The sequence below is a fragment of the Zootoca vivipara genome, chromosome 5 (assembly GCF_963506605.1).
Source record: "Zootoca vivipara chromosome 5, rZooViv1.1, whole genome shotgun sequence".
In the NCBI taxonomy this organism is placed as follows: domain Eukaryota; kingdom Metazoa; phylum Chordata; class Lepidosauria; order Squamata; family Lacertidae; genus Zootoca; species Zootoca vivipara.
Genome location: NC_083280.1, coordinates 33,562,892 through 33,707,070, shown reverse-complemented (window position 1 = coordinate 33,707,070; position 144,179 = coordinate 33,562,892). Strand labels below are relative to the sequence as shown.

The following is a 144,179-nucleotide window of genomic DNA, read 5'->3' as shown; positions in this document are numbered from 1 at the left end:
TGGGAGTTGTAGGCCAAAACATCTGGAGGGCCGCAGTTTGGGGATGCCTGAGTTAAGCCATTGTAAAGTTACACCAGATTCAAAACCTGTGCAGAAGTGAGGCTGCTCTGTCTGAACACATCTTTAAAGCAGTGTTCTGTGTTAGGTCATGTGAGCTAGCTCAATGGTTGCTCCTTCCATGCCTGTTTTGGGAGACTTACACCACCCTTAGCTACTCCAGCATATTATACTCTGGCTGAGTTGGGATTGGCTCCAGCTGAGCCAGAGATCTGGTGCATCCTAAACTCATCCTGGTGGATCTTACCACAGTGTTGCCTCCTAAGAGTGGTCCACATCTCACCTCTGCCATGCCAGAATGCTTTATTCAAGCCACCACCTCTCCACTTTAGCACCCATTCCAACGTGGGGATAATAAAACTTTTGAAATGCAATTGTAGAAACCACTGTGATAGTGTATAGGAAATGCTACTAACATTTAACATATGCTATGAAAATGCTGAGTCGTCTTGGCAGAAACTCAGCAATCTTGCAGCTGTTAAGACCACAGAAGCTATGCCAGAAAGAGAGATGCAAGCTGCAGATAGAAAAGAAGATCTGCATGGATGTCAGCCCTATTTTAGGGCCAAATTAGACATGATGCATCTCACACAATTGGCAATGGATTTTTAAAATTGCAAGCATGATGGGGCTCAATTTGGGTAGAGACCCTGCTGCAGTCCTGTTGAGGTGGGTGCCTACTATCTGCACTGAGAAAAAAAGTTTCAACTGGAGCTCTGCCCTCAATGCAAATAGCAGGGATCGGACCCCAATCCAGATCAGGAGCTTGGAGGGAGCAAGGGGTTAATTCCCCCCAACTCTTCATGCCAGCACCATGATCTATATAAGGACCCAAGCAATTAACGTTTCCAAAAGCCATTCATATAATTGTTAATTTCTGTGAATGTCATCGCATCTAGTTTGGCCCCGAGTCTTTTCCTATCATCTGGGCATAAACCATTCATTTAAAATGTTTAACTTGGCCAGGCAGGGCTTGATGATACATAAGGGATTTCAGATTCATAACAAAACGAAGCAGGAAAATAGAGGTCAAAGGAATCTCCGTTTATTGTACAGGGGGAAATTGCCTCCGGTAGGTTAACTTGGCTCGATTGACTATCATTTGCAGCAGCTGCAGATCTGACCTTACGCTTTAAAATTTGTTTCATCAGTTAAATGAACTGGATTTGAAGCTTTACCAGTGTGTGTTATGACTGTTACACAGCTAGTGATCAAATTTGCAATAGCAGCCTGATCTGCAGAGCTAAGTTGCATTCGACTGAGTCTAATGATTTTTGTTTCACCAACTCGCAGATGGGCTCTTGATGCACTGTGTCCATGAAAAGTCCTAATGTGGAAATTTGCTTTAAGGTCAGGGTAATTTAAATAGTCTGTCAAGAGAAGCTTTTAGAAAACCCAGTGTGTGACTGTAATCCACAAGATTTCTCATAAGGCATGCCTTATATTAAGCATTGATTTTGGCACCGTTCCTTCAAGGGGAAAACAGCTCTGTCAGCAGTGTGGGGTAATAGTAGGTGTTTTAAAAATAATTTCTTTCTCTAGAAGTTGTAATGCCTATTTAATGGTCTTGCTGGAAAGGTTAAAACCAGTGATTGTTCCTTAAAAAAAAACAAATTAAAAAAACACCTGGCATTTCAACTGTATTGTGGGTCAAACAATTAGCAATCACCCAGCAATCGCAGAATATATTCATTGCACACAGTGCAGATGTTGGTATAACCACCAGAGACTTTGCCAAGACCAGGTTAACCAATAATTTACTCACTACAATGAGTGATGGTACAAGCTATGTACAGGCTATTGCTCTTGCTTTGTCGCATGCAAGGTGCCATGTGTACAGCTTCCAGTTCACACACACACACACACACACACACACACACACTGTTGCTTGCAAATCTCAATTTTCCTTTCAACGGAAAAATAAACGCCACATGGGTTGTTTTGACTGCTGATCCACATGCAAAAATTAGCGGGAGGGGTTAGGCTTTATCATGGAGTGAGCAGATTTCCAACAAGGAGACTGTGGAAGTGACGAAGAAACCCCCTGGTGAGTTGGGGTTTTGCTTGTGGGCAACGATTCATGCCGCTTGGGGTGAGAGCTTCGGTGAGTTGGAGAATGAGGGCGGAAGCTGTTAAGTTGCTCAAAAGCCGAAGATCAAGAATCTGATAGCACAGAATGGAGGCCCCCCTCACGTGAGAGCTGCCCCAGGTGAGAGAGGGAGTGTAGGAGCTCTTGCTAAGGCCATTTGCTTCTGTTGGTTAAAGTCCCCCTTTTTCCCCCTCCGCATGCATTTGGTTAAATTGTTGAACAGATTCTTGGGCCGGGGTATTGTTTATGAGGGGTTGAGAAAGCTGTTGCTGTTATTGAAATTGTTGTATCTTTGGTTTTAGATCTTATCATTTACGTGGAAATTGTTTCCATTTGGTTGTGTACTTTTTGATGTGTTTTATTTATTGTTTATGACTTCTGTTATGTTTGTAATTACGTAAATCTTGTCATGTTGTAAGCCGCCTTGAGCATAGTTTTAACTAGGGAAAGGCGACATACAAATAAAATGATGGTGATGATGAATTGGAAATTCTACTTTTTGTCCCTGTCCCATTTGTTTCAATTCTATTACAGTTTTAGCTTTCTGTGTGTTTTTAAATTATGACTGTAATTTTTTTAGTGCTCATTTTATTATTTTATCTTTTCTGTAAACCACTTTGAGGGTTTCCCCCCCTGCAATCAAGCAGTATTTGAATTTAATGAAATGAATGAATGAATGAAATACTCAATGAAGATCAGGTTATCAATACTTATAAATAAATAAAAACAATGAAAGTCTCATCTCCAGAATTTACTGCTTGTTGATGGTCATGAAAATGATCATAGGAGCAGGTGAACTCTGACAAACGGTACTGTGTTCACATGTAAACCATGGGAACTGAGGGCATGGACAATGAATGTCCTAAACTCTTGGCAGTCTTTTTTGTGGGTAGATTTAGCTGCCATCATAAGTACACATATTACACTTACTAGGGTGTAAGTACAGGTATCATCACAGGGTTTGGGCTGGGTGTTCATCAGTATGCAGATGATACCCAGCTCTACCTCTCTTTTAAATCAGAACCAGTGAAGGCAGTGAAGAAGAGGAGGAGGAGGAGGTTGGATTTGATATCCCGCTTTATCACTACCCGAAGGAGTCTCAAAGTGGCTAACATTCTCCTCTCCCTTCCTCCCTCACAACAAACACTCTGTGAGGTGAGTGAGGCTGAGAGACTTCAAAGAAGTGTGACTAGGCAAGGTCACCCAGCAGCTCCATGTGGAGGAGCAGAGACCCGAACCTGGTTCACCAGATTACGAGACTACTGCTCTTAACCACTACACCACACTGGCTCCTGTGTGAGTGTCTTGAGGCGGTTAGAGGATGAATGGCGGCTAACAGATTGAGGTTGAATCCTGACAAGACAGAAGGACTGTTTTGGGGGGACGGGGTGGGCAGCTGTGGGAAACTCCCTGGTCCTGAATGGGGTAACTGTGCACCTGAAGGAGCAGGTGCACAGCCTGGGAGTCATTTTGGACTCACAGCTGTCCATGGAGGCGCAGGTCAATTCTGTGTCCAGGGCAGCTGTTTATCAGCTCCATCTGGTACGCAGGCTGAGACCCTATCTGCCCGCATACTGTCTCGCCAGAGTGGTGAATGCTCTAGTTATCTCCTGCTTGGACTACTGCAATGTGCTCTATGTGGGGCTACCTTTGAAGGTGACTTGAAAGCTGCAATTAATCCAGAATGCGGCAGCTAGACTGGTGACTGGGAGTGGCCACCGGGACCATATAACACTGGTCCTGAGAGACCCCCATTGGTTCCCAGTATGTTTCCAAGCACAATTCAAAGTGTTGGTGCTGACCTTTAAAGCCCTATATCTGAAGGAGCGTCTCCACCCCCATCATTCAGCCCGGAAGCTGAGATCCAGCGCTAAGGGCCTTCTGGCAGTTCCCTCACTGCGAGAAGTGAGATAAAAGAATTCCTTCAGTAGCACCTTAAAGACCAACTAAGTTTTTATTTTGGTATGAGCTTTCGTGTGCATGCACACTTCTTCAGATACGTTCTTCAGATGCGAGAAGTGAGGTTACAGGGAACCAGACAGAGGGTCTTCTCGGTAGCGGCGCCTGCCCTGTAGAACGCCTTCCCATCAGATATCAAGGAAATAAGCAACTATCCTACTTTTAAAAGACATCTGAGGGCAGCCCTGTTTAAGGAAGTGTTTAATGTTTAATACTGTATTGTGTTTATAATATTCGATTGGGAGCCGCCCAGAGCCTTGATGGGTGGGATATAAATAACTACTTTTCTTCTTCTTCTTCTTCTTCTTCTTCTTCTTCTTCTTCTTCTTCTTCTTCTTCTTCTTCTTCTTCTTCTTCTTCTTCTTCTTCTTCTTCTTCTTCTTCTTCTTCTTCCTCTATCCCCAGCCATCATAATCATAATCAACAGAGTTGATGGGGCTGTAGCACAACAACCTCTGCAGAGCCACAGCCACAGGTTCTCCATCCTTGAATTAAGGATTCAGCCATATGCATTTGTGTTATCAAGTTAGCATTTTAGAGCTACAGGATCTGTTTCATATTATTTGCCCACACACTAAAAGTACATATATTCTGCCACTAGGTGGCATATAGACTCTGTAAACTGTTCTAAAATGAGCTCATCATCCTTTACTGTATTGGATTCACTTTTAAGTCATTCAGATTAGTTCAGTAAGTCTACTTATACTATTCATGTTTCTCGTCATTTTACTTGCTCTATAAAAGCCTTCTTTAAACATAAAAAATGGAGTTTTAATACTGTATTGGCAGAATTCAATACACTTCTTTTTAAAAGAAACTTCATCAGTGGTTACATGCACTGTTAATGGATGTATTTTATTATAGTTAAAGCAGAATTAACACTTCCTAAGCCTCATCTTTCAGAAACTTTTGCACACCCTTGCTCATAAGTGTGATACCAAACAACATTGCATCCTTTGGTTGCCCAGTGCCCAGATGTCTATGTAGAAACGACTCTTCAAAAAAGCTGAGAGATGAATCAATGTATGGCCATTACATTCCACAATCAAGATACAAAGTTGGAAAAATGTATGTCACGTTCCTAATGAGAATAAGAACAAGCCACATAGCTTCACTTTCAGCACCTTAGCCAGCAGGAGCGATGAAGCTCTCCAAACTGTATCCCAAGCTTCTGCCGCCATAAAGCTTGTATCCAGCACAACTCTGCCCACACAACATGATGTCCATTTCCTCTCCCTCCCTTAAAAAAGGTAAAGGTAAAGGACCCCTGACAGTTAAGTCCAGTCGCAGACGACTCTGGGGTTGTAGCGCTCATCTTGCTTTACAGGCTGGGGGAGCCGCCGTTTGTCCGCAGACAGTTTTTCCGGGTCATGTGGTTCCATTGCACACTTGTCTGTCGCATTAGTGGAGGTGGGAGGTTGGACAAAGACTAAGTCTTTTATATATTTACAAAGATACTGTCTTCATTTAAAAAAATAAAAATCTCTGAGAATCCCGGGACCTTAGCAAGACCCCATACACGGCATATTGTGATTGACATATGGGTGGTCCCATATACTTGTCAAAGTTGGTCTACAGGAGAGTTGGGGACATACGGATTTGGTCTGCCAGCCAGCCAGATGCATCTCGCCCCCCCCAAAAATTGTACATCCTTGAATCGGAGTCTCTGAAAAGGGTGAAAAGTCAGTTTGAATCTGAAGCAATAATTCCTAGTTGAATGTTCTTTTATGTAAGCTACATTTGACATATAATATTTCCCCAAAGTAAGGCTTGTTAACCCAAACTACTTTGAGACATTTGAGTATTAGCTTGGTTCAATAATTCCCTGTACACCTTCCAGACTCTTGTCTGTTATAGCACCCTTGAATTAGCTGACCTTTGCATTTACTGGCATTTATTGTGCAGATGACAACTTCCCTGTGTGCTCGTTTTAGCAGGAATTTTTAGCCAGTGAATATTTTTGCACACCCTTTAGAATTTAGCATTTCTTCAACAAAGTATAATAAAAGTGCAACTATTCTTTCTTTCCTTTAAGATAGTTTGTCGCCCTCATCTCCTGGGCAGCATAGAAGTATGCTGAATTATCTTGTCTTCAATTGTTCTAAATAGAACCTGATTAATAAGAGGGATGAATTTCAAATAATTAAAGAAAGAAAAAACCTTCTCTGCACATGAGATGTACCTGCAATCAGTGCTTAGAGGTTAACTACAGTCTATACTATAATCAGAAATGGAAGGAGCCAGAGTTCATTAAATTGTGCTTCTTCCAGTTTGAATGGCAAAAATTTCTATCCTTTATACATCAAGTTCCAAACAGAACAGAATAAACATAAGTCCTTGTCATAGGCAGAAACCTGCTTTTGTGTGTGTGTGTGTGTGTGTGTGTGTGTGTGTTACTTGAGGGGGACAAGAGATGCAGGCAGATTTATGGTGGAAAGACAACATCAGGAAGAAATGTGGCTGCAGCCATTACAAATCCTGGGAGGTAAACACATTGTGTGTGTGTTTGTGTCCGCTTTGAGCTTCTCACTTGTGGAATGTGACTGTCTGAACAAGAGAGCTTTCCCCCCCTTCAATCCATGGAAGCTCCAGCTTTTTTACCCCTTCAATCCATGGAAGCTCCTGACACATTTTGGAGCACTGGAAAAAAATCAGGGTTCCAAAATGCACAAGTACAAAGAAAACTGCTTTATCCCAAGACCTTATCTCAACTGCCTTAACCCAACAGCCCATCTAGTTCAGCATTACCTACACTGATTGGTTTTCTCCAGGTTTTCAGGTGGGAGTCTGTCCCAGCCCGATCTGGAGATGCCAGGGGTTGAAATCGGGGACCTTATGCCGGCAAGGCGGATGCTCTGCCCCTGACCTTTATGGGCACAAGAAGCTCCTCACTGCAGAGAGTCACCTTCCACAAGCTGAAAGGCGACAAAAACATGCCTAGAGAGTGCAGAAAGCATACCATACTTGCCCCCATTGCTTCCCTTCACATGTTTATTTCCCAGCATTTGTAACACCTACATAGGGGTTACAAGAAGCAGGAGATGTTGGAGCAGCAGGAGGAGCAGGAGTATTACAGAAGCCAGGAACAGAAGGAAATAAAGACAAAACGATCAGCTGTATTCAGATCAGTTAAAAACAAACAAACACAACAGTGCTGGAGAAAAGGTGCAGTGAGTGACAAGCTCTTGGTAGTGGCAATCTCACTGGTGAAGATGGGTGACAGTCATATTTGAGAAGACGAAATAGAGACCTACATGGGTGGTGGATGTGGAACAAAGCTGAAAGGCAATGGGCACGTTGACTTCAGAGGTCCCTGAAACAAAGAACAGGAGAGTCTGAAGAAAGGAAGATGAAACTCTGGAGGGGAAGGGCAATAAGCTATAAATGCATGGCCAGCTGGGCAAAATGGGGGAAAGTATGGAATAACAGTACACTTGGGAAGGGGAAGGAAGGAAGGAAAAATGCCTGTGTGACTGGCCCATCAGGTTTTATGCACATCCTAGTCTTCCTTGGGACTCACATCTGGGGATTTATAATAGCGTATATTATCTGTATGCAAAGCGGTGGAGAGACCTATACCCCACAAGACTCTTCTGCAGAAAACTGTTATGTTGTTTAGTGACTTCTGATTTGCTAACATTTTAACTAAATATTCATGTTTTCTATAGATTCAGTTCAGCCATCAAGAAAAGCAAATTTCTAATGCTTTTAGGGAACCCATTAGTGACAAACAGCAATCTGTGTTTTTAAGGAAGGGAAGCTGTTATTTTAGAGAGCGGAGGCTGTCTGTGCCATTTTTACCCTCTAACAGCAGAAATTCATTTTCCAGGTGTGTTTGCTGAATATTTTACCAGCATTTGCTTCTCAAAGAGGTCAGGAGTAAAATGGCTTGCCATTTATTTTACTTTATATTTTTTTAAAAAACAAAAGCATGTAAGTTAAATGCCTGAATATCTTGGACTAATCTCTTGGACTAGTAAGGAAAGAAATATTTTGCTGTAACTAGCCCCAGTGGCTCTGCGTCTGAATGCAACTTGCTAGGAATTACAAGTGGGAAGAGTGCTGTCATACTCCTGCTTGCGGACTTTCCCTAGACATCTGGTTGGCCACTGTGAGAGCAGGATGCTGAACTAGATTGGCTATAAGCCTGACCTAGCAAACTACTCTTACATTCTTATCAAGCAGAGTGTCTGTCACCCAATGAAAGCCACCTGTCAGGAATATCCTTGAAGAGATCAAAGAAGACCCTGAGGTTTGAGAATCAAAGGTGATGTTCTTGACCCACAACAGGAGCAGCAAACTCACAAAGGCGAATGTTTTCACTTCCAAAATGAGCAACTTTATGCTCTTAGCATTTATGCCAACCTAACTTACTTCAATAGCAGGTGATCATGAGTTCGGATCTCAGTTTAAGGACAGGGTTACATAAATGAACAAATGAATGAACATTGGACCAAATAAATTATATAGACCTTTGGTCAATGAAGGCGAAAATGAGAGGTGAATTGAAACAAGGCCAGCGGGAGATGAGGACCAAAATCCACAAGACAGCAGTGTAAGTTGTTGTTGTTTAGTCGTTTAGTTGTTTCTGACTCTTCGTGACCCCATGGACCAGAGCACGCCAGGCACTCCTGTCTTCCACTGCATCCCACAGTTTGGCCAGACTCATGTTGGTGGCTTCGAGAACACTGTCCAACCATCTCATCCTCTGTCGTCCCCTTCTCCTTCTGCCCTCCATCTTTCCCAACATCAGGGTCTTTTCCAGGGAGTCTTCTCTTCTCATGATGTGGCCAAAGTATTGGAGCCTCAGCTTCACAATCTGTCCTTCCATTGAGCACTCGGGGATGATTTCCTTCAGAATGGATAGGTTTGATCTTCTTGCAGTCCATGGGACTCTCAAGAGTCTCCTCCAGCACCATAATTCAAAAGCATCAATTCTTCGGCGATTAGCCTTCTTTATGGTCCACCTCTCACTTCCATACATCACTACTGGGAAAACCATAGCTTTAACTATACGGACCTTTGTTGGCAAGGTGATGTCTCTGCTTTTTAAGATGCTGTCTAGGTTTGTCATTGCTTTTCTCCCAAGAAGCAGGCGTCTTTTAATTTCAGGACTGCTGTCGCCATCTGCAGTGATCATGGAATGCAAGAAAGTAAAATCTCTCACTGCCTCCATTTCTTCCCCTTCTATTTGCCAGGAGGTGATGGGACCAGTGGCCATGATCTTAGTTGAGCAGTGTAAGTAGAAGACACCAAATATATACGCAAAACCAGTAGTCACCAAACTGATGACCCCCCAGATGCCTAGGGCTACAACCCAGGGCTGTAAATTATTTTGACTACAATTTTCACCAGCTCCCATCAGCATAGCCATGGTTGCTGGGGCTGATGGGAGATGTAGGCCAAAAGAGCTGGAAGGATGAACAGCTGGAAGGATCAGCCAGCAGACTCTCTTTAATGTTCATCCTTCCCTCTAGTCCAGGCATCCTCAAACTGAGGCCCTCCAGATGTTTTGGCCTACAACTCCCATGATCCCTTGGTAACAGGACCAGTGGTCAGGGATGATGGGAATTGTAGTCCAAAACATCTGGAGGGCCGAAGTTTGGGGATGCCTGATCTAGTCCATGAGGTTGGCAACGGCTGCCCTAAATCTTACAGTGTTTCCAATTACTATAAGCAAAGGGCTGGCTGTGCGAACAAAAGCTGCTTATAGTTGTTAAAGACTGACATTGGGTTTTGTGCAAGCAACCAAGAAATGGCATTTTTTGAGGGGGGCACTGCTCTTGGCTGTGTTGTTGTCATACTAACTGATCAAGTGGATAAAACTAAAGTTTCTCAGGCTTCCAGGCACCATAGTCTTTCTTAAGTCCAGCCAAGAAGTTGTATTTCCTGACATAAGGGGAAAAAGCATGCTACCAAGTACTTTTCCTCCTGTGACTGGAGAGACATGTTTAATGTATTATCCAGATAGGCGAAATGAATACTGCATTGAAAGCCCTGGAGAGGAAATCCTATATCAGAGAGGCCCTCTAGTCACATTTTATTGCCGGATAATCTTTATCCCCATTGCTTCTCCAGGGAAAATAAAATATACCTGGGAAGAGAAGCTTCGTTTACTTATTACAGTTCCCTTCTCTGAGTATTACACTTGCTAAGAAAAACAGATGGAAGAGTCTTGAGGAAAAACAGTGGGGGGTAAGTATTAATGCTCAGTTGAGGTGTGCAAAAGAGGATTAACGATTAAAATTGTGAAACTTGCTAAGGCAGGGGAACAAAAAAGATGGAAATGCGTAACAGAAGAGCAATTAAGGAAGACGGATAGATCAGATAGCCCTTGGCTGTAAAAGCTGAAGACATTTTACACTGAATTGCTATCATAGGTCGAAAGAAGCACCCCAAAGGCAATACTATGGGATTAAACTGGTAAAGACCCTGTTTAACTTTCACGTCTCATTTTCATTTCCTCCAGTCAAAAATAGGGCTTCTGAGAACAGCATGCTTGACAGAGTTTACCCTAGTTGTTCATAAAGTCTTTAATGGGCAATTTTAGGTTGGACTAGGAGTATAAAGTATAACAAAATGGAAATGGCTAAATAAACAACAGAAAGCCTCATCCTGGGGTTGAAGAACCTTTTCTCCACTGAAGGCCACATTCCCTCAGGGCCAGAGTCACCCCACAGTCTTACTTTCTCTCTAAAGGACACCAACGAGTCACAATATTTCTCTCTCTCAAATCCACACCTTTCATTTAAAACACATGGCTTCCTTCAGAGAATCCTGGGAATTGTGGTTTATGCTTTGCAGAGCTGCAATTCCTAGCACCCTTTGCAAACTACAGTTCCTGGTGTTCTTTGGAGAGACCCTGGACTTTAAGTGTATGGCATGTCTACAGTCCATGAGTGTGGACTGCTAATGGTCCTAGGTCCTTCTCATTTCGTCACATCCACCTCACCCCATCCACCCATCCACACCCCTCCAGCCATTCACAAGCAAATACATCTACACAGAGAGAGAGAGAGAGAGAGAGAGAGAGAGAGAGAGAGAGAGAGAGAGAGAGAGAGAGAGAGAGAAGAAGAAGAAGAAGAAGGAGGAGGAGGAGGAGGAGGAGGAGGAGAAGGAGAAGAAGAAGAAGAGTTTGGATTTGATATCCCGCTTTATCACTACCCGAAGGAGTCTCAAAGCGGCTAACAATCTCCTTTCCCCTCCTCCCCCACAACAGACACCCTGTGAGGTGAGTGGGGCTGAGAGACTTCAGAGAAGTGTGACTAGCCCAAGGTCACCCAGCAGCTGCATGTGGAGGAGCAGAGACATGAACCCGGCTTCCCAGATTACGAGTCTACAGCTCTTAACCACTACACCACACTGGCTCTCAGAGAGAGCGCCTCAGAACATTAATGGTATAAAAAGTTGCAGGATTTCAGCAGGACGTTACAGGATATGAACTGATAAGAAGTGAAGCAAGGTGATGACCCCCAAATTCTTACAGGCACAAGTAGTATTGAAAGTGAGGCCACACATGACTGCCCCAGTAGCATAACAGGCACAACTTATCATGGGTGCATCATCATCATCATCACCACCATCATGGACATCTGGAGGGGGCCTAATTGTAAATTGTTAGCCACAGTGCTGTTTCACACATTAAATGACGGCAAAGCCAGGTTTACTACCACAGCTGCTGTCAGCTCTCTGGCACGTGTAAGTATATGCTACTCTCAACCCTGCCACGTGGGAATCCCTTGCAGACAAGCATAGTGGCTGGAGCCATTGCAATGACCAGAGGAAGAATGACTGCTGGGAGGAGTGCAGGGAGAAGAAACAGCATCGTGCATCTGCATCAGCACAACCAGCTGCCTTCATCTGCCCCAGCTGCAACAAAACATGCCTCTCCTGCTTCAGTCTCTACAGCCACAGCAAGCGCTGCAACCTTCTAACAGTTTGACTTCACCCTCAAAGGTGTCTCCTGAGATGGACGGAGGCCAACAACTCCACACAGGTGTGTTGTTTTTTTTGCATGGAATCCTGTTTACGCTTTTTAAGTAAGCACATATTCTATTTTATGTGTACACCTTTAAATTTTGATACTTCAATTAAATTAGCTGTTGGCTGGATTGATTAGGCAGTGCAACTCTGCCTTTCCACCTCTACTTTTCACCTTCCCTTCACTTCCAAACTCCGCAATATTTCTTTCCAGATGAATCACTGCCGTCCTAAACTGAATTTGGTGGAGACAGAGCCTTTCATCTTCCTTCTTCTTCCTTTGCCCTTCCTCCCCAGTTACATCCACTAATTCCATTTTTTTCCTCAACTTTCAAGCGTACCACATAAAACTCTTCTCTAATCAGAGGCATAATCCTGGGAGTAACACAGTGGCTCCGCATGGCCCGAAACAGAAGCGTGGGGCTTGCGTCTACCTGCCGCTTCCCCCTCAGCTGCCCTACAGCTGAGGTGAAGGAGGCAGAGGCGGACTCCGTGGAGGCTCTGCACAGTGTGTCCTGCCCTGGCTTGGCCCACGCCATGGGCAATTTGCCCCACCCCCATGGGCAGCTCGCCCCCCCCACCGGGCACAGGGCATGCACCGCCCCAGGTGCCCGAGCGTCTGGCTACGCCACTGTCTCTAATCCAGATCAATGTAACCTTCTACTGATTGTTTTTTAGCATCTCCAGAATACATCCATTCCTTTTTAAACCTATTGCTTAAGCTTTCATTCATAACTATACTTCCTTCTTATCCAGAATGGCTGCTATGGTCATATCTATAGTCTGAGCATGTCTATCACAAATCCTCTTCCCACATTGCAATGGATAGTGTGTTTGAGGGAGGCAAACAGCTTTGGTTGTTTCTGTTGTCCCACTTTATTTTATTTTATTTCCCCCTGTGGAACCACTGCTTTTCCAGTTAGCTGTCGATAGCACAGTTTCCATGCCTGTGCATGTTCAGCATAACCTATGAAAAAGCCCACAGAAGCTGCTTTATACTAAGCCAGACTGTTGGTCCATGTAGGCCAGTATTCTGACTGGGCGCGACTTTGCAAACTCTGAGTGTACTTTGTTATTTGTAACTGGATATTCCTGGGATTGAATTTGGGATTTTTTTGCAAGCAAAATGTTATTTCACAGTTGGCATTATTTTGTGACATCACAGGGCCCTATTGCTTTTCTGATTATTCCGCCATCTTCCCTCTCATGCATTAGTCTCTTAGTGTAATCAGTCACGGTGCAACACAAGATCTAATTATAGCAAGTAGGAAGTGGGGGGAATAATTGGCAAAAATTTTGCAGCTCTCAAAATGCATGTCTGGTTAATTTTCCTTTAATCTCATTTTCACAAAATGATTCCACCTCATCTTCCAGTCTTCAGATCTGCATAACAAGTGCAATCAAGGAGACCAAAATTAATAACCATCCCCACCGCTACCCGTCCAATCACTCACAAATTAAATGTGAAAAGAGCCTCTTCTGCTGTGTATGTGTGGGAGCAGGGAGGAAGGAAAAGGACCCAACCCTGCATTAAAAACGTAAGTGCATCTGTTGTCCTATTAATCTCTCTGCATTACAGCTAAATGTGAACTTGCCAATTAGAGCAGAAACAAATATTGTAATTAAATTGATTCCTGTCTCTGTGTGTATTAGAGCAGTCTTGCTCAAACTTTTTGAACTGGGGCCCTCTTAAAAACTTTCCCGACTCCCTTGCCCCTGCCACCCAGCTCCCAACCATGTGAAAAAGATACAGACATCATCCTGGCATGTAGTTGTGTGGTGCATAGAACCTGTGGCTGTATGTAAAGATCTGTGAAACATGACATGGGAGGAAGAAGAACAAGTTCTCTCTGGTTATTCTCCGGAAACCATTCTGAAGGATATATCGTAATAAGAAAGCAGTCTCCCCCACAAATCCACACGCAATGAGTGATGCAGAAGTGTAGTTTTTCTCATTGCAGAAAAGTTCATGCTCATCCTCAACATGCTGCTTTCAATCTGGATTGAGTCTAGATCCTGTTGTCCACATTGTTGGGTGTGCTTACTTGAATAAATGTACACACTGCAGGGTGAATGAAACCAATTTCTCAAGATGCACTTTTCTGGGGCAAATATATATCTACAATAGATCTAGATTTATGTGTGGATTGTGTAGGGGGAAAAGCAAGTACTCAGTCTCCATTGAAACTAGAGTAAAATGTTGGGTGTATGCTGCCCAGTGTGAATTGATGGGGGTTGTCCACCAGAGGTAATTCAATTCATGCAAAATCTTGAAAGCTGGGAAGGAAGGGATCCATTGCTGCTCTCTCTGTAGAACTTTGCACTTTGTAGAACACGGATTGCCAGTATTTTGGGACCCATGAACACATTCGCAATCCTAAGCTGGAATCCAACATGGCAGCCTGCTTTCACTCCCCTGATGTGGCCTCGCTACTCACCTGTGGTTGCTGACCCAAGGGTTGAAGACTTGTTATATACACATTGTTCTCCATGCTACAGCCCAAGTCCATATGCTATTTCTGCCAAGCAGGAAACACCACCAAAGCATTCCTGACAGAGGGCTGTCAAGCCTCCGCTTAAAGACCTCCAAAGAAGGAGACTCCACCACACTCCTTGGCAGCAAATTCCACTGCCGAACAGCTCTTACTGTCAGGAAGTTCTTCCTAATGTTTAGGTGGAATCTTCTTTCTTGTAGTTTGAATCCATTGCTCCGTGTCCGCTTCTCTGGAGCAGCAGAAAACAACCTTTCTCCCTCCTCTATATGACATCCTTTTATATATTTGAACATGGCTATCATATCACCCCTTAACCTTCTCTTCTCCAGGCTAAACATACCCAGCTCGCTAAGCCGTTCCTCATAAGGCATCGTTTCCAGGCCTTTGACCCTTTTGGCTGCCCTCATCTGGACATTCCAGTACTATTACTTCCCTTGATCGATGCTATACTCCTATTGATGCAGCCCAGAATTGCATTGGCTTTTTAAGCATCTGCATCACAGTCTAACAGCAAACTTGTGTTTAGAGCCCTCAGGAGAACAAGAGCTGGATAAAAATGTGGCAAGATGGATGTCCCATTGGAGGCAATAGCTATAGACTGCAGCTGGGGAGGATCAGGGTAGAAAGTTGACTTCATTGAGTTGTATGTGGGTGATTTCCTGCATACACCATGCAAGGCGATGGAGCAGATAAATGATAAGTGAAATGATAAATTTACTACCTGTATGTATCTATGCCACTGGGCAGAGGTTTATTCTTTGCACAAATTGCCAGCATGGGGTTCTGATATGGGTTGGGGCCTTAACATGGCATGAGTATATAAGAGACTTTAACTCCCATGCCACCCTGAACAAGCCTCCTGCACCTGCAATTTGCATTGGTAAAAGCTATCCATTTGCTTAAATGGGAGCAAATGTTTGCAATACATCTTGGGGTCCCCCAGCACTGATTAGCATACAGCAGAAGACAAAAGTCCATCATGCTATAGTCCTGATCAGGACTGCTGCCTTCCATGCTGGCAATTTTCTCACCAAACTTGCCCTTAAGGGCACAGATACCATATTGTGCAGTTTGACTCCCTGATTCACAGAATATTGCACTATCAAGGTGTTAAGAGGCTCTGAGTGAATGCTCTCTGATTTATTGGTCAGAACTCACCCCCCCCCCCCGTCTTTACCCACCCAAATGCTAACGTTTCTCCTGCTGTGAGGAAGATAGTGGACTTTGTGGTAGTTTAGTAGGAAATTGAACATAATGAGCATTGTTGAAATCACCCAGTACTGTTGCAAATTGCAACATAATACATTGCCTTACATGTGTTTCCTTTTCAGAACATGCAGGTCTAAAGGACTGAGTTCATGAATAAAATACATTATGATGAATTTGGAAGTTTAAAATCTGTGTGTGCATGGGGTATGTGATTTTGTTTTATTCTGCACCATTTTTCAAGCAGCTAGTTTGTCCCCTCCCCCTCCCTCCCTCCCTCCCTCCCTCCCTCCCTCCCTCCCTCTTTCTTTCTTTCTTTCTTTCTTTCTTTCTTTTCTTGTGTGATCTTGGCATAGCCACAGCCACATGTTTCATACAGTCTTGACAGTTTATACTAGGCATTAGGATCAGAATTGCGCCCACTGACCCTATCCCGGCCCCAATTTCCACACGTGGATCATTTCTATGCATTGAGGTTACAGCAGGTATAAGAAACTACTGTGCAGATCTAGGGGCTTAATGTGCCCCTTCAGACCTCTCTGTATCCCCCTTGTAATGCTCCCAAATCCACACACATTGTTGAGCATGCTCTGCACTCTCATGATGTGCTCTTGCCTGGCTGGAATGTGCTCTTGGGCTGGTATCAGCACCAGGCTGCGCCTGAGGCACAATGAGGCAGCCGCCTCAGGAGTCTGAATCCCGTGAGACTCCTGGTGAGATCTCGCGAGAGTTCCACAAGATCTCACGAGCTCTCAAGTGGAAGCCACTGCTGCATGACCCTGGTAAGCAAGGCTTCAGTGGTGGAGCAGGGGCAGCAGGGAAGTGGCACCTTCCCATCCACCTCAGGCGGCAAAGCAAGATAGGCCTGGGCCATGCCTAACTGTGACAATGGCCCTTGCTTGGCTGGATGGAGGATGAACAGGCATGTGTAAAACTTTTAACTCTGCATGGCTCGAATGTGGCCTCCTGTACAAAGGTACATTACTGGTATGCAGCCCCTGGGAGGTTGTCCATGAGGGAATGCGGCCCTGGGTTGGGAAAAGGATTCCCCACCACTGGGTTACAGAGTCCTCAGCCAGCTGCCAGCATCCACACCAGAGCTTACACTCGCATTTTGTGAAAAGTGGAATTTGGCTCAAGAAGTCTTGAGACAGGCAATACAGTACTGACCCCTGACAAGAGTACCTGTATGGTTCGTGTGCTTTAGGACACCTCTTGGCCACACCAGCCCTAAATGTCAATGTGTAAACTTAGACAACATTAAGTATACATCTCAAATATAGTTGAGATATAGTTGAAGCCATGATACCCTCCCTGATGTGAAATACAATGAGAGGCACGAGTTAAACCTCCCATTAAGCTTGTTGAATATCTGTGGCGTAGGGTTTCAGAGACACCTTTCTGAGGAACACAAATTAGAAACAAATTAAGTTTGTTCAGGGGACTTTCCTGATGGCTGTGATCTTCCTTTCCTGAATTTAAATGAGTGATCTAGGTGTTAGTGGATTTGAGTCTCATTCCCAGCCCACTGAGCCATTTTGTTGCCTGAAACTAGAGTCCTGGTAACCCATAGCTAAGCGAGTTAGAAAAAGCACAGTGAACATCATCATTGAAATGTATATTAGACTGTCATGGAGTGATGGGCCATTGTCAAGGTAAGTGTGCTTATTTCTTACATCGCTGCTGGAGGACATTTTGTCTTTGCTGCTGAAGTGTTCTTGCCAAGGTTTACGTGGGGGGACAATTAGAAGAACAAGACATACTTTATTTAACTTTGGAAAGCAAGAGCTCTTTTTAAAAAAAAAAACCACGCAGGAGAGTGTTTGATGTTACTATAAGAGGTTTCCCATTCATTGAACTGAACAGCAGATCTCTGGCAGTGTCAATGTTTTATTTATTTAATTCAGCAAAGAATATAATAATTACGCAGTGTGCAGCTGGGTGGGATTCAGATCCATTTAATTCTTCTTCTTAAAGACTTGGTGGCACACCTGGTCTTCGCATGTCAGCTCCTACAACATTAAAACCATCGGTAAGCACAGACAATTCCCTTCCAGACTCAGAGAAAACAGCCAAGCCACAGCATTAACCGTGGGGCTGGGCTATTAAAAGGGAAAGAGCAATGTATTTTATATAACCAAGCAGCCAGCAAGCACTACAGGTTGCAGTAATTAGATTCTGACACTTGAATTGACTTTTACAAAGGATAAAAATGGGGAAATGCATAGGAATTGCTCTGTAACTGTGGGACGTTGCATTGTCTATTATTAACCAACATACTGTAATTTATTAAACTCACTGAAGCAGCAAGGAAATTGCAAAAGGAGAGAAGGAAAAGCTTTAAAGGTAACAGGAGGTAAGTATAACACTTTGTCAATTGGTTTCCCAACAAAATGTGGATCTTTGCTCAGAATGTTATACCAACCCTAACAAATCCGGCCAATGAGATTACTGGCCAATTCTGAATTTGTTTCATAACAATATAAAGCAGGTCTGGCACAGAGCAGGATAAGATTCTGGTTTCTGCAGGGATGAAATCAACCCAATGGTAATTTTATACATCTTATTGACCTTCTTTTGCTATAAGTGAAGCCAGAATTTTATGATCGTGAAAAGAATAGAAATGAGTAGGTAGCTGCCTATTGTAAGTCTGTGAAATTAATCCCTCTTCCCTTTAGACTGGCCTCTCAGAGTTTGCAAATAGTCAGTTTTGTATTAAAGTGAGCTATGCAGGCTTGGATAGTGAGAATGTAAACAGAGGTAGAATGATGCAAAAAACAGCAGCGGGATTTTTAAATTCTAAACATAATTTGCAAAGGTATATATATGGACATGCGTAGAAGCGACTTCTGGCGCTGCGGACATTTTGGAAAGGGGCACAGCGGCATCGGAAGTCGCTTCTACGCATGTCCGGAAGTGTGTAGAAGCGACTTCTGGTGCCAGAACATGGCCACCGGCAGGAGCTCCATAATCCAGGGGAATATGGGGTATTTTGCTATTCTGGACACCTGCGGGAAACGGTAAGAAAATACGGGGGTTTCCTGGGGAAAACGGGGTACTTGGCAGCTATGATCTGGATTCCAGAGGATGCTTCAAATGTTTTAGGGATCAGGGTGAAAAAGTGCTGCTTCTGGAATGGAACAGAATAGTGGGACTTAGAGGGAAGCGGAAGGGCATCCTTCAGGTGGGTGATTCAGAAGTCCACCTAAGAGGTTTGCAAGCCTGTGGTTGCACCTAAAATAACTTTGGATTCTGGCCAAGGACTGTAAAAGTGTATACATTTGGGAGGTAACATTAAACACAGTTGTTTAGAGCAGTGATGGGGGATCTAAGGCTTGGAGCCAAATATGGCCGGCCAGGACTATCTATCTATCTATCTATCTATCTATCTATCTATCTATCTATCTATCATCTATCATCTATCTATCCCTCAGGACTCCCCTGAGTCCATAACTCCTTTTCATCCCTTCCCTTCATCCCCACACTTCCAATTAGCATGGCTTTGCACTTCCTTGAGTGTTTTTGCCTGGCTAGAATGTGTCCTCCGACTCTGATAATGCTTCTTGTTTGCCTGGATGGAGAATTGAGAGGAGTGTGTGTGTGTGTGTGTGTGTAAAGCCTACTGTAAAAAGATAAAATTAACATTTGCTGCTCCACAAGCTTTTGCTTCTCCCTCAGCCCCTAGCAGTGGCATATGGCCCCCAGAAGGTTTTCATATAAGGGTATGTGCCCCTTCAGCTGAAAAAAAAAATCCCATTGCACTAATTTTCAATTAAATGTGTTTAGAACGGGGATACGGAAAGTGTTTGAGAAAATTATTAACTCATCAAGCCATCCTGTTCTACATGGAGAAGATGTGCAAAGCCTTTAGGGATTATGCAGCTAGATCCATATCAGAGGAAGTAAACATGCAGGTTTATTTCCAAAAGCTATGTGTGTTTGTCTGCTGAAGATCTCCATCTCCTTTGCCTGTTCATTTAGCTTGTGCCTGTAAAGAGCTTTGAAAACTGAATTGGAATGCTTTGGTTCACCCAAGTCTGCCTGTTCACTTTCCCGATTGTTCTTTTGAGTCCTCTTAATATGTAAACTCTCATTTATTTTTTCCATACTTCACTGACTGCTTATTTTCTTTACAGGCCCCTGTAGCGCCACTCAAGCTTACTACATGTCAGGCTTGGACTTCATTTACTAACCCAGCTGTATGAACTCAGCTTTTCCAGTGGCACTAAATTATATGCTTTTAGAGATTGTATATACCAGATGCCTGATGGTTATTCTGAGAGCAATTTTCTGACCTGCTTTTCTGCATCATTCTTCTTACAACCCTCCAAGAACATCTTTTCTGTAGGTAAATAATACTCCTGATAGCTTCAAATTAAAGGTAAAGATAAAGGGGCCCCTGACCATCAGGTCCAGTCGGGTCCAACTCTGGGGTTGCGGCGCTCATCTCACTCTATAGGCCAAGGGAGCCAGTGTTTGTCTGCAGACAGCTTCCAGGTCATGTGGCCAGCATGACAAAGCTGCTTCTGGCAAACCAGAGCAGCACACGGAAACACCGTTTACATTCCCGCCGGAGCGGTGACGGTCCCTATTTATCTACTTGCGCTTTGATGTGCTTTCGAACTGCTAGGTGGGCTGGAGCTGGGACCGAGCAACGGGAGCTCACCCTGTTGCAGGGATTCGAACCGCCGACCTTCTGATCAGCAAGCCCTAGACTCTGTGGTTTAACCCACAGCGCCACCTGGGTCCCAGCTTCAAATTAGGCGGAGGCATATATATGCCTTTGTTCATTATGGCAATGATCATAGCTGCCAAGTTATCCCTTTTTTTAAGGGATTTTCCCTTATGCTGAATAGGCTTCCTTGCGAGAAAAGGGAAAACTTGGCAGCTATGGGCAATGATATGCTTGGAAGGGAAGCCAGGCTCAGAATAGTCAACACGGGCAGATTGAACCTGGGACCTGCTGCATGCAAAGCTACAGCCCTTTCCCCATGTTACTGAATTTTCCTGCAGTACTGCTATTGGTGTATTTTTCATGAATGATTTCGGCTCTTACCAGATGCAGATTGTCTCCTTCAATCCAGTGTTTCCAGCCTCTGTTATTCTTCTCGCCTTTCTGGACACAGATTAGTTTATCACCATCCCAGGTCACCAGCGTCTGCAGAGATCAAATGATAAAGTTCAATCGGAATAAACTGGAGTCAAGGTGACATAATGGCAGCATAGAGTTAGTGGGGGGGGGAGAGAGAGGGAACACATAACAAGCAAATACCACCACCCTCCCCTCTCTCCCAGCTCCCCAAATTTAAGTAGAAAGCCTATAGTGTCACTAAAAGTGTTTTATGTTTTCAATTCCCAGCTATTTCTCCTGACACAATGATCCATAATATACGCACAAAAGGAGATAATTAAATAAAGGGAATTTATGACGGGATTTGTCTCCAGAAAGGGGAGCACAGATATGAAATTTGCATTATTCCGTTCTCCCTCAGAAGAAAGCCACAAACACGCTGTAAAGCACAGCAGCAGGAAAAGCCATGGATCATTTTAACAGCTACAACATTAATACACATGCACATTACAACATACACATACAATATGCACATACAACATTAATACACATTCTGTTGTGGATGCGGAGGGGTTATTGGGAGGGAAGAGACTGTTCACAGCAGCTTGGATTCAAAGCTTTTGCATAGGAGCATCTTCTAATATGTGAATGGTCCCCAAATTTATTTTCAGGCTAACAAAAAACAGGTGTTTACTGCTAGAATAACGCTGGACAGAAAGGAAATGGAAGGAAGGGTGGAGTCAACCTTATCATGGTCAAACTACTATGAAAGACAGTGCTCTGTGTGTGAACAAGAGGCATATTGGAGCCACTCCTCAGCTGGAAGTGCAATAAGAAGAATGGGGATGCCCTGATCACGGCTACTATAGTAGTGCAGGCACACACCGGAGGAGATCTTTGAATTATAGTCTCTTTCTTCCTGTCTTTCATTTGAGTGCTGCTTCACTACAATTGTGATCAGGAGAAAAAATATGACCTCTGTACATTCTGTGGCTGTCTGGCAACATCCCACATTCTCTGCGCTGAAAAGAACAGATTGCCAAAGAACAGCTCTCTTTAAAAATAATTAATTCCTGAGTCTCCTGCAAAAACAGCAGTGTGTCGGTGGGGGAATATCGGGCAGAAATCATTCTGATAAGAAATCAGATAGAATTTATAAAAGAAATAAGATGCTTTTTTTTCCTACTCTCCGTCAGATAACAACAGTGAGGATAGGAGAAAATTGAGGTTATTGAAAGTTCAGGGAAGAGGGAGTTTTCTACCCGAGACAGGACTGGTAAAGGATAGCTTTGACAGAGGTATAAGGAGCATGCTGTGATGTCAGGGCATGAAAAGGTCACAGATAATAGGAAAGATGTTGGCTATGAGCAGCATGCTCCTCCACATTATCTTGGGGAGGGGAGAGGAAATGATTTGGCTATTGTAATGCTTGCCATTCTGTTTTAGCTCTGTAGATACCAAACAGTGTAGGCACGGATTAGGTTACAATCAGGAATAAAATGTAATCAAACTGGGGGAGAGGGAAGCTACCCACTGAAAAGCAGCTATATGGGAAACAAGACCTTGGTTTGAGAGTTCCCTCACAGAGAGCTCAATTCAATGGATGGAAATAAATATTGTCTCAGAATCAGACCAATATCTTCTGAGAGACAGATCAATGCAATTATCTTCCTTCAAGGGAAATCCAGAGAGCCCCCACCCACCCCCAGAAGAGTGGCCGGATCTTACTGTCAGGAAAACAGTAGGAGCAACAACAAAACACAGAAACTAACTTTTCCATAATAGCAGAGCCAGCCCACCCATGAGGCAGACTGAGGCAGCTGCCTCAAGCTGTGGAATCCTGTGGGGTGGCACTCCTTGCCTTGCCCCTGCCATCACCTGAGAAGTGAGGAGAGGTGATGGTGGCTGCTTCTGGCAAGATCTCATGGAACTTGTGATCCTGGCAAGTGAGGCTTCAGAGGGGATGGTAGGGCAGCAGGGGGGCAGCACCTTCCCATTTCACCTCAGTTGACAAAACTAGACATTTCATCCCTGCATAATAGGTCAATATGGGCATAACTATCTCACAGCTTGGTAAATGAAGAATAAACCTATGGGCATTTCTATTATTACAGTATTATTATTATTATTATTATTATTATTATTATTATTATTAACCAGTTACAATTTTGACGGCACTGCTTGTCTTCCCTATTGTAATTTTCTCCTCAGAACCAGAAGCAATGGAGGAACTAGGCAGAACTTCGGGTGAAGACATCCTCTCCCCTCTCTACAACTGTGCAAATGTATCTATTAGGTCTATTAAATGAGGAAATTCCAAAAGAAAATAAAAAAGTATTCCTGTATGCAAGCACAGCAGCAAGAATGTTAATAGCAGCTAACTGGAAAACGGTTAAAGTACCATCTAGAGAAGATTGGATTAATAAATTGAGTGAATACCTTTTGATGGCAAGATTAACAGCAGCGGTAAGGAACCAGTCCAAGCAAAAATTAAGAAGTGAGTGGAAAAGTTATGATGATTACATGAAAAAGCATTGTTCGAAAGAGGACATGCTAACATGCGTTGAGTAGGAGATATGAAAAGAAATATAAAACAAACAGAGTTTGAGTTAGTATTATTTGTATTATTGCAGAGCTTTATAGAAAATAAATGCACGAGTGAATATCAGAGTGGAAATGGAAGTCGGGAAAGTGGGGGGGGGAAGTAGAGGGAAGGAAAGGGTGGGAAAGGGTGGGAAGAGGGGGAGGGAATGATGTTTTGTTTTGAATATTCATTTATACGTTTTGTTTTGATTTTGGCATTCTTATAATTTCTATTATGTTCTGTAATTTTCTTTTATTTGTTTTTTGTTATAGTTTTGTAATGTTTTAATGATTTGAAATAAAGACCTTTTTAATTTAAAAACAAAAACAAAAACAAATGTGACTTGAAACACAGAGCTGTGTGCGTGTGTGTTTGACCTCACTGGATTTTAAGCCACTAAAGTGAACATACTCATACCCTCTAGCTGTGGAATGACCCTTCCTACTCAGGAAGGGCCATTGGACTCCACCAGACAGGAAAGCATATCAAAGTCTTCCTATTTGAGCAAGAGCATTCATGCATGAGCCACAAGGTCTTCTTGGCTTTTGATGTGCAGGCCCCTCAACGTTTAGGTCAGCTCGTGGCTCACAATTCTGGCCCACCACTGACTATGATGCAGCCCTAACTAGGACGCAGCTTGCATCAGGCTCATTTGACTCCTGGGACTCAGCTATACAGCTGCGAATAAAATGTTTTAAGTGTGTTTTAATTGTGATATACAATGTGACACTAGGTGATGATGGTGAGCCTTATGGAAAATTCAATGCATTTCTTAAAATGCTTTTTTAAAAAGCATTTTCAGAACGGTTTTTATGTGTGTATGTCCACTGTCATACTGTGGTTAAAAAGTTCTCCAGAAACAGGGAACTACAGGGGGCTAACATAAACTTACATGAAAAAAATGTGCCACCACAGGTAGAATAGTCATATGCGGGATTTGCTTTAGCCTGTGGGGAGTCCAGAGGTGCCAGCGGGGGATATATAAGTATCTGGTGGAACCATGAGGAGTTGAAAAAATAATTCTGTCTTGCTGTCAACGAGCTGAAAAACTGTCATGATTTACATATGGAATAAATAGTTGCAATAGAAAAACATCCACGTTTTGAAATGCAAATAGCGGCTCCTTTATAAATAAACATTTTTTTAACATTTATAATTTGCTTTCAACCTGTTTTCTTGAATGTCAGGTGCTGGTGTTGACTGCTGTGTAAATGGAAAGCAAATCATAAGTTTCTACCTTCACCACTCGGTCGTCAAGCCCCTTGGTGTGCTCTTCAAATTCCTCTCCTATGGTGTAATTCAATTCATAGTTCCTGAAAGTGCTCAGTGTTTTCGTCTTGAAACGGTTTCCCTCTTGAATAATTTCTTTCGTTTGTGTCAGGTGGCTTGCAATCTTTCTCGTAGCAAGGCCAATGCCTGCAGACACACCAAGAAATATGTTAAGAATGGGCCTGATTAACTTCAAACATGCATTTATAAACAATAAAGTAATGTGTGCACAATAGGACTTTCTGCTTTTTGGGGGGTGGGGGTGGAGTATTACATCCTGGGTCGTATGATACTGCCGGTATACAACTATCCGATTCCATCAGCATAATGTTTACATAATGGAACTTTCCATCTCTTCTTCCCCAATGTGTAGCCCATCTGCTTTGGAGGGTTGGAGAGTCCCCATAACAGATTTAGAGGGTGCAAAGGGGGAGAAGGGGGAAGGTTCCTTTGCACAAGCGGCAATCCTTGTGCTGATGGAACACATTACAGTCGTACCTCAGAAGTCGAATGGAATCCGTTCCAGAAGTCCGTTCAACTTCCAAAACATTCAGAAACCAAGGCGTGGCTTCCAATTGGCTGCAGGAAGTTCCTGCAGCCAATCGGAAGTCGTGGAACCTGCTTCGGATGCTCGGGTTCCAAAGAACGTTTGCAAACCGGAACACTCACTTCCGGGTTTGTGGCGTTTGGGAGCCAAACCGTTTGACTCGCAAGGCCTTCGTCAACCAAGGTACAACTGTACTTAGCACTGCTATAGAAAGATCACTCGTCTGAATTGCACTTGTGCACAAGTTTAACTGTTTAGTGGATTGTAATCTAAGGTAGTCCTCTGCACACTTATCAAGAAGTAACTCACTTTGGCAGAAAGCTGGTAGATGATATAGATATAGATATAGATATAGATATAGATATAGATATAGATATAGATATAGATATATTTAGGGTGGTATTCAACTAAATTTTACTTAGAGTAGACCACTTAAAATTAATGAACTTGATTGTGTTAAGTCTATTAATTTCTGCTCTGAGTAAAACTTAGTTGAATACCATCCTCAGTGACTAAAAGTGCAACCCTAAGTATGTCTACTCAGAAGTAAGGCCTGTTGAATTCAGTGGGACGTATTCCCAGGTCCCTATAGGACTTTTTCTACACTGCAACTGTTCAATGTTATTTTTCTATTTTTATCTGACTAGCAGTCTTGGCCATTGGACTGCTGGCTTGTGGCCAGATTCGCTTCATGAGCAAATATTGCCACAGGACAGAGTGTCCTGACTGCTGAGATGCTGCAGGGACATCTTGGCAAGTGGACAGGTGGTAGTATAAACATTTAAGATCTAGGTGCAACATGCCGCTTACATCATTTTAACATGGTCTCAGTGACTGGTGGGGAGTGGGGGTGAGAAGTCCCTCTTGTACTTAGGAAAAATAGTGTGGCTAATGACCCATAAGTACAATTAAAACAACCTTCCTTGCTTGAACAATCAACCCTCAACAATTTATGATGCAGACCAGGAGTTAAAATACAGGCACAACTGTGGCACATTTAGGGCCACTTCTCTGCTGTTAATGCAGAGATGCCCTAGCTGGGGAGGGGGAGATATTTTCCAGAAGCACCACCTGTCTTTCAGGTTGTTGATTATGGCACCAAATTGGGAGCACAGAGAGCTTCTTATAAACGTTACCATACAAGATTCAAGCTGCGGTCCTATGCACACTTTCCTGGGAGCAAGAGTTAGTCATCCTTACCTTACTCCTCAGTAGATGTGCATAGGATTGTACTGTAAAGTAGGTTTTCTGACCCATTTGCAGTTTAGGTCAGTGGAAATCACATGTGCCTTTCAGGTATAGAATGCCTGTTCAATGATCTCTCATATATAGCACAGGCATTGAAATATGACCGACAAATTCTTTTGTATGGTAGAAAGAGAGGAGAAAACCTCCAAAGAGAAATGTCTGAGATAAAACGTACTTGCTAGGAAGCATATTCCACTGTATCCACTGGGCTTACTTCAAAATATATCTGCTTAGAAATGGCTTGCTATAAAGGCAAAAGTTAATGTTGAATTAAATCTTATTCATTTATTTTTAAATTAAATGTAGAACAAAGTATCCCACCAATTCAAAATTCTTATTTTTATATTTACCTAAAGCAACCATGTAACCTTCGAAGTTGTCATTGGATACCATCACCCACGTTCCAGTGTAATCAACAGGCATTGCGGCTAGGATTTAAATCCAGGGATGGCTCAGATATGGAACTTGGAAAGGAGAAAGAGCTTACCATAAGTCTGTCCTTTTTATATCTCTTTGGGTGAAGTTTACAGTTTCCAAGATAATAAAGTCTAAGGGTCAGCGAGATAACCTAAGCAGAACTTTCCCTTCATTACCAAGGTTCGAGAGGACAAAGCAGAGACAGCAAACAGATTTCTGAGGTTAGAAGTCAGGGAGAAAATGATGTTGCAATGACCTTTGTAAAATATAAAAGAAGGGAAGGGAAACATTGATAGGAGCACAACTCTGGAAGATACATAATAGCAAGCTATACGAACCTGATTGTGTGTATGTGTGTGCTTATTCAGAATTTCCTTAACTCCTGTTTACATTCTGTGGATGTTCCGGATGTATGAAGAATCCGACATTTACTTTTAATAAAAATGTTCATGATGCTGTGTCATCCAAACAGAAAGAAAGACACACTAATCACATAAAGGACAAGAAAAGATCTTCTGCAAGTTGAAGGCTGATTGTAACAAAGGCGCAACCAGCCATTCCCTGCCTGTTTTGAGCTCCAAGTCACCACTTGTGCAAATGTTTAGTGCTGGGATAGTCAATGTGATGCCCTCCAGATGTTGTCAGACATGGTAGGAAATTAAAATGCTGGGTTCCTGCCTGGGAATGATTAGAGCATTGATGCTGCCTGTTACTGCAACTTGACCACCACACCCCTCCAATGTAGGAGGTGGTCCATTCCTTCTCTAGGGTAGCTGGGAAATGAACTAGTAGGAGGGACGAAAGAGGCATCTGTATTGTTGAGCCCTAGCAGGGTGTTTGGGCTCCAGCAGCTGTCCAAGGAGGCCTGGTGCTGAAATAGACCCTACTACTGCTCACCCACACCAATCCTATGACATTATGGTCCAGACTGAAATAGCAACCCCAATTATAGAAAAGCTAAATACAAATATATTGATTGTATTTCCATTCTGCTTTCCACTGAAGTGAATCCCAATACAGCTTACAAGCCATAAATAACAGCAGCTGCAGCACTGAACACCAGCTGTTGCAATGCCTGGGCCATTATGAGCTGACCCCACTAAGACGGGTAATAAAATTAGGAAATCCACAAGAAAACAATTATAAGTAATTGTAGTCTATACAAAAAGATGAACAAAACAGAGCTAAAAAGTAGTCTAAAAGTTGCTGCCTTCACCCATACTCCACCACACCTGCTATCTCAAATATCAGCTACTCTACTCAATTCAATGAAATACAATGCCTCACACAACTCTACCTGGCACACTGCTGACTTATGACTGCAAATTGCTTGCTTGCACATTTGTGGTTCCTCAGTTAGGCTTTTATGGGCCCCTTTGTGAGTAGCTTGCGGTTCCTTTGGTGTGATAATGTTGGCGTTGTGGCCAGTGATCCACACAAATGCAAGGTGTAATATTTGAATTTTAACGCCTCATGCATCTAGTCTTGTTCTTTACAACTCTGTAGTCAAGGAAGCTGGCCAAGTGACCCAGTATCGCGTGTTCAGGTGCTGTCTTGCCAAGTTGCTTTCCTTATGACTATAATAACGCCATCCAACAACACAACCCTGGAAGCATTTGCTTTGTCACTTTACAGCAGGGCTCAGTAGCTTCCTTCTGGATGGAGATTCCGCTGAGGTCAGCTTCAGGTTTCATTAAAGTGACTCCTTGCTATCACAGGTCTCCAGATACAATGCTATTTTCTTTCTGCTTGCAGCTGCAGACATACCGAAGGATGGCAGGGGAAGCTTATATCATAAGATGTAGGCACTTGTCAGGAGGTCTCTGAAAACAAATTGTAACATACTAAAAGCAATACGGGAAGCTACTTTCATGGCATTTTGAAGTAAGCAAAGAGGCAGGAGAACTTAATAAACCCCTGGGTAACTTTTTATTTCATTGAAACTAAGTGATACTTGAGAATGAATCCCATGACATTGTGTGGAAATGCCCTGCTTTCCTCAATGGCTTAAAGAGGTATTTGGCTCTACTAACCAAAAGATCTGTTGCCAAATACATGGAAAGCATAAAAAGTGGAGTTGAATCTCACCCTCTGAAGTCGCAGGAAATGTGGCATTCTCCTGCTGTCCCACACTTTCTCCATCCTAAATCCAGAGATTCCCTATGCAATTGGTGTAGCTTTCCTGTTCAGATTTTCAAAGCATAGGGAATCTCCAGATCTAGAAAGCACGAAGTGTGGGACAGCAATTGTTGGAGGAGGCTGCTGCATGGACCAGGGGCAATGAAAAGGAGGTGTGGGGGTTCAGAATCCTCATTAAGTTGAGATATGGGTGACCCTCTGTCATATTTATTAATGTCAGTGGGGCCACTCTGGGTAAAACTCAGTTGCATAACACCCATGAGAAAGCTGGGCAAACTGGATATGCTCAGCAAAGGGAATGTTAGAGAGACACATCAGTATTCACACACACACACACACACACACACACACACACACACACACGGCTGGCTCTAAGGCAAAGCTGGGTGGCGCAAGGCGCCAGGGTGCCGGGCCGCCAGGGGGGCGCCACACTGCTGTGCCTGCGGCAGCCGTGCTGGGTAAGGGGGGGCGGGGGGCACTGGAAGGATCTTTGCACCACGGCGCCAGGGCCCCAGATATGCTTAAGACGGCCCTGGACACACACACACACACACACACACACACACACACACACACACGAAAACACGAAGCATCATTGCATATTTTACGAGCAAATTAACAAGTCAGAAAAATACCCTGACAATTAAGATTAGCAAGAAAATGGGACAGAGACAGTTGAAACAGAGGGATTTTAAAGCAAAGGCTGGATGAAATTCTGGCAAGGATGCTTTTGGGACAATGCTTTCTGCTTTTGAAAAAAGGTTTCCTCTCAAGTGAATTGGAAATTTTCATAAAGGGATTTTCTTCATTCATACTCGGTATGTAATTGTTCTTAATTGCTAATTTGTAGCTGGTTTCCTTCGAGGTACGGTATGTGGGTTTCTTTTTCTTTGTTTCTTTCAAAAAGATGAGCTGTATTTCAGGAATTCCCTACACATGTATTTACTCAACTCTAGCACCAGCTCCTTTGTGCCTTCTGAGGCATGGGTATAATTAGAAGCATTGCTATATATCCCACCAAAAAACAATGTAAACAGAGAATTACTGAAAATATGGAGTAATGACTTTAACAGACGGTTCTGCTGAGATTTTACAGTGAAGGGTTGCAAGGGCCTATGAAGAGACACCGCAGCTCAAGGGTCAATACTATGATAGGCAATAATGCCTCCACCAGATTCAAAAGTCAGTCTAAATTGCACAGACCCCCACAGACTCCAGAGGCAGGTGCTGCTAACACAATATTATTTGAGGGCTCCACTGGAAATACTTTATTTTGCAGGTCATTGATCCAACAGAGTCCTAGTGGTGTGTTTGGGCAATGAACTGTCAACTAAAATGATCTGTGGGGTTGGTGCAGTCACAAGTTCACTTGCTACAAGACCTCCTTTGGCATTTGTGATAGAAAGCTCTTGCTGGGAAGCCATTTCTAAGTGGGGGAAAATTATTATTGCTGTGCATTTGTCTATATATGCTTACAAAGCTGCAGTGGGCAAGTTCCAGTCATTTCACTGAGTTTCATATATGCTCTGCACTTAGGATCTTCCTGTTACTCTTTAGACTGTCAAGAAGAAGAAGAAGAAGAAGAAGAAGAAGAAGAAGAAGAAGAAGAAGAAGAAGAAGAAGAAGAAGAAGAAGAAGAAGAAGAAGAAGAAGAAGAAGAAGCCTGGAAGCAAATTTGCTATTTTGTTGGTGATGATTCATTAACTCCTGCTTAACTTCCTCACAGGGAACACTTATTGATGTCAATGGGACATCTATGTAGAAAAACTGCAGGCCGGGCTCTGTGGTTATTTTCCTTTTTCTAAGCATGGTGTTAAAATTTAACTCCAAATCCATAGCTTTATTATACTTCAGAGTCAGATACAGTTATCTCACTATAATAAATCATTGATCATTAGATAGAGAAGGAGCACAGGGTCTTCCACACAAGCACAGTTGGTGTGGTGGTGCTGTTCTACAGCCCTCCTGACAACAGGGTCACTATGCTTCCTGGGCAGGGAAGGAGTGATGTTGGGGCTAGGTGAGCATTCTGGCAGAACCAACCTGCACCCCCTTGCCAGTGTGTCCACGCAGCCCCAGCCTTGCCACCTTTCTTCCTTCCTTTCCCCCGGAGCATATCAGCTGTGGAGCAGAGGCACTGATCCTGTGAGGTGCAGAGTACTTGTCTGCAAGTGCGCCTTCCCCACAGAGAAGCTGAATGTGAAGGAAGGCCTTGAAGCCTTGACGCCTCCACTCTCATGGGGGGAGGCGGAGATGCCGTATTCCCCCTTCCCCGCTCCCATCTGGCCCCCAGGACAGATCACGGGAGCTGTGCATAGCCCTAATGTACAGTATAACTTCTCAACCCTTGATTCTAGATTCAGATAGGTAGAAGTGTTGGTCTGACGCAGTCAAAATATAAATAAATAAATAAATAAATAAATAAATAAATGTAAAGGTAAGGGGACCCCTGACCATTAGGTCCAGTCATGGATGACTCTGGGGTTGCGGCGCTCATCCCACTTTATTGTAAAAAAATAAATAATTGCCCAGTAGCACCTTATAGACCAACTAAGTTTGTTCTTACAGTGGTACCTCTGGTTAAGAACTTAATTCGTTCCAGAGGTCCATTCTTAATCTGAAACTGTTCTTAACCTGAAGCACCACTTTAGCTAATGGGGCCTCCTGCCGCCGCACCGCCGGAGCACATTTTTTGTTCTCATCCTGAAGCAAAGTTCTTAACCTGAGGTACTATTTCTGGGTTAGCGGAGTTTGTAACCTGAAGCGTTTGTAACCTGAAGCGTTTGTAACCTGAAGCGTTTGTAACCCGAGGTACCACTGTATAAGCTTATACCAGAACAAACTTAGTATATAAGGTGCTACTGGACAATTTTTATTTTTTATTTTTTATTTTTTTTATTTCCCAACCCTTTTCCACCCTCAAATCTGGCTGCATGCAACTAGAGCAATGTGCAAACAGGCCATGAGCAGCTGAGCAACCTGTGCATGTTTGAAAAAGAACTGGTAGAGAACAAGCCAACTTAACAGCGGCAGCTGGAAAAAGAAGGCAATTGTTGTCTGGACAGCAGATTCAGGCTTCAGCTTTAGGTTCTGCCAGTCTGGCATATTTTCCTGAGCGCTTGAGCCCCCTTTAAGAGAGAAAGCATAAAAATCCATTTTGAAATCAATCTTTTGAAAATAAAATGGCTGGCTTCCTGCCACCAGCGGCTGCTAACTCATCTGATCAATGGCTCTGTGTCTCCAGTCAATTCCTTGCCATCCTTTCCCCATTGCCATTAATCCCTCTCTTGCTGACTTCAAACTTCATTCTCATGTAATACTTGGGAGGAAACAGAAGTAAAACTCAAATGAAGCAGTGCATCATTTGAGAAAAGGAAGATGCCATTTAAAAATAAATTGCATGTCCTGGCATTGACGGTGAGCAGGAATGAATAGCCCATTGGTCAGGTTTGGTTACGGACAACACGGTTGTCCTGGCTGCACCTGTCTGTGTAGAAGAGGCATCATGATGGTTAGACAAAGGTGTTGCAACCACCACCAGTGGGTTTTTTTTTAATGACTGGTGTTTGCAAAATCTGGAGTACTGACAGGGGTTTATTAGCAGTGGTGCAGTTAGGTAATTTTAGACTCTGGACTTAACTATCTTCCTCTCCCTTTAGATTGCAATGTGTTACTTGACTTACTTAAAAATGTGGTGAGCCAGCATTGCTACATTTGAGGGTCCTCCTGCTAATTCTGGATGAATTCTGCCCTGTCCTAGTGGCACAACCATTCTTTCATTCTTAATGATAGACCTAGGTAGTATGCAGCCTCTTTCTTTCATTGGGTCCTTCCATTGGTATTTTGTTTAAACTGTGTTTTCAGATCGTGCAAACAGTGGGGAACCGATGAATCAAAGGCACATCGTGCATTGCCATGGATCTGCATGTTGCACCGAAAGATGATCAAAGAGACTCCTTTGGGAGGAAGGAGGGGATAGAATCTTAATAAATGAAATGAAAGAGACAGTTGTAAAAAAAACACAACCCACAGTCTTCTTCTGGGTTTGTACTGGTTTGATTCCTTGGCCAGACTGCCTCCAGATTAATATCTGATGCCACCATTAATAAATCCAAATAGAAACACCAAGCTTTCATGCACTGTTTGGATTCCCCCCCCCTTGCAGAAATCAGACATTAATATCTATATTGTTCTAATTGTATTTATTCTGTGGCAAAGTTTTCTAATTGCTGCTGCCAGTTTCTATCTTCATCAGATAAAGGTTACAATATGCAGACATTGAACTGCACAACTGATGGATTGCTTTTGAACGGGAAGATTCCATAGAAAGCAATATGGTTCTTTCACCCTTCTCCTACCTCTATGACAAGCATAATTTAACTAAAAGGATATATATGCCATTAAGCTTTCTCATGCCTGACCAATGAGAATGCTGTAATGTCATTTATTACCAGTTCCCATCCATTACAGGAACGTTTTGGAGAATGGATTTTGTCAAACGCTTTACAGAAAAGTATTGCCTTAAAAAAAAAACCCACAAAAAACTCATTGCGAAATCATTGTAAAAGTGCACTAACATTCTAGGCTTCTGTGGATGTATTTTATATAAATAATATCTATTACTGTTGTATAAAATACACTTCCATAAATAGACGTGAATTTTTTTTTTTTTACAATGACCCTATGCCAGCTTTTCCCAAACTGATACCCTTCAGATGTTTCGGACTACAATTCTCAGCATCCCTGATCATGCTGGACCATGCTGGCTGAGGATTATTGGAACTGGGAAATCTGCAGGGCAGCAATTTGCACAAGTCAGCCATATACTCTGGTCTCTGTAACCATACCTCACAATAGTCTGCATGAGGTTGTAAATAGCTTATGAACTCAGCTTCCTCCCATTGCAACCTAGCAGAATGCACCATCGTCATGCTCTGACTCAAAAGGCGAACAAGTCAAGAGAGATGTCTAGCTCTTTTTACATGCTCAGATTATGTAGAATCCACACTTGTGGAGGTCTTGCACCAACCCCAAACCCATGTAGTAGACTCAGAGCATATCTTCTCCAGCATGCATATGAATTGGGAGTGTCTCTGTACAATCCTGTTTTCTGAAGTGCTTCCAGTTGTTCATGCAGAGCCTACTTGCACACATTTGTACAAACGTAGAGTCCACCCAATGTGCCTAGGTCAGAAAAAATGCCCAGTGGATATGGCATGAGGGTGACAGTCTCTTCACCTGCCCTACATGCATAGATTGCAAATAAGTTCTGAAAAGACACAGGCATTTGGGAATCTGCTGTTCTGGGGTTCTTGAGAGGGTGCCCTCCGTGTGTTCACCTGTACATACCTAGGCCTTTTGAAACCTTACAACAAACATACATAGGTTGGGATTGTGGCTTGCTGCTGATATACCTCACCTCCCATGTGCATTCACTGTGACTAGCATCCACACACTATATATTTAAAGCACATTTAGTGTGCATTTAAAGTGCATGGCTTCCCCCAAAGAATCCCAGGAACTGTAGTTTGTTAATGGTGTTCGGAATTTCCCCCCTGTCCTCAGGATTCTTTGGGAACAGGCCATGTGCATTAAATGTGCTTTAAACATATGGTGTGACTGTGAGAGGCTCATGTGTAAAGGGCAATTACTACCGCGATTCCAGAATTAATTGTACTACTCATGTTTAGTAATGAAACCACTGCATCTAAAGGGTTGTGGTCATGTCTGGGCACTGCTGCTCCAGAAGGATGGTGCAGCTGTATACACATGGGGACCGTTGATGATAAATTGTAAATGCTGCATCAATGCCTTGATTCTTATTTCTGAAATGTGCACACTATCCAATAAAAGCTGTACCATTAAGGATAGTGGAACTTAGCATGGAGAAGACAATATGTTCACACACCACTTAAACCAGCTCTGAATCGATCCATCAGGACAGCTTCCAGGTTCTGCAGCTGTGATTTTAAGATGCGAAATGGACAGGGATGAATGGGTAACTGGCACATATATCCCAATCCTATTGATCAGGAATTGTTCCTCAAGCGTGGCTTGGTGCCCTGTGATGAGGAACAGTTGGGACCGCTTTGACCATCTCCCAGCAGCACCTGCAAAAGGAAATAAGAACGATGAGCTGGCAATATGCTGGTGAACATTCTTGTTCTCCTCTGCCATGCTGCCAGGTTTTTGTTTTTATGTTCTATGAATTCTCCATGAATGTTTTTCTGCAGCCTGCTACCAGCCCTGAATTCCTCAGTACTGTAGTCTTGTTTGTTGTCCTGGGTGTTCCTGGACCAGTAGTGTAGTGGCAAATTCAGAAGTGCACAGTCCCTTCCTGATAGTCACAACCACACCCTCTTCTAACATTGCACAGTGTTCTAAGATTATAGAATAATCTTGAAATGATACAGTAATAATAATAATAATAATAATAATAATAATAATAATAATAAGGGGTGCCTTGCAACTATCAATGCAAATCTCCACGTGTTTCCTTTCAGTTAGATCTACTATTTTCTGTGCAAATGATTTGGGGTGCTCTAATATGGTCTTTCAGAGTCATGTCAGCTCCTTGAAGTTCCATTGTACATAACACTACATACCAGTATCTTGAATCTGAAGCACTTTGTTTAGCTTTGGAGCCTACAGAACAACATCCAAGTGTTTTTTCCATGCACCTTCCCCAGAGTGATCCTAGGAGTCAATCCTCAGTGACTGACTCACATCCTTTTACCCGGATTGGCTCTAATCAGCACAAAGGTTGAACAGAATCAATAGATAAAAGTTCCCCTTTCATGCTGATTGGGTGGCTCTAAGCAGTGGCGGAGCTTCATGCTCCAGCACCGGGGAGGGGGGGCGGAGAGCAGGGGGCGGCTGGCATGCGTGTCGGGGGCGTGGTGTGCCGCACTCACCCCTCTTCCTCCACCAAGTTCCCACCACTATGCTGGACACTGGCCTACTTTGTCTGTGGCATGAACAAACCCACATTGGCCCTTCAAAGATGTATATTCCCATCTCTAAGCCTTTAAATTTTGTACATGCACATAGATCAGGCATAGGCAAACTCGGCCCGCCAGATGTTTTGAGACTACAATTCCCATCATCCCTGACCACTGGTCCTGTTAGCTAGGGATGATGGGAATTGTAGTCCCAAAACATCTGGAGGGCCGAGTTTGCCTATGCCTGACATAGATACACACATTCATTTATGTCCACACGGAGAGGGGAAATGGGGGTCATGGTCACTGGCAATGTCCCTGCTGTTGCATATTCTTGGATCTTGTTTCCATGAAATGTATGCACATAAAACTGAACATATGCAGTCTCCTTTGTGCATGACGTTGGAAGATGGGCAATACAAACGGGAGCCAATGCTCATGTATAGGCACCATGCAAGCATAAGCCTAGAACGCACAGCGGTCAGAAGTGGTGCCAGCAGGTGTGACACCAATTAGTCCCCTCCATGTGTTTATCGCCTATATAAAAGGTTCCAATACTTGCTTCAAAGCAAAACATGGCCACAGCGCTTATTCTCTTTTTGCTGCTACATTAACCAGAGTTTCTCTTTGCTGGACATGCTTTATAATAGGTTGAAATGAATTCAGCACAATTACTTTAGTGGAATGAAGGTCAAAACTACAGCTTAAACTGGCAATCGCTTCACCTTGAATATCATCATTAAATGCTGCAATCAGTGTTGCTGGTGTCAAAGGGCAAAAAAAAAGTGGAGGAAAGCAAAGGAGTGCTCTAAATGATCCTGGGTCTCTTTATGTCGCCAATCAGATTGGAAAGTCATTCATTCCTTTGTAGGTTTAAGCCGCTATCTTTCTTTGAATCCTGCTACACCTTCCTCATGCCCAGTGAGTAAAGGTTAAGTTGCTACGTGGCAGCTCAACTATCTCAGGCGCTATTTCATTATTCTCAAGCCTCTGCAATGGTTCTTATCGAAGGTGTGGCCGGTGTTGATAGAGAGGGCTTGTGCACAAAGTTCAGCTACTATGCAAAGATAACTACCCACCCATAAGGTGATTTAAAGTGATCCTCATAAATTGAGAAATTTCCTGTGTTGTGCTATGCCACGGTTTGGCAGGAGAGGAACGAACCATGTATGATCCTTCCTCCTCTGACGCCCCTTACACATTCAGTTTAACTGGTTGCTGCTTGGCTTGCAGAAACTATACTTTGGCCTTTCATCCAAATGGGCAAACTATGGGTCAGATTCAATGAACTAGACCTATCAGTGGAAGCCTGCACAAGGACTTGCTCTTGGTTCTTGTTTAACAGAGATTTCCCTCCCTCTCCTCCCACGTTGCCTGCCAAAGTGGCTCAGAGTAGCGTTGGGATTGGAGAACCCGGGAACAGCATGCAGTGGAAGGAGAGATCAGATCATTCCATCAGGCAAGCAGAAATGGTTTGTGGATTGTGCCTGTTCTACAAAACAGAACTGCAGGTTGGGGTTTCATCCTGGCCGGGTTGAAAACCTGGTTTGCAGGGGAAGTGAAAAGTACAGTTTGCTGAATCATGTAACTAAAACAAAAGAAATGCTCGAGGGAGGGAAAGCGGGAGCCACAGGCATCGTCCAGGCATTGTTTAGTGTTGCATGGGAACTGAGATTTGAACCCCTTTACGTTATACAGAAATAAGCCCATGGTCTTGCCAACATATCCATAACCACAGCAAGTAAAGCAACATATTTAGTATATTGGTAAGCTAGAGCAATCCCTGCTCTTGTATCGCCTTGAAAATGAAAGGTGTTTTCTTTGTGCTTTTAAAGGCAGAATTGGGGTTATTGGCACAGCAACATGTTAGGCCATATTTCCCCAAGCACATGATCAATAAAACCAATCACTAAGAAAAAACAGGGCAATGAGGACAAAAACAGACACATTTTTTAAAAAGAAAAATGCAAAAAACCAGGGATCTTCAAAACATGTCAAGCTACCTGGGAGACTTCAGAAAAAGTAGAAAGGGCATACAGGTCATTGACTCTTTCGGAAAATACACTTGGATTAAAACAAAAATTAAAATTAAAAAACTGTGACTAAAATGCAAAAGTCTAATGGAAGGTATGGTGTTGAAAAGAAACTGCAACAAAAATATTCTTCATACACAGTGAATGGCATTCAGTGCCTCACTCAGTTGTGCAAAAGGAATTTCTCGCTATCTCTTCTGCCCTGCAACACACCATGTTTCCCATAAGGCTCTCCTGAGGGTCAAACATCTTAAGGAAAGGCCTGAGATATTGGGTGGTGGGGTTGCTGTGGGACTCAGGAATCTCTGAGAATTACTGTAGTCTGATGTAACTTCCACATGTGGGATCCTCCGACCTTCAGGAGGGCCTTTATGGGGATAGAGGCCCAGAAGTTGCAGTGAGGAGGTGGTGGTTGACAAGTCTTCTTCTCCATTGACCAGCACCCAGTGCTTTCTGACATTTCATCTTGAATAGATGCTGTAATGGGGCTTTGTTAGAATACGTGCCTGCCTCAATATTTCTGCCGCACACGCCAAACCTAAAAAATATATGAAGCAATCTTCAGTTATACTGTACCCGAAAGGCCTGCATTCGTAGCTCTGGCTCTCATTATGCATCAACACAGCAAGTGGAGAAACAGATGTCAGAAAAGCTTTCAAGCTGTCAACAGCATCTCTTCCTCTCTTTCCTAGTTCCTTTGGCTGGAAACCTGGCGCGAAGCTTCAGTATGCAAAAGGCTGCTGTGGCTTCATGCAGGTCTGTGATCCTCAAATTGTCCAGGAGCCGGAGGAGGGCGCATCACACTTCAGGGCAGAGAAGGGGTAGGACATGATGCGAGGAGGAGGAGGAGGAGGAGGGTGGAGGCATTCCTATTTTCCCCATCTACACGCTGTGCAACTTAAGGCTCTTTAGCCCCAGGCAAGACATGGGACTTCGCTGACACTGACTCCTTCTTTGTTCCACTCACAGACAGCATTAACATTCTCTTCAAGCCCATCAGTCAGAAGCTCCCTGGAAATAAAACTACATCCGTTTTCTTTGATTCTATAGACTAAACAGGTTTCTTTTATATCTTTGGCTTTGATAGAGGGGGGGGGGGAAGCGAACAATGACACAAGTTAAAGCATTGAGTATACAACGTGGCAGCCTCCCCAGACAGCCAGTGACGCCAACGTTGTGATGAGAGCTTTGGGGAGGGGAAAGAAGTTTCATTCATAATCTAAGAACCTGAAAATTATCCTTTGAGGAAACACGCTGTATCTCTTCAAGACCTGCTATTCTGGCAGCATGAATGGATCTGTCGCTTCCCCTAGGAAATGCTTCTTCTTTTGTCTTGGACTTCAGGAACATGGAAGAGAAATCTTTCTTTTCCTCATAGCGACGGGTGCAGATCAATGCTTCAAAACATTGATCTCTCATTAGACAGCGTCTTGTCTATTTAACAGTCATTTCCCACAGAGGATTCAATAATTCCTTCAGCTACTGTGATCTGGGCATTTGGTGCCTTCTCAGCTTTGTCTCCTTTAATATCAAGAGTAATTACGATGACCTGTGACTTCTATTCCCCTACCTTTCAGGTGTCATTATCTTTTCTGAATGCCAGACAAGATTGGCTTTGCTAACTATTGTGAATCCAGATGATCTGCACACAGGAAGGAAGGCATTGTTTCTCCAGCACAGCAGTCCCAAACCATTTACTAAAGAGTCCAGATAAAGGCATTTTGCCTCGTGGCTCGCCCTGCAGCTCCTATTACGTGCCCCCAAATCCCTCTTTTTGTTCCCATTGCACTTCCATGCAATTTAATTTCTATTAAGCTTAAAGTGTCTTGCATGGTTCTCCTTCTCTTCATTTATCTTAACAGCAGCCCTGTGAGGTAGGTTAGGATGAAAGAGTGATGGACTCAAGTCAATTGGTGAGTTTCATGGCTGTGTGGCGTTTTGGACCCTGGTCTCCCAGGAACAAGTCCATCACTCAGACCACTCAAACCACCACACCACACTGCCTCTCACCTACTATAATACCCACCAGGGCCAGAGTACTTCCCAATAATACAGAAGTCTCAGCCTGGGCCATAAATCCCTGCATCTCCCATAGCCCCAGTTTATGCAGATTCCTTCTAGTGTGGCACCTCCTTCTGCTTTTTCCCACCAGAGCAACCAAGAAGGATCAGAAGTGATGGAAGCTAGAACATGTACAGCACTAGGCTGCTTAAAGGCATGGGGAAGAGCATATCCCTGACATCTCCAGGTAGGGCGGGGTAATAGTCTTGTCTGAAGCACTGGGGCTGCATTATCAGCCAAGTGAACTAAGAACATTATACCCCTGCTGGATCAGGCCAAAAGCCCATCCAGTCCAGCCTCCTGTTCTCGTAGCGAGCAACCAGATTCCAATGGGGAACCCACAAACAGGACATGAGCACAAGAGCGCTCTCTGAACTTGTGGTTCCCAGAAACTGGTTTGCAGAGGAATATCGCCTCTCATACTGGAGGCAGTAGACAGCCATCATGCCCTATAAGCCACCAATAGCCTTATCCTCCATCAGTCCATTAGAGGGAGAGCTGGATGTTGCAGGAGATGAATTAGCAATCTCATGCCAAATAATAACCTGAAATATTGTTTAGATACTGCTGAAGAAATATAGTACTGGGCCATTGTCATGGACTGGTTGGCTGCAAAGGAATGGTGGAAGGAACCAGCTGGAGAACCCCCAAGGGAAGAAGGTTCAGAGCCAGGGGATTGGTGGTGGGACGATGAGTGGTCAGAAGGAGAAGAGGGAGAAGACTGGGAGGAGGAGGTGTCCAAAGCTGAAGAGGCAACAGGGTTTAGTGAGTAGGAGGAGTCTGTGGCAGAGAGAAGTCCAGAAGCTGAAGCAGGAGAGGAGTGGGGCCAAGAGACAGAGGTGAATGTGGCTAGTGAAGAAAACAGGAGGTCTCCCCCTCCTGCTGTGACCAGATCCCCTCCCCTTTGGTCTCCCAGAACCAGGAAAAGCATGAAGAGGACGGAGAAGGTAGCTTCTTGCAGTTGCAGTCTCAGATTGCTTGAGGAAAACTCAGGAGAGGAGAGGACTTAGGCCAGGCATCCGCAAACTGCGGCCCTCCAGATGTTTTGGCCTACAACTCCCATGATCCCTAGCTAACAGGACCAGTGGTTGGGGAAGATGGGAATTGTAGTCCAAAACATCTGGAGGGCCGAAGTTTGGGGATGCCTGACTTAGGCAGCTGTGGGGAGGCGGATACCTTCAGTGTCAGCAACTGCTTCATGGGGGCAAACCTGCCTGAGATGAGTTGCTGTGCTCATTAGGCCTGACACTCCCGTGCAGATCCTGCTTTTTGTTAATAAAGAGTTAACTCCAGAGTGCCCAGTGTGATTTACTGCTGGCTTGCTCCTGTCAGTTATCTATGCAAATCATTGTACCAATAAGTTCAGAGAGTTTGGAATGAAGCAAAGTGTTTTATTTTGCAGCTGTTGCCATCTACGATGATCCCATTTCTCCCGATTATTCTGGTAAAAAGTTGTGCCGCAGCAGTTAGCCTGGTTAAGCAAGCATAATCAAATCCAATTTAAATGGACCCTGATGATCAAACTAATGTGGACAACAGATGATTTTCCAAAACTAATCAATTTCTTCAAAGCTCATGCTATCACTTATGCAGGGCAGAAAATCAATTTGTCTGGCCACGTTATTTTCCACTTCAGCTTTGTCTTCTCTCTTGTCAGTCTTCCCTCTTTGGCATCCTGCTAATATTTCCTGACATCATCTGTTCTTTTACACCTCGGACATAGGTCATTCGGAACAATACCCAGAATTGGTAGTTTTCCTTGCCTATTTCACGTACTTCTTCATGGCTTAAGGCTTTGGTCGCCAATCACAAAATGGTTACTGTGGAGCACAGAAAAGGAAGAGCATAAACAACAGGTTTTTAAAAAAGGGACCCTCTTGTATTTTGGATGAATTTCAAATCGTATTTTCCCCAGGCCAACATCAAATTGCCGAATTCATCTGTTTCCATTGGCTGACATGTAAATATCAGAGACCCAGCACTTGACAGAACCACCACTGCACAATATATGAGTCCTCAGAATGAATCCCAAGGTGTTTTTTTTCAAGGCATCACCAACTCACCCCTAACAAATCAAGTCTGACATTGGTGTGACATTATGAAAGTCATTGTTCTAGTGTTAACCAGAAGCATCATGACTAAAAAAAATGGAGCTGAGGCACTGATCCTCACATATCTTAATGTTTTTACATGAGATTAGAAGGGAGCAGGTGGTGCTGTGGTCTAAACCACTGAGCCTCTTGGGCTTGCTGATAGGAAGGTCGGTGGTTCGAATCCATGTGACGGGGTGAGTTCCCGTTGCTCTGTCCCAGCTTCTGCCAACCTAGTAGTTCGAAAGTATGCCAGTATAAGTAGATACAGTAAACAGGTACCGCTGCGGAGGGAAGGGAAACAGCATTTCCGTGCGCTCTGGCTTCCGTCATGATGTTCTGTTGTGCCAGTAGCGATTTAGTCATGCTGGCCCCATGACCTAGAAAGTTGTCTGTGGATAAACGCCAGCTCTCTTGGCCTGAAGCGAGGTGAGCACCGCACCCCACAGATTCCTTTGACAGGACTTAACTGTCCAGGGATCCTTTACTGTTACCTTTTTACATGAGATTGCCCTCAAACTACAAAACACGTCTATGGATCTGTGATTTGATGTGGATCCATGAAGATCTGTGCCTTGTACCCATGTTATGGCATGTACTGAAAAGGTCATTTTGACAGTATATTCCATAGAAAAGCATTATTAAAAAATTCCTTCAGTAGCACCTTAAAGACCAACGAAGTTTTTTATTTTGGTATGAGCTTTCGTGTGCATGCACACTTCTTCAGATACACTGAAACAGAAGTAACCAGACCCTTATGTATATTCAGAGGGTGGGGGTGATGGGAATGGGTGATGGGCTGATAGGATTGGTAAACCTGTTGATGACTGTTAACGACTGTTAATGACTGCAATTGGTCTTGCGGGGAAAAAGCAAGGGCTGAGGTGCTAAAGAAAGCTTGATCATGTATAATGAGATAAGAATCCTATGTCTCTGTTCATACCAGGTGTCTCCATGGTTTTAAGCTTGGTAATGAGTTGCAATTCAGCAACTTCTCTTTCCAGTCTGTTTCTGAAATTTTTCTGTAATAAAACAGCTGCTTTGAGATCTTGTATAGAATGTCCTGGGAGATTGAAGTGTTCTCCTACTGGTTTCTCTGTCTTGTGGTTCCTGATGTCAGATTTATGACCATTTATCCTTTGGCGTAGGGTTTGGCCTGTTTGTCCAATATAGAGAGCTGAAGGGCACTGTTGGCATTTGATGGCATACACAATGTTAGAAGATGAGCAATTAAATAGTCCTGAGATGGTATGCTGGATGTTGTTGGGGCCAGTAATGGTGTTGTCCGGGTGTAGAAAACCATGTTAGTTTTAAATAGCTTGGGGATAAGATCAAACCCTGCAGGATAATTCTCAGCAGGTCAAGCAGTTGTCTTCCATCTCTACTCTCTGGAAATGACCACACAGGGAAGAGTGGTACCATAATAACCCTGTGCTTCCAACTCCCAAACCACGGAGCTGGTCTAAGAGGATACTATGGTTGATTGTATCCAAAGCTGCTGAAAGGTCGAGAAGAATTTAAAGGATTGCATTTCCACTGTCTCTCTTCTCTTAAAGGCCGTAAAAGAAGCAAGGGGTCCACTCTCAAGTACTGGGCCTGGACCTGGTGTTGAAGCCAGATGGAGATGGGTCTAGATAACTCATTGACTCAAGTTTTCCTGAAGTTGAACTTCTAGCATCCTCTTAAGCACTTTGCTCAGAAAGGAAATATCAAACTGCAATCCTAACCACTTCTGTTCAGAAGTAAGTCCTGTTGAATTCAACGGGACTTGCTCCCAGATAAGTGGCGTTAGGAAGGCAGCTTTAGTGATATTACTCATGCCACATTCCCAAAATACACTTTGATGTTGGTCATGTGCAAAAATTAGACGATAATTCAAAATCTCATAATATATAACATCTGATTTATGATTTGACAAGCAAACTGAATTATGTCAGCCTCAGTTCACTCATAATCAGATACAGTAGCTCTTTCCACTTTATTTATATATCATTCGATCCATAGGAGTATACACATGTAAAATCAGGGCATTTTTGGCTCGAACTTGCTGGAACTCAGTTCTGGCACCTCTCAGATGAGCACTATTGCCATTCTAAGGGCAATAGCACTGTCTAAAATAACACTGTGTAAAACTATACTATTATTAAACAGCAATTTAGAAAAAGTGCGTAGTGCGGCACCAGACCCTATATACCCCTAACAAAATAATTAAGGGTTTACTGGATCTTGGAATAAGCTGGTCCAATTTTTCTATAGTCTGCCTTGTGAAATTTACCATATGTATTATTTCCCTGACTTTGGCCAGTCAAGAATATGGAAGGAGTTTCCCCATTTTTCCTTAATCACAATTTTTACTTCTTTTAATTCTGTGGGATTTGCGTCTGAAAAAATTCTGCTTATGTTTATTCTACACTAAACCAATGCTTCTGAGAGGGAAAAAAATCTTATTATTTTTAAGGAAAATAACAAATCAAGGAATATAATTTTCAAGCAGCATCTTAAAGAAATATGAAGAAAGTCTGCCAGACATAGTTTGTAACAATAATAAATTATATGGAGAAAATATATGTAAACAGGATAAATAAATCCATCCATCGAAAAGAGGCAACAACCCTGAATTACCTGTTGTCTTTTCTCTGTCTTGCTTCTAAAAATAAGTAAATGTGTCGAGCAAAGGAGTTCTGCTTATTAAGAGTGTTTTTTTTACATCAAGCCCTGTATGGAATAACTGTACAGTAATTAGAACATTTTCTGCTTGAAATTCAGCAGCTAAAATTGACCAAATCCCAGGGAATCGCCTTAGAAAAGTCTGGGAAGATTAAGGGGGCCAATCGGCGGGCAATTACTCTGTAGATGCCCATTGATTTTATAAATCTTCCAAGAGCATAGTAAGAACCCTTTGCACTGAGCAGCTGGAACTTTAAACTCTGTCTCCTGCTTCGTGGTACTTCCATCACCTGCTCAGTTACAGTTAGACCAATACAGCAAAGAGCGGCCCATCATTTTTATGACATTTTAAGATTTCATTTTGGAATAGTTACTTTTTTCTGTGTTCAGTATTATTTATTTTATTTGAAATTCTGCTAGGTTACATATCAGAGCAAAAAAGCAAAAAACAAAAAAGCTCTCCCAAGGAATCTTACACACAGGCATAGAATTAGGGAGCATAATTTCATTAGCATAACATAGTACATAATAAAGGTAAAGGTAAAGGGACCCCTGACCATTAGGTCCAGTCGTGGCCGACTCTGGGGTTGTGGTGCTCATCTCGCGTTATTGGCCGAGGGAGCCGGTGTACAGCTTCCAGGTCATGTGGCCAGCATGACAAAGCTGCTTCTGGCGAACCAGAGCAGTACCTTCCTGCTGTAGCAGTACCTATTTATCAACTTGCACTCTGACGTGCTTTTGAACTGCTAGGTTGGCAGGAGCTGGGACTGAGCAACAGGAACTCACCCCATCACAGGGATTTGAACCGCCGACCTTCTGATCGGCAAGCCCTAGTTCTGTGGTTTAACCCACAGTGCCACGCGCGTCCCTTATAGTACATAATACTTTGCTATTATATTGTTTCCTGGTATACTTTCAGACATCAAGAAGTATAGAAGGACCAAGAGCTTGTGGTAGGCCTAATTGTTCTCTTTTAGAGCAATAGCCAATCACCTTCTTATACATCACTATTTCTTTAACAAAGAAGGGAGGTGGTGGTGATACTCTCTTATAGTGTTGGTCTCTGGTGGATTCTCTCCTGTGTCTTAAGGTTTGCCTTCTGATGTAGCTTTGCTGACACCGTGCATTTAAATAGCCCCCATCCAGTGTGGATTCTCTTATGCAGAGACTGGCCTCCATGGTGTTTCAGACTACAACCCCCATCACCCACCGTTAGCATAGCCAATGATCAGGGCTGGTGAGTGTTATAGTCCAAAACATCTGAGCAGCATCATGTTAGCTATCTCTGCTCTCGTGTAAGGTCTCACTTCTCACTGAACCTTTCCCCTGGATTTGGATCATTTGTATGGCCTTCCTTTTGCACAGGGGTGCCAACATGCACAGAATATCGGGGGTGGGGGGCAGCTAAGGCCCACCCTGTATAATCAAACACATGGCAGGGCACATGCATACCATTTGAATGGCAATGTCCATCAACTTTGAGTGGTCCTGGACCCGTAAAATATTTTATTGGGGGGGGGGAGGTGAAGGGACCTCAGCTCCTAGGAGTTGGCTCCTATGCTCCTGCAATTTCCCTTTTAAAGAGCTCTAATTGAAAATGTCCCCATGCTTCCCCCCTTGGTCAGGATCTCCTATCTGCTCTACAGAGTGAGCTTAAATTGAAGCGTCTTCCAGAAAGGGGTGTGCATTTGTGTGTAGCCTGGCTCCCATTTGATCAAATTTAGCATCTATATTGGGAAAGTTGTTATCAGTCCTCTACTCTAGATTCAGTACCAGCTCACTTTCTGTTGACTCACACACTACATTTATTTCCAGTCTGTAAGGATCTTGGTGGATAATGAGATATTGTACGCTGTGTATATTGGGGGGGGGAGGGGAGACATGGCTGATCTGCACAGGCAGGGAGAGAAGACTTGACAATATTTATTACTTCTTACATTTTTTATGTTTTATGCTATAGAAATCTTCACCGGCCATAAATTGTTGAAAAGGTATGAATTAGCCAATTCAATCCCCGATTATAAAAAAAGGGGACTATTCACTTAGTAAATGTTAAAGTTTACTGTGCCCAATTAGCATTCAGTTGGATCTGATAAAGTGAAAAGAAATCCTTAATTGGTCTTGCACAATGGCTTTTGCTCTATTATCATTATTCCATGGATTCAACCCTGTGTCACATTCTTTTTCCTTTTGAAAGCTGTGCAGAGGTAAATTAAAAAGAGATATTTTTTCCTTCCTTATCATTTTACTAGGTTAAGCAAGAGCAGTGCACAAATGGCCTCTTAAAATTCTTCACTTTGTTTGCTGGCAGAGAAATTGAGGAGAGAATTCCACTGAATTTTTCCAGGAGAAGGATAAATTCTTCAACAGTTTCTAGGGGATGAAGATCAGTAGAAATTATTGCCCCACCACCACCACCACTCCAGCTAGCTATCAACTGAATTGTTAGTCTGGCCACCGTTTTGTATACACCACAAGGTCCCATGCCTAATATTGTTCTGGGGAATGTTGCTGGGCCTGGGATGGGGGAGACAAAATTGTGGCCTCAAAAAACAAACAAACAAACAAACAAACAAACGATAATATTTGGAGCAAGTTCTGAAAATTGTCTTTTTTCTTGTGGTGGGGAGGTCAGGGAAGAGCGGTGTAGTAAGAAAGAATTTTTGGCTCAGCTCTCATATTATTATTATTATTATTATTATTATTATTATTGTTGTTGTTGTTGTTGTTATTATTATTTGTTTCTGAGGTCCTAAACCCATTGCCCACAGAGTTTAAATGAACAGAAAATGATGTATTTCTGAGAAAACATAATTGCTTCAAAATTTGCTGTGAGCCATGCGGTATTTCTCAATTCAATGAACTTGCCTGACTGAGGTTAGCATAAAAGAACATCTGATTATTATTATTATTGTGCAGAGGCTCATTTCAAATACAAAATACCATTTTGGCACAGCATCCTACAGCAGGGATGAGCAACCTAAAGCCTCAAACCCCACCAGCCTCAAACTATATGGCCAGCTGTCAGGGATGATGGACGTTGTAGTCCAGCAATATCTGGAAGGCCACAGGTTTCTCAATCCAACCTGCAATATATAGAAGCAGTGATTGGGAAAGACTGGGACCCAACAGTCAGTCACACTTGGTTGTCATTGCCTTTTCATTGGCTTTTCAAACATTGGCTTTTCAGCCTACATAATAATCATTACTGGATATCTAGGCAGGTAACCTATTGGCTGCTTTTAGCTGCATTTCTATTTCTGTGGGTTTTGAAAAGTATTATAAAAAGTCTATTTTCAATAGGGGTTTTCAGAAAAATACAAAACAAGGGACAAAGCAGCTTAGAGAATACCCTAAAAATCTGAATATAAACCATTAGCAAAAACCTTTTTCAAAATTCCATTTTCTTCACCGTTGAATCAGTGCTTATGTTTTAGATAAGCCATTTAGCATTATTAACTACAATGCTAATCTTGCCCCTGTGTCAAACGTCCCCAAGGGGAGAATTTGTGTGTCTGATTACAGTAATAAGAAGCTTCAACAATTGGATTTACTTGGCTAGCTGCTAATTGAACTACTTATACCTTTCAACCATAGAGTTTGTGAATGGGATTGGAGAAAATTGGAAGCAATTCTTCTACCCTAAAATCCCAACTCCACAGAAGGCCATTAGCTAAGTGTTAGGCTCTGCTTTTCAGTAGCTCTCACAGGATGCTCTAAGCAATTTTTTAAAGTATCTCAACTTGACCAAGAAGCTGCCGAAGGCTAGATGCAAAGGAGGGCACGGTTCCTGTACTTTCAACAGTTGTGTACCATAGAAGAGAGAATTTTGGCAGGTGCACTTTCACAGAATCATAGAATTCTAGAGTTGGAAGGGACCCCTGCAGGAATCCTGCCCACAGCCATCCCTGGGTGGGCTTGAACCACCAACCTTCTTTGTCATGCAGGATTGAGAATGGCCAAAATTCCCTTAGCCACAAACCTATTAAGTGTACATGAACCCTAACTTCATTGCAATTAGTCACCCAAAGCAAAACAGCTAAAATTAACTGATGGGCCAGCAGAGTTGTACAAATCCAAATAACAATCTGTGTTTTATATAAATGAGTCACCTGGGTAGCTTAGTACTGCTGAATATGGAAAATCAATCCCATGTTTGTTTGCTTGTGTGTGTGTATGCATGCTTGTTTTATATATATATCTATCTTCTTCTTCTTTGGCGATCACTCATAGCCGAGTAACATTATCTTCCATAAACACGGTTTTAACAATGGGTCCGTAAGTGACTGTGGAGGCCAAATCTGGATCCACACATCATTCCACAGTGGGGACATTGGTTTCCAGGAGGGAGTTGATCACGGTGTGGATTGGCCAAGCGTGCTTTCCTCTTAGCACATTTCTCCCTTGTGTCTTGTGATCCAGGGCCAGCTCGCCCACTGACTCCAGTGGCGCAGGGCGCCAGGGCGCCTGGGCGCTGAGGGGCGCCCCAGCAAGTGGAGGAACTGCGCGGCAGCCTCCCTTTTCCCTCCGCCAGCCGCGCCGCTCAGGGAGGTAAGCGAGCGGAGCAGGGGCACTAGGATCCTGTTCCGCTCTGCAGCGCCAGGGTCATCCCTCACCCCGGCGCTGCGTTTCATTGGCGTTCCTGTTGGTGGGAAGGCTCAGATGCCTTCCCACAGTCTAGGACTCTCTCCGCTGCCCTGCTGGCTCCGTGGGGCCGGGACGCCAGGCCTCTCTGCAGGCCGCACTCTCCCTCCCCGGCCCTGTGGCTCTCGGCTCAACCGAGGCATCGCCCCAAGGCCTTCCGGCTCGGGGGAGACGGCCCGCTCCTCCAGGGAAGGTAGGATCTTTCCTTTTTTAAAAAAAATGGAGGGGAAGAGCTGGAGGTGCAGAGGTTTTTTTTTTAAAAAAAAGAGTGGGGGGTGCCCGAGGGATCCCTGCACCAGGGCACCCGACGTGCTAAAGACGGCCCTGCTGAGATTGAGTTTCTTCAAAGCCCATGACACCTTTGGTAAAGGGTGTTCTCCAACTGGAGCGCTTGCAGGCCAGTGTTTCCCAGTTGTCAGTGTTTATACTACATTTTTTAAGATTTGCCTTGAGACAGTCTTTAAACCTCTTTTGTTGACCACCAGCATTACACTTCCCATTTTTAAAGTTCGGAATAGAGTAGTTGCTTTGGAAGACGATCATCAGGCATCCACACAACATGACCAGTCCAATGAAGTTGATGTTGGAGAATCATTGCTTCAACACTGGTGATCTTTGCTTCTTCCAGTACACTGATATTAGTTCGCCTGTCTTCCCAAGTGATGTGTAAAATTTTTAGGAGACACCGTTGATGGAATCTTTCGAGGAGTTGGAGATGGCGTTTATAAGTGGTCCATGTATATACAAGCATATAGTAAGGTTGGTAGTACAATAGCTTTGTAAACAAGCACTTTGGTTTCCCTGTGAATGTCCCGGTCCTCAAACACTCTGCACTTCAATTGGGAGAAAGCCGCACTCGCAGAGCTCAGGCACACACACACTATATATATGCAGTTTGCAATAATATCTCTATATAACATATAAAATAAAACAACAAAAACAACAAAAAACATTAAAAAACCATCAACTAACAATTATGGAAATCCTTTTCCTAATCAGCCTGGTGGAATAGGAAGGGTTTTCAGGAGCCATTCGAGTGCTGAAACAAGAAGGCAGAGCATTCCAAAGCATTGGCCCAATGTTGCTAAAGGCTGTTTTTTGTGTTGTGTATTGAGTCAAAGGATTTTATATCTGTATTATTATTGTCTGTATTTGCATTAGGATAAAGTAACTGCCTTTTGGTTCCAGAGGGTACAGCTACTATTGGTTCATTTAAGCTGCTGTATTTGGATCCTCTGTCTTATTGGTTTCCTCCAAAAGGCAGCACTGTGATTGCTTGGTATTGTTCCCTCCAAAATGTATCCCTTCCTAGCTAGTCCCCTGTCCCTATAAATGTAGCTTTCCTCTCCTCAGTCTTCAGTCTTGTTCACTTTAATAAAGAGCTGTTACTAGAGAACTGTCTCCAGCATGTTTTGTCAAGAGAGCTGAAATCACAAACCCCACGTCACAACAACTGGCGACGAAGGTGGGATCCGGAATGCTGAGGAGCGGTTAAACACAACCCTGCCTCAGAGTCCGGATTGCAGCTGAGAACAAGACTCACTGGCCAGCTGAGAAGACGACCCTGCCCGCTAGGACAATGGAGAGTCCAAGGGTATTGGAGCCCTTCCAGCCATCAGAACCCCACACCTGGGAAGACTACGTCGAACGCTTCGAGTTCTTCGCAGTGGCTCAAGGGATCACCGATGCCAGCAAAAGAAGGGCCACATTCCTGAGCTACTGTGGGCCCGAGACCTTCAAGCTAGCCAAGGCATTACTTGCTCCAGCGAAGCTGAGTGAGACATCTCTCCAAGATATTCTTGCCTGCCTAACAAGCCACTTGGCGCCTACTGAGACCAAGATGGCCCGGCGGATGGAGTTCCATAAGAGGCAGCAGCATGCTGGGGAGTCTGTATCCGCATTTCTGGCTGAACTCCGGAAGCTCGCTCAGCACTGCGGCTTCCAAAATCTGGAAGAGACTCTCCTGGATCGGTTTATTGGTGGTCTGAGCAGCAAGAAAGCCAGAAGACGCATCGTGGCTAAAGAAGAGGTTACCCTTGCTTCAGCCTTGAAGGAGGCCACCGCCACAGAGAATTATGAAAGAGAGGAGCTTGATGCCAGTCGCAAGGCCACTAAGCCACAGATAGAAGTTGCGCATGCCATGGACGAGCTAGAGGCTACTCCGAGCCAGAGCCCAGTCCGTGGGGTCAAGTTGGTGCGTCAGGCCTGCACAGTGCACAAAGATCGCGGAGGCAGTTGCCCAGGTTGTGGCGGAAACCATGGGCGGAAGAGTTGTCGTTTCAGGGATGCTATGTGCCGGATGTGCGGGAAGACAGGTCACATCGCCAGGGTCTGTAGATCGGCGGCGTCAGGAGCAACAGGAGCACCTATACTGGAGCATCGCAGACCGCCCACAGCAACTCATTTTCGAAAGGACTGTCACTACATAACGGAGATCAACGGGAGGGCCGTGCAGTTTCCAGCGCAAGGCAAGGCACACGTCAAGGTGAAGATTGAGGGTCAGCAGTGCGACATGGAGGTGGACTCTGGATCTGCATTCACCATTGTGTCGGACCAGACCGCGAAGACATTCTTCTCCAGGGGTAAGTTGCCCCCTCTGGAGCCCTTCCCGGCAACCTTGCAGTCGTACTCAGCAGGCCGCATCCATGTTATGGGAATGTGTGCCGTGAGAGTACAGTTCCGGGACAAACAGGCTGTACTCAAACTGGTGATTGCGAAGGGCAGTCGCCCCAGTCTCCTGGGCACTGACTGGTTCCCCGCCCTGGGACTGAGTATCTCAGGGCTTAATTCAATCCAAACCTGCCCTGAGATGAGTGAGACATTATGCAAGGAATTTGCTGGTCTCTTTAATGGAAAACTGGGTTGTTATAAAGGGCCCCCAGTTGACTTCGAGTTGGACCCCGGGGTGGCCCCAATCCGACTCAAACCAAGGCGAGTGCCATTTGCACTGCAACCCAAGATCGAGGCAGAGCTGGATAAATTGGTCAAGCAAGGAGTTCTCTCACCCGTGGACTCTGCTAAGTGGGAGACTCCAATCGTCACGCCGTGCAGTGTTGCTCAAGTTCAAGGAGGTGGGGTTGCAACTGAAAAAAGAAAAATGCAGTTTTGGGGTGCCAACTGTGGATTTCTTGGGGTTTAAAATTGATGCATCAGGCATCCACCCCACAGATGCTAAGATTAAGGCCATCATCGAGGCACCACGACCACAGAACAAGACGGAGTTGCAGTCATTCCTGGGACTTATTAACTTTTATCATTCATTCTTACCCCAGAAAGCTTCGGTAGCTGAACCATTACATAGACTTTTGCAGAAAAAGAATGTGTGGCGCTGGGGGCGGGAGCAGCAGAAGGCTTTTGACTCCTTGCGAGAAATGCTGAGTAGCAGGAGCGTCCTTGCTCATTATGATGAGTCGAAGCCGCTGGTCCTGGCATGTGATGCCTCTCAATACGGCCTGGGGGCTGTGCTGAGTCATAGGGAACCGGATGGGTCGGAAAAGCCCATCTCTTTCTATTCCCGTACGTTGTCACCCACGGAGCGCAACTATGCTCAAATTGATAAAGAGGCACTAGCAATTGTGTCAGGAATCAAAAGGTTCTATGATTATTTGTACGGTCGCCATTTCTCCATTGAAACGGACCACAAACCACTGTTAGGGTTGTTCAACCCAAACAAACAAACGCCACAAATTCTCTCCCCCAGAATGTTGCGTTGGTCAATATTCCTGAATGGGTTCCAGTACACCTTGACCCATGTGCCGGGGAAACAGTTGTGCCACGCTGATGCGCTGAGTCGATTGCCCCTTCCTGGCGGGAGCAATGAGGATCCTGCTCCGGCGGAGCACATTATGATGCTAGAAACACTTCCTGGGGCTCCTGTAACAGCTACTGATATAGCTGAGAAAACGAGGAAAGATGCTGTTCTCTCCCGTGTGCTCACTTGGGTGGGGAGGGGGTGGCCAGGTGGTCCGCATGAAGAAAAATTCAGGCCTTATGCGACAAGGCAGCACGAATTGTCCATGCATAAGGGTTGTCTCCTATGGGGAGATAGGGTGATCATCCCAGCACCACTGAGAAACAGGGTTCTTGAGACGCTTCACATGGGACACCCGGGAATGGTCAGGATGAAGTCGCTAGCCCGATGTTATGTGTGGTGGCCTGGAATGGACCAGAACATAGAACAATGGGTACGAACATGCAAGGCATGCCAAGAGGTGCGGCCAGAAGTGGCCAGAGCACCAGTCCACTGGTGGGAGCAGTCCAGGACTCCCTGGAGCCGGCTGCACATAGATTTTGCTGGGCCATTCCAAGGGAAGGTCTTTTTGGTTATCGTTGATGCATATTCCAAATGGTTAGAAGTGGCGATGGTCCCTAGCATGGCATCAGCTGCCGTAATCAAGGTGTTGAGGCAGCTGTTTGCAACCCACGGGTTACCTGAGACCATTGTATCAGATAATGGGGCAGCTTTTGTATCCCAAGAATTCAGGGCATTCTTGGCTGATAACTTCATAAGAGGGGTCACATCCGCGCCCTTTCACCCATCCTCCAATGGGCAGGCTGAGCGCATGGTAAGAACAGCCAAAGAATCCATTGCGCGCTTAATGGAGGGTAACTGGTCGGCTCGCATTGCGCGAATGTTATTTTTGCAGCATGCGACGCCGTGTACTGCGACGGGCAAGTCGCCAGCCGAGCTGCTCTTAGGTAGAAGACTGGTAACGGTGCTGGATTATGTCCACCCAGATAAAATGCCAAACCGTAATTCAAGAGCAACCCCCCAGGCTGAGACTGACACAACAAGGTATCTCGCCCCTGAAGATCTGGTCTGGGTGAGGAACTATTCACGAGGTCCGCGGTGGGTGGCCGGTGTGATCACCCGGGCTAGTGGACCTGTGTCCTATTATGTGACCTTGGAAAATGGGCAAGTTTGGAAGAGACATATAGATTAGCTGAGGCGCCGGGCGCTCAGCAGGGAGGAGTCAGATAATTCATCCCTGGCTAATGACGCACAGCTGCCAGACCAGAGTGAAAATGGTCCAGAGGTACAGTCACCAGGGGCTTCAGCAAATGAACCAGGGTCTGCTAGTCCTCATGATGACGAGGTACAGGTCGGGGACCCTGAGATGTCTGGGACTCCATCTGTTCCTGATGAAACCCCTATAGCAGCCCCTCCACCACAGGTAACACCCAATCCAGAACCTGCAACACCTGTTGTCAGGAGATCAGGTAGAAGTTGTAGGACCCCACAGTACCTGAGGGATTACGTCTGCTGTGCTCACTAGGGGGGGAGGGGTGTTGTGTATTGAGTCAAAGGATTTTATATCTGTATTATTATTGTCTGTATTTGCATTAGGATAAAGTAACTGCCTTTTGGTTCCAGAGGGTACAGCTACTATTGGTTCATTTAAGCTGCTGTATTTGGATCCTCTGTCTTATTGGTTTCCTCCAAAAGGCAGCACTGTGATTGCTTGGTATTGTTCCCTCCAAAATGTATCCCTTCCTAGCTAGTCCCCTGTCCCTATAAATGTAGCTTTCCTCTCCTCAGTCTTCAGTCTTGTTCACTTTAATAAAGAGCTGTTACTAGAGAACTGTCTCCAGCATGTTTTGTCAAGAGAGCTGAAATCACAAACCCCACGTCACAACATTTTGTATTGATGTCTGACTCGGAGCCAACTCGGGGGGACAACCAAGAACACTTCTGCAGAGGACCTCAGTAATTCAGTTGGACTGTAAGGGGTTGGGCCAAAGTTGTCCAGGGCTTTATGAATTGATAGTGTTAATTGGCTAGTCACATATACATTGAGCCGGATAAAGAATCCAATAGTGTGTGGTACAGTGGTTAGAGTATGGGACTAGGGCCTTGGAGGCCAGGGTTCAAATCCCCACTTGGCCATGAAGCCCACTGGGTGACCTTGGGCCAGTCACTGCCTCTCAGCCTATCGGTCCCTAGGGATTAAATGAGGATGGGGAGAACATGAATGCCATCTTGAGCTCTTTAGAGGGGAAAAAAGGGGAATATAAATGAAATAAATAAATGAAATTGCATGTTTCTCTCACTTTACCTAAGAGGAGCTTAGTGTGAGGCAGGCTAAGCCAAGCAATAGTGACTTAAAGAGCCATTCACTCAGAAAGGGCATGTCACAACTGGCTGCAAGTGACTACACAGCTAATTGTAGTGGTGAGAGTCAGGGATGCCATTTTCCTGCTTCCCCATCCCCACCTCCCACTGCTATAAGCACTACCTGAGGTGGCCAACTGCCTTTGGCTAATTATATGGCCATTCCTGCGTGACATTTCAAACACCAGAATTGAGCACACATTGTTAAACTAAAACAAACAAAAAACATTGCTAAGCAGTTCTCTATGTTTCCTTTCAAATGGCTCAAATGGCAGCTGCAGAAAAGAAAAGCGAACAGCATTTAAAGAAAGATTTTTTAAAAAATAAATGGATAAAACCTCAGCACTAATACACATTCTAGGCTGCCCGAGATCTCTCTTGGGTGTCTGAAAACGGCTTTTTTTTAAAAAAGGCATTTATTGTAGAAGGAATCCTTAAAGTGGCAATTTAGTGACCACCTCTAGTTGTTAGATTCCCATTCACCTCAAGGGGGGTGGGGCGTGAGTGGTATGTCAGTATCACTCATAATCTATAGCTGAAGTTCTGGGCCTGCTGGGGTCAGTGATAATGCTTCTTGTGGCTTCATCTCTTTCGCTAGAATAGTCTCTTTGGAGTTACTGTAAAGCAAATGTCTGCCTATCAACTTGGACCTTCAGGGTCCCAGCTCTCTCTTCCCTTGATGAAATTTCTGTTGAGCACCTGTAGTGCTTTAGCACTGGCATACAAATTACTATTTGGGTTCAGTACATTAACACAGTGGCAATGAATTAGCATAGGGATTACAAATGTTTAATTTTTTTAAATGGATATCATTATCTATAGTGCTACCCACACTCTTGGGACTCTCACTTTGTTTAGAACAAAAACATTTTCAGTATTTCTCAGTAAGTATTAGAAATGAAGGCAGACACCTTAAATAGCACATAGCGAGGTGTTTTTCTTCAAATTTCTATCCTCCAAAGTTCTTACCACATGGTCCAACAGGGTCTGAAAAGGCATACATTTCCACCCACGCATGGAATGAAAAGAAAATGATCCACCATTGCACAGCTTATTTATGCTCCAGATCAAATGAACTGGATGTTCATGCCAAAATATCTGGGGAGAACTTTTATTTACAATGAACATCTTTTCGCTTTCAGATCTGCAAACGTATCTTTGTTCTGCGTTCTTTCTGTATGGGAAGGAAAGTACTGTCATGTTTGGAGCAGGACCTTTTGGGTAAGTATCATAGAATACTTTCCCCAAGGAAGTCTGTTAGGCTTCCTCCTTATTTAGATATGGGATCAAACTACATTTTATGGGGCTGATCTGTGATTGAATCTCCTGTTGTTGTTTTTATTGTTCCTTTAAAACTGCTGCACAGTTTTAAAAATTGATCAGAGAAGCAGAACTTAGATCAGGAGATGTGCAACACCCACCCTTGTCTGTTTTCCTAATTACAGCTTCAGGAAGTGGGGAAATGGAAGGAGGATGGATGAAGAAAATATTAAGTCTCAAACAAATATCATATCCAGCTTTGCCACTTGAGATTTTTTAACTGGTGTCACATGCTGGTGGATGCTCTCAGAATATAGGGTCCCAGGCTGTGTACCCATTACTGTTCACTCTGGCCCCAGTGGGACACCCCCCCCCTGTATTCTGAATCCATGTATGTGCAACATTACCCCTTGATCCACAGGTATCCACAGGGAAGATCAGCCTGGCTCAAACTGGATATAAATACCTCCTCATTCCATTCTGTCCCTGGATAAATAATCCCCTTCCTCTGCATTTTCCATTCACTCTCCTTGTGTGGCAGAGAGTCTCTCTCTCTCTTTTAATTGATGTGAGCCATTTGGGAGACAATTATTGACTGGAAAGTGGGGTGCAAAAAATAAATAATAAATCGATAAACCATCCTGGGAAATCTTGTCCCATTTTGTATATTTTTACTGATCTGTAAGTTGTTCTTGGAGTCCCATCTGAAGAGATGGGTGAAACAGGCTTCAATAACTAAAGAATAAATAAGTGCATTGATTTTATCCCCAATGCATATGCAGGAAAATGGCAGTCCATTGCAATGAACGCATAAGCAAAACCCCATTAGGAGAAACTCTGCCAACAGCAGCAACTGCCCCCATCATCATAGGCTGGGGTCCACTTAAGCCAGCTCCTCAAATATAACAGTTCCAGAGAAAAGACTTGATCACTCTTTATGTGATTCTGCCATTTAAGCTAAGCAAGTCTGGACTCAGCAATGCATTTTATGTACAGTTCTGGTACAATATGCTTAGCAGTCAAAGTGAATATCAAACTTCACAGAGAATCCTTTTTTAAAAACAAAAAATTCTGCATATTTATATAAAAATGAAATCACACATAATTCAGGTTTTATCAGCTTTAATCTGAACTTCTACATGATGATGATGATGATGCTCATTCAGACTCAACTATTGCTTTTTAAAATATCACATATGCAACAAAACCCACTACAGAGCTCCAATGAGACATGGCTAGATGTTGGCCATGGGCTCCTTTCTAGGTGTTAAGGAATAACAAGGTTTTTGTGCACTAGCAGGGTTGTAAGTTGGTCCATCCATTCTATTCGACCCTCTTGGCCTCTGGGTTCAGGGTCATTACTGTACCTTCTTAAATACTTGCTTACATTTGACGCCACAAGCTCTTATTTCCTGAAAAAGAAAAGTCAATGCTTAAATGCTACTTCTTCAAACACTGTGTTCTTCATACACGAACACTGATGTCTTCCTCAGAATCAAATAGTATTCATAGGCAAACAGAAATAGCTGAATGATTACATTGGGAGTGTGTGCCCCTTTCACAAACATAAAAGCTTACCTGGGCACATTTTAAAATATTTTATCAGTATGAATGAAGATATTACCTATCCAGATAACAAGACACTTCATTCTACTCTTTTATATCTATGTGGCTCATCCTCCCTCCTTTCTCTCATTGCACCTCAGTAGGCTGAGAAGGGCCTTTGGCAATGGCAATGTGGGCTGGGTAGGAACATATGGGAGAGGCTTTTTATCAGGTACTGGGGCTCCAAGCTGGTTTTTAAACTTAAAAATCAGCACCTCGGTCCTGGAAACAAAAGCAGAACCCAGTGCAGGCAGGCAAAGAGCAGCACAGTATGATCAAACCAGAAGTGGATTTAGGGGAGTGCCACTGTTTCGCCTGCACTGGGCACCGGAATTATGTTGTAGAATGGAAGGTGAGAGGTTGGGGGGCGCTGAATTTTGGTGTCACACAGGGCGCCACTGAAATTTGAGACCCCAAGGTCTGCAACTGATCAAAGGGCTTTTAAGAATCCAGCAGCCATTTTGTGCACTAGTTGAAGCTTCCAACATATACACTCCAAAGCCCTTTAGACTAAAGGAAGCATTCTGGAGGTGTTTCTAGAATCTCTTAACCTTTAACCTGAGTAGTCCCCATAGAGAATAGGATATTAGCACCTAAAAGGAGAGGTGGGGGGAAGGAATTGAGATGCCTTTGATTTATTAGAAAAGATCAAACTTGCATTTTTAAGGGAGATACTTTTGTACAAAGTTAATGCTATTTTATAAGATAACACTATATATATTTTTTTAATGACCTGGATGCTATGGGCATGATTTCCTCAGTCTAAAGAAGAACTTTTGATATCACTTCATAGAAAATATTAATCTAGTTGAGGAAAATCCATTCCTAGGGTGAGTGACCTAAAGCAGGTGAGTGATCTGAATGGAACTGGAAGAGGGAAGAAAGTGCACTTTAGATTTCAAAAAGTACCAGAAACTGAGACAGACTGAATGGAAGTGATTCAACAAATGAAAAAAATACTGGCACACATTCTGTTCATTTTTTGTGTCAATGGATTTGATAAAGGACTAAATGCAGCCAGGATGTGTGATCTCCCAACAAAGGGCCATCTATTAAAGAGAAGGGGACATCACAATTCAGAAGAAACTAAGGAATGACTTGACAGCAGCAGAAAAATAAAGCCTAAAGTGGAATGGGAGTTAACATAAGATGTGTGTGTTTTAATTAACTAAAAAAATGCTGACTTGGAAAATAATCTGCCTGGAAAGAATGGTGAATAAATGCCAAAAGCTTATGGCAGATCACTTAATAGACGTTATAAAAGGATCAATTAATTAACATTTGGAAGATTGTCTGAAGTTCAATAGGACCATAAAATTATTATTGAAGCATCATAGAATAATTTTTATGGTGCTCGAATGCCCTACATATTCAGAAAGTCTCAAAGATACAAGCATGTGAAAATGAGATATCCAAATGCATTAATAACACAACAGGGGTATTTATTTATTTATTTGAGGAGGGGAGGAAAGATGAATGATGCTTTCAGAAGCAGGTAAGAGAAGTGATAATTTAACCTGTCACAAAGCATAAATAAAATACAAACAATAGAGGATTAGGATTTGGCAGTTTAGAAATATCTATATCTATCTATCGTCTATCTATCTGTCTGTCTATCTATCTATCTATCTATCTAATCTAATCTAATCTATCTATCATCTATCTATCCCCCCAGTCAAACCCCTGATGTGCATAACTAGTTGAAAGTAGATGTGAATTTGGTCAGTAACTAATGCTGTAGTCCACTTATGTTTGAGTAAACTCCATTAACTCAAAGGGATTCATATCTGACACACAGATGGGACTGTAGAGGTACTCTTGGAGAGTAGAGTAAGGCTTGGAAACCCAAGGATCTAAGTGGCTTGCCGGCAAATCATGTTACCAGAGACTCCACTCCCAACACACCCCTCTTTTGTATACTAACATATATACACAAAACACCCCTAGTTACTGCTCCTTAACTATGGTCTCATGAGGAAGTTACAGCTCTGGTGGTGGAAAAATATTTGCCAAGTAGACACATTATGTGACCCATGAGAGCAGCAAAATAACAAGAATGTGGAACAGTGATGGGAAAAAATCAGGCCAAATCTTTATTGACTACAGCAGGCAGGGCAAGGGTTAGCATGGTGTTGGGTCCCAGGATCAGTTCATCATTCCACAAGCCCCATGTTGATGGAATGGATCTGCCGGGTTTGGACCTCCCCAAACCTGTTCTGTGCAAGTTAGCCAGTGTTGAACCTTGCCATGGTGCAAGCCAAGCAAGCAAGGTCTCACTGGGTGACCATGGTGCAGATTTCTACCAGGCAGATACCCCAACCCGAGCTTGGGAGTGCCATGATTAGTTATGTCCTCAGGCTCCTTATGGGGACCCCCCCTGTACTATGTTGATCCTGCTCAATGCCATTTCCGCCCTCATACAAACAATGTTCTTTGCCTAACAAAGAAATATCCCTTTCCAGCCCTGTCAACCAGCGACCCAGAATTGCTCAGTGAAGGTGCTAACCTGAGGGTGGGCAGGCAGGAAGTTCTCAAGGCAAAATGGCCCTGAGTTCCAGGGGAAGCACCCTTATTAAGGCATTCCCCTCTCCTTTGCAAGGGGGCTCATGGGACGGCTTTTTCCCATGAGCCCACCACACAAACAGGATACTGGGCTAAACCTTGGCCTCTATTTTGCTGCAATCTATGGGTCACAGCACTGCCAGGCAAAAGTGTCCTGTGCTTATGGGGCACGGAGCGAAGCCTACAGTAGGCAAGGTAAAGTAGGGCTCCCTAAGTGAGTGCAGCACCATATTACAAACAGATGGAGACACTGAAACCAATTCCCTATTCTTTATTTAGGAACACCCTCTGCAATAGACACACCAGTTATTTCCCCCCATGTAGTGATAATGGCTGCAGTCCTGGCAATGCTTTAATCAAAACAAACTACATATTTGCCAGAGGATTATCATGAAGATTCTTTCAGGAATGACTTCTACAGAAAATTAGTAGACGGGGAACGCTATCACATTTTTTTTTTTTAAAAATGTGTGAAATTATGTGCGTCATTATTATCACCATACATCTTTATATTACTATAATGGTTGAACTAAACTTCCTGTTAAATGTGTGTGTGCACTGACATTTTAAAGTGCCTTATCTTTTACTTTTAAAACAACAGCTTCATGGGGGCTCAATCCAGATTGGCACCACAGGAAAGGTCAACTCTTCAATGTGCTCCTGGTAAAAATGGTCACTGCCAGCTGTTACTCATCCCGAGTAGAAAGCTGACATTGGCCTGATCATCACAATACATTATTATCAATACCTAGTTTGCCCCTAAGGATGAGATCCTAATTTCACTTAAGTCCCATATAATTAGGAAACTGTAAATGTATGGGGACAGCAGGAATAAGTGCACTAGTGTCCACTGTCTGAAGTGTGCGTGGACCCTGGACTTTATAACTTTATAAGCAGCAGAGGGAGCAGAAATAGCCTGCTTCTCCAGCTGCCCTCCCAAATTACAATGCCTGCACAGAGCCTCTCTTGGAAGCACATGCCATTAGAATCAATAGGACCGGCTTCCAATTAAATATTCCTAGGATTAGAGTATTGGCGTTGAAATTGTTGTCTCATTTTACAGAAGGCGAAGAAGTTGAAAGTTATGCAATAAAGGCTGCAGTGAGATTCAGAGACATGTCTCCAAGTTCCAACCCAACTCTCTCTCTCTCTCTTTTACTACCGTAAATACTTTCATTGTAAGTATTGCTTGTATAAATTCGCTTTTCCAAACCCCAATTTGAATATACTAACGAATTTAATTTGAATGTATCAAAATAACACATTCTAACTAAGAATACAAAGAATACAAGATGTGTAAGTATTAATTTCTAATATGTTTGGTTTAGATATCTGTTCTTAATAATGTGTATAACTGAAATCAGTATTCTATTTTTGTTGTTAGTGAATTTGCAAAATTAACAAGAAAACACTGTGGCCTAAGCCTAAATAAGAAACTGTACTTTCACTGTAAGTATTGCTTGTACAAATTCATTTGTCCAAACACCTATTTAGATATTTTGTTTAAATACTAACGAACTTAACTTGAATGTATTAAAATAACAGAAAGAAGATACCACTGAAGAAGCCCAATATTGGGCGAAACAGGTCTTAAACGCCGGCAACCTGTCTGTTGCGTCGTTGCTGATCCACCTTGTATCGCCTGTACTTTGTGTTTACCTTATTTCCTATTAGAATCAATAGGACCAGCTTCCAATTAAATATTCCTAGGATTAGAGTATTGGCGTTGAAATTGTTGTCTCATTTTACAGAAGGCGAAGAAGTTGAAAGTTATGCAATAAAGGCTGCAGTGAGATTCAGAGACATGTCTCCAAGTTCCAACCCAACTATCTCTCTCTCTCTCTTTTACTACTGTTCGTCCTGTTGGCTTTGATGGAAATTCAAACTTGAAAGCTCCATCCATCTACAATCTCAATGGCTCACCTGGATGTTTACCAAGTTAGCATCCTAAACAAATGGTGAAGTGCATTTAGTAGGCAGTAAGTTCTCAAGAGGGCTATAAACAACACGGTACTTGAAAAAGCAGCAGCAATAAACTTTATTAGGTCCTACTATCTCAGAAAGTCAGAAATAATGGTTAGAAAGAAGATAATACTTTCAAAATGGAATTGCTCTCTTTCATTTCCTAAGCTATAAAAAAATTCTAGTCTTAAAAAGAAAAGGAAATAGCTCCCTCCACTTATGACATGTGCTTTGGGATGCAAATATCTTCCCCATCTACACACCATTTTGTATCACAGAGTGAGTCAAGGGCACTTCTATTACATGCTTTCTCCTGTGTAAACAGATCAAAGCAATTTGAGAGTTAATATGAATTTCGAATGCTGCTATTTATGATGGGGACACGTAAGAGATTATTGCCTTAGAAGTAAATCAAACACAATGCCAATGCTTAATTACTCCAGAGTTAGCCAGCATAATGCACAAGCAAATTGCAGATTATTGCATATAGCCATATGAACAAATAAAGACTTTGGGGAGTGGAGAGAGGTGAGGGAAATATATCTGAAACATTGCATGTCCTTACCAAGTGCATTTCGTCCCCTTCAATCCACTGGGTCCAGCCACGGCCTTCTTTTTCTCCTTTCTGTACACAAAGAAGTTTATCTCCATCCCACATCACACAGGTCTAGTAAAATGCATTAAAAAAAATGTATGATGGTAACTTTTAAATTCATCAGCTAAAACCCAGTTGGGGTCAATATTGAATGGAGGAGCAATATTATTATTATTATTATTATTATTATTATTATTATTATTATTATTATTATTATTATTGCAGCTTCTTCCATAAGAAGGCAACTGGCATATTTCCTAATGAACCAAGAATGAGGGAGATAGACTGGTGTAGCCTTCCAATTGAGAGATTCATTAGTGCCTAACCTGCTTATCCCAGCAGATCTTGCTAAAGGATTTCTCCCTTTGCAGAATGATACCTGAAACCCAATGGAATGGGAAACACATCACCCTGAATAGACTATTATTTAATCTATTTATTATTATTTATATTGTAGCCTTATCAGCTAGTAAAGGGTCCTTTAGTTGCCCCAAGCAGGACAGAGATAGTCAAAACGACACCGGGGGTTCAGTTTCAGAGAAAGAGCTTTAATCTCTATATAGAGAGACTCCTGGTGACCCATGTTTCACGACAGGAGTAAAGCAACACAAATTGCAAAGCTTTTTTATACCCTTCTTTTGGGCTCTTTCCCCATCCTCTGTAAGAGTGCGTACGCAAGGGGGTCACGCATGCAAGGGGGTGTGCACATCTTCCTGTGTCCAGTTGTTCTCATAAACACATATTACGCCATGTGTGTAAACACATGCTGACTAATGCTGCCCCGGTGCTTGCCTCAAGCAGCCTTGGCTTATCTTGCCTGTTCTGCGCATCAGACTGCACGTCAGACAAAGCCAGCCATCATCCAGCCTTGAGCTGGGCATCCTGTTCCTTTTTGCTTTGCCCTTTGACACACTTTGGTGCAGAGACACAGAAGCACTGAAAGCATTCTAAACAAGACATCCCAGGGCTACAGCCATACAGTCAGAATTCATACAATGCAAGCAATGCAAACTATAGGATCCGATTTGGCTCAATAATACAATTAGCAAATCACTCCTCCACAATATGATTTTTATGTTGTATAGATTATTTTATTTTGCATTGTTCTTTTTATTTTAGTAGAGTTAGCTAAACTATTTAAAAGAGGAACATCTTTGGTTGAGGGAGATAGACAGTGGAAGGTGAGGAGGGAAAACTAAGGGGAACTGTTGGATATTGAAATGTGAAAATATTGAATAAACTATTAAAAATACCCATCAATTTGGTTTCTCCGATTTCTGTTGTTTTTTTTACACAGTAGATATACTTGGGTTAAAAGAAGGGGAGTTTTAAAAACAATCCACAGTGAGAAAAACACATCGTAAAAGCTAAGGAATCATAAACTCCACTATAGTTCAGCTCCTGTCTGTATGCATAACCTGTCGACTTGATAGGGCGTGGAAAGGATAGACTTGGTCAACAAATGATGTGCTGCATTATAGAATTCACACAGCTTATGCTAATCGGAGCTAGTTTAACAGAAGTCAGCGGAATTACACATGCATTTAGCACAGATGTAGCCAGGAAAAAAAAGTTGTGCCTGTCTAATGCCCAGTTCAAAAGCAGGAAATAACTAGATTCATTACAAGCACTTTGATCATTCCTCACTACCACGGATTCTGTTGACAAGGCACAAGCAGCTTTTTTCAACCAGCAGGAGGAGCCGCTGTTCAGCATTTCCAATCTTTGGCTACAAAGCCAATTGACCTTGGGAAAATGCAGCGGTTTTTATCGTTCCTTTTTACCAATCTTTCTTTCAAGTGATTTAGCATGGCTTCAGAAAGACAGAAGGCAAGGGACTTCTTAACCCAGCATTCTCATAATCGATGCTTTCCAGTAACCCATTTCCCCCCACCCCCGATCTTTGGGAAGCGTATGACTGTAGTAAGGGGTGTTTTTTTGGCTCTTTTATTAATACTGTGTCTACTTCCCCAGACAGTTCAAATAAGGCACACACCATGCTAAATGCAACACGATCTCCATTCACTTCGGTAAGATTTGCACAGGGCTGTACAAACCCTGGTAACAAAGGACCAACGCCTGACTGAATATTCCCCGTGTCCTTTCCCACTCCCTCCCAAACACAAGACATTGGATTCAGACCAGCCAGTCCCCAAATATATAGATAGAAACGCTTACTCCTGTGATAACATAAATGGTAAGCCTGCAGCCCATTATCTGGCTAGTTAGTTCAAAAGAAAGTGATGAGTGAAGATCTACACCACGAACAAGGGGGAAATAAAGATGTAGTAGCAGCACTTCCTACGAGACCAGCAGTGTCTCCTATTGACCAAGAGGCCACTGCAGAAGTGGCATTGGGTGGGCAGATCTGGCCTCCAAGGGGTGTGCTGCAGTTGTTGCTGCTACCGCAGCAGCAGCAGCAGAGGATAATTCTGTGCTGCCCCTGCAGATCCTGTATTTTAGAATTTCTGTTTTGTTGGAAGCCGCCCAGAGTGGCTGGGGGAACCCGGCCAGATGGGCGGGGTATAAATAATAAATTATTATTATTATTATCCTGCTGCCTGAGGTGATCACCTCCCATTGCCTCCCTATATTGGGTGGGCCGGCCCTGCAGGGTGAGGTGATCCAAGTGAGAGAAGGGCTGCCCAACCATTGGTTGGTGAACTTCCTTGGAATCAACTGTGCTGTTGATGGAAGAGGAGAACATGCCTTGGGATCGAAGCACCTGAACTTCCTGCTGATTCTATTTGAATGCTACTGCTTTAATAGACTTTGAAATTATTTCAAAACCAATGTTTTGATTTTTAGATGCGTTTGTTTCGTTGGTTAGTGTCTTTGGTTAGTTCCTGAAAAGAAGAAGAAGAGTTTGGATTTGATATCCCACTTTATCACTACCCTAAGGAGTCTCAAAGTGGCTAACATTCTCCTTTCCCTTCCTCCCCCACAACAAACACTCTGTGAGGTGGGTGGGTCTGAGAGACTTCAAAGAAGTGTGACTCGCCCAAGGTCACCCAGCAGCTGCATGTGGAGGAGCGGAGACGCAAACCCGGTTCCCCAGATTACGAGTCTACCACTCTTAACCACTACACCACACTGGCTAAAAGCGAAAAGGTTTTTAGCTAGCTAGCTAAATGTGGACATCTTTTTTCTTATTCTTCTGATTAATGGAGGAGACTGATCTCTGATAGGATTAGTAGGAAAAGTTAAATTAAGAGGCAGGCTGTCCTCATTGTGTTAGCTGGGTATAATGTGGATATAACATACAGTGGCACCTCTAGTTGCAGAAACGATCCATTCCAGGGTGCCATTTGCACCCCGAAAAGTCCGCAACTAGAGAAGCGCTTCTGTGCAAGCGTGGAGCGCGATAGAGTGCTTCTGCCCACGCACACTCGGCGAAACCCAGATGTATACACGTCTGGGTTTGCTGCGTCCACAAGCTGAAAAGACGCAACATGAACCTAACGCAACACGAGGTATGACTGTATTAGGATTTATAGAAGGTTTTAAATGGATTTAGCATACTTTTACCATCTGGCCTGAAGGAATGGTTTGAACCGATGGTGACCTGCTGTGACCTCAAAAATGTTTTGAGAATAAAAGTGCCTAGCACTTTTCCTTTCCTTTGAATCCTTTGATAAATGTAAATATGAATCCTATAAATGTTTCCTCTCTTCCACGTTCACATTGCCTCTATAAACATAGATCTGACAACCTGAATTTGCTGAAGCAACATGTACATCCACCCTAAGTCAGATGTGTATAATATTTTAACACCACCCAAATTTCATGAGACCTCTTTCACCAACTGCAGGAAAGTGAGGAATCATGAGTGCCTTTGTTTCTTATCTTAACACAGGGGTCCCCAGACTTACCGAGCGGCGGGCCGGTGCCGCGCCGACCGCGCGGTGGGCCGGACGGCAGGGGAGTGCGCGCGCAGCGGGCCGGAGGGCGGGGGAGTGCGCGCCCGTGCGCATGCGCACACGCACACGGGCGGAAAAAAAACCGGCGAAAATCGCTTGTGCGCATGCGTATGGGCCTCCCCCGACCCGGAAGTGCACCAGAAATGATCTCTTCCGGGTCGGGAGAGGCCCGTACGCATGCGCACAAAGGATTTTCGGCGATTTTTTGCCGATTTTTTAGATCGCCGCTGCGCCGCGCGCCGTGAGAGCGGGCGGCGGCAGCGGGCGGCGGGGGTCGTCGCGGGCCGGATTGGAAGGCCGATTGGGCCGCATCCGGCCCGGGGGCCGTAGTTTGGGGACCCCTGTCTTAACACTTCTACTGTAATGTGCAACAGGAAAACACATATATTTAAGCTACAGTGGTACCTCGGTTTACAAACACAATTGGTTCTGGAAATCTGTACTTAACCTGAAGCATACTTAACCTGAAGCGAACTTTCCCACTGAATGTAATGGAAAGTGGATTAATCTGTTCCAGACAGTCCATGGAGTACTTAAATTGAAGCGTACTTAACCTGAAGCTTTCACATTGAAAGTAATGGAAAGTGGATTAATCAGTCCCAGATGGGTCCGCAGAGTACTCAACCTGAAGCATACTTAACCCGAGGTATGAGTGTAATTGGTTCCGGAAGTCCATACTTAACCTGAAGCGTACTTAACCTGAAGCAAACTTTCCCATTGAAAGTAATGGAAAGTGGATTAATCCATTCCAGACAGGTCCGTGGAGTACTTAAACTGAAAATACTGAAACCCGCCCTGTGGCACCCGCCCTGTGGAACGCCCTCCCAGCAGATGTCAAGGCAATAAGCAACTATTTTACATTTAGAAGACAACTGAAGGCGGCCCTGTTTAGGGAAGTTTTAAATGTTTGATGCTGTACTGTTTTAAATATTCGGTTGGAAGCCGCCCAGAATGGCTGGGGAAACCCAGCCAGATGGGTGGGGTATAAATAATAAATTATTATTATTATTATTATTATTATTAAACCGAGGCGTACTTAAACCGAGGTCTGACTGTATTTCTATACTGGGAGTTCACGCTTCCCTCCCCAGTCCCATGGAGGAGACGTGCAATGTGCTCTTTTGTACATTACAGTGGATGGAAAAGCACAAGTCATTGACACCCCCTGTACAGTGGTACCTCAGTTTACAAACACAATTGGTTCCGGAAGTCTGTACTTAACCTGAAGCGTACTTAACCTGAAGCAAACTTTCACATTGAAAGTAATGGAAAGTGGATTAATCAGTCCCAGACGGGTCCGCGGAGTACTTAATCTGAAAATACTCAAACCGAGGTGTACTTAAACTGAGATATGACTGTATTTGCAAAAGAGCCCTGGAAAGCATTGAAACACTGTAATGTTACTGAAGTTCACTAATGAATTCAGAAACATTTAAATCTCAGATTAAATGTTTAGGGAAGGCAGTCTTCCTTTCTTTTGCAATCCACATATCCTGGAGCTATGGTGTGGGGGAGAGAGTCCTACTGGAGTTTACGCATAGGAAAGAAAATGTTTTGGTTACCCCACGCCCAGGGAAACTTCATTATGCATTATTCTTTGCTAACTAGAATGTTTTGCATGGTGGCTCCTAGCTGGAAGATGAGCATTTCCTTTAAAATGTAATTTAGTTTCATAGCTTCTAGTACTAATACTGCTGGTTCCATTTCCAATTGCGCATGAAACGTACTAAATCTTCCCTGTTGAAATTCATTCTCTTAAAATAAACATGCTTCTTTAAATTATTATAAGTGTTTCCCAGTGGCGCTCAGCATCAACAACATAAGGGACCAGAACGCTGCCTATGGGAAAAGAACAGGCAAGGATAACTGTGCACAGCAGGCATAGAGAATTCCCTAGAAGGCAACATGTGTTCACCCTGGAGATAACACCTGTCTTGAAAGCTGAACAACTCTCCCCGTTTCTAAACTTTGAGCGGATACACTTCTCATCCCTTAGAGTATACCACTTAGAAAACAAAACAGCTTGTTAACAAAAGACACCATGGGAGTGAAATATCAACCAGTACTTGGTGCTGCTGTCAGGATGCTAGATATAAATTCTCTGATGGAAGACAGATCTCACAACTCCTTTAGCTACAGTTTCCTGATAGAATTATCTGCTGCATGGGCACTGCAGTTATCCCTGGCCAAGTGTGATTCCTTTGCCCGCTGTGGGTTTTACATTAAAACATGTTGAAAACCAAACAGTTAAAGGCAAACTGAGGCAGTAGCAGCCATGGAAGGAACTCTGTATGTGAACACACACACACACCACCACCACCAACAACAACAACACAAAGGCAACAAGAATTGGCCCCAACAAATTGGTGGTATCTCAGCTCAGTGTTCCTGGATGAAAAGGATTATTTTAGATCAATTTCCATTTGGATTCAGGCCTGGTTATGAAATTAAGATAGCTGTTGTTGCCTTGGTTCATCTATGGTGAAAACTACATCTTGGAGGCTTTCAGGGCCATCAGTGTGGGTATCCTTTTGGACTGGCTAGTAGCCTGGCACTTGGAGGCAGCATTATACAGTGGTCTCAGTCATTCTTGGATGGATGCCTCCAGAAGGTGGTGATGGGGGAAGTCCTGTTAGATTGCTTGGCCATTGTCCCTCATGGCTCCATCTTGCTCCCCGTGCTATTTAACATCTATATGAAACTGCTTGGTGAGGTTGCCCAGGATTGCAGAGCTCTTTGTCATTAATATGCTGACTTACTTTGTCCACTGTAAATATGCTGCAGGTCAATTGGTTGTCTTTTAAAATCATTTTAGTTGATGCATTTTATCCCTCTTGATGTACTGTTTTTGACTGTTTTATTGTCTTTAACTTCTTTTTTGCTGCTGCTAGCCACCTTGAGCATCATTTGGTAGGATACAAAGCTAACAAACAAATTTGGAAGGAGACATTACCGGAGACCTATGGTGTGTTTTGTGTATGTGTATAACATTTAGGTTTCTTTGCCAATATAAAGCTGAGCATAGATTAAGACACACAGCATAGCACTTCCACAAGTGGCATTTCCCCTGCCCCTGCATCAGTTCTCCACAGAGAGACACTCCTTCCTTCACAGATGCTTGCAGCTAGAGGTGAAGGAATCTGTCAGTACCTGTTTCGCATTTGGTTTGACTACTGCAATGCCCTTTAACTTAGGGCTTCCCTTGAATTTTGTCTGAAAGCTGCAGCTAGTGCAAAACATTACTGAATGGTTGCTGTTTGGGGCAACCTCTCACTAACATCTCCGTTGAAAGGGGTGCACTGACTGCCAATTTGCTACCATGCTAGATTCAAGGTATTGCTACTGCTGTATCACACCCAATGCAGTTCTGCAGCAGGGTATCTAGAAGCTGTTCCCCTTACATCCCTTCACGTTCACATGATGGTGGTGCCGCACAACCCAGTGTGAAAGCATACTGTGACTTGAAGCATGATTTTAACTGTTTTATAGGCTGGTTCTGTATACTTCTTGCATATTCTCTGAATGGAGAGTGGTTTATAACCCATAACCTGTAGGAAAATTTCAGTCTAGCTTAGACCAGTCTGCTTCGTTTCAAACAGATCTTGTATAACAAGAGAAATGTGCATATGGGTTTTCATGCAGACTTATTGAGATCCACCCCTCCACCCACTTGAAGAAAAATCAGCCAGACATCTTGAGGCATTACCGGTAGCTAGAAATCCCCCTAACAAAAGAAAGTTATGACCAGGAACTGCCGGCCATGCCCACATAATACATAATGTTAGGATACTGTGAAATAGTATGCCCTTTCCAAGCACTTAATCAGCTTAACTTAACTAATGTGACTAAACTAAGAATTTGATGGTGTAGGACCGTTTGTGCTTGATTGACTCCAGTTAAAGCTAACATTGGTTTTGACAGAGAATCGTGCATGCTGTTACATTTCTCGTCTTCCATTTTAAAACAGTATGTAGAAAAGTAACTGGAAAAAAGGACACAGACAGTTATTTTTTAAGATCAGACTACTCAGAAATAAGCATTTTTGTGTTTTTATATTGAAAACCACCCTGTGGTTTCAGGGAATTTTCAGGGAATTTTAAATGTTTGATGCTGTATTTTGTTGAAAGCAGCCCAGAGTGGCTGGGGCATTGGGGCAATCCAGTCAGATGGGTGGAGTAAAATGAATGAATGAATGGTGATAATTCTAAAGTTTGACATGTGCCTATGCATGCACACGAAAGTATCCATTTTCTGCCAAGTTTCCTTACAACCATTTCCTCAAAATACATGCATGGAGAGGCAATGTTGGAAATGCTAAGGGGCAAGCTGCGTATGCTGTGCGATCTGATAGCACATTTCCTTGCTTTCCCCACTTCTTGAATTTCAACTAAATGCCAAATCATTGCAAGTTATGAGCAGGATAGGAATGGATTGTAGTGGATTGTCTGCAACCCATATTGCTTTGGCACTCACTACAGGGAAGAAAAAGAAAGTCCACTTGTATCTCACTATTGTGGAGGAACAAATCAATTTTATGGCATTCCTGTTTGTCTCAATGGCTTGTGGGCTGCGTGTGACAAGGTCTATAATTCTATCATGAGGATGCTAAAAAGATGCACCTGGGCTAGAAAGACCACATTAGCTAGGCCAGGCATGATTAAGGACCTAGATACAGACCGTGTACACGAAAAAAGGCTCACAATAATAATTTTCTGTCCCCCCCCCCCTTTTTTGGCATATCAGCATTCTGAGACATTCCTCCCTTTTAAACCGTATTGTGTGGGTTCATCGGTGAACTGTAGCATGGTGACTCTTTTAAAAGCCTTTGGAAACATGACAGTCTGAATGAAGAATAGGTTTGAAAAAACATGTAATTGGATAAAAAAGCAGAATGCTTCAAAACACTTTTCAGACACATTTTGCAGCCTGCTGCAGATATGGAGGAGGGGGGTGGGACTCTTTATAGCACACATGCTGTACATGATTTGATCTTTAAAGCGTTAAACAGTGTACGATCTGGGGATCCTTGGTGGCACCAAAAATCGCAGACTTCCCAGACACGTTCACTTGGTGCCTTCTTTGCCATTTTTTAAAAGGTGCCAGATGAAATCTACCCTGTTCTTTAAGCTGATATCCTTTTTAGGCTGTAATTCAGAGGTGGGAGCCTGATTTGGACAATGCACTGGATCCTTCCCTTCCCTATCCGTCATGGGTCAAATTTGACAGGTGAGTTGGGCTACCTACTTGTGAATCATCTGATGTCCGGTGATAATAGACAGGACTTCAAAGCCCTAAACAGGGCAAAGAGGGAATTTGGTTCTGCAGCCAATCCAGCCGACTTGATGTCAGATATATGCTGTCGGATATATGGTAGGAGGCATGGTTTGGGGGCAAATGGCCTCACAAGCTCAATTTGACAGTGACCCATGGGGTGGAGATTCCTCATCCTTGCTGTATTTCCATGCACCCTTACTTGAGCCATTAAATGCAACAGGGCTGACTTCAAATTTATTTGTTGTTATTTAAAACTGGGAATTTGCTCTCTTATCATACCGTTTTATCTGCCTATTCATTTATTGAGTTGCATTTTTATATACTGGAAATGACTGGAGGCCATCTTCTTGATGAAAGGAGGGGTGTAACATGCTATCAATCAATAGACAACCAAGACAAGGCTTATGAGAAGATACAAATTTGATGAACTACTGCATAAAGCATGCAGTTCCAATTTGCTGAGCAGATTGCTAGCCTAGTGCTGTGCTGTCTCCCTTGGGGTTTTTTCAAAAATATATTTGCTCCCTATGAAAGAGATCTTTTTTTCTGCATCTTTTATGGGGAGTAATAGAACTTTGCCCCCCCCCCAAAAAAACCCACCACCCAAAACATGAGTGTTTGTGTGTTGCATTTATCTTGTAAACTTAACAAGGTGGCCAAAGGGGTATTTCTTTAACTTTTCCAAGTTACCACTACGGTAGTACCTATAGAGCAGAGACGTAAAAACACGTAAAAATCTGTTTGCAATTTATATACAACATGACTGAAGTATAATGTATATATGTAACTCAGCCACGTGCCCAGTGTGGTATCAATGAGAACTGTGACATATAATACTAATGATGAACTTTCCTCCAAACAGAGTATAACTCATTCCCCCCTTTTTATTTTAATGGTAGCAATTTGTTTTACTCACTTTTCTGTCAATCTAATAGGAATATAATTAGTGGAATCTGCGACTCCTTTATAGAACTCCTTTGTAGGCATAGATACTTTTACTGCCCACTGCATGGCTGTCTCCTCCGGGCTCCTGACAGTAAGTAAATTGTCACCAGCTTATGTATGCTTGAAAGCACCAGCTCCATGCAAATTAGAATTCACAATAAATGCAAATTACAGCAGTTATGATATTGCTTTCAATGCAAGTTAACTTTTAATTTCAGCAATTAGTAGAAACAAAACAAAGCTGCTGTCTAGATCATTTGTATTCCCCTTAGTGAACTTGACTAGGCCAGTAAGCTAAAGCCAGCCATATTGACTTAAGGTCAGGAATATGGATGTCTGCAGCTTACCAAAGTATTCATCAAAATAATTGCTTTATCAGAAAGCAATGTATTTTTTGCCTTATGATCTACATGCAAGAGCTTTGGAAACATTTATTTACAGAGCATCAATGCCGGACTCGCAGGTTAAGTACCACACCTGATCTATTTGACTGCTTAAAATATTGCACTTCTGGTTGAAAGACAACAATATGGAACAAAACAGTATGTCTTCTTGAGAGATAACAAAAGGCTACTCCCCTTAGCAGGTTTCATTTTGTACCATCCAAGCTTTTATCAAAAACTTGTTATTGGTTTCCCTTTCTATAGGGAAGTGCTGTATCTTTTTGAGCATTTCTTCTCAGCAACATCCTCTAATAACATCTTGATTTCATAATGAAGCCAATCTGTTTATCCGATTTTATGTACCTCCTCATTGTCAATGTTTGCGTTCCATTTCTGGAATGTTTGATGCAAAATCCTGCACCTTGCTAAAACTACTTTATTAGGTTTGCCCTCCTATTACAATATGTAATGGGTCCAAGAGACACCAAAAGGTTTATCACGTCTCTATGGTTGAGATGGTTCACTACAATGACAACTATTATTCACTACAATCATCTCTACCCAAGCTGGATATGCATAAGTGGGAACCTAAGAATGATTACTGTATGATTTACTTGTTGGGGTGCATCTCCCCATATGAACCAACCCGGACCCTGCAATCATGATCTGAGGCCCTTTTTCACAATTTCTCAGAAGGCACTATTTCTCCGCAAGAGTTATGGAACATGGCAATATGAGAATGGTCCCTTTCTTTTCTTTTCTTTCTTTTTATGTGTGTTGCTTTTAATTAAAAACATTATTGGAAATACAATCCAGCAGTAGTTAGTATGAATGGCTCTTCCTCTTAATGAGGGAGCCTAGTCCTACCCGGCAGCTTGCCTAGCACCACCAAATCTCTTCTCCCTTTCCCATCCCATCCCATGAGGGAACTCTCATAGGAGGTACCAGACCAGAGTTGAACAGAGTTGGTGGTGAAGCCCAGAAACAGATGCTTGGGTTTGCCCCATTGAGCTCTGCCGCTCAATGAGCAAGCGAGAGAGACACAAGGAGAGCTTTGGCATCTTGCGCATGCTGGGCGTGTCTCATTTGTCCCATGGAGATGCCATAGAGCAACACACAAATAGACAGTGTGGCTAGTCTTCTGCTTTAGGGTGTGTGTGTGACTAGCGTGACATTAACATGAACTCAAGCCCCTCTCCAAATAAGGAAAGCCAAACCCAGCCCTGCAGCTCCAGTCCATAGCCTCTGGAATGGGAACAATTTCATTTCTTGTTTCTGATTATCTCTGGCTGATCCTCATTTGGGTAAACCGTCTCCTACTGCAGCTTCCAGATCTCTGGGGGGAGGTCCCTCAGTTTCTCCAGCGGAAAACAGTGGACAGAGGTGTCGTTAAATATGTCCAAGTACTGAGGGTGAGAAGGAAGGGCTTCTTCATTTGTTGCTATTGAAACCTTTGCAATGTAACTGTAGTCCTTTTGGAATATCCTGCTCAGCACCCTGTCTTCAATGCCCTTGAAGCTGTTCCCTATGATGACCGTTTTGGAAACGGCCTCTATGAACCAGTTGCTCCAGAGCAGGTTGTTATAGAGAGCTTCCCCACAGTGGACCATGCAGAAGATGGTAGGATTGTGGATGGAGCGTTTTCCCTCCTTGAGCTCCTCAAGCAACAGCAGGAGGAAGGCCAGCTGGTATCGCGCTTGGACGCAAGAGGAGAAGTTCCCAATGCCATAACACATGCATTGCAAGTCCTGGGCTCTGCTGTGGCTGGGCTCCTCCTGCAGCCAGGAGCTGGGCTCAAGAATGGACTCAGCTGGTGGTGTGAGCTTCAGCTTCTCGTAGGCAGAGAGGGTTTCTCCACAGAAAGCCTGGTTGCCCCCTTACCTGCTGCTGGGTGTTTGGCAAGGGATTTTAAGATGGTCCTGAGGCTTGAATCCCAGAATTCTGAGCTCTGCAGTTCTGAACATGCCTCCCGCAGCCGCAGCCTCTACCTTTCTCCCGCCTCGTCAGGGCTCTTGGCCTCTCCGCCTCCTGCTCCCACCCCAGAATGGTCCTTTTCTGAAGTGGCTCCCCATTTGTGGAATGTTCTCCCCAGAGCGGCTTGCCTGGAACCTTCATTACATGTTTTTAGGAGCCAGGTGAAAAAGTTTCTCTATAACCTGAACATCCAATGTCATTTTAATTATGCTTATGGGAGGGAGTTATTGGTTTGTTTTTATTTTTATCTTATTATGTATTCTCATTTTGTATTTTTATATTGTGAGCCACCCTGTTATCTCCAGATGAAGGAAGATATACAAATTTCAACAACAACAACAATTACTACTTTCCTCTTCCCTGCCTGTAGTCATTAAACTCTGTCTAAATGTCAATTGCCATGCTACCTATTCACAGCTAGATAAGAGGATTCCTTTTTTGTTGACATACCTGTAATATCTCTTGGTGAAATTATAGCAAGGGAAGTCTCACAAGCCGGTACAAAATCAACTTGCTTAAAATACTTGATCTCAGGGGCAAGTTACCTCACAGAACAGTAATTACTTTTTGTTTAGGTTCGTTTATATGCCATTCACGCATCGCCTACTTTCCTTAAACACACATCTTATTATTTGAGAAAGAGTTTAGGTTTAGTTAAAGATAAATTTTACAAAAATGTAAGTTTGTGATGGATTTCTTAGTTTTATATGCTGTGAGCAAACCTACAAAAAATCTCCTCACAAGTTTACAGTTTTGCACAATTCACAATTGTTAGGAGTTTAAATCAGGCATCCCCAAACTGCGGCCCTCCAGATGTTTTGGCCTACAACTCCCATGATCCCTAGCTAAGAGGACCAGTGGTCAGGGACGATGGGAATTGTAGTCTAAAACATCTGGAGGGCCGAAGTTTGGGGATGCCTGGTTTAAATGCTGTAACTGTTGGGATTTTTATATACCCGAGCTGCTCCAGCGAAGGTTACTGTGATTTGTGTATCATGTGAGTGTCAGAGAGAGCGTGATAAAGGAAGTGTGTCTTATCTTTCTTCCCGAGTACTGTTGGATGTTAGTTTCATTTCTGTGTAACTACCCAGTTGTGTGCTGGTGTTCTGAGAGCACAGACTGTCAGATTTTCTGTATATAAGACTGTTAATAACGTAGTTTTTCAGAACTACAAATGTCTCTTTCTTCTGCCACGACATGCCAGAAGATTGGCGTGCTCTTGTCCTCGGAGAGGAGTCGACTATTACCGGCTGCCCTGGACAGAAGGTGATTTACAGCCAGGACGTGAGCCACCGGGAATGCTCCACTGAAGAGGGGAGTCCGCTGTCTCCCCAGGGCGTTTTCCAACAGTAACATCACCATTTTCATACTGTGCAACTGCATTGGCTTCTGATCCAAATCCTGGATATCCCATTTTGGCTCCCATGCTCAAAGATGCACTTTTTTTTTGTCCCACGCCAGGGTGCGAGTTAGTTGACTCACACCAGAGTGTGGGACCAAAAAACAGAAGGAAAGCTTATCTTGCCCTGCATGTTACCACTCTTCCTTCTTCCGCTGTGGCTTTCCACTGACATACCTCCAAAAGTGTTGTCGGCTTCCAAAAGTATATACTGGCTTGCTGTGGCGGGTGAAGGTGTGAGGGAGGGAGCCAAGTGGGAGAGCATGAGTGAAAGGGGATGCAGCCTCTGTTGAGGCCATGTCCCAATTTCCCTCACTCCAGTGTTGGAAGATATCCATTTGAAACAGTTAATTCTACTTTTTAACATACCTCCATTTGCTCTTAATAACAGCCAACCACTTCCTAATGCACAACCATGTTCCGCATCAACTACAGCACTAAGTGGGTGATGGTGCTAAATGACAGTTGTGTGGCAATGTCCCTCCCTCCCCAGAAATAATGAACAAGACACAGTGAAATGAGTTTAAGTGGGCGAAAAGGCCACAACTTTATTGGTTGCGAATGTTGAGCGGTATTGGCTTAGGCATTGGACCCTAACCGACTGTAACCCGTGTGTTACAGTCTGGGAGAAATTAACCACCAGAAAGGAGCCCAGTGATATGCATCTACTGAGACACCTCCTGTGGCCACCGTTGGGGGGTGCCATAAGGCCCTGACCTCCGTAGGCCCAGGACAAAGCTACCGCCCCCGGAACCCCTTTAACGGGATTAAATCTCCAATTTCGGGCAGAGGATGACGTAATCTGCCCCCCCATTTTTTATTTATGCAAATTTCCAATGCCTAACCGCCAAACCAAGTTGTGACGAAATGCTATGAGGTAGGCGAAAAAACCAGATTGGCTAATCCAAGTGGAAAAAGTCCTACCCGGCCCCACGGCCAACCGAGGCAACCGACTAACTCCATAGCAGCGTCGGCCTAACCTGCCTAACTGCCTAGCCATAGGGCGGGCGGGTGGGTGATCCGATTGCTCAAGGTGCCGGCCGAAGGAGAGGCAGAGTTCCCGCCTCCAGCCTGATTTAAATGCGGGGGAAGCCCCGCCCGGCTGGCCCTATTGGTCAGCCGGGGAATGACGGAGGCGGGAACCCCGTCTCGCGAGAGGGCTGAACTCTCAGCCCCCTCACGAGGGTCGAGACGGGCCACGCCCACAACACCACCTCCGTAAAATGCGGAAGTGGTTTTGTGTGGCAATGTCCCTCCCTCCCCAGAAATAATGAACAAGACACAGTGAAATGAGTTTAAGTGGGCGAAAAGGCCACAACTTTATTGGTTGCGAATGTTGAGCGGTATTGGCTTAGGCATTGGACCCTAACCGACTATAACCGACTGTAACTCGTGTGTTACAGTCTGGGAGAAATTAACCACCAGAAAGGAGCCCAGTGATATGCATCTACTGAGACACCTCCTGTGGCCACCGTTGGGGGGTGCCATAAGGCCCTGACCTCCGTAGGCCCAGGACAAAGCTACCGCCCCCGGAACCCCTTTAACGGGATTAAATCTCCAATTTCGGGCAGAGGATGACGTAATCCCCCCCATTCTTTATTTATGCAAATTTCCAATGCCTAACCGCCACTCGAGCGTTAATTCTACTTTTTAACATACCTCCATTTGCTCTTAATAACAGCCAACCACTTCCTAATGCACAACCATGTTCCGCATCAACTACAGCACTAAGTGGGTGATGGTGCTAAATGACAGAAACTGCTAAACAATAAAAATGTTGACAAATATGGAGAGAAAATTCTACAAGGCGGCCTTTCGAGAAAAAAGTAAAGTATCAGATGTCAGAAAAACAAAATATTCTGAGAAATTTCAGCTTATCTGTAGGGTCTTTTAGACCCTTAACCTATGGATTCCATAAAGAGATGTTGCTTTCAGTAACGAAGATTTGTCTTGATGGAATGGCACAAATGGGCGCATTTCATCTTCCAGCAACAGTATACTTGCTTTCAAATGTGCATAGAAACTGTAGCGGAAATTCAGTCTCCTATTCAACAGAAATGCAAAGATAACCAAACAGTTAAGTTCACAATTGCTCAAGTGCGGCTGCCTTCGTGAGTACTCCAAAACACAGCCATGGGATTGGATGACCTGAATTGTAATACGACAGAGTTGAGTTGGTAAGAAAACCAATTTCTTCATATGTTCTATTTTCTAACATTATGGTTCATTTTTTCCCTTCCTCCCTGAGCCTTATTTAGCATTTGTACCCTGAGGCAAATCTAAAGGCCCTGAAAAAGTGACGGCACAGGTCTTGAACAGTTAAAAAGTGTTTCCAGAGCAAATTCTACAATAATGCCAATGACTCATGCCCCCCCCCCAAGCAGTTCTTGATGTAACATCCTCACTGCTGTTTATGGCAAACAAAATAAATAAAAATCAAGCCAACAGTAAAGCTTGACATCGGAGATTACATTCTTTCAACACAGCTATTGATTTGCCTTAATTTAATAACATCCTCTATCTTGAAGGGTCAGATAAAGTAACAGCGATAAAACAAAATACTAAAATGCAACGTCAGAATTAAAACACCCTCATGGCTGTTAAAAGTCAGGCAAATATGAACGTGTTGCAGCACTTCTGGGTAATGTTCAGGCTCAGACTCTGGTGAATCTCCAGGGGAAAGGAGAACTGTTAGCGTTGAAAGGAAACAGCTTTTTTTTTTTTTTAAAAAAAAAATCCCAATATGGCCAATTTTATGGTTTTCTGTTCCTTGTGCCCAGGCTATTTTGCACTGGTAGAATTCCTTGTGTTCACACCTTTTACTTAGCCATAAAGTAGCCAGGTTCACAGGTTTAATCCCCATACCGGCCACCTGCATATTCCTGCATTGCAAGGGGTTGGACTAGATGACCCTTGGGACACCTTCCAACTCTACTGTACAATTTTAAGACTCTATGATTCTAAGTTAATTTTCCCTCTCTTTTTTTTCAGCTTGTCACCATCATCACAGGCATGCTGCTCTAGAACCCACTAATTATACCTGTAGAAGAAGTCTGGCAGGTGTGTGTTTCTTTATCATGGTAGATATTGTGGCATAAATCCTATCACCCAGAAATACTTCTGTATTCCCTGCAGATTGCCAAAACTTTCTGCATAACTTTGATAGGTCAATTAAATGCAGCCACTTGCAAAATTCAAGTATGGGGGATATGCCACATGGCGCCCTATTTACACAAGTTGCGACTGTATGCACTTCCTGCACATGTTTGCAAACTGCATATGAGGAGGGGTCCAGATACGGAAGGCACATAACACTTTATACGCACTAATTCTGCCAGCTAGGATTGCCAGCAATGTATCTGATTGCTGTATTTTCCAATAAGCTTGGGAAACAAGGCTAAATTGTTGCTGCATCAAGTCATAGACTTGAGCTTGAAAATAACTTGTTCTTTAAATGAGGGAGGAAAGCAGTGAAGCTAAACTTCAGCCATTGATAAAAGATCGATACCCAGGGGTGGGTGGGAAGGCAGAAATCCCATTGTATGGTGAAGCAGATAATTAATTATAAGACAAATGCATCATATAAAATTGTATGCTAGGCCGAGCAGTTCATGTGCGTCTCAAATTAGCCATTCTATTGAATGCCGTTTTCCTTTACTCTTTATCCTTTGCATAAATTGCTTTTCCTTATTCTAATGAAAGAGTTGAGGCATTTTTAAAACATGTATTGCTTACTGTGCAGCCTTGAGAGGAATAAAGAGCCAGATTATAGTGCTTAGCTGGTGAGAGCAAGGGCAGGGATCAATTTTTAAGCCCATTGTCATTTAATTTATTTGTAATGGTTCATGATTTACCCAGCACATGTATTAGTGCCTATACAATGACATTATTATTTATACATATTTAAAATCCATCCACTTCTCATTAAAGGCAGGAAGGAAGCAACAGCTTTGTGTACCAAGTTTTCAAGCAATTTATTCCCTTCTCACAGTTTGGATATAAACTCAGAGTTTTCAGCGACTCAAGATTAAATTAATCCAGTCACCGTACAAGCCAAAACAGCTTTGGGTCTCATTTTTAGTTGACACACCACCATCGGCATTAAGCTCAGAGGTCTCATCAATTCAGGGGAAGAGCTGCTCTTCAACGAAATTTAATATTTCTACACCATCCTTCGTTGTATAAACCAGGAGAGTATTTGTGGCTCAGATCAGTCATCTCATGTTGTCATTCTGGAATCTAGCATAGAACATTTCCCAGGATTATGTGTATTCAGGTCCCCCGGGGCTCTTTTCAAGTACAAAACAGGATAGGGATATGCTCTTGTAACTCCAGGCCAGAGAATTCAGGCCTTGTGCCTGTGCTTGTAGATACAGCAAAGCACAACAGCCTTCTGGAGGTGAATTCTGACTTCAAGGATGCAGCAATGGAGGCAACTGCCCATGCTCATAGACCAAAACAACAGCACCATCCTTGGAAACAGGTTTTTATTTCCCTGCCTGACACAGCCCCATCTTGAATGGCTAGCTTCTAATGATTAAAAATAAGAGGCAAAAGTAAGTTAAGAAGATGCGTCTAGACACTAAAGGAGTTTAAATGAGAAGCTCTGAACTAAAACAGTACCGAAGTTTTGTTCATTATCATTTCAGCAGACAGCAGGAATCGCTGAGGGCATCAGAACTTTAAACACCTATTGCTTTACCACGAAGGGTAAGGAACAGGGTTCCTGACATCTGTGACATCATGATCACAATCTCATTGCCATACAGAAGGAGGCTGACTGGCTTAGAGGGACAATGTGGCAGGGTGGAGAGGAACAAGGAAAAGGAAAGTCATTCCTCAAATCCATTCTTGTCTCAGGCTTAGTGGATTTTGCCTTCAGCAATAAGGAGTATGGCACTTGTGCATTTAAAACGTTCGGAACCCAATTTCCGCTTACTGTCATACCTCAGTTTAAGTACGCTTCGGTTTGAGTACTTTCAGTTTAAGTACTCCGCGGACCTGTCTGGAACGGATTAATCCACTTTCCATTACTTTCAATGGGAAAGTTTGCTTCAGGTTAAGGTTGCTTCAGGTCAAGTACAGACTTCCAGAACCAACTGTGTACTTAAACCGAGGTACCACTGTACTTTTACAAGAAACCAATATTCATTACACTGGTAGAAGAAAATATTAGCTTTACTCCTTTTTGGAAAGAAGTTTGCCCATATCAAGCTGGTAGACAAATGAAACAAAAAAAATCTGGTTTTGTGTAAATGGACATAAAGTTGTTTTTTTTAACTCAACCCCCAAAGCCATAGAATTAAGTTGCAGGAGACCCAGAGGAAAATGTGATTCACTCCCAAGTCTATTGATAAGGCACCTGCCAGAGACATTTTGGCCTGCCTAATGATTTCTTTAAAATCTTCCAGAGGAGATTCCATCATTTATCTATGCAGCTTATTCTAGTGCTGATTAGATGAACTGCCGTAATAGTTAGGGTATGGTTCTTAACGGATAGAGGAAAAGCATTTTCAGCATGATAGTCATTTTCATCTTCAATAAAGACTTCTGTTTTCCATCAACCAAGGCCATTGCTTTGCCTAGGCTAACTCCAGGCTCTCTCATCCACCAGCTTCTGCTATACCATACTGTGCTAGTAAGCTACTGGGTGGGCATTTTCAAACTGCACATTTAAGTCTTGTTTATTGTTGCAGTCACTTAGAAATAACCTTAACATAGTCATGATAAAAAAATTCCTTCAGTAGCACCTTAAAGACCAACTAAGTTTATATTTTGGTATGAGCTTTCGTGTGCATGCACACTTCTTCAGATATCTGAAGAAGTGTGCATGCACACGAAAGCTCATACCAAAATATAAACTTAGTTGGTCTTTAAGGTGCTACTGAAGGAATTTTTTTATTTTGCTTCGACTCAGACCAACACGGCTACCTACCTGTAACTATAGTCATGATAATAAGACAGGTGGGGGAGGGGGACTCATGAAGACCTGTTGGATCAGGCCAATGGCCCATCAAGTCTAGCATCCTGTTTTCACAGTTGCCAACTCTGCGAAATTCACAAGTAGGATGTGAGCATAAGAGCACTCTTCTGTCCTGCAGTTTCCAGCAACTAGTATTCATCACTGCCTTTGACCGTGGAGGTAGAGCATGGCCACCACAATTAATAGCCTTTACCTCCATGCTGTTATCTAATCCTCTTTCAAATCCATGAGGTTTCAGAGGCTGACAACCATGCATACATCTTAATAAATTGAACAATAAAGGCTAACTCTAACAGAACAGCTCCCGTTTTGAGTTTGCTAAAGCCAGCTGATTATACTGTATATATTGTTCCAGTCACACAGAGGGGCCCCTCACCAGCCCTACAAGATCCTCAAGGTTGCCAACTCTAGCTTGTAGCTCTCCAGGCAAAAGTAGCTTTATATTGGTACATAGTGTCCACTGGGAAGCAGTTTTCGGTGACATCCACTTGGGGTCTATAACCTATGAATTCCTTACTGAAGTTGTCCCTTCAAAAAGAAAATAAAGAAAACAAGAGCAGTACTCTTCTCCAGAATGGGAATTGCTACTTCGAAGACAGAAAGAGCATTTAGCTATGCTTGCTGATGTAGAACAGATTAGCAATTACTAATTCCTCTTACTCAATGCTGTAACACCGTGCACAAGGCTGTGGCTACATACTTGTGATAATAAGCTTCTTGCTTTATGCAACATCACAAAAGGCTGCGGTTCCCAGGCCCATGGAATTCATAAAGAAGTCTACCAAGGATGCAGGTGAGGGCACAGAAAAAGAAAAGCAGGTGGGAAGCTGAGCATGTAAGTTGTTGCAGTGATTGCATTGTTTACCTTGCATGATCCGCTGTTACCTCTCACTTTCCGTAAGGAGCTTGTCCAGCTTTCACGAGGAAAAAAAGCATGTCTTTTGACTGGCATTAGGGTTTGTGTAACAGCACTGCTGATCAAACGCCAAGAGACTGAGCCAGGGTTTTAGGTGCCAGTACTGTACCATCGTGTTAACATATTTATATTGATCCTCAGTGACTACTCTCGTATCTTAAGAGCCTGCAGACACCAAAGTTGATGTTGGGTGAATGGATACACACCAAACATCATCACCACAGTTGCAAACTTTCTTTTTCATTCAACTTAAAAGCATTACTTCGTTAACAGATGAATTTATTCTTAAAAAGAAATTAGAATTTTAAACCATATTTTAATCCAAAGGCATTCCTTGAAGAAGGAGGGAAGCATTCAACTAAGCAACCGCTAGCCCTTAACTCATATGGGGCATTTCCCTGAGCGATAAAAAACATGTTCACATGAAGAGGTAATTGGGAATTAAAATTGCTTGGTTTAACTGGTTAATCAATCCTTCTTATCAGTTAGAAGCCAGGCATGGTGCAGACAGAATGGTTCATGCTTCCTCCACACCGTTGGTGGCAATGTCTAACAGTGTGCGGATGGCTGAGATGTGGTTGCTGATGGCTATTGGAAATTTCTCCACATTAGCAAACAAGCTAACCCAGCATGCATCAATATACCCTTAAGCAACTGTATAGAGCACAGGTGGGTTTCCTGCAGCCTCCAATCTCATTTTATGCACCCACCGACTACTACTGAAGCTGCCCTGTTCTTCCACCCCATCCAGGTTCCTTCCCTCCTGTTAGTTTACACTTTATTTTCCCTCACTGCTGTTAGAAGTACCTCCCCCCGCCCGCCCTTTCTATGTGGTTTCAAAACAACTGGAACGGGAGGTATTGTATTTCACAAAATAAGTGGCTTTTTGAAAACATTCTTGGCTTGGAAAAGGAAGGCCCTCCCGCACAGTTGCCGAAGACAAATTGGAAGGCTTCTGTGCGCTCTTGCTCTCTCTGTGTATAGTGCATTATGGTCAAAAATAAATTACTTTCACTTGTTTTCCAGAAAAGTAGCTGTATCTGCTGTTCCTTTTTCTTTTTTTTAACCACCTCTATATTTGAGAATAACCCCATCAGTCCCAGCGGGGTTGATTTCTGATTAAGGTAAAGGTAAAGGGACCCCTGACCATTAGGTCCAGTCGTGACCGACTCTGGGGTTGCGCGCTCATCTCGCATTATTGGCCGAGGGAGCCGGCGTATAGCTTCCAGGTCATGTGGCCAGCATGACAAAGCCGCTTCTGGCAAACCAGAGCAGCACATGGAAACGCCGTTTACCTTCCCGCTGTAGCGGTTCCTATTTATCTACTTGCATTTTGATGTGCTTTCGAACTGCTCTATATTTGAGAATAACCCCATCAGTCCCAGCGGGGTTGATTTCTGATTAGACCTGCATAAAAGGGGGGATTTAATCTGAAATAGCCATGGTAAAAATGAAGGCAGGGTGGCCTTCCAGATGTGTTAATCCAGATCATTTGTTTCTAACTCCACCCATAACTAGCTACTGGCTCTGCCCATCACCAACATGCAGGCCTTGTCAGATTATTCCTGAGGGAATGTGGCCCAACAAAGGAAAAAAGGTTGACCATAAGAAACCTTTTCAAATACAGTAGATCAACAGAATAATAGAATCATAGATTTGTAGTTGGAAGGGACCCCAAGGGTCATCTAGATCAAGCCTCTGCAATGCAGGAATCTCAACTAAAGCATCCACGGCTGATGGCTATCCAACCTCTGCTTAAAAACATCCACCACATTTCATGGGAGTCCATTCCACTGTCAAACAGCCTGTTACCACCAGAAAGTTATTCCTGATGTTTAGTCAGAATCTCCTTTCTTGTAACTTGAATCCATTGGTTCAGGTCCCACGCTCTGGAGCAGCAGAAAGCAATAAAACCTAAGAGGACATGAGTATGCACTAAGGGTGTTTTCCAAACGAATCTCATCCCAAAATAGCAACAATAAATCTCAAATTGAGTAATTAAAGATGATTTGGTGCTGTTATGTAACAAAACCTGCCCCGCCCCCAGATTGGACTACTTGCAATAAGGAAAGTGATGGGGAAATGCACTGGAAAGTATGGAATGAAAATTTGCTTGATACAACATCGTATAACCTCCCCAGAAATAAATCAGAATGAATGCTTGATAAAGAGCCAACATTGCACAAAGCTTGCAGGGGGGTTAGACAAAAAAATCAGGATCGGTGCTCCATAAACAGGTCATCTGGAAGCAACCAAACTTACTCAGCAAGCGCAGCAACCAAGGATTTCCACTTTAAAAAATAAAATAAAAAATGTAATGGCACGATGGCATGTTCCTATGTGCAAACCCTTCAAGCTTCTGACCACCCTCCGAACAAAATAAAGTGAATTTTTTAATCCCATGATTCAGCTGGACAACCGTCATACCCAAATTCTCTTAAAAGTTAATGAGCCTCACTTCATGCTGTTTTACTCTAATGGTCACACAAAGTCAGCCATTATATACTAAGGACTGTAACTGGTGTTTCATTTTCCCTATGTTCCCTCTATTAGTGATCAAGTTGTATTGTGGTATTCTTCTTTTTTTTGTCATGCACATTTTCAAAATGACATTTCATGTTCAAAAAGACCAGACATTTAATTGACTTTTTCTTAAAAAATGTTGGGCTAGTTACTAACCCATATCTTCCTTTGCACGCTCTTGTTATACTTGCTTCATGCTGGTTCTGCACAGTAGCTGCATTTTCTCTTCTAATTCATCTTTCCCAAAACTGATTTCTGATAAGTGATGAGGACTTATCTATGACACAATTGCTAGAAGCAATTAGGAGTCATGTTATTGCTTTCCTGTCTAAGGAAATGACTGGATATTATTATTCTCATTTAGGGCCTAGCCACACTACCATTGGATCTGTGGTGGTCATGGCAAGTAGGGTTGCCAGACTGAATAGAGGACAGGACTTCTGTGCCTTTAATTGCCCTGCTCTCTTTTGAGTCTGGAAACCTTAAAGAGAAACCAGCAGACCCTTTGTTTAATTTCCAAGCAAAGAGTCTGCTGGTTTCTCTTTAAGGTTTCCAGACTCAAGTGAGAGCAGGACAATTAAAGGCACAGAAGTCCTGTTCTCTATTCAGTCTGGCAACCCTAATGGCAAGTGACTGAAAGGGCTGCATGTAGTGCTTTCAACTCACAGCAAGCTGGTTGTATCCACCATGGGCATTATCACAGCAAACGATTCAAAACTCATGATGAATCAAAACCTAGGCACAGCATTATATCCATGGACTAAAAGGCACAATGTACAGGCTTTTTCTATGGTCACCCTGTGCCTTCATAGTCATGTGACTAGATCCTAAATCCCAGTAATTGTAGTCTTGCTAATAATTCCTGTTTTGAGCTAGTGGTAGATTTCACAGAATTACCTGCACTTGGTACAATCACCACTGTTTCTTGTTTGCTACAGTTGTCTTTACTTACTATGGCCCCAAACAACTGTGTATTTCAGAAAGCATGGTGATAAATGCTACCTGCATAGGACCCAAGCAGCAAAGTGACATGTAGTGATAATTATAATTTTGCCACACTATTATGCTACACACACACACACACACACACACACAGAGAGAGAGAGAGAGAGAGAGAGAGAGAGAGAGAGAGAGAGAGAGAGAGAGAGAGAGAGAGAGAGTTGGGTGTGTATCAGTGAGGCCACTACCCAAACTCCTTGCTTCCATATTTTAAAATATTAGCAGGTATAAGCTGTTGCATTAGCAGAAAACAGCTCTGAGGATCCCTTGGCTTTCTGATACCGCACAGATGACTTTGTGTGTCAGCACTGGACATGTTTGGCAAGAGTGTAGTTCAAGGAGATACCCTGCAGATCATATAGGAAATTAACCAAGTCTGGAACTAGGAGGGGTGATGGTATAAGCTCAGCACCCTTTCAAAATGAAAATGTCTGTGTGTGTTGTGGGCCTACATTAAGGAGGACTAAACTAAGCACAAAGGTTATGCACCGAAGTCTAAGAAAGTGCTACTTCTGCTTTTGAGCCAGGACTCTTGATTTTATATGTGACTCTCAGTACATTTCCTCAAGTGATTCCTTAACTACCTCCCTTGTAGCAGAGCTGCAGGCCTAGGACCTCTGTTCATCAAGTCAAGGATGGAAACAGCTTGGGTTTCAACCATTCAGAGAGAAAACAGAAAGTAATGAACAAAATTAAGTGACAACCTATTTTAGCAGCTGTATCAAATGAAAGACCGGGTTAGTCAGTTCCAATTTGGCAGGAAGCTGTACTTTGGTGATGTGAAGCAACTGTATCCCCAGAAAACATGGGCATTAAATCTCACAGAAGACAACTTGATTTTGTTCCTGTGGCGTACGTACATTACTTCTAACGCTTAACAAAATACCTTTAATCTTTGTTCTAAGGGAATGTGCAGTCCCCATGGAAGCAAGCCTAACCACTGCTTAGCCATCTTTTGCTTGCTGAAAAATAATGTTGCTTTTTCACAAGAGCTGCCACTGATTGGGGGAGGTGCAGAGGCTCCCCCCACTGCTTACCTGTGGTTTGTGGGAGTCTTAAAATGCAGGCACTGGTTATTGTACTACTAAGGGCTCCACCCCTGCTCACTTTGCTCGCCACCCCCCCGTACCCCCCCGGCAATTCCCAGCCCCACACAGCTCCTACAACCCCTTAATTCTTCTTCAGCCCCTAACCCCACACAGCACCTTTAATCTCTCCCCTCACAGCTCCTTCAATCCCTACCCCTTTACAGCTCCTTACACTCCCCAAGTGGTGGGTGGTGGAGCTCAGTCGCTTTCCTGGTTCCTTGGGTCCCTGTCAAAAAGGGGAAGTGTGAAGTGTGTAGCAGACCTCTGTCTCTGACCTCTTCCTCCTCAGTACGCAGCAGCACCCCATGGCAATGGGAAGTGACTTCTCCCTTTTGAGTGGGTGTGGGTCAGGAACTGTGCCAGGGCTCCCAATCTCCTTAATCTGACCCATTCCTGTTTCCCAAATGAGGGCCATATGGCCCCCTGGGGGCCCCCAGGATATTTCAAGGAGTCCACAGGTGAAAGTCGCATCAATGGGTGGGTGGGGGGCACAGAGCAAGGCTAGGGGGGCGCAGAGGGAAGTGAGGGGGAATCTTTTATTATTATTAATAATAAAGTCCTGATTGGCTGGCTATCTGCTTAGTGGGTAAGGGGGCGGCCACTAGGGCCTTATGGTGCTTTTTGCCACATGCATTTTCTTCAAGCAGTCCTGGTTTGTTTCCATAAGGAGAGGGCAATTAGGATCAAGGCCTTTGGTGTTGCCAAGGGGCGTAGGCCCGCCAGCAGCGTCGGCCCAGCTTTGCAAGGCCTAGCCCAGTGCCTAGCCGAGTCGGGTCGTCTGATACTGCTGACTTGCATCTAGTAAATTACTAATTGTCAACTCAGAAGAAAGCCACATTGAGTTCAGTGGACTTTATTCCCAGGTAAGGACATGTGGGGCTATAGTGTTTTATCTAGGCATCCAGGGCTCTTCCAGATGACAAGGTCTCCAGATCAGTGAGGACCACTTGCTTTTTAAAATTTTCCCATATATACAGAACTCCCTGTGCAGCTTTTGGACTGCTATCTGTAGCTTTCCCTTTCTGTGTCAAATAACTGGAGTCAGATAAGTGTTGTTTACTTTTTTATAATACATGGAAGATGGATCTATCTTGGGAGATTCTGGATTCTCCTACCTTGGAGGTTTCTAAGCAGAGGTTGGATGACCATCTGTCATTGATACATTAGCCAAGTTTCCTACATTTCAGGGGGTTGCACTAGAAAGATGAGCCTTGGGGTCCCTTCCAGCTCCATGTTTCTACATTTTTCGGCTTCAACAATATTTCATTATGTTCCTATCATTTTATGTAACTGTATCTTGTATAAATTATTAAAAATTGTAAATAAAATGTGTTCTGTTTACAAAGAAAATATTTAAAGACCTGCCTTTCTACCAGTAGGTTGGGGGTGGGGGTGGGCATAGCCAGGGTTTTTGTTAAGGGGGCAGGCTTTTTTAGGGTGGGGCAGAACATCAGATTTGTATTTTTTCTTATTGGGGGGCAGCTGCCCCCTTTGCTACGTCCATGGGGGGCACAATCAGAAAAAGGCTGGGAAACAATGCATTAGCTTTATCTTCAGTTTATTTGACAATACGTGCCTTATTTTACTGGGAAGCAGAAGATATAATAGGTTGTCTAATCTTCAAAACTGTGCAACTGCTGTCTTTTGCAGAAAATAATTCCAATACTATAGAATTTATTCATCTTTCATTGTGTAATGCAGGGGTAGGCAACCTAAGGCCCAGGGGCCGGATGCATCCAAATCACCTTCTCAATCCGGCCCACAGACGGTCCGGGAATCAGCGTGTTTTACATGAGTAGAATGTGTCCTTTTATTTAAAATGCATCACTGGATTACTTGTGGGGCCTGCCTGGTGTTTTTACATGAGTAGAATGTGTGCTTTTATTTAAAATGCATCTTGGGTTATTTGTGGGGCATAGGAATTCGTTCATTTTTTCCCTTCAAAATATAGTCCACCCCACCACATGGTCTGAGGGACGTTGGACTGGTCCATGACTGAAAAAAGTTGCTGACCCTTGGTGTAATGCTTAATGGATGAAATGAAAGTAGCAAAAAATAACTTAGCTCAACACTAATAGATCTAAGGCACTCTAGATTACCAATCAAAAGGACACAATGTAGCTAATATAAGCAATGGCAAATCATATTCAGCCCTTGCTTCTATTAGTCACATTGTGTTTGGGTTCTGTATCTGGGTTTTCAAACTGTTTAAAGCAGTGGTTCCCAATTGGGAGTCTGCATAACCCACCTAGGGGGTCCATGGCACCATCCACATAACAAAAACCACCATAGAGATTTCAAAATGTTCATAAATAGGGGGTCCATGGATTGGATTTTGAAAAACAGGGGGGCCACAGCACTTAAGAGAATTGGGAGCCACTGGTTAAAAAAAAATCTTAAAAGCCATTTGATTTTAACTTCTGCGTGAACTAGCCCTCCTACATAGGCTTCTGTGGTCAATCATTATTTGCTTTGTATAAAATGTACAGATAAGCCACTTGAAGCATGACCATCGGAATCTGCACCTTCTGGCATATCAGATGAAGACTGAGCATGTACCCAGTGAAGAATTGTGCTAATTGGCCATTGCTTGACTGTTTTTAAGTGAATGCTGTTTCCTCAAATATGCCCACGCCAGGACCTTAAGAAATAACCAAGCTTTCTCATCTAAATCTATGCTGCATTTAACATCACTGGATTTTGAGCTCTCAGCTTTGAACTTTAACCAGCGGGAAAGAGATGTGCAGAACCTATGGCATCTAAACAATAGACCTGAAAGCCCCAATAAAACCAGATTCTCAGTCTAACAGACTGAACTGCAACATCACATTAGTCCTCTTTAGATGATCAGTTACAAACATGTGACTGCGCTTTCAAGAACATTAAAGGTAAAGGTAAAGGGACCCCTGACCATTAGGTCCAGTCGTGACCGACTCTGGGGTTGTGCGCTCATCTCGCATTATTGGCCGAGGGAGCCGGCGTATAGCTTCCAGGTCATGTGGCCAGCATGACAAAGCCGCTTCTGGCAAACCAGAGCAGCACATGGAAACGCCGTTTACCTTCCCGCTGTAGCGGTTCCTATTTATCTACTTGCATTTTGGCGTGCTTTCGAACTGCTAGGTTGGCAGGAGCTGGGACCAAGCAACGGGAGCTCACCCCGTCACAGGGATTCGAACCGCCGACCTTCTGGTCAGCAAGCCCTAGGCTCTGTGATTTAACCACAGCGCCACCTGGGAACATTGGCTGGCCTTAAATCCTAGACACTGACACATGTCCCCATATCAATTCATGACTGGCATTAATTTGAATGCGCCCACCCTCAGATGAAAAATTGTTCCTGTGCCCGTGGAAGGAGCAGCGCACACATAACCCCTCTTTAGAACAATATAATTTACACATTGACCAGAGTGGAAGCTGGGAAAAGAGGGAAACTGAGAGAAACCGGAATTAATCACTCGTTCCAATTTCCAAATGACAGATGAGGGCTATTGCCAAAACAAGCATTTTCTCTGTACTTTGCATTCTTGTATGGTAGCCAAATAGTTGAACCTACCTAGTTGGGCAGGCAACACATGCCCCCTTTCCTTGTATTTCAAAATTCTTCCATTTTTCCATTGTCATGGAACAAAGAGGAAATTTCTGCTGTTCCAAGGCTAGAGCAGGGAGCAACTCACTATGAATGTGAGAGTCTACTGTTTTAATTTCTCTCTTTTTAAAAAATGCCTCCCTCAGATAACCTTGTGCATTTTCACTTTGGGAACCTTTACTCTTTTAGCAGTATCTTGCTCTCAGAGTAAAGGAAAGGACAGCAGTCAGGCTCTGACTCAGCTAAGCAGCTTGGTATTAGCGAGACTGTGCTGCTAATTGGTATTCCTCCTTATGAGCCACACAGTATTGTTTCCTTGTCAAAAGCTAAGAGCTCACAGGGGGAGAATTCTTGGTGCTGTCTACTTCTGTTAAGGATGATGCTTCTGTTTCTGGTATAAATAGCTGTTTAAAGCATGTGCCGTCTCTCTGGGCTTATTCGGAATTGTTAGCAAAAGGTGGGCAAGAGGCAGCAACTGCCTTGCTTCTGCTACTCGACACAAGACAAGTGGGATCATACTGTGCCAGCAGCACCGTTTCAACAAACAAGTCTAACAGAAACGTAATAAAGGAAAGCATACGTGTTGACCAAAGTATGGTTGCGAACTATTTACTTTAACAAAACAGAGACACTCACCCCCAACTGAGTATCAAATGAAATATAATTCAGGTTTTATAGTGCAACCCTATGCATGCAGGACACAATTCCAACTATGTTCAATAGGACTTGATCCCAGGAAAATGTGTGAGAGGACTGCAGCCTGAATAAAAGACAGTGACATAATGTCCAGCAACACAGTTATCATATGTAAAGTTGTTGACTCTGCCTAAATACAGCAAACACAAACAGTTTCCTGGGGGGGGGGGGGAACCACAGCAAAATGTCTGTGACCATCACGATGCGGGGTTTGGAATCTTTTTTGTCGTCATGAAACAGTTGCTGTTCTCATTCTTACCATGCATTTGCGATCATCCACCCCTGTTAAATCCTCCTCAAATTCCTTCCCTATATCAAAATCCATGATGTAGTTTTTAAAAGTGCTTAGTGTCTTAATGATCATGTGATCGCCATCTTGAATAATCTCTTTGTCCGGTTTGAGCATATTAGCTATTTTCCTCACAGCAATATTTACATCTGAAGGAAAGAAAGAGACCAGAAAAGAATTCTGTAAAGATCAAACCTCTGGAGAAGCTTTGAAGATTTTCTTTAAAAGAATAAACTTGTAGTTCAATACAAAGTGAGGAAGTTTTAATACTTATCCCCACACACAATGAAATGAAAATCTTGTCAACATATATAGATACTTTTGCCTAAGATTTGGGCCAAGCAATTTGGATTACGTATCAACTCATCTGTGTATGTGCTTCACCTGATGGTATGACTATTATGCATAATCTTGTTTATATTTACTTGGACTATATGCCTGTCCAGAACCCTTCCTCTTTCACCTTTCCTTAAGCTCACATCCACATTTTAAGGCACTGTCATACCACTTCAACAAATATGGCTTCCCACAAAGAATTCTGGGAACCATAGTTTGCTATGGGTGCTGGGGTGTGCAGCTCTGTGTGGGGTTCTCTTAACAACTCTCAACAACCTTAACAAACTACAGTTCCTGGGATTCTTTGGGATATGCCATGTCTAGCGTCAATGTGTGAAAGTTGTTATAAAACTTTAAAAATTCATTCAACTGAAAACTATTACTTAAGCTACTATAGGTATAACATACCTGTTCAATGAGTTTCCTAATCAAATTTGTAGTTCAGGCTCTGCTACTCTTGTTTTGTCCCTAAGACTGTACACTTCCTGAGGTAAAAGGCTTGCTATAACACCAGCAATGTATGATAACTTCTGGATAATTAGTATTAATAATTCAGAAGTGTTTATTTATGCTTATATAGACTTAACTTCCGGATTTTATTTCTTGCTCTTCCTATTGTTGAGGTACTTAAAAAAAAGACATGGCAATATTAATAAAGAAACTCAGTAAAACCAAAATATTTTCTTACAAAAGCCATATACAGTGAAGTGGGACAACGTTTATGTGATTGATGCTACAGAAGAATCAGATTCACCCCAAGCATAGGAGGTATGGAGCTACGGTTGTATAACAAATTAAAATAAATAAAAGAATCTTACCTAATGCTTTCAAATACTCCTCAAAGTTGTCATTGCTGAGCATTTTCCAATAGCCATTGAAATCGGCAGGCATGGTTGCTGTTTGTCCTCGTCAATATCAAAGCCTTTCAACTTGTGTGTTAATTGTGCACCATACAGCTCAGAGTCTTTTGCTGAGGCCAAGTCTGAACTCCGGTTTCTTTTATCTGTTCTTTCGGCCATGCAGTTATGCTAGTCCCTTTAAGCCGATTAGCGTTGAAGTGTTACCTTTAAATCCCCCCAAATATCTGAACCTTTTAGCTTGCTAATGACAGCAGGATGGCTTGATTTAAATGGACGAGGTCATTGCCCTTCTATACCAAGGGCTGTATGGCCACCGATTAGCTGAGTTTCGATTTTAACTTCTTTCCCTTCCATACGGCTAAGAAAAGAAGATGGCTTCTCCTGATACACCAAATGGCACATCTTAGCGCTGTATGCAGTGGACATACTAGGTGATTCAAGAAGTGGCAAATTATAGTCTCTGGATCGTCTGAGATCGTTGCCCTCTGTTCCAACCCTGTACTCCAAAGAGGTATGAAAGTTCTACCACAAAAAAGGAACTGCATTCTGAATTGCTAAATTTTGCTAAATTTATGAAGGAATCCCTGAGCAATAGGTGTTGGGAAGTAGAACTAGATGGCTTTTAGATGGCGGGAAACGAGCCAGTCATTCCTCATTGAGCCTTGTGGTATTGGACTTGCACCCTGATTCCAGTTATCACCCAGCATCTTCAGCAGGACAGAATGTTTTATTAATCAGCTGAGATAATGTGACATTTTTGCAGCCTGAGAAATAAGCAGTCCTTCACAGAAACCTATTAACTTCAGTGCAAGTAAGCTGGGGGCAGGGCACATGTGTGTCCGCGCACGCACGCACGCGCGCACACACACACACCGTGCAGTACTGCATTATTCAACAATACATTGCTGCTCGAAAGGAATCACTTGAGACCGTAAAGTCTTCTCATCACTTAGGAATACAGCAGGGAAATTCCGAACACGCTGCAGAACAAATAGTTTTCAGTGTAGCAGGAGCTCAAGGTTAAATTAATTGAGTTAAGAATTCCAGGGTATTAGCTGCTGTGCCTCTGGATAAAGGCTAGCTCCTTCTCCCATGGGGCGCAAGGTGGCAGGTTGTAATAATCCAGATTCTCATATGTATTTGATGATGCTTAGTTCAGAGTCATACAGTACTTATTTCATAGACCTAAAAAAAATCTGGAAATAACTACCCATCTTCAAATTCTCCCCATTAACCTCTGATAGGCATCCTGCTGAAAACAACGATGAGCAATGTATAAGAAATTCTGGAAGCCGAGAGGTGGTGGGAGACATCCCCAGAGAAGCCTGCTCTACTTTAAAATCCCGAGTAACAAAGCCTAAGTCATTTGTGGCGCAAGGGGGAAATCTGGCAAGAGAAAATCTGCCAGTGGCGGGCGATTTTTAAATTTAAAACACACAAAGACAGTGAGAACAGAGTTCGCTGCCAAGGAGTGTGGTGGAGTCTCCTTCTTTGGAGGTCTTTAAGCGGAGGCTTGTCAGCCATCTGCCAGGAATGCTTTGAAGGTGTTTCCTGTTTGGCAGGGGGTTGGACTGGATGGCCCTTGTGATATCTTCCAACTCTATGATTCTATGATTTGCAATGGTGTTTGTGAATAACATAAACTTGCCTACAGTGGTACCTCGGTTTATGAACACAATTGGTTCCAGAAGTCTGCTCATAAACTGAAGCAAACTTTCCCATTGAAAGTAATGGAAAGTGGATTAATCCGTTCCAGGCGGATCCACGGAGTACTCAACCTGAAGTGCACTTAACCCGAAGCATGGGTGTAATTGGTTCCGGAAGTCTGTTCATAAACTGAAGCATTCATAAACTGAAGCGAACTTTCCCATTGAAAGTAATGGAAAGTGAATTAATCCGTTCCAGATGGGTCCGCGGCGTTCGTAAACCGAACATTCATAAACCGAGGTTCCACTGTACTTGTGTTAATTTACTAGTGTGGGGCTGGAGCTTTGATGTACAGAGATGCAAGCAGGCTGCCCCTAGAAGGAGGAAGATCACCCAGTGCAAGAGATGAACCCCTGGAGAATGTGGCACAAAAAGCAGGACTGCCAGGAGCCAGTTACAGGTAGGTAGCCGTGTTGGTCTGACGTAGTCGAAACAAAATAAAAAAAATCCTTCCAGCAGCACCTTAGAGACCAACTAAGTTTGTCATTGGTATGAGCTTTCGTGTGCATGCACACTTCTTCAGATGCACACAGCCTGCCAGGAGCCAGGGCTGTGTCGATTTCATGCCCTCACCTCAGGCCACAGGAGCAAGTAGAGTGGTTGCATACCTCAGAACACAGCAAGGTGGCAGGGGAAGATACAGTGTACAGAACGATTCCTGCTGCTCCCCAGAGAAGGAAGAGATGTGTGGTGGCAGCAGCTGACTCCCTATGGAGGGGGACAGAGGCAGCAGTGTGCAAAGGCATGACTCGTGGTTTCAGTTGTCTCTACACGAATGTACAGAGTATGGAAAACAAGCAAAAAGAACTTGAGTTCTTAATACAGGATGACAAATATCACCTAATAGGCATTACTGAAACCTGGTGGGTTGAGACTCATGATAGGAATGTAGAAATTGAGGGGCACAACCTGCTCAAGAGATACTGATCAAACAAAAAGGGAGGAGCAGCAGCAATATATGTGAAGGATGTGCACACTTGTGAAGAGAGATCCATGACCTGGAGCTTAGAAGGCAGATTGAAAGAACGTTAAGTTCCAACATATTCCTCGATTGCCTCTCTAAAATTTCATTTCCCAGAAGGTAGAAGAAGCAACCGGGGGGGGGGCATCTCTCTTGGAACTGGTCCTCATCAACAAGGAGGAACTGACAGATGATGTGACAGTATAGGGAACACTGGGATGAAGTGATCGTGTTCTCTTAGGTTTCATTATACACAGGCAAGGGACAACTGAGTGTAGTCAGAAATGCACTCTGAGCTTTAAGAAAGCTTATTTCAAAAGCTTAAGGAGCTATAGGGTAAGATCCCATGGTCAGAAATGCTCAAAGAAACTCCAAGATGGATGGGAGTTTTTAAAAGGTGAAGGCATAAAAGCAGACAATTCCAACAATAAAGAAAAGTGGGAGGTACCTAAAGAAACCACTGTGGCTACATAAGGAGCTTATAGATGGGCTGTGGTGTAAGAAGGTAATGTATAAGAAATGGAAGGGGAAATCATGAAGGAAGAGTATACATGAGTAGCCAACAGTTGCCAGGAGTAGATCAGGCAGGCCAAATCGCAGAATGACTGGCAGCCCCCAATCAATTCTATGGCTATCCTATTGTGAGCAACAGCAACACCTAAATGCTTTAGAATCCCCATGCAATATAAAAATGAACTAAACAAAGTTAAACATAAGCAGGGTTCCATATTCTTTTGTCGGAGAATATGCAGTTTCCTAAATAGCATTCTCTCTGCCTTAGTATCTTGCTCCAGGAACTTACCATTCATTCTGATTCATCTTCTAAAACAGTTCACTATCGTACACATAATATTCAACTTTTACACAGCAGCAAGTATTTTTACAGTAAAAGTCACATGCAAAATAGGTATTTTATGAAGCTGTATGCAAAGCAATGTTTTATATATGGTATTCTGCAGCCACCAGATTATTTCAGAACCATAGCAGACCCACAAAAGAAATTCAACGAGGGAGTGCGGTGAGGGAGTGGATGCATCAATACCTGCCCCCCCCCAAAGCACCATCCCTTATCATCTCACATTGAGCAGGAAGGCTTGAATGGGAGTTTTTTTACATGCTAAATGTACTTAGAATCCTGGTTGTGCAGTGTTATTGGTCACAGAAATACTGCATACTCAGCCAAACATGTGAAGAAACCCCCTTCAGTTGCATCTGGGGTAGAACCAATGGAGATAGACAATGGGGCTGTCTCTTTATTCTCACACACATTGTCTGAACTGCCACGTAGGCCAGAGGAAAGAAGCATCTTTCAGAATTCTGACTTCTCTCTTTGTAACGAGGTTGCGGAAGACATTTTTATAGATGATTCTCTGTGCTTGAGCAGGAAGGCAGGCTAGACTTAGGTCACTGGCACGAACCACGTACAGACAATGCTCCTTTGAAATATTGCCCTGAAGTAATAGAACTCACAACTGTGTCTTCTGGGTTGGCTGGTGTTAAGATGAAATATGCTGGATCCTCTCTTTTGTTTAAAGCTGAGCAGGTGTGCCCCATGGCAGAAAACTGCATTGCTGTAGTACCTGTGTCATTGCAAATCTGTTGTGCCAGACTGGAAGCAGTTACCCTTCCACTGTGCTTAGATCCAGCTCCATGACCTGCTTAATTTCTGCCTGGTGAACTTTGTAACCAAGAACTAGTCTCTGGGTTTGTCTTTTGCTTCCTCCCTCCCGCACCTTTTTCCCTTTTGTGTCATGTATTTTAGATTGTAAATTCACACCTGATCCTTGTTCATTGGATTGCAAGTTATTTCTGAACTTTGTAAGCCACTCTGGGAACCTTTTTCAGCACAACGGCAGAGTTAAAAGACCTTATATAGATTCCACCCACTGAATTTATTAGAAGAACTTGTGAAACACCCATACAGATGTAAAGATGTCAGCTACAGAAAAATATACATTTTCTCTCTTTGCGTCTTTAGAAACACAAATGCTTCAGTGGTAAAATACAATTCACAAGAAATATTATAAGTCCATTTATGAAGTGAGGGTGGAGGAAGGCGTCCTTGCAAATCCAGTGCTGGTAAGTGAGACTACAGGCAACAGCTTGACAATTTTGCAGTAAAGACATTGACAGCATTGTGGCATTGTGATGTGGTGAAAGGCTTACAAAAATAGTTCACAACATCCAAAAAGAAAGAAAAGAAAAACCTGAAACAAAGTCCAGACATAGAATTATAGAATTGTAGAGTTGGAAAGGACCACAAGGGCCATTGAGTCCAATGCCCTGAATTTTGCCCACTATGGGGCTCAAACCCATGACCCTGAGATTAAGAGTTTTATGCTCAATTGGCTGAGCTACCAAGAAAAAAAAAAAGATGATTGTAACATCACAATCCCACACCACACAACGCTGGAAGTAAATCTTACGGAAATCAATGGGGCTGACTTACAAGTGAATTGTTTAGGACCACGTGATATGGGAGCTTGTTTTGATTCACTGTCAATAGTGATACTTAAAATGATAAACTTCTTCGCATAACAGATGGCAAGGCAGAAACCAAATGCAGCAGGCAGTCCTTGTTTTAGATTTCCAGTGCCTATAAATAGACTCCAGTGCTTGCAAGAAACATCAGGTGGAACGAGGACTCTTTTCTTCATTCACTTCAACAAGAGGAAAGACCTGGATCTACATCCCTGTTAAGTGTGCAAAACTGTCCCCAACACTGAAGGTCAGTGGGGAAGTCCCTTTGTGAACAGAGATAGGTTCATTCATCAGTTCTTCACCACCTGTATTATCACAATCAAGCTTACTTTCATTTACAGGCATATTGTTTAGGATTGTCATCCTGATAAGTGGGTAACTTAGGGCTCAACCACACTTCTACCTGCCCTGCTGCTTTTCCCCAGGAAAATCCACTGCTTCCAGCTGAACTGGGGCAAATGTCAGCCGAGTTTTCTCTGAATTGGCATTTGCCCTGATTCCGTGCCAAACAGCGGCTTTTTTGAGGGAAAGAGGTGGGGCAAAGGCAATACTGTTTGGACCCATGCCTAAAAATCATAGGAAAAGTGGAAACCCACTCAGACTCATGATTTCTAGCGGAAGTGAGGAGAAGTCCCATATTACCATCAGTCATTAAGAGGGCTGACGACAGAACAATATCGCTTAAGAGGCTGCAGCAAATTCCCTTCATTTCTTCGTTCAGTCTCATCCGTGTATATATTGTGTTGCTTAATATAGGAAATAACAGAATCTGGAACGAGGTATTTCACACTTTGCCCTTTGCGCAAGGCGTGCCTTATGTTTGTGGCACTGATTTCATTTTGAACCCACTCCCTAACCAAGTGGATATTGTGCTGGTACCTGCTTAAAAGTGCTGACTGAGAGATAAACTGAGAAGGATAGCTGCCAATGCGGCTAATACAAACCAACCCAAATTTTCCCACTATTTCTAAAATGTGCTCTTCCTTCCAGAGGTTAGGTGTTTGAAATGTCTTCAGAACATCAGCTCCACACAGAAGTTTTAACTCGGGGACAACTGCAAGAACATAATATCATTTGCATTATTTACTTTTGCTGAAACATCCCCTTTAGATGTTACATTTATATTTGTAGTTTATATGAACACACAGACTTAAAATTCAACCAGCAGCCTGCTAGAATCTACTGAAGCTAAGGCTGCTTAGACAATAAACCTTTGAAGCACATTCTTTCCTCCAAAGAATTCTGGGCACTGTAGTTTGCCTCTCACAGAGTTATAATTTCCAGCAACTCTTAAGAAACCACAGTGCCCAGGATTCTTTGAAAGAATGTGCTTTAAAGGTATAGTGTGCATTTGTAAAATCCTCCATAAAGTGTATTATTTCAAATGGCAAATGGACATAATATACCTTTGCCCACCCGGACCCACCTGTTCCTGTAGTCATCCTTAGAACCCCTCCTGGTTGTGTACACATTCATCCAGCAACAACCAAGAACAAAGCCTTCCCTGTTGTGCCACCAACAATTGGGAGCAGCCTCCCCACTGAAATAAGGCATACTCCAACACTGTTTCACTTCTGAGGCATGTTAGGAACACCTTTCTTTTCTAGCTTCTTCACTGCCTTGTCTACCATTATTTTTTTGGTGTGTGTTTCTAACACGTTCTGTCTCCTTTCATCTTCTTCATAAAGTAAATGGATGCCAGACTAGACTGATCCAGCAGGGCTTATACCCACACCCACACCAATTTAGATAGATGATAGGGTGAAGGATGTGTGTGTGTGTGGAAAAATCCAAACTATAAAACATATTCTGAGGCTTTGGGTCGAGATTTATCTAGCAGGTTCCCTCTGAATAAAGATGCAAGCATCTCTCTTTGACAACCAACATCAAATGCCAACATGGTCAAGCAACGTACAACACACTATCATCCATCATTCCTGACATTAAAAAGTCTATTTTTTAACATTGTGAGAACAGCATAAGGCTCTCTCTTCAGAAAGGCATCAAATCTTGAAACTAGATTGAACAACTAAATGGCTTTTTAAAGAAAGTTGGTGATAGAATCTAGTCTAGAGGGATGAAAAACAGGAATATAATTTCCTTGGACTTTTGCGGGCTACTGTTAAATAATGATCTTGCAGTTTTACAACTGATAATGGTTTTTCTAAACTGAGATTCCAGGAAGAGTGATTCAGTTTCTGTTGCATACCTGAACCTTTTTTTAAAAATTTTTGGTAAGCTTTTGAATGGAATATCTGAATCAATACTGGTAGCAAAAAAGTTATTATAATACTCTATAATACCCTGCCAGAACCGAGTTAGCTATATGAGAAACTGCCATCAGCACAAAGAAAGCAGCTAGCTTTAGCAGCCTGCAAGATCTCATTAAGAGACAAAACTCTCAAACCAAAACAGGTAGGAAACCAACCAGGTTATCTGCCCAAGTTCAACTTGAAATGAAATAAAGATCAAGGGTCTCTTATAAAAAGGAAAAGACTACATACTCTGTATGCGATGCTAAACTCAGTGACCCTTATCAGAGATGCGAAGACCTACTAAAATAAGTTACACAGAAGCAGAAAGTGTTTTAAACTGATAGCAGCCCTTGTAAATATCTCAGAGGACCTTTCAAAGGGAAATAGCAAATAACTGAGATGTTCCCCAAAATGGGAGGCTGCTGTTATACTAACAAGAAAGTAGAGATGTCAGAGAAGCCAGGCTTATTGAGAACTCATTAAAGTCCATCTCAAAGGAGATGCAAGCTTTACAAGGGTCTGGGTTATCATATTTCCTGGTTGACAAATGTTTTGCAGTCACAAGAGTTTTCTCTCTTAGCTGAAGAAAGCTTCTGTATGCCACAGATGATCCAACCCATCCCCTGGAAACTCCTTTAAGGAGTCTTGAAGGGTGGGCTTTTTTGGCAGCCAGACATTGCACAACCTGCTGGATGTTGTCCTTTCAATGTACACTGCAGGAGTAAAAACTAAGACGTGGAAGCTTATTTCCCACGAGTGCTCCATCTGCACCCTCACTATTTACCCTGCAGCCTCTTTCTTTCCCCCTATTTAATGTAATGGTGTGACATTGAATAGAGGGTGATTTAACGAGCCCAAATGGGAATTGTTTTTCTTAGCTGCATACGGTAGTTAGTATTGTTATTGTGAGTATGATCAGAGATCTTCCAAAATTTGTTTCTTGAGCTACATCTCTGCATGCTTAGCGGAGCTTGCCTTTCTCTACAAAAAACTCTTCCTTAAGTTTTTTTTTGTGTGTTTTTTTTAGTGTAGAAAATATAATTTAGAAATAGGTAAGTAAAAGGGGCGTTGCAGATGCTGGGTTGGATCCAGGGCTCCCTCCATTTGTGGAAGAGACTTCTTCATGTTAGAGGAAAGTCAGCATAATTCATGGTTGTGGAATAACCTCCCCTCCAAGGTGAGTCTTGCACCATCATTGTAGGCTTTTTGACAACTGGTCAAAGTATTTGGTTGAGTGGATGCCTTCCATTATCCTGCATTGCTTTTCTGTACTCCTGTTAACTTTGCTGTTGGTTGTTTTTGTGTTTTGGTTTTATGATTTTAATGATAATTTGTACTGGGACTATTTGGAGAAGGGCAGGCTGCAAATAGAAATCATATATCTATATGACCCTGGCCTATGATCCACAGGACAACTGGGATAACAATAGTTACTAACACATTGTGCAAGGTACGTATGGAAATTTTTAGCATCAGGCAAGCCTGTCAACAGCATGGGATAGATTAAACCTAGCTTGGGAGAGATAAGCTAAAAACATTCACTGCTTGCAGGTGGTTGAAGAACATCTGCTGGGGTCTTGACTATGCATTACTAAATAGGAATTAAAAGCTCATTTAGGAGTACATGCAGGGAAGAGCAAGCACAACTTGGGAGGAAGAGAAAAGGGCTAGAAGGGGCTAGAAAGGGAATTAAAACAAAAAAGCATAGTTGTAGTTTTAAATTGAAATTTCGGCATCACTGGAATCCGTAGCATTTTCCAGGTGTTCAGGGAGGTAGGTCATGACACAACCTACGCACATTCATTAGTGTACTGCTTCACAGGCTCTCAAACTACAATTTGAGACATTTTCTTTCATTGGTTTGTGAAACATGAATGTACACGGTGATACAATGGCACTGCTGTGACAGGCTCTACCTCTGCACACTGACATGTACAACTAAACACACAGAAATCTATTTCCCTCTGATTGCAAATTCTGCAAAGTTATCAGCTGCTTGGAGAGAGCCCCCCCCCCACATGTAGAGCTGTATGTGCAATGGATGCGAGGGCAATCTTGAGGCATGCTAATGAACCACAGGTAGTTGGTAGGGCAGAACCAGCCACCATGATACCACCAATTCCTGTGTCCACACCTGGGAAGCTGCATCACATACATCTCCCACAGCATTAGTTTCCCGACTTTTGGCCCCTGGCTCCAGCCACAAGCGTAAATAAATGCATGATTTTACTACTTAGGCATGGGTATTAATCTGATAAAGGTGCAAGGCATTATCATGTACACAAGGCACACTACTGAAAGCATTAACAAACCTGTGAGTGATGAAGCAAACGATGCTCCGGCAGCCTTTTCTATGGGCCAATTGTTTTCTCTGGGCAGTTCCTTGATATGGTGTGATTTAAGCAGTTCTTTGTAATGGTGCCTGTGTTAAAATAAAAGGCTCTGTGTAAGGTAATCCTCTCAGAGATACACAAAGCGATTATCTTGCACTTTCAGTTTCTAAAACTCAATCGGCTTTTGTGTACTTCAGGGCTTAATTAGATGGCTGGAGAACTTGCCATATTAATTCTGTGCATTGTAAGATTTGTGTCAATGGCGGCTCACATTCTTGTCCTAACTTGAACATCTTCGATTGACCGTTATTTCTTTTTAATGTTGCTTTTACTCCTCTTGGAGATATAACGCATGTAAAATGGTATCTTTTGTTGGACTTCAGCTTTATAACACACAATAAAATGTAATAAAGATTTCAGGCATTTACAGAATAAGCTGCAAAATGGTCACATAAAAAAATCGCTCCAATTTCAAAAAGAGGAAAACAACAAGAAAGGTCATCGACTAGGCTCGAAGTTCTTCTTTGAGAATGTCCTATAGAATGTTTTACTTTTTATTCTTTTGAATGGGAGGCAACAACAACATTTGGATCCAGGCTGGCAATGAAACCAGGAGGAGCTTTCTAAAAGGTGAGAACATAGAAATATGGAAGGGAACAAACGTAACTCAGCACAGCAAAGCTTTGTCAGGAGATAAGTAAAGCAGATGCCGCACTCAGGGGCGTGAGGCAAAGGTGGCCTGAAGCCAGCAGTGACATCAAAGCTTCTTAGTTGCCCAGACCAGCGACAAGCCTGACCCAGATCCTATTTACAAGGAACAAAGTGTCTCCCATGTGGCCTATTTGCATCAAAAGGCTTCCTTGCTGATGTGACTGGTCTGCTCTGGGGAAGGTTGGATTGGGACATGCTGAATCGTCTCCTCACATTTCCCAGTTGATACCAGTTCAAGACCCACCATGGAGTTGAATACTGAAAAATTCAAACACAAGCCTGCAGCTAAATTCCAGGAGCAAGTTTCTTCTACAATCAGAACCTATACCATTCAATGTCGGTTTGCTTGCTGCAAATTGAACCCACTGCTCTACAGGCATCCAAATGCAAGGAATGTAAAGTGAGCACAATGAATATGGTTGCCAAAGCCCGTAAACAACTATAGAGCTACACTCTAAGCAAGCTGCAAGCAATGTGCAAAACTTATTCAGAGGCCTACAAAGGTTAAGAACAAGCTCAATTCACCTCCATATGAACTTCCTCACACCTGAATAAGCAGCAGGGTTGTAGCTGTTTAAAATGTTAAAGGCAGGAAGGAGGATTTCCCTCCTCTTGCATTCCTCTACTGGGAGATGTGCCAAAGCTTGACATCTTAAGGCTGCAATCCTATCTATATCTATACTCTCCTGGGAGTAAGTCCTACTAAGCTCATGGATGGGGGAATTATTTCTAAGTAAACATGTATAGGGCTGTACTGTAAGTTAGATACATCACAACAAATGCTGATTTGTTTTAACTGGTGTTAATGTTAGTTACAGGTAGGTAGCCGTGTTGGTCTGACATAGTCAAAACAAAATTAAAAAAATCCTTCCTGTAAGGGGAAGGGAATATAGGGACCCCCTCCCCTCATCAGAAGCAGCTCCTCCACAAGCAGTTTGATTACATTTTGCACTTTCGGCAAGCAGTATGTCAATCTACTCATATCGCCTAGCTTTTAAAGCATAAAGAACATACTTGCCAACTTGAATAGGTTTTTTTCTCTTCTCCTGACAATTCTCAACACCTCTTCCCAAAGTCTGGTGTTGATGCTTTCCAGATGTAGCATCACTAGACATTTTACTTATTTATAGAAGTCCTCAAAGATTAAGCAAAGCAGCTTGTGACAACTGCCTAGCAGAATCTGAAGCATTAATTGAATATTGTAATTTTACAGGACAAGGAAGAAGGCATGCATGAACTCTCAAATCAGGTAATGCAAGAGAAATGGAAAGAGAGTTGGATCAAAAGACAATTAAGCAACATTCCTTTCCCCGTATATTTTGTAGAATCAACAGCAATTCCTTCTTGTCAAGACTGAGGAAGGAACAGAATAGTAGTAGTAGTAGTAGTAATAATAATAAACAAAATCTAATTTAGATTCCAGCACTGCAGGGGGCTGGATTAGATGACCCTCATGGTGCTTTCCAACTCTACAATTCTATGATAAGGCAAGATGCAATGCCATTATTGGAGAACTAGAATGTGATCTGTGACAGACATGAATGGTAATTGTCAAGGCATGGAGACAGGAACAAGAGTATGTGCCTGCATAGAGAAAAAGTAAGTTGGAAAAGCAGAATAATCCTTGCACTGTAAACTAGCATAAGGATCAGTACAATAGAATGGTAAGCAGGTTTTCAGTGCCTTCAGAAGCGAAAAGTACAAGTGCGTAAAAGGAGGACTGTGCCTCCTAGCTCCATGGGAGAAAAAAGTAGAGAGACATCCGAGATGAACTCTGGGAAAGAGAATTTTGGCTTCTTTTATGAATCAGTTCTGCAGGACTATGACAAGAATATCCAAAGACTACAGAATGAGAAAATATCCAAGTGACATTTGTTGCAATGAAGCACAATGTACCCAAGCCTACCAAAATTAAGCCTCCAGAAGCCATACATTAGCATACAACTAGGTTCACTATTTTAAACTGATGCATATCAAAAGATCATAGAATCATAGAGTTGGAAGAGACCACAAGGGCCATCCATTCTAACCCAGATGATTGAAGCAAGCAAGCCAAAACTCAAGAAAGCACCCAGATTTTTTTGGGGGGGGGCGAGAACAGGGGGAAGGAAATCCAGGATCCCTAGCTGAGTTAAGACTGGCAGACATTTGATCTGCATAGGTGTTTTATTGAAATGTAAGACAAAAACACTGAAGCATACAAAGGATACAGGCCTTCCTGTGATCAAATGAGCTTTGACACAGCCCTCCAGTTTTGTGCCTGCCATGCCACAGCAATGAAAAATCCATTCAGACACCCATTCTAAGCCATCTTTGTTATTGATGAGAATGCCAGACAAAGTTTTCCTTATATGAAGCAAAAAAAACAAAACCAAGGCGGGTCTTCTAAGGACTTCAGGTTGTTCAACACACAGCCTTAGAAAGCACAAGAGACTTGGCATGAGGAGCAGAATATAAATTTAATCACAGGAAAGCGAACAGCATCTGTCTGGAAGGAGGGAAAAAATACTACCAAAAGACATTTGAATGAAGCAGACACCAGGGAGTCATGGCTGTAAATGAACCTCAGACAACGAAACAGATAGCTGGGAGGTACCATTTCATCACCAGGTATCTCACAGGTGCAGGATCCCTTCATATGTTAGTGAAGGGGTTCACACAGAGAAAGGGACAATGGTTTTGTGCAGCTGGCCCTGCTTCCCACATCATAGTTTACCCCAGACCCACCCCCAACATCCTAGGCATGGATGAGTATAGCTGGGCAAGGCTGAGTACATAGTTCTTCTCTACACACAAAGGCTTTCCTAGGAACTGAAGTCTGCACCATCAGGACCTCAGGGATGCCCATATATGCCTAAACGGCAAGGTCTATGTCCATAGGCTTCCCCAGTTCAGATGCTTATGAGTGTTACAACCTGTTGTAGATTGGGAGGGGAAAACTCTCTTTAGAAGGAGGTACATTAACAATGTATTCCTATGCACAGGGGGATGTTTACTCCCAGGTTAAATGTGAATAAGCTCCACTAAATACAATGGCAATTCTGGAATAAACATACAGAGAACTGAGCTGTAAATACGTAACACACACACTCTAATAAAGTGATTGGTAGAAACATCTATACAGCCTTCCTGTTAGAGAGGAACACTGCATTACGAGGAGGGTAACTGGACTCACCTTTGAAGTTCATCCATTTGGTTAAAAAGTGTTAGTTTTCAAACACCAAAGGATATTTTCACTCAATGTTTACAGTGGCTTAGGTAGGCATGTCCAAAGTCTGTTTCGGGGGCCTAATCCAGCCCACTAGTTGGTTTAATCTGGCCCCTATGGCAGTTTATTTCCTGGGGTAACATCCTAAAAAAACCCTCAAACCTCAACAACTTCAACCCTAAATAAGCTCAACAACTTCAATGCTAAAAAAGGGTCAACAACTTTGGTTGCCCATTTGGTCAACCCTCACGGCCCTTCACTTCAACAAATCTGGCCCTCTTTGAAAAAAGTTTGGAAACCACTGGCTTAGATAAAAGTTACCTAGTACATGTGATAAGTTGCTGCACACTAACATGTTGATGCTAAGGGAGAGCTTCTACAAAAAATAATAATCTAAGTTTATTTCTACAGGTATGACTCAAAGATTATGAGAAAATATTGCTCCCCTACCTACTCTGAGCTACAGGCCCAATTTGTTGGCTTTGAAGAACATACATGTTTAGCTAGCAATAATCTAAAATAGCAAAATATTTATTTAGCTTTTCCTGTTATGCCATGATTGGAACTGTATACAGTGCTTAGAGTATTCTTCACTCAGGAAGGTTATTGTTGTAATGAAATATACATAACAAGATAACACAGCTTCCAGGCTTTACATTTAACCCTCCGCACTGTGTATGTGTGTGTGTGTGTGTGTGTGTGTGAAACCATCCAGTGGCCTGGTGGGCTTTAGAACTCCTTTAACAGCTCTTGGCTCCTTCCCTGGGAGATGAGCCACTTCTTCTCTGCAAAGCAGCCTGCCAACTTTACATTTCCCCTAGTCCTTCTCAAGACATTTTTGGTACACCGAAAGCCCAGATTTGTAAAAATGTAGCATAAGACCCCACTCGCTTGAATTTCCTTAGCTCATTCTGCCCTTGGCATATAATTTCGTAGTGCTGGCAAAAGATTCCTAAAATACAGCTTATCTGAGATACCCCATGATTCTTTTGATCATCCAATGCAGAAGCAACACACACACAGACACATCATTATTACCTGAGAACCACTACAGTCTCACTCCATTGCCTTTGCTCACTCTCCCAAGGGTCCACTCTGATCCAGTCGGAGGTCTCCAGTGCAAGTTGAGCCATGGCTACTCGATGCTTTGCTGCTGCCAAACCTTGCTTTCCATAGTCATCATTAACTGGTGAAATTATACCTCCAATCACTCGATACTTTCCTTGGTACAGAGAGAAAACAGAAGGTGGGGGGGGGGCAATCATTGTATATGTTTTGTAATGGTGATAAATGAGGAAATGAAAATTATGTAAACAATAAAAAGCATTGTTCCCTCTCCTTGGCGATTAAACTGTTCTAAGTTCTATTACTGAAGCGTCAACTCCATTAGATAGTACTAAAAGGAAAAGTGGATGTGTGTAAAACCTTCTGCAAATAGAAACATTTTTCATTTATAATGCATAGGATTAGACAGACTGGAGATAAGGCTAATGAATTTTTAGTTCTAGCAACTGTACCAGAACAGTTTCAAGATAGCGCAGTTGATGAACGTTTTAATTGACCAGTGTTTATTTCTTAGTATCTGATGCATACTAGGTAACAAGATTATCATGCCTTATCCACATGCTGAAGGAATAATGCCATGTTTCTGTAGATCTTTTCTGCCACTCTGCTTAATAGTGCACAGCAAAGCAAATCAGGACAGTCAAGGGAGAAAATGGTTAGTAAGAAAGGTTTTTCAGACCAAGACCAGAATGCTGTGAAAGAAAAAGAGAGAAATCTTTAATTGGGCTTATCTGCGACAAAGATCTCCATCCATATGATTGACCACGTTAATTAAAATGGAAACAGAAGCCCTTATTCTTCAACAGCGCAATGAAATCTTTGATGTAATAAGATTTTCAAGGCAGGCCCTAATGTCCTCAATTGAGGTTGGGGAAAATCAATATGATGTTTTCCTAAAACTTATCAAATTTATCCAAGTATAAACAGCAAAGGAAGCCTGCAGGAAGACAAGCTTTCATCCATCTGTTTCCCAACACTCTGTGGTGCATGAAAATGTCCAGCTAAATAAATAATCACAAATATTTTCATGGATTAACTTTGGCAACAACGTCAACCTACAACTAATCAAATAAACAGCATTACTTATTGTGAACATGTGAAGCTCCACTGAGTGCAGCGCTGTCTGCTGACTGATAACAGCTCTTCAGATCTTGAGGGGTCCTTCATGAGATGCTGGGGACCCGGTCTGGGACCAAATTAATGCAAGATGTGCATACCACCACTCAGCCAACGATACCTTCCCCATTGCCTTCTTTATGTGCTCCACAGTTCATCACTGCAGTTCTACGCTTTATTGATTTTTCTAGTTTGCGCTTTTTTATAGTTATTGGGTGGTAGTCAGCAAAATAACTGCACCAGTGCAAGGATTAGTGTTAGCACTATGGGATTTGCCCCTCTCCTTCCCATGTGGTCCCCAAATCTGCTCTGGGTAGTTGGGAGAACCACTGAAACAGATTTAGGGGCTGCACCGGGGGAGGAGAGCAGGAGAACATTCTATTGTTCAAGAAGAAATATTTGCACTGTTGGAATCCACCTCAGTGCTACACTGAACACAACCCATTGTCATCTGACTTCCCTTCTAGCTGGAGCTGCTCATTTTAGGCTAGAGCAGCCTATGAATTTTAAAGCTCCTCTTGGTATAATTTAACCAGCTGTAAATTTTGCCGGTATCCAGGAAAAGATCTCTAAAAAATATTATTGCCTAATGTGAGCCCTCACCCTATAAGAAAGTAGCAAAATCCTTATCTATCTTCTTGGCATGAGTCAAATTATTGCTCTGACATTTTTGCAAAATCTCAGGGTTAGCAGATGCTTGGGAATGTTTTCTAGCATATTTTTGTAAGTAGAGGCTATACACGAACTACCCATGATAGATGATTTTTCTAATCTTTTTTTTAGTAGGTTCCAGTAATGGGCACTCTAGACTTTGCCAGAGTAATTTATGGCTTCACTTCAGATCTACACTTTAATAGAAAGTGCGAACCTTTCTATTAAAGTAAAAAAACAAAAACAAAAAACAAAAACCCTGAAATGAGGTCATAAAGTGCCATCATGTTTATTGCTGACCAATTACTCCAGGTCATGCTCGCTACAATTAAAGTTAAAAAGTACCGTAGTTCCCCTACTTGTAGCCTGAGGTAGAAAAATAAAAGCATGCCTGACTTGTATGTTGATTCTGCAGCCATTCTAAATGTAAGGTTAGCTGTCTTGAATGTGAAAGAATGTGTAAAAAATTAAAAGCTACCTCTTTCAGACCAAGGGCTCATTCAAACATTCCTGCAGTAGCATCAACACCAGTTTTCAAAGTCCTTCAATGCCTTCTAAGAGGGCATCTATAGCCAGGCCAAATCTTAGATCACAGTTTATTCCTACCTACAGCATGAAAAACCCAACTAGAGTCACTGTGGTGGTAGAGATTTGGGGGAATCGCCCAGATTCCAAAGCAGACTCACATGATTCGATCTAGTCCACTCCTGAATGGGATTGGACCATGCATCCTCACCAGAAATCTGCAGTCATGCAGAACCCTCCATAAGGCAATAAGTGGACTGGCACAATGCCTGGTCTCTTTCTTTTACATTTTTTTTTTAAAAAGCAAATCTAGTTGGTTAGTGTGTGGTGCTCCTTGCCACCATGTGCTACTGGTATGTACTGAAATACTGCAAGTCCGCCTGAGACTTTTACATGGGGATAGGCATGTCACATCCAACTCCAAGCAAGGGATCATCAAGAAGACTTGCAATATTTCAACATGGTGGTTCAGCAGTGCAAAACACTACACATGTGCATTCTGGTTAGTGATTATGTTTTATTTTTTGCTTTTTTGTTTTTTTGTTGAAATGTTTGAAAATTAATAAATATTATTTGAAAAACAAATCAAAAACAAATGTCTACAATCTGTTTAAAATGTAAATACACATTTCTCATGCTTTTTTTTAATCAACAAAAAAACCAGACGAGATCTATACAAACCTGACATGGAAATGCAAATAGGTCAAAACATTAATCCCTTGGCTGCATTTACACAGCAGTTTATTTTTTTACAGACATTTCTCTAACTGTTAATTTCTGCATTATATCTGAGCTTTCACAACATAAAAGCCACTTATGAAACTATAGTGGAATATAGCACATGTTTAGCACTCATTTCCATATTATTTGCAAACAGGGCTCCCCCCCCTCCGGAAGCAAATAACACAATAATGAGCAATAAACTTGTACTATATTCCACTATAGTTTCAGAAGTGGCTTTTTTGTTGTATGAAAGTTCAGATATATACTGCAGAACTTAACAGGGAAAAGTCGTGAAAATGGAATAAAGCACCATTTGAATGCAAACCTGCTGGTTTGTGGGTGGGGGTGGTTAGACCAGGGGTCCCCAGACTACGGCCCCCGGGCCAGATGCGGCCCAATTAGCCTCCCAATCCGGCCCGCGATGACCCCCGCCGCCCGCTGCCGCCGCCCGCTCTTACGACGCGCAGCGCGGCGATCTTCAAAATCGGCAAAAAATCGCCGAAAATGCTTTGTGCGCATGCGTATGGGCCTCTCCCGACCCAGAAGAGGTCATTTCCGATGCACTTCCGGGTCGGGGGAGGCCCATACGCATGCGCACAAGCGATTTTCGACGATTTTTTCCGACCGTGTGCGTGTGCGCATGCGCACGGGCGCGCACTCCCCCGCCCTCCGGCCCGCCGCGCGGTCGGCGCGGCGGGCACCGGCCCGAAGCCCGGTAAGTCTGGGGACCCCTGGGTTAGACCATAGTTGAGGGCATGCTATGCAGGGAAGGATTTGCAAGCCTCGCCTGGGCAATCTGATAACTTCCTGCATTCCCAGATGAGTCACCGAGAGCAAGACAACAGCAAGTTACAGTCATACCTTGGTTTAAGTACTCTTCGGTTTGAGTACTTTCAGTTTAAGTACTCCGCGGACCCCCCTGGAATGGATTAATCCACTTTCCATTACTTTCAACGGGAATGTTCGCTTCAGGTTAAGTACGCTTCAGGTTAAGTACAGACTGCCGGAACCAATTATGTACTTAAACCTCAGGTACCACTGTATATCAGTTGTAAAGGATCCTTTTCGGTCATGCAGCCACACACTTGCATTTGGCCAGGGCGGCCAGTCTGCACCTATGAACCTGACCCTGCCTCTGTCACTTTACTGCTTTGGGGATACAGCTTAATGATCACATCATCTCCAGGAAAGCATTCGAAGAAGAGAAGTCATTCCTGTGGATTGCAGCTGGTGCAGAGCCAGCAATGCAGTTATACTCTTTACTCTTTTCTCGCTGCATATAAGAGCTGGATCATGTTTTATGTGCATAATGGATACAAAGATTGGAAACACTGAAGGTTTTAGATATAATTCCTATAGGTGTTTGCAGGAGAGGAGAATATTTCTCACTATTTAATGGCTTTGTTTGGTTAGCAAAGCTACACCAAGAATAGGAACGTAAAGTAACAATGATTTTTTATATATTTTTTATGTCTTTCTGCACCTTCTAAGCTCTGAAGGTTTGAAAAAGGCACTGTTGCCATCTTAAATAGAATTATCACAGATTACACTCTAACCTTTTCTCCAGATTACATGGAAATACCTTATCATGCAGTATTTAATTTCCCCAAGTTTCATTCTGTAATGGAAAATCAAAGTTAAACCCATGCCAGCAACTGCTGTGACATTAATTAAATCTGACACTAACCTGGCACCTGGGATCAAGCATTTTATTCTTTCAGTTGCATAGCTGTTGGTTTAAATATGTTGCAAATCCCTGGCAAAAAGGTGGAGGGAAAGGAGGTGTATTACATAGGATGCAGCCCCCTTGCTTTTATCAAGTGTCTGGGATCCTCATATGCATTCAGCACCTGTTAATGAGGATTAAAGGGCAATTTCTCATACTGTTGCTATTATATCTTGCTGCTGGAAAGGACCTTACATTTGCTGGCAAGCAGTGGACAGATATCTGTTCCAAGTAGAAGTGACAGTCTTCAGGAAGAATACACAGCTGGACAGCTGGATATGCAATGGGATTTTGCAACATACATCACATCATCTTGTGGCTACTCCCGAAGAAAACAACACACAGATGAAGAAAGCCCTGATGCTTGGGCCACAAGGACCATGGCCAGATGGCTTGTTCTGCACTAGGACAGAGATGGCCCCTTAGGATACATCCACATGGCCAGCCACTGGTCATTTTCGCCAGATGGCCATGGGCCATTCGTGCAGATACCCAGCCCATTGTGATTTACAGAAAATCAGGGCAATGAACCATTCTCTATGCATCTTTTCTGCCTCCTGTGATCTTTGGTACTCCTATTGGTACTCCAATTGAGTTCCTACGCACCCCCTGCATGGAGCTTGTACCTCCTTCAAGGGAGACAACCTGCCTGCAGTTGGTCTATACAGAAGTCCTGTGCTACCCTTTCCTGGTTACTAACCTGCCCCATCTCCTTTATCATAGAAGCTTCTTAAAATAAGATTTTTAACACTGAAAATGCTGTTGCAACTAACCCAAACACTCAATTTCTTTTAGCAGATATTTAAAGTTGATTATTACCCAATCCTAGTATTCCACATAATTTCCTTCCTTTTTTAAACATGACTACTCATATCCTTAAAGGCTCCAGAACCTTATTAGTTAATTAGTGTTCAGCATTCTACTCTATTCTCAATTGGTAAATGACCAGAAATATGTCAAACCAGAACATCCTTGTATTCAAGAAATGTTAATGATAACACTTAAACCTTCAAATTAGATTAAATGCTCCTTAGAGAAACTCATAACTTGTGATCAGGGAAACTGGCACACAATGTTGCACTGTAATCTTTGGGTGAAATCCCAAGCGGGAGGCGGTCTTTTTGCCCCACAGTAAACAAAATGGATGAGTACTTTATTTTCTATCTAATATATTGACTGTACATAATTAAGTTAATGTAACACAACTGTTACATGGTCTACTGTTCATTTGGAAAAGAAGAGCATAGTGGAACTTACTTGCTTATGCCATGGTGGTAATTAAGTAATACTGAACATCATCACAACACCTTCAGACTCTCCATAGCTTCCCAGACCCAATACATTTCCTGGAATACCTAGGGAAACTTTGCTTACCCACTTGTCTTCAGTGGCATTTTCTTTCTGATCCCTACAAATCAATGGAGAAATCTGGCTAATTTTTTTTTTGTCCCAGCAATAGTAGCCACGTGAGATGGCTTAAGACGACTTCTTTATATAGGAAGCATTAGTGTGAAACTGAACTTTTGGAGATGAGCAGCAACCCAACAATGGAAACGGCATATAGAATACAATACCAAGATCATCATCATACATTGCAACAGACCATGTTTCAAAACATAGTTGAATGTGTAAGCCTATCCACCTCCCGCCAAGAGTGTGAAATTAGAGCAGACTTGCCCAGACACTGTGAATGGGAGGGACCGACTATAAAGTAAAACTAATAGTATTCAAAATTTCTGAGCAGAAAGATCACATGTGCTTCAAAAACAACAACAACCCCTGGTCAAATTATGTGCCATTGTGAAACAAGTAGGCTGAAAGAGGAATTATGTTGGTATGTTTGCATAGGTGAAGTATGCATTCCTTCCAAAATAATGAGATCATAGGGTTAAGGGACTTTAAAAAATAGCATGCTGTCAGATCTGAGTGTTACAGCTTGATCTAAGACTTGCTGAGCAGGCTAATAAAGCTTCAGACACAACCATTGCTCAAGTACAAACTATCCCTCAAGATAAACATACATTCAAGTGGTGTGATTCAGGTATGGCTGATGTGCAGGCAAAAATATTTAGGAGTGAATATGTTCTGGTAAATAATGTTTGTTCGAGTTGGTAAGAAACTGACCACAACTGCCTTTTTGCCAGCTTATTTTTGAGGTTTCCTCCGGTCCACACAAAGGCAGATGAGGAGGAAATGAATTTATGAAGAGAGGCATACTCCACATGTTTCATGATAGAAGAAAAGAAAACAATGAGAAAATGACAGAGCAATCTTCATATCATTATAATACAAGCCACCAATATTACAGATCCTTGGTCTGAAAGGTAATTTTAAACCATCAGCACATTGTTCTTGGATTTATTAAAGCATATCTGCCGAACAGGTGGCAAAACCATGGGATGTGTTGATTTGACTGCTACACATGTTCATTTGCAAGTTCATTAGATTTATCAGAACAGGCAAAATTGCATATCCGTTCTTTTCAGTGAAGGAGTAGCAAGCAGCATGGGAGATCTAGCAGCTAATGTTAGAGGGAAGAGCTCTAAGCTCAGTGGTAGAGCCCTTGCTTTGATGCAAAAGGTTCCAGGTTCAATCACTGGCATCTTCAGCTCAGGTTGGGAAAGGGATCCATCTTGAACCCTAGAGAACCTCTGCTAGTCATGTGTAGGCAATACTGAGTTAAATGGCACAACGCCTAACATGATGTTTGCGAATATCGTATCTTCCTAATGTTAGAGACCAAGTCGGCTTCTGGTTTACATTTTTCTCATCTTCCCTTTACTCTTTTCTCAATTCCTTCTAGTTCAGACCAAAAGATCCATCTAGTCCAGCAGTTGGTTTCTAATAATTGCCTGCCAAATGTTAATATGGTATACATCTCCAATATTCATCTTAGCCAAGAAATGCCTGCTTATGGGTAGATAAGGATTATACAAAAGGATCATCTAAGCCCACAATCTGATGCTTTTTATATATATGCTGGCCTCCTGCCCCACTGGTGGCCAAAAATGAATAAATTCAAGAAGGGAGTGAAATAAAACCACGCATGTTGTTATTATCTAACCCAGAGCACTAGGTGAGTGGTCTTGTATTTTTCATCTTCCCTCAGGCCTACATCTTACATTCCTTTCATTAGGTAGACTGAAGCACTCTATAAAGAAGATTTCATTAAAGGTAAAATACATAGAAAAGATAGATCATTTCTGACCATCTTTAAACTGTAGGAAGCAATGGAAGATAATAAGAGCACAGAGGAACATGAGCATCTGAGAGCATTAGCACTAACAGATTGCAAAAAAGATATTTGGCACCATCAGCATGGTACTAAAAGGCACTTGTAGAACAAGGAATTGAATCGCATTATGAGACGAAATATCTAGCCATGCATGACAAGGCATGAAAAGTTAAATAATGTTTCACATGAGTACTAATAAAATACAAAGGGGTGCATTACTCTCATAGCTATTCACTGGTGTATAGTCACATCCATTTTATTTAGGAAGTAACTTCATAAAATTTGCCCATTGGTGTGAATAGAGGAGAGAGAAATCCACTTAACATACACAGCCAAAGTTGCTTGGCAGGGATGAATAGGATGCTGTGCTGTGCTTGGAATGGCAAAAATGAAAAAGAAAAGAAAGAGTTTATACAAGTGTATAAAAAGTTACCAAAGGAAACTCCTAAAGGGATGGGCCCGATCCCCAACACTACAAGTTCATATTTGCACAATTAGGGATTCAATAGGGTTCAATAGACTCACAGATTTCCCTTTCCCTCTAATGTCCCATCATTTTGCCTACTTGCATGCATGTGCATGTGCAAGTAAAACAGGTGGTGCTGAAACATCCCTATAAAAACTCTCAATGTACGGGCAGTGCGCACAGAATCTGTTTATCATACTTACTGTCTCCCTTATATTCATAGCTGTGGGTTAAACCACAGAGCCTAGGGCTTGCCAATCAGAAGGTCGGCAGTTCAAATCCCCATGATGGGGTGAGCTCAGTCCCAGCTCCTGCCAACCTAGCAGTTTGAAAGCATGTCAAAGTGCAAGTAGATAAATAGGTACCGCTACAGCAGGAAGGTAAATGGCGTTTGTGTGCTGCTCTGGTTCGCCAGAAGCGGCTTAGTCATGCTGGCCACATGACCTGGAAGCTGTACGCCGGCTCCCTCGGTCAATAACGTGAGGTGAGCAACGCAACCCCAGAGTCGGTCACAACTGGACCTAAAGGTCAGGGGTCCCTTTACCTTTTTTAATGTACTCTAAACCATGAAGAAATGGATTTCAAGAATTAGCTGGAATACTGTGAAAACGGGTTCACTGGATTTGATGCAGACCAAGTTAGTTGCACGAAAGCCAATTGAAATAATTGGGAAAAGGCATGCCTAATTTAAGCCGCAACAGTGGTAATGAGACTCAAGCACAACTAATGTGATCTGGATCCAGCACATGGATTCTGACTTGATGACCAGAGCTCTTTTTGTTACAAGGAAGTGTCTTCATTTAGGGCAATTTAAGAACCTGTCTTGAGCAAAGAACAGTGTCTGTTTTTACTGCCATGACACTGAAGAAAGTGATGTGGGCCTAAACAGCTCCACACAATGCACCCCCCCCCCACAAATGCCAGGGTGCCATTACCAGGACCAGTTCCTGTGTGCTTTCAAGTATGCAGGGTCAGAGGGCCACAGCCAAAGCCTCCTGATCAACCAAGGGTCAAACTAGATGTAACATTAATTGAATACATGAATGTGAACTTATGCACATTTGTTCACTATATAAATAGCAGCCTAGGGTATAAGTCTTGGGCCTCAGTACCAATGGTGTCAATGGAAGCTTCCCTAAAATGCAAATAGCTTCAGAAAGGGTTTTTTTTTTGTCAGGACTGTGAGAGGGGAAGTGTTAAAATGCTCCTCGCCACCACATACAGGCTGGAGGTTGATCAGGGTTCCCAATAATAATAATAATAATAATTTTTTATTTATACCCCGCCCATCTGGCGGAGTCTCCCCAGCCACTCTGGGTGGCTCGCAATCGAATATTAAAACAATACAGAATTAAATATTAAAAGCTTCCCTAAACAGGGCAGCCTTAAGATGTCTTTTAAAATTAAGATACAGTAGCTGCTTATTTCATTGACATCTGATAGAAGGGTGTTCCACAGGGCGGGTGCTGCTACCAAGAAGGCCCTCTGTCTGGTTCCCTGTAACCTCACTTCTCGCAATGAGGGAACCGCCAGAAGGCCCTCGGCGCTGGATCTCAGTGTCCGGGCTGAACAGTAGGGGTGGAGATGCTCCTTCAGGTATACAGGACCGAGGCTGTTTAGGGCTTTAAAGGTCAACACCAACACTTTGAATTGTGCTTGGAAACATACTGGGAGCAAGTGTAGATCTCTCAGGCGGCCGCTCCCAGTCTAGCTGCCGCATTTCGGATTAGTTGCAGTTTCCGGGTCACCTTCAAAGATAGCCCCACGCAGAGCGCATTGCAGGAATCCAAGCGGGAGATAACCAGCCTGCATACCAGGTATGGTCTCAGCCTGCATACCAGATGAAGCTGATAGACAGCTGCCCTGGACACAGAATTGATCTGCGCCTCCATGGACAGCTGTGAGTCCAAAATGACTCCCAGGCTGCGCACCTGATCCTTCAGGGGCACAGTTACCCCATTCAGGACCAGGGAGTCCTCCATACCTGCCCGCCTCTTGTTCCCCACAAACAGTACTTCTGTCTTGTCAGGATTCAACTTCAATCCATTAACCGCCACCCACCCTCCAACTGCCTCCAGGCACTCACATAGGACCTTCACCGCCTTCACTGGTTCTGATTTGAAAGAGAGGTAGAGCTGGGTATCATCCGCATACTGATGAACACCCAGCCCAAACCCCCTGATGATCTCTCCCAGCGGCTGCATGTAGATGTTAAAAAGCATGGTGGAGGGGACAGAAACCTGAGGCACCCCACAAGTGAGAGCCCAGAGGTCTGAACACTCATCCCCCACCACATTCTGAACCTGGCCCAGGAGGAAGGAGCGGAACCACTGTATGACAGTGCCCCCAGCTCCCAACCCCTCTAGACAGTCCAGAAGGATGTTATGGTTGATGGTGTCAAAAGCTGCTGAGAGATCCAGCAGAACTAGGAAACAGCTCTCACCTTTGTCCCTAGCCTGCTGGAGATCAACCAGCGGGACAAAGGCAGTTTCAGTCCCATGGTGAGGCCTGAATCGCGACTGGAAGGGATCCAAATGGTCCGCTTCTTCCAGGCGTGCCTGGAGTTGTTCAGCAACCACCCGCTCAATCACCTTGCCCAAGAATGGAAGATTTGAGACTGGGCGATAGTTGGCCATATTGGCTGGGTCTAAAGATGTTTTTTTAAGAAGCGGTTTAATGATCGCCTCTTTCAGCGGGTCTGGGAAGGTTCCCTCGCAGAGGGAAGCACTCACCACCCTGCAGAGCCTATCGCCCAGCCCTTCCTGGCTTGCTTTTGCTAGCCAGGATGGGCAAGGATCAAGGAGACAGATGGTCGGTTTCACTCGCCCAAGCAGCCTGTCCACATCCTCGGAGGTAACGGATTGAAATTGATTCCATGTAACCCGACCAGACAGAGCTCCAGCACTCTTCCGCCCCGACCCTGCTCCCACGGTGGTGTCTACCTCCTTCCGAATCTGAGCGACTTTATCTGCAAAAAACTGCAAAATCATTGCAGGAGATCTTGGGGTCTTTACAAGGCCCCGATGGTGAAGGTGGTTCTGTTAAATTGCAAACCATCTGAAAGAGTCTCCTGCTACTATTTTCTGCAGATGCAATAGAGGCGGTGAAGAAAGTCTTCTTCGCCGTCGCTACCGCCACTTGGGAGGCTCGAAGTTGAGCTCTAGCCCGTGTCTGGTCTGATTCAGAGTGAGTTTTCTGCCATTTACCTAAACAAAACACACTTACTCATGTTTGGTTCTAAACGCCCTTCATAAGGGCAGAGATGGCTTTCTGTTCCTCTTGTGTGGCTCAGCAACATTCATTTATTTTACAGCTGTCATTATTTCACCAGTTTTGCAGGCTAATTGTCTCTTTTCCCCTTAAAACAACTTACCAGAAAGCTAAACTCAGACCTGTACACCATTAATAGCCTATACAATTCAAACATTATGTGTAATTGAAGAGAACATAATTGTTAGAGACTGCGGTTGTTAGAGATCCAATTACTATGGGTTGGATAACAACCTGAAAAAATATAGAAAAATATAACTGCTTGGTCACATGTATTAAAATGTAACAGCAAGCATCTCTTTATAGCAGGGGAAAGGTTCGATATTTGTCAGTTCTAAGATTATACCTTAAATTCACAAAAGAAAAAACAGAAGCCAATTATTGTTAGAATTTGCTAACCTCTGTTTTCCTTCTCTCACTTGGATGAAGTCTGTCAACTTCAACTTCACTCACTTTAGCAAGCCGTTCCTTCCCTGATGTTGAGGAAGTACCGCCCCAATTTTCTACTAAAAAATCTTTTGACTGCTACTGATAGATCCCTACCCATTTTTCTCTTTTGCATTGTAGCATTGCGAGGGTAAATTGGGCCAAATATCAATATTCACAGCTTGCCTTGTCACTGGTCATTGAAACTGTATTTGAGTTCTGGTTCTGTAACTTGCTCATGCAAGTGTTATGATGCACTAATATTGCTCTGGTATTTTTGTTTCACCTGAGCATCGGAAATCTGCAATCTGGCTAAATGCTCCTGAACTGTTTCTTGATGCTTTCCAAGCATCCATGTCCAACACTCCATCTGTCAATGATTCTGAGCCTTTAAATAAATAGCTATCTACTTATACCTACCTTGAGGCTTTTCTGGTGCCTGAATGAACATGAGTTAGATGATCCAGAGAAAAGAAGAGGAGGAGGAGTTTGGAATTGATATCCCGCTTTATCACTACCCGAAGGAGTCTCAAAGCGGCTAAGGAATCTCCTTTCCCTTCCTCCTCCACAACAAACACTCTGTGAGGTGGGTGGGGCTGAGAGACTTCAAAGAAGTGTGACTAGCCCAAGGTCACCCAGCAGCTGCATGTGGAGGAGCAGGTAATCAAACCCGGTTCCCCAGATTACGAATCTACCGCTTTTAACCACTACACCACACTGGCTCTCCCAGAGAGCTATCCTGGTCATTTGAATGAAACACCAAAGCTGCTGAAACACAGCTCTTTTGCAAATTCTGTTTTGAAAAAGCAGTTTTATACCTTGGTGAATATGCCCCCTTTTCCCACCCCCCCCCCCAAGTAAATGGCAAGACTATCATACATACATAAAGTGTTTGTTTGTTCCTCAAGAAAAATGGGGCAGGGAGAGAAGGGGAGTAAGGCCCCTTTAACCAAGTTTAAATCTGCAACTATTCTACTAAACAGCTGACATAACTTCACCATTGTGGTGTGAAAATCCCATTTTATATCTCCATATTTTGAGCCTTATTTTAAGAGGTGATAAAGGTGCAAAAATTCTGTTCAGCATGCTGTGAAATATCTAAGTCTTGAACTTTAATTAACAGGAATAAAAATGTGTTGCAATGATGTGAAATGTTGCCAAATTTCCGAGATTCCAATGGTTCCACATTCCAACTCAGCACACTGACCTGTTTGATGAAGGTAATCTCTTGCTAGTTCAAATAGACGCATATGCATGTTTGTTATGGGGTTAAAAGAGCCACAGGCAAGAAGGGTGAGGGGTGTCAGATGCTTCATCTAGGCAAGCAATCTTCTGCAGCAACACACCCTAAAGGGGTGAGGGGAGAAATAGCAATTATATTAGCTCATACAGCTAACAGACTTCTAAAACTTTTTCTGAAAATGAACAATGAATCATCATTCTATTTTTAAAAAAGCAACTCACTGAAACATTATAGTAGACTAACAATGAATGAATATCCTAAGTACTAATGTTGAAATCTACATCTTTATTGAAATAAATCGGAGCCCTGGGGAGGACTATACTATAGTTACATCAGATTTATTTAGTTTTGAAATCTATGCCTTCTCCTCCCACTATATTGTCCCATAGGATCTTCAGGGTGGATCAAATCACAAAGAAAATACAATGAAGTCAAAATCTTGTATGCAAATGTTTCAGAGCACTTTTCCTATTCATCATTGTCCTCTGCATTGATAGGACCTTCATCAATATGGAATGCTCTCCCTTTACCAGTGCTACGTTTTTAGCTCATCATGTGATAAACAACAGCACCTATTTCCGTTACAGCGTAACTACAATTATGCATTAAGGCTTAGTTACTCCAAGAAAAAAAGCTGCCATTTCTGCACAGTGGCTGGGAGAATAGGAGCTTCAACAACTTGGGAGAATTTTCATCAGGACCATTGGGCTTGTTACATCCACACAGACCCTTCCAATGTGCAATGGTTTCTCCATCCAATACCTCTTTTGTTTTGAAAACAGAAGCTAACCCATGAAATGTGATCACTCCTTTCTCACATTGTCAGCTTGGCCCTAAGGCCTCAAGACAGCGTTTTCAATTCTGTGACTTCTCTATATAATCTCAAAAGAGCTTAAAACCTGTGAGGGCAGACAAACAGCTCTGGATGTTTTGTTCATAACTCGGATTGAGTCTGCTCCTCTCTCAGCCTTTGTCCTGCAAACATTCATCTGAACTCCAAATAGTTTGTCGCTTCGAAACAACAAATATTTGTGACATTATCTCAGACCTGTTATTCTGAAGGGACAGCCACTGTCTATATGAGAATGAACTCAAAATGCTTCTGCTTCAGACCCTTTGAGGTATTTATGCCTTTCAAACCTAACTCTTCCTGTTGCTCAAGTAGTGAGTGACTCCCCACACAATCGTGGCAAATCGCGTTGTGAGTGGGTCTTGCATATTAAAAAGGTCACCAAGTGGTAATGCCAGTATATAGAAGATTTCCAGCAGCTTCCATGTAGCAGTCACAACTTAAGATTTTGATGGTTCATCCCTCAGAAATGGGATACCAAGCCAGAGGCCAAAGTGAATTTAGGGGCTGGCTGTTGGCTCTCTGGCCTACCTACAACCAGAACCTCTTGATAGGTGCTTGGCTGTCTGGAACTTCTATCACTAGCAGAGTCACAAGTAGGATCACTACAAAATGTTACAGTGTGGAGTGCTGCTCTTCAGTATTCCGACTCGACTCCTATCTGGTTTTCCATTCCACATATCCCCAGGCAGTTTGCATTTTGTGGCCACTGAGTATGCATTGGAAAGAGGGTTTCCCCTCTTAGGGTCTCTTTCTTAAGGTTTTTTTTTTGTACTTCTACAAACTTTGGGGTTCACCAAGGCAGCCTTTACCTCCTTCTTGTGCATAGGTGGTGGGTGTTTTGGCTACATTACATCAGAAAAAAAGAGAACCATGATAATGAAGAAATTCTTACTGCCTGGATGACTGGAGCATGCCAGTTATGTCACACTGTATAAAAACAAGACATTCACACATGCCCTGTACCCAACAGTCACAATGAATCCAAGTACTTTGGTCTCAATGTAGTTGATCTGCTATGACTGCACTCATCCAAAAAAAAAACCCCCACCACCACCACACTCAATAAATAAGTGAATGCACACTTCATCTCTTACAGGGAAAATTAATGGAAATCTAATTAAGAATACAGGATGCTGGGAAGCAGCAGCTTTTACTGTGTGACTGTAACAGCAAACAGTGTGCATTAGCGGGCCATTAACAAAGGTCCTGAAAACAGACCCCTTTGCTTAAAAGACGAGTGAAGCACTCTCAAGTTGGCAAAACCTGCTTAGATGTCAACATAAGAGCCAATTCGCACCTTTCCAAAGACACTTACAGCACCCTGAAATAAAATCTGCATACCTCGCTGATGAGACCTCACTGAATTTGTTCCTCATTAATGTTGTTGTTTAGTCGTTTAGTCGTGTCCGACTCTTCGTGACCCCATGGACCATAGCACGCCAGGCACTCCTGTCTTGCACTGCCTCCCGTAGTTTGGTCAAACTCATGTTCGTAGCTTCGAGAACACTGTCCAACCATCTTGTCCTCTGTCGTCCCCTTCTCCTAGTGCCCTCAATCTTTCCCAACATCAGGGTCTTTTCCAAGGATTCTTCTCTTCTCATGAGGTGGCCAAAGTATTGGAGCCTCAGCTTCACGATCTGTCCTTCCAGGGAGCACTCAGGGCTGATTTCCTTAAGAATGGATAGGTTTGATCTTCTAGCAGTCCATGGGACTCTCAAGAGTCTCCTCCAGCACCATAATTCAAAAGCATCAATTCTTCGGCGATCAGCCTTCTTTATGGTCCAGCTCTCACTTCCATACATCACTACTGGGAAAACCATAGCTTTAACTATACGGACCTTTGTCGGCAAGGTGATGTCTCTGCTTTTTAAGATGCTGTCTAGGTTTGTCATTGCTTTTCTCCCAAGAAGCAGGCGTCTTTTAATTTCGTGACTGCTGTCACCATCTGCAGTGATCAAGGAGCCCAAGAAAGTAAAATCTCTCACTGCCTCCATTTCTTCCCCTTCTATTGCCAGGAGGTGATGGGACCAGTGGCCATGATCTTGGTTTTTTTGATGTTGAGCTTCAGACCATATTTTGCGCTCTCCTCTTTCACCCTCATTAAAAGGTTCTTTAATTCCTCCTCACTTTCTGCCATCAAGGTTGTGTCATCTGCATATCTGAGGTTGTTGATATTTCTTCCGGAAATCTTAATTCCTGCTTGGGATTCATCTAGTCCAGCCTTTCGCATGATGAATTCTGCATATAAGTTAAATAAGCAGGGAGACAATATACAACCTTGTCGTACTCCTTTCCCAATTTTGAACCAATCAGTTGTTCCATATCCAGTTCTAACTGTAGCTTCTTGTCCCACATAGAGATTTCTCAGGAGACAGATGAGGTGATCAGGCACTCCCATTTCTTTAAGAACTTGCCATAGTTTGCTGTGGTCGACACAGTCAAAGGCTTTTGCATAGTCAATGAAGCAGAAGTAGACGTTTTTCTGGAACTCTCTAGCTTTCTCCATAATCCAGCGCATGTTTGCTATTTGGTCTCTGGTTCCTCTGCCCTTTCGAAATCCAGCTTGCACTTCTGGGAGTTCTCGGTCCACATACTGCCTAAGCCTGCCTTGTAGAATTTTAAGCATAACCTTGCTAGCGTGTGAAATGAGCGCAATTGTGCGGTAGTTGGAGCATTCTTTGGCACTGCCCTTCTTTGGAATTGGGATGTAGACTGATCTTCTCCAATCCTCTGGCCATTGCTGAGTTTTCCAAACTTGCTGGCATATTGGGTGTAGCACCTTAACAGCATCATCTTTTAAAATTTTAAATAGTTCAGCTGGAATATCATCACTTCCACTGGCTTTGTTATTAGCAGTGCTTTCTAAGGCCCATTTGACTTCACTCTCCAAGATGTCTGGCTCAAGGTCAGCAACCACACTACCTGGGGTGTACGAGACCTCCATATCTTTCTGGTATAATTCCTCTGTGTATTCTTGCCACCTCTTCTTGATGTCTTCTGCTTCTGTTAGGTCCTTACCACTTTTGTCCTTGATTATGGTAATCTTTGTACGAAATGTTCCTTTCATATCTCCAATTTTCTTGAACAGATCTCTGGTTTTCCCCATTCTATTGTTTTCCTCTATTTCTTTGCATTGCTCATTTAAGAAGACCCTCTTATCTCTCCTTGCTGTTTTTTGGAAATCTGCATTCAGTTTCCTGTATCTTTCCCCATCTCCCTTGCATTTTGCTTGCCTCCTCTCCTCCGCTATTCGTAAGGCCTCGTTGGACAGCCATTTTGCCTTCTTGCATTTCCTTTTCCTTGGGATGGTTTTCGTTGCTGCCTCCTGTATAATGTTACGAGCCTCCATCCATAGTTCTTCAGGCACTCTGTCCACCAAATCTAAATCCTTAAACCTGTTCCTCACTTCCACTGTGTATTCATAAGGGATTTGATTCAGATTGTATCTTACTGGCCCAGTGGTTTTTCCTACTTTCTTCAGTTTAAGCTGGAATTTTGCTATAAGAAGCTGATGATCTGAGTTACAGTCAGCTCCAGGTCTTGTTTTTGCTGACTGTATAGAGCTTCTCCATCTTTGGCTGCAGAGAATATAATCAATCTGATTTCGATGCTGCCCATTTGGTGATATCCATGTGTAGAGTCGTCTCTTGTGTTGTTGGAAGAGAGTGTTTGTGATGACCAGCTTGTTCTCTTGACAGAACTCTATTAGCCTTTGCCCTGCTTCATTTTGAACTCCAAGGCCAAACTTGCCAGTTGTTCCTTTTATCTCTTGATTCCCTACTTTAGCATTCCAATCCCCTGTAATGAGAAGAACATCCTTCTTTGGTGTCATTTCTAGAAGGTGTTGTAGGTCTTCATAGAATTGGTCAATTTCACTTTCTTCAGCACCGGTAGTTGGTGCATAAACTTGGATTACTGTGATGTTAAAAGGTCTGCCTTGGATTCGTATCGAGATCATTCTGTCATTTTTGAGATTGCATCCCATTACAGCTTTTGCCACTCTTTTGTTGACTATGAGGGCCACTCCATTTCTTCTACAGGATTCTTGCCCACAGTAGTAGATATGATAGTCACCCGAACTGAATTCACCCATTCCCTTCCATTTTAGTTCACTGATGCCCAGGATGTCGATATTTATTCTTGTCATCTCATTTTTGACCACATCCAGCTTACCTCTATTCATGGTTCTTACATTCCAGGTTCCTATGCAATATTTTTCTTTACAGCATCGGACTTTCCTTTCGCTTCCAGGCATATCCGCAACTGAGCGTCCTTTCGGCTTTGGCCCAGCCGCTTCATCAGCTCTGAATCTACTTGTACTTGTCCTCCGCTCTTCCTCAGTAGCATGTTGGACGCCTTCCGACCTGAGGGGCTCATCTTCCAGCGTCATAACTTTTATATGCCTGTTGTCTTTGTCCATGGAGTTTTCTTGGCAGGGATACTGGAGTGGCTTGCCAGTTCCTTCTCCAGGTGGATCACGTTTAGTCAAAACTCTCCACTATGACCTGTCCATCTTGGGTGGCCCTGCATGGCATAGCTCATAGCTTCTCTGAGTTATTCAAGCCCCCCGGATAACGGCTGCTGCGGCTGCTACTCGTACTCGTCACGCTCGCCCGCGGCTCTGCCAACTACAAGTCCCCGCCGGCCGCGGCCGCGACGACGACGACAACGAGCCGCCTCCCCTCTCCGTACCCGCCTCGGCAACAGCGCGACGCCATCTTGTCACCCCGCCCAACGCGCACGCATCCTCATTAATAGCCCCTTGTTAAGTAGACAAGTCAGTAACTGTGTCACGGAAAACGAAGGGGAGGAAAAGCAGGGCAAGAAACACTTGTATGGAAGGAGGTGGGGTGTGAATAGCGAAAGAAAGAGAGAAGGAAAAGTAGAGAGCAGCTGGTCAAGAAACTTGTGTACAAGTGAGAAAGGCAGAAAAAGGAGAGCATATCTCCCTTCAAATACCCTCATGAAGTAGGCTTCACTGGGCATAGGGTTGTGCTTTTGTCCTTAGCACGCCCAATGTCATGCAGCTCCTTTACCCCATTTCCTGACACCCACAGGTTGAGCGCAGATGTTTGCATTGAGGACGCCTATGCAGAGACTCCCAGGAGTAGGCAAGAGAGTCAACAGCTGCTAATGTAGGGGCTTCCCTTACGCTTGATCCAGAAGCTGCAGTTAGTGCAGAATCAGCACGGCTGCTGACAGGAGTGGGACCCAGTCAGCATAGAACGCCTTTGCTTAGAGATCTCTGCTGGTTGCCAATTTGCTACTGGGCCAAGTTCAAGGTGTTCCTATTTGTACATAAAGGCTTTAACAGTCTGGGACATGTTTACGTATGAGAATGCCCTAACCCATATATTCCCAGTTGATTGTTTCCATCTGCAGAACTGGCCCTGTTGCAGGTGCCACATAATACTTGCTCCACAATTGTAAGAAATCATTCTTTCAATGTGGAAGAACCTATGTGGTGTGGATGGAAGGCCTGGCAAGGGAACCAGTAAGATAACAGTGGGAGACAAAGCGGCCACAGCATCAATATTCAGATTTATGTGTCCAAAATCTGACTTTCAAGTAGGCAGTCCTGATTTAAGTGGAAATCATTAGCATCTCTCTTCTTTTTTTTACCCTTACTGAAATAAGAGATATTGTGAAACCATCTTCCATGTCTCTGTATCTTCTGGAATCAGAGTTGTGGAGTTGGAAGGAATCCTGAGGGTCATCTAGTCCAGCCCCCTGCAATGCAGGAATCTTAATGAAATCCTATGTACATTACTGGTGGCCTTCCAACCTCTGCTAAAAAACTTCCAAGGAAGGAAAGTCCACCACCTCTCGTGGGAGTCTGTCGAACAGCTCTTACTGTTAGAAAGTTCTTCCTGATATTTAAAAGGAAGCTGCTTTCTTTTAAAAGAAAAAATGACCTGATGGGTTGGTGCTTCTATTCTAAAGCCTGTTTTTAGAACAATATGCAGGAGGCTATACACAGCTATAAAGCTACCCCTCCAGCTCAGAAAGGGGCAGTGAAGGCTTCTACTAGGCAACTGGAACTCCCAACTCCCAGCAGGGGCAAACTATTGTGACTACACTGTTCTACTCCAGCTCAGAGCCAGAGAAGATTTTAAAAATGGCTCTCTGTTTGCACCCAATAAACACAGAGCTAAAAAGCAGGCTTCCATCTACTGTACATTTGTGGCTGGGGAAGGGGCAAGAGTCATTATTCCCACTCTGGTTTAAGGATTCATCTTGCTCACCAGAGCTTCGCTGACGTCTCACCATGGCAAGAGGGACAAGTGAGAATTTGCAGGCCCAGTCAGGAATTATTTCAAAGCTCATGACCTGAACTACTTAATTTTCAAATAGCTGTTGTTCTTTTAAATGCTGAAAGCAGTTTCTTGCCACACTGCTTACAGACTGGATTTTTAAAAAGTTTTTTGTAGTGCAGTTATCTTATAAAGATAGAGAGATCTGCCCGTAAGCATTAACTTGAAACCCAGGGTTTGAACTTCTCTTACAAAGGCTTCTAGTAAAAATGGGGTATTTGGAATTCCAGATACAAACCAACCCTCAGGAAATCTATTTTAAGAACACAGATTATTTTATTTTAAAATCAAGATGCACAAGTACAGCATCATAAAGGAGGAAAGCACACAGCTGTAAGGTTTACTGCTTCAAAGCAATGATTTGGAAATACTTAATTCTCTTTGATCGCTGCAGCGCATCAATAATGTGTCTGCAATGACAATGAAAATGAAAGAAATGTCTCTAGCTAAAAATAGCCAACTCTGCTCACTAAGTACATAAACTTATGTACCCACATGGCTCCAGAAATCCTACGACGGAATGCCACAAGCACAGCATGCCTTATACCGGGGGTGTTAGCCTGTGCCCCTCTCGATGTAGCTGGACTAGAAGTCAACCACCCTTGACCACTACCCATGTCAGCCTGGGCTGATCAGAGCTGGAGTCAAAGAACATCTGGAGAGCCACATGCCAGCCAGCTGTGCCTTACATACATCTCCCAGCTACATCGATTGTACTCCATTTGCAAGTTCTTGCACACTGAAGTCTTTCATCTGGACCAAAGCCCGCACTCCACCCTGAATCTGAAGGCCAAACAAGATGTGACAAGGCAGCCATGTATCTCGGTGTCTGCCCTGTTCATACATAAAGCAGAGCTGGGTAAGGACTTATTCTTCACATGAAAAGGACCGTATGAGGGAGGAATGCCAAACTCATCACCCTGTTCCCTTACACTATTGTGCTTTAAGCTGCTTCTTCCCAGCTGAGATCACTTCTGGTGGAACACAGCAGGTAAGGTGGAGGAGTGAGTCTTGCTCCCCGACAGGCATTTTACTGCAAAGAAGATTCTTCAACTTTATATGCAAACGGAGCAGATGCATGGATGGCTGCTCTGCCTTATCTAGTTTGACCCTGAGCACAGCTGCATTTTCAAGGACCTTTATTAACACAACAAAGTGAACCGTTAAAACTGGAGACTGTGAAATGTGCCACCATAGATTAAAACATGGTATACTGTATACAAAGTCCAGTTTCTTATATAGCACAGGAACAGTTGAAATTAAAAGGGTGAAACTTTACATGCTAATACTATGCCTATGAAGTCTGTCTGATTTAAATATGATTGACTAGATTGTATAAAGTTTAAATATTCCTTACAATTCCAGATTATTTACCATTTAAGCAATGCAAGCGTGAGTAGACTGGCACATCTAACATACCACCTTCAAATAAGGTCTGTTTAAATCAGAATTCCCAATATATCCAAACCAGAGAACACTGTTTTTACTAACTGGGTACTCAGTCAGTTCTTAAACCAGTTTCCTCCTCGTTTACATCCTTGTTCATAAAGCAACATGGCCTGTTACAGACAGAACAGGAAGCAGCCCTGGAGTGAAGCCAGCACTTAAGGTGAGGAGACTAGGTATGTGCATACCAGTCTGGCACCCATTCTCAGTTTGCTAAACTAGGGACAGGGAGATCATACGGACAACTAAAAAAAAAACCTGAGCTAGCCTTACTACACATGCATTCAAGTTCCATAGCTATGGGGACACCACAGAGAAGGTCCTGTTACATGAGCCCACTTACTTGTCTTTCAAGGTGAGATCCTAAAAAGCAGGGCTTCTGAAGTGGATCTTACGGCACAGATAAATTGATATGGGCACAGGGAATCCTAAAATAATCTGGTTTAAAAATATTCAGTGCTTCAAAGGTCATCACAAGTGTTTTAAATTTGGGACCAGAAACACAATGGTACAACATAGGTTGCTTCAACTGCCTGGCTCCAACAAACAACCTGAAGGCTGAAATTTGTACCAGATGAAGCTCCAAAACCATGGACAGCTTTGCAGTACTCCAGCTTGAACATTAGGGGACCCAGGTGGCGCTGTGGTTAAACCACTGAGCCTAGGGCTTGCTGACCACAAGGTCGGCGGTTCGAATCCCTATGACGGGGTGAGCTCCCGTTGCTTGGTCCCAGCTCCTGCCAACCTAGCAGTTCAAAAGCATGTCAAAATGCAAGTAGATAAATAGGAACCGCTACGGCGGGAAGGTAAACGGCGTTTCCATGTGCTGCTCTGGTTTGCCAGAAGCGGCTTTGTCATGCTGGCCACATGACCTGGAAGCTATACGCCGGCTCCCTCGGCCAATAATGCGAGATGAGCGCGCAACCCCAGAGTCGGTCACGACTGGACCTAATGGTCAGGGGTCCCTTTACCTTACCTTTAGCTTGAACATTACATGAGTAACTGAAGGAAGGTCCATTTTCTTCACACAGGTGAACCAGCTGAAGCTGGTTAAGAAGGACCCCTGGACCACCAGCGTCAGCTTCAACCTCGCCAACTCACATCAAGCCCAACAGCATTCCTGAACTGTGAACTTCCAAACACAAAATCACCATCAGCATAATTATTACCCTAAAAAATAATGGCATTGAACTAGTGATTGAGTCAAAGTTCAAATTAAGAGTCATTCGGGAATATGAATTGCCACAGTTCATAATGCCTCACTCCGCTATGAGGCAAGCCTTCATCCTTCCACATTTGCTCACAGGCATCTACTTCTTAGCACTGGGGCTCACCCACCACCAAAAAAGCAAGGAAGCAATCCTTAAAAGGTTTGGAAGAAAATGCCTGCTTATTTGCAAACACACTACAGTTTAATGCATGTAGAACACTTCTTCATCAGAGGCAGTTGGATTCAGAAACTACTATTCAAACATACTGTAGAAATTTACACTTTAAAAATACAGTGGTACCTCGGTTTACAAACAAAATTGGTGCTGGAAGTCGGTACTTAACCTGAAGCGAACTTTCCCATTGAAAGTAATGTAAAGTGGATTAATCCATTCCAGGCGGTCCGTGGAGTACTTAATCTGAAGCGTACTTAACCTGAAGCGATTTTTCCCATTGAAAGTAATGGAAAGTGGATTAATCCGTTCCAGAAAGGTCCACGGAGTACTTAAACTGAAAATACTCAAACCGAGGTGTACTTAAACTGAGGTATGACTGTATATATAATGCATTAAGCGTATGCCATTTAAAATGTTGTTATTGTTAAAGAATGCCCATGATAACTTGGTTTACATGTACACATTGAACAATATTCTTCAAGAACTCTTACAATTCAATCCTATATACATATTTACTCAGAGGTCCCATTGAGATTAGTGGGGCTTCCACGCAAGTAATTGAGAAAGCATTGCAGCATAACAACACCACTATTCTATGAATGTTCACAATTATAGGATGAATGAAACAACTAATGCGCCATAACAGTTAATAACTATTATATAGTTAACTCATTTTTTCCTGTTATAAATTGTAGCGTTCACTTCTACTTTTTATGTATTTCAGTTATTTGCCTTTCATGACTTCCCAAAGTGCCTTACATTAAAAAGAAACATTAAAGCATATAATTCAAATTACAATAAAAACAGTCAATTTAAATAACCCTAACAGAATAACATCCAGTGAACACTACCAAAATCCCCAGCTGCAGCTATACAAAAAAACATTTCAGTTAAAGAGAAGAAAACTTTTTGATTTCTTGCAAGATTAATATAAGAAAACAAACAAGCAAAACACACCTAGCCTTAAAGGTCACTTCCTCATCTTGAATGAAGAGTTCCTTGGGATAGCAACCAATATAGCTGCCTACTTGTGGAAATCAAAGAGAGTTGCCCATTGTCAACATAAAACTAGGGGTTTAGGCTATCGCCAGTCAACATGTTACATATTTTCACATTCTACTATTATGACCTGGATGGTGCTCAAAGTTCATGGTGTTTTCAACACTTTAATAAGTCCAAATTTCACAGGTCAGCAAAGTGTCCCCTGGCCAAACACATGGCCAAACATCCCAGAAGCTACTTTCAACTAGTTTGAGAAAAGGTGTTTGTGTGGGAATCAAATGTCGTAAGAAAATGTACTTAAGTTCTTCCTGCATCAATAATAAATTATGTTACCTCTCAAGGTTCTGCTGAAAACAGTCAGTAATTGGAGACATTTATGATTAATTACAAGAATCTACAATATAGTGATGAGCTTGCATTTTAATTTATGAGCTTCCTGAGTGTGCTGTAAAAATTAGTAAAATGAAGGGTAAGAACACACAGATACAGTGGGCTGAAAGGAAGCAATGCGATGCGGAAGGGCAGAAAGGCTTTCTTCTCTACATAATAATAATAAACCACTGGGATTCGTATATCAATAGACCATTCGAAACTGCAGACTTCTTCACAGATCCTTTGCTAGAGACTATCTTTTACAAGCACATTGTAGCACCTGTTGTGAGCCCTCAGAATTTTCCATTTGCAAGAACTGTCTAGCTTAAAGGGATAACAATATGTAGACACTGGAGGAAACTTCTCCATGCCAAGCAATACTGATTTCATAATATATTATGACTTGGTTGCAGAGCCTTTTTTTATTTAATCAATTTATTTAATAAAATTTGTCAATTTCCAATAGAATCAGAAAAATCAGGAATAGAATAACCATTATGCTCAAATACTCAGCATGTAGAGCTGAACTGCAGACCCCATTATGTGGTGTAGTTAATCAGGAGTTTCCTCATGTGCCCATTTTGTTCTCTGAAACAAGCTCCTTAACATTTCCAAAAACAAAGAACATATCATCTGCTATTTTACTTTGTTTGAAGTAGATATGTATCAGATTACATTGAAAATAACAGAAAAAGTAAACATAGCTGCCAAGTTTTCCCTTTTCTCGCAAGGGAGCCTATTCAGCATAAGGGAATTTCCCTTAAAAGGGAGAACTTGGCAGCTATGAAAGTAAATGACCACATACAAAAGTTTCCCCCCCCAAAAAATAGTTTTTGAATTTGACATTGAGATTTCCAAAACTTCTCAGGGGGAGGGAGAAACAGAGCCTCAATTTTAAAAAGTGTTTGCACACATTTTACATTGGCAATTTTTCTGATTAGAATTCTATACCATAGCTGCAAATTGCTTGTTTCCTACTAGCAATTATTTGTAATTTGTTCCTCCAGAAGAGCATAAATTAGCTAGGTCTGAACTGGGAACTGCCAATATTAAATAAACACCTGCAGAGGAAGGAAATGACTGTATGCGACGTGTTAATACAGTCTACTTTGTATATATGTAGTATATATTATTACCACACAATGTAATCAAAAAGGACTACTGCAACAGGGAAGACAAAATTACATTTTTCCTTAATATGTATTTCATAATAATAAGACACTACTCGGGGGTGGACAATACATTATATGCATGTTTTGTGTGTGTGCTTTAAATAATAAGGAACCAGGGGTTAACAGTACTTAACCTCTTCCTTATTCATTTTCTCCTCTAAATTATATCTTTCCACTACTGCCACCATGGGTCTTTTCCACCCTGCAGAATTCTAGGTGTGAGCTTAGCTTTATAAACACACACCTGAAATCTGGTTGAGGCAAAATCAGCTGAGTTTTTTTTTTACATGGGGGAAGCTGTGGAGGAAAGGTTTAAGCATCATTCAATTTCTTTCTTTTTCTTTCTCTCTCTCTCACTATTTTCCAGCGCAAGAGATGCTATACCTCCAGAAAGTAGGCTATCCCATTTCCAGTGCTGCTCTGACCAAAGAAAAATGATGACTGGGAAGGCTATCTTGAAAACTGCATATGTTCACAGAACCAGAATGATTTACTGTACTTCACTTAAATTACTTGGAATTATAATCCGTTTCTATGGGCCATCGTTCCCACTAAAATCTGCCCCATGTAACATACCACATTAACTATATTCACAAGCCTGTATAAAAAAAGTGTTACAGACAAAAGGACGTTTTCAAGCGTCTTGTGAAAAACACAATATATTTTAAAGACATATGGAAAAATAAAAAAATACAACCAACCAAGAGTTTCATCCACAGAGTATTAATCATGCCATACTGAAAGAATTCAAACCGTTTACAAATGATATATAGCAGAATAATTTTAATACCTTTGGGGTTAAAAATGATAGTGATTTAACAGTATACACCACACTACCGTTGTAGCACAAGAATAATAGTCTCTCCAGATGTAACTTTCATTGCAAAGGCTATAAATACTCAAATTGTTGGTATTTAGACCCAGGATTGTTCTTACCACCAACAGTGACCTCAATAGTAAGTGCATTCATCTACTGAACCAACAACATCATTTTCTCTCCTTAAAATGTACTAGTCCAATTGACTTCAGAATGTAGAATTAAGCTACGAGCCTTTGAAGAACATACTGTATGGGCGTATGTTAAATTTCCCATTCAAGCACTAACTTCACAAACAAAAATGCATAGAGAATTCAGGTCATCATTTGAGGCAAGGAAGCTACAATGAAATCTCTGGATTAAAAGTAAACGCACATAACTCCAACAATTAATTATGACCCTCCAGGATCAGATGGTAAAACACTTCGTTTTAACAGCTTATAAGAAAAAAATAAAAAAATACTTCACATACTGTATCAACCTTGCAGCACAATCCTGTGCTTGCCTTCTATCACTGTGCCATACAGAGCGTGCTCACGTACGGTTTATGTGTGTGGTACGGAAGCTGTACTTCCCAGGACAGAGCAGGGCTGTGCAGAATTATTAAAACAGCAGAGAGCATTATTGGCTGCTCACTCACCACCTTAGAACAAATTTACACCACCAGGTGCCATAGAAAAGCACTAGATATATCAAGAGATCCAACGCACCCTGGTCACCATTTCTTTCAGCTCCTGCCATCGGGACGGAGATATAGAACAATGCAGGCAAGAACGAGCCGTCTCAGGAACAGTTTCTTCGCTAGAGCGATTTTGGCCTTAAACGGAAAGCCTGGACTTTGAAGTCATCTTATTTTACTTGTTATTTTGTATTATATCTACTGTTTTTAATTAGGTTTTTATAATTTTGGATTATGCGGAATGCTTTATCAGAGTGGATGTAGCAACCGAGTAATTTCGTTGTTCCCGCAAGGGGACAATGACAATAAAGATATCTTATCTTACTATCGGGCTTACATCCAGGTAAGTGTGGCCAAGAGTACACTGCAAAAGGTCTATAAATAGCAAGTGTGCACTGATAGGGCCCCTGATTGTATGTTCAGTGATGTGCTGGCTTGTATGCAATCCCATAAGTGAGCAGAAGCTCTGAAACCGGATGGGTTTAGACGGCATAAGCGTATATTTAAAGTTATACAGTATTTTGCTTCTCTGTGCATCACTTGACATTGAACTGCACTTCCCATTTTGAGCTCACCACTTGGGTGAGATCCTTTCCCAGCTCCTCTCACTCTGTTCTCACCACCCCGAACTGTCATCACAGAACTTGACTGCCTCCTCCTAATTAATGGAGACGTTAAAAAAGACGGTCCCAAGAGAGATCCTGGGGGTAACCTCCCTCCGTCTTGCGAGAAATGCGCATTCATCCCAACTGCTTGCTGTTCTTTAGCCAGTTGCTGACCCACCAGACACTCTCCCTTTTATCCCATGCCTGCTGCTATGTTCATTCAGGAGCCTTTGATGTGGGTCGTTATAAAAAAAAAAGGTATATATATATATATATATATATATATATATATATATATATATATATATATATATATATATAACGGTCTGAAGTAGCACACAAGCACGGAAGTGCACAAGCTGCTTCCAACACTTAAATGACTAATAAAACTGAACCGGGGGCTCAAGCGGAATCGCCTATTTTTGCACCAGCCGAGCAACTTGCCCCCCTACCTACCCAATGACAAAGTTTCACCTTTGGGGTTCTGCATAGGAAACCTCTCTGTGTTCACGGGCCAGCAGCAGCAAGCCAGTTACTGCACTTTTCCTGGCAAGCTGGAGGGGAATCCTACAATAAAGTTTGTGGCTGTACAGTTATTCTGCACATGCTCAAGAGTACGTCCCCCACCCCCTTAAGTTTCGTATACGGAGGACAGAATGAGACCTTCTTTGCTGCCAGCCAGCCTGGCACGAGACTGTCGCGACCAGAAAGGGGTGCGCGCGTCGCCTCAAGAACGAGCCTGGGGGGGGGGAGCACGAGACCGCGCGTGCGCACAACTCTTTTCGGGAGCTCGCCCGTCCTTCCGCTTGTTCGCACTCCCTGGTTGAAGCACCCCCCCTCCACTTCCCGCCAACTCCCCTTACCAGCGGAAATCGGCCAGCTCGGCTTTCTTTCGGCTTCCTTTACTTGATTGACAGGCTCGGCCCCTCTCCAGGGGCGGGACTTTCGCCCCAGGAGAGCCAGCTGCGGATTGGCTGAGGCAACGGCAGCCTGTCGCCTTTGCCTTATTGTTTCCTCTCTGGCCCTTTGTGGCTAGTGGGAGGGCGCGTGGAAAGCCCGTCCTTGCACTGCATCCAGTCTTGGGTAGCGGCTGCAAAACATTTGCCTTCCCTAGATAACCACTGCCAGCCAGATTTAAAGGCCAATACATTACAGGGTTGAATTGGCTACTCGCCCAGTTCCAGAACTGAGGCTGCAATCTAACCCCACTTATTTGAGAGTAAGCCGCCGTTGAATTAAATGTTACTTATGAGTAGGCATGGTTAGGCATTCCCTGTAAAACAAGTTACAGGTAGGTAGCCGTGTTGGTCTGAGTAGTTGAAACAAAAAATAAAAAAAATTCCTTCCAGTAGCACCTTAGAGACCAACTAAGTTTGTTATTGGTATGAGCTTTCCTGTGCATGTTCACTTCTTCAAATACCTGTAAAACAATTTATTGTGTGAAGGTTTTTTTTTTTTGGGGGGGAGGGAGGTCTGGGTGATGATTGCTTTTTTATTTTTAAGGCAAGCTTCATGAAGTATACAATGGTGCTAGATACCATCCACGCGTGGGTCCAACAGTGGTCCAGTTTGCTTTGCAGAACTTGTGCCTTGGTTTGAAAACGGGTTCCAGTATTGTACCCTCAGGTCAAATAGGACCGCTTATACCATATAGGTGAAGATTGGTGAGCATGAGGGAAAGGCACTCTGCCCTTGGAAGGAAATGCCTTCTGTTAACTCCATGTACAGGTACTTGAAAGTTTAGGATAACGGTGGGACTAAGCCTTGGCCTGCTCCTATCCCCACCACAGGATTTGTCTTATATGCTTGTTGTATTCTGCTCCACAGACAAGCAAAGGCATTCCTCTCTAACTAGGCCTTTGGCTGATTGACTTCTGATGCCCTTTTAAATATGTTATTGGTTTGTTTTTGTTCTTATTTTTATTATGCATGTGGCTTTTATACATTGTAATTTAATGTAAATCAAACTGAGATCTATGGGTGTAGGGCAGAGGTAAGGTAAAGGTAAAGACCCCTGGATGATTACCGTAAGTCCAGCCAAAGGCGACTGGGGTTGTGGCACTCATTTCGCTTTCAGGCCGAGGGAGCTGGTGTTTGTCCACAGACAGTTTTCTGGGTCCTGTGGCCAGCATGACTAAACCGCTTCTGGCGTAATGGAACACCGTGACAAAAACCAGAGCGCACAGAAACACCGTTTACCTTCCCGCCGCAGCGGTACATATTTATTTGCTTGCACTGGCGTGCTTTTGAACTGCTAGGTTTGCAGGAGCTGGGACAGAGCAATGGGAGCTCACTCTGTTGCAGGGATTCAAACCGCCAACCTTCCAATCGGCAAGCCCAAGAGGCTCAGTGGTTTAGACCACAGCGCCACCCGTGTCCCTTTTTGTAGGGCAGAATATTGATTTAATACATAATAAATAAATAACAATGGGCAACACCTGCAAATTAGTATCCACATATGGCAAGTCCCACAACAAACACTGAGTGTCGCCCCTCAAGCAAATGTGTGAATCCAAAAAACATGATACGGTAGTTTCCTTGGCACAAAATAGAAATGCTGCAACATAAAGTCAAAATTGCAGTCCATTCCTCAGTGCGCTGAGCGATGACGATAAGTGGCTAGTGAGGAAGATAGAAGGAGGTTGCTTGGCAGATGCTTTATCTCCCTTACTTTCCCTTCTATCAGTAGCAATTCTTATAACACTGAAATGAAGTTCCGCTTTTGCTTTCTGCTTTTGATGGGTATAGAAGGACAAGTGGGAGGCGATGCTTTTGTAATCCATGACTGTTCAAATCAATTGAAGTTGGTCTGGCTTTTTAGTTCAGTAGGGTATATGCTTTTGTTCATGATCATATGTTTTCTCTCTACTGAACAGTAAGAGACAGAACATCAATTTTATTTTCATTAATCTACAATTATATAGCTCAAGGGGGTGTTCTAATGCCATCTTGGGGGAAAATAATAGCTTCCCAGTTGGCACTTAAACAAAACTGCCCTATTTGTATATGGTCCATTTCCATTTAGATGACCTTTCATTGTAGGGCTGCTTTTGATTTTTGCAGTTGAACTGGTTGTTTTTTCAGAATACCTTATTATAGTTCCTACCACATTTCTGTCACAAATTAATCACTGGCAGTAATTCAGAGCTTGGGAGAACATACAAACAGAAAAAAATTCAAAAGGAAAATGAAGATTTCTTAAACAATAACCCCACAAATCAGTAACAACACTAACAAATTCTGATCCGGTTTATGTTGTCTCTTTTGTAATGAGTTTTAAAGTTATTGTTTTAAAACTGTCTAACTCTATCACTCAAAGCCCAATGAAAGCAGGTATGAAATAGTACATTGTATATAGGAACGAGTGCTGCTTATGGAGCTGTTGGCTGGGAAACATTTGGCACACAGAACTTATGAGAAAATTGCAATCAGATAAGGTTAGATTAATTTTACTGAGCTTCCAAATAAGTTATACTTTGTGTTTATCAATACTTACAATGATTAGGTTACACTACTTTGGGAGAGGAGAAAGAACTGTGTCAGTTGGGTGATGTGTCTGTCTGTCTGTCTGTCTTTGTTTTCCTGTAAACACTGGGGGCATTCGCATCTGGGATCCTACTTGAGATGCCCACCCAGAGCGATCCCTGATAATATTGTTGACACAATTACTCAGCATTCATAGTTCATATTAAAATATCCCTGTGATGCAAAACAAAAGAACATATCCCAAAGCAAGGTTTTCAAGCTCAAAAAGATAAATAAGGGAAATAGGGTTAAAAGGAGAGGGTAGAGTAGCAGATACAGCATCTACAAGCACAAAGATGTAGTCTCTCCAGAATTCTCAGGCACAAGCGCTAAGAAACACATAACCAAAAACAATTGGGAAACTATAGGTGATAATTACAATGGGGAAATCTTACTGGTATGGCTCTGCAAGATCTGGAATTTTAAGGAATACTGTTCCTTAAGAAACTGAAATACACTGCAGTTGGGTACAGAGATTTTTGAGGCGTTGTCACTAATATTTTTCTAGGCGTTGTTGGAAATTGCATGTAATTCCTCTGGATTTAAAAGAACAAAGAAAGCTGTTTTCTAATGTTGTTGTTGTTGTTGTTTAGTCGTTTAGTCGTGTCCGACTCTTCGTGACCCCATGGACCATAGCACGTCAGGCACTCCTGTTTTCTAATGTAGGCATACCTGAAAACTAGCCAGTTTGCAGGGTCTCTAAATGACACACTATGCAGTTCACCCTTTTAAAAAAAGAAAAGCAAAAGCTTGCATAAGCTGTCTTCTTTTGAAGAAAAAAAGCTACAGGGCCCTGTCTGGAATGTTTCTGATCTGAATTGGGGCCCCACATCAGTTTTCTGCAGGCACCTTTGCCCTGATTTCTTTGAAGAGAGAGAAAAGTGGCCTTTCTCTTGTGAAATGGAATAGAGAAATGGATAATAGAAGCCGATTAGATAGACATTAAAGATATTTTCAGCATCATTAAGTCCACAAAGGAAAATAGAGAATAAAATTATCATTATTATTTACAAATTTATCACAGATATGTATAAGCTGCTTACATGCAATAAGGCTGAGTATCAAAGTAAACATTTGTGTTCTGGAGGCACCTCACAATTGGCCTCAGAAATGTAGACTGTGTAAGATGAAATCCCCCTGATACCTGCAAAGAAAAGTGTTGGGATCTCTGTAACAACAGGATGTTTCTGCAGTGGCAACCTTGCTCTGCTGTACAATACATGGGCTTGCTGGTGCAAGGTATCAGACTTGCATGGGTGGGTAAGCATATCTACACTGCTGGAGACCCAAAGGAGAGTGAGTCATGTGAGATGGCATAGGGGTTGGGTGGGGAGCAGGAGATACCAGCCCAGTGTTCATGATTCTCTCCCTTGGCCCACATTTTGGACAGAGACACCATAAAGTACAACACTCAGGCCACATTGCAGGATACCGTGTCAGAAAGCCATTCACTGATGTAGGTGCAAAATCTCCAAAGCATCTTCAGTCCCATGCTTGGTTCAGTTACCGCAAAGGGTGCTCAATCATGACATATCTTCACTAGCCCATGTAGTCACTTGTGTTTCTTTCCATAGGCTATGGCTCTAAGGACTAGGAGCTGCAGGATGTATGCCACCCTCTACCATCCTCTGTGCAGCCCTGGCTGGGGGGTTGCAGGCACCAGTGATGGTAAGTTCTTTAGCTTACTACTTTAGGTCTTTTACTCTCTTCTCAATACTGCCTAGTTTCACAAACCTTGTGATATGCTGCCCTCATGCTATGTGTCTTCACACCGTCTCAGATACCTGGTGAAGCAGGAGGTCACACAGTGTGATGACAAAAGACGTTATGAAAAATTAGATGCTGTCAGTAATAGGAGAAAAGAGATACAGAGTAGTGGTGGTTCCACACTTCTCATAATGCGCTTTTTGCACCCCCACCCCAATCTCCAAGTGGTGTAAGATTCCAGGAGTTCCAGGCACTTGCTCAGGGTTCGGTTTCCTTAGAACTAAGGACAGCGGAGACTGTGGTATCTTTATGATATATGGTTTATTTACACATATATACAACGTGAGCCTACATTGGAGGGGCTCACAGCATTAACATCCCAAGAAGGTCTTGCTTCCCTTGTAGTCACAGCCTCGGATTCCAACAGAAATCAGGCATGGTTCTGTCTCCCGGCTGCCCAGCCTACAGCATTGCTTCTACCTTCTAGCTAACATGCTCTCAACTCTGGCCTTTGCCTTTCTAACTACTACCGTAGTGAGTTGAGGCAGCAGGACCCACCCATTTGATGTCTAGCACACAGCTACATCCTTCACCAGGAAGCTGGCCTGGCTATTCTAGGAATTGAATCCATGCTGGATCCAGAAATGAGAAGGGGGCTCAGGCATACAGCCCAACCCCCTGCCCAACTCACAACAAGCTGTTGCCTGAGGAAAGTATCTGTTCCCACCACTGTTTCCAGGGAGACCTTTACAGTCTTTATGGCACCAGACAAAGACCTATCCTTTTATCCTTTTAAAACTACAGTATATAGCAGTTTTGTAAATTATAACATATTCCGTCAGGTTTCTCTGGACTATTATTTAGCTGTTTGATATGATGGGGGGGGGGGGTTTGCGCTGGCATATGAGTTTACGCCTGTAAAGGGGATTTTGTTGATGCTTGCTGTTGTATTTTAATTAATGTGTTTTATTTATAACGATTTGTATACTGTGTCTTTGTTTTAAACTTGATAAGTCACCTGGATACTTTTTAAATATGAATATAAGTATGAGGCTGATCAGTTTAATAAATACTCACATGAAAAAGACAACCATTTTGAAGGGAGGGAAATACTTTTTCTTTTTTGATGATTCACACACATGAAGCAGAAAGCACATCCTTAGACATGGCACTTCCATTCGTGAGAGGCAAAAATAGGTAATGCCTCCCAAGAAGGCATCTGCCTCCCATAGTTTTTGTAAGATTTCCATTTAATCGGCAGCGTTGGGGTTTTTTTTTGTTTTTAAACAGACAAGGGTTTTGCAATACAATTACTCTGACCAGTTCATTGATTGAATGCTGCATTTAGCCTTACAACATTTCCTTTGGACCCTAGAATAAGAATAGGTTGCAAAAATTCACCAATAATCTTAAAGTAGTTTAAGGCCATAGCAAAA

General features: G+C 42.9%; 2 protein-coding genes across 4 annotated transcripts; both read right to left on the bottom strand.

Annotated features, from left to right (window-relative positions):
- Nucleotides 1-17,640: 17,640 nt before the first annotated feature.
- Nucleotides 17,641-27,012, bottom strand: RBP2 (retinol binding protein 2). Its single transcript, XM_035133416.2, has 4 exons — nucleotides 26,856-27,012; nucleotides 24,679-24,857; nucleotides 20,843-20,944; nucleotides 17,641-17,798 (listed from the first exon to the last, which is right to left on the bottom strand). Exons 1-4 carry the CDS (start codon nucleotides 26,926-26,928, stop codon nucleotides 17,745-17,747), a joined length of 408 nt encoding a protein of 135 aa, XP_034989307.1. The 5' UTR covers nucleotides 26,929-27,012; the 3' UTR covers nucleotides 17,641-17,744.
- Nucleotides 27,013-57,984: 30,972 nt separating this feature from the next.
- Nucleotides 57,985-138,521, bottom strand: NMNAT3 (nicotinamide nucleotide adenylyltransferase 3). Of its 3 annotated transcripts, XM_035133412.2 has the most exons (5): nucleotides 138,375-138,521; nucleotides 122,831-122,970; nucleotides 109,459-109,642; nucleotides 104,481-104,590; nucleotides 99,181-100,967 (listed from the first exon to the last, which is right to left on the bottom strand). In XM_035133412.2, the coding sequence occupies exons 2-5, from the start codon at nucleotides 122,937-122,939 to the stop codon at nucleotides 100,558-100,560; spliced, it is 813 nt and encodes a 270-aa protein (XP_034989303.1). In that variant the 5' UTR covers nucleotides 122,940-122,970; nucleotides 138,375-138,521; the 3' UTR covers nucleotides 99,181-100,557. The 3 variants fall into 3 exon arrangements, with proteins under 3 accessions (XP_060130545.1, XP_034989303.1, XP_060130544.1); XM_060274562.1 differs by lacking the exons at nucleotides 99,181-100,967; nucleotides 104,481-104,590 and adding an exon at nucleotides 57,985-58,281; XM_060274561.1 differs by lacking the exon at nucleotides 104,481-104,590 and having other exon boundaries at nucleotides 100,799-100,967.
- Between the last annotated feature and the right edge of the window lie 5,658 nt (nucleotides 138,522-144,179).

What these genes read in the sequence shown, in the direction of transcription:
- RBP2 (XM_035133416.2), bottom strand. Translation starts at nt 26,928, where the DNA reads ATGCCTGTTGATTACACTGGAACGTGGGTGATGGTATCCAATGACAAC. An exon ending in TTGACGACCGAGTGGTGAAG is followed by an intron (nt 20,945 to 24,678) that starts GTAGAAACTTAT and finishes TGATCTCTGCAG; the next exon opens with ACGCTGGTGACCTGGGATGG. An exon ending in AAGGAGACAATCTGCATCTG is followed by an intron (nt 17,799 to 20,842) that starts GTAAGAGCCGAA and finishes TTAATGTTGTAG; the next exon opens with GAGCTGACATGCGAAGACCA.
- NMNAT3 (XM_035133412.2), bottom strand. Translation starts at nt 122,939, where the DNA reads ATGAAGCATCTGACACCCCTCACCCTTCTTGCCTGTGGCTCTTTTAAC. An exon ending in AGATTACCTTCATCAAACAG is followed by an intron (nt 109,643 to 122,830) that starts GTCAGTGTGCTG and finishes CTCTGTACCAAG; the next exon opens with GAAAGTATCGAGTGATTGGA. An exon ending in GTTTGCTTCATCACTCACAG is followed by an intron (nt 100,968 to 104,480) that starts GTTTGTTAATGC and finishes ATGTTCTTGCAG; the next exon opens with TTGTCCCCGAGTTAAAACTT.